Source organism: Schistosoma haematobium, chromosome 5, assembly GCF_000699445.3.
Source record: "Schistosoma haematobium chromosome 5, whole genome shotgun sequence".
Lineage (NCBI taxonomy): Eukaryota > Metazoa > Platyhelminthes > Trematoda > Strigeidida > Schistosomatidae > Schistosoma > Schistosoma haematobium.
The window spans coordinates 4936655-5080833 of record NC_067200.1 but is presented as its reverse complement, the minus strand read 5'-3'; the positions used below and the strand labels follow the sequence as shown (position 1 = coordinate 5080833).

The following is a 144179-nucleotide window of genomic DNA, read 5'->3' as shown; positions in this document are numbered from 1 at the left end:
ATCGTTTGAAAAGTGTCTAAGTAACTCAATGTATCACCAATATTAAAAACGTGTCCGCTTTTATTCTTGTTTTATTTCGACGTTTCCTCAGTCAGATCGTCGTCTATAGTTGTGTTGTTATAGTTGTATTCGCATGGATCAGTGTAAGTGAAAAATGTATTTTGACGTTTAACAACTATCTTGTATTTATATAGACAGACGGGAAGGCAGTTCACTTTGTTCGATGTTGTTTATCTTATAGATGCTGTAATTTGTAAATAGTTCTTGGTATCTATTCCCTTATCATTATGAACTTTGAATTGGATATTAATTACTGTGAAGATGTTTTAGACTTTTGAGCAATGTCAAATAGACATAATAATCTTATTCTTATTTCTCTACACCATCATCTCAAAGCAAAGCATCACATCCGATTTGAATAAAACTAGACAAGTTGAAGAAAGTTCCAAGGCAAACAAACGGAAGTCAAATAGTTACCATTAGAATGAATACTTCTAAAAGTGCGAGATCTAGCTAGAACAAAAAATAATTGGATTATACATGGAAGGTATACAAAATCCCTTCAGTTTAATGTATATTATGCTTTTTACAAAATAGATCACTCTTGAAAATACACAAATATGTGTTAGACTACTTATCGATTTAGTAAATGACAGTCATAATCATGAAAGTTGACACAATGTTAGACTGTGTGTAGTGAACGAAGAATTCAGGTGGAGCAGACCAATTTATTGTTTAATGCGAAATTGGAGTGCGCCTTCTTATAATATGAAAACCATACATAAAGTAAAGTACTTGCACATCTTCCCTTAGTTGTCTTCCTCATGATTCATGATTCTTTCTATTCTATTGCCATTACAATTGCTCTCTGTTTACATTCCTGTTCGCTTCAATTCGATCTTCTCAATCTTCTGATGCCAGGCATTACACTTCTGATTGGTGTTACGTACTGCCACATGAATTCTATTTGGCTGAACAAATAACTTTCATTCCAACCAACATCAATTTACGAATTAATCAAGATCATCATCATCATCGATGATAATAAGAATAAAGGATACTTTGATTGGAACAACTAAACGATTTCCTTGTATACACTGACAAAACTGTTATCTCATGAAATTTGTTGTACATACGGATTTTGAAAGTTGATCAATTGAATGTTTTTTTCTAATAAAGTACCTAAATTGATAAGTTATGGATTAAGCTAAATAGATGACTACAGTTACATTAATTCCGTTTTTGTACTGGTTGTTTGAATCTTCCCATTAATGTTGAGAATTGTGATTGATCTATCTGTCTTATAAGCATATGTTCATCCTGTCTGTGAGGATATCCTCAATATTGTCAGTAAGTCACAAGCATGCTAAGTAGAGATGGATAGTGTCTAAAAGTGTTATCTATTACACACGTTCCGTCCGTTCATGGGACTCGTCGGCTGAATGTACTAATTACACTGTAATATGCTGCTTATTTCTATTAACCTCAATTAGTCTAACCTCTATATATAATTTGTGTTTACTGAATAATTTAATAATAATCAAACTCTGTAATTTCATTCCAATTTTATAATCTATTTAAATAAAAGACGATTGTATATTGGGACATTCGATAACATATGAAACGATGAAATAGTCAAAAATCTTAGCGTTTAACAGCTACAGCAGATGTGCTTATAAACTTGAGGAAAAACTAAGTATATGAGGTGGTGGTTACAGTCATTCGATAGTATTTCGAAGAAAGATCGCAATAAACTTCAGTGAAGTTGTCCACTTTTATTTCTAGTGTTTACTGAGGTTCGTTCAAATCTAAATAGATTTGTTGATATCCAACTTCTAAAATTAACCGAAGCTTTTACTATCCATCAGCTCAAGCCAGAACTATGTGTACAAAAGGGGTACATCCTGTCATTATCGTGCTTTCGCAATTAGTGGTAAGTGATCTATCTTAAGTGGATCAGGCCCTTCTTGCTGCAGATCGAATTCTATCTTTGACATAGATCAATCAGCGTCATCCTATTTTTCGTGACTTTGTTGAATTATCTAATATTTCTCAATCTTGATACAGACTAATGTGTGCAATTGAATGGGCTAACTAAATTTCAGGTCACAAAAAGACTGATCTGCAAATAAATCAATTGATTGATATTTCAATGAATAGTTGAGTTTGAATAGAGCAAGAAGAATAAACTTAACATAGTAGTACGAACGTGGAAACTAGATGATTGTATGAGGGAACGACCACAAAACTCAATTGAAATTCGATGTTGAATGATTACAATGTTTATTCATAGCTGAAGCAATACTTTCCGTGAATTGACAGGCAAAAGATTAGTTTTCACTGAATTCTCTTTTCAGAAAAGTGGTGATCTTTTGCGAAACGAGAATTTTACTAATCTTTCTTCTGTACGTGTGGCTGATCATCAGTTAAATAAACAAGTTATAATTAGAAAGCGGTGTTTTCTTATTCTAATTAACATTCACATTAAGACTAGTATACATAATAGACAATATGGAAAACCATATTATTTGATCAATGAGATGGATAGTGGTGATAGACGACAACAAATTATAATCATTGATATTTCTGTGAACAACTGAGGTCAATTGAAATATGGTTTTAATGAGAAAATAGTCAGATAATTTGCACTGAGATTAGAGAATAATAATCTTTACTTTGTAAATGCTATAGGAAGTGACAGAAGTGATAGATCTTGGTTTAATGTTAGATTCAATCCAGTGAATCAGACAGAATTCCCAATTCAACAAATCGTAATCGTAAATGCGTACAATTAGAAGGTTTGTGTTGTTAGTATGAGCTAAAGACTCCTTTGTACTTGATGACTGCCTGATTTCAGATTCCAATTGCAATAGGTTTGTCCGTGTTCACCTATTTGTGTTTGGTCTAAATTGCGTCATTTCGTTGATTCCCAGTTCGTATAACAAATCAAATTCTTATAATCATCACATCAGTGTCACGTCAAAGTGTGTTATTTAACAGTTGAACATACATTCAAATTTTGATGCCTTCGAGGATTATATGGATAGGTTTGATATGTGGACTATGACGAAAGAAGATGTTGAGGACAGTAATATTGTGGCTCATTACTTTACATCTATTAGTAGAGAAGCCTACTGCGAATAAGTCAAAATTTTAGCCATGTGATTCGCGTGTATTTCGTCATGCTAGATGCTTTAAATGTGGTAAAATTGGACACGTACAGGCAGTTTGTAAAACTACTATCCTTTTCTCTGCAAGTAACAATAAGCTTTGTAATTCTGGTCCTATTATACTGAGTGCTTACAATGATCATTGATCGTTATTCACGATTTCGAAAAGCAGTATACAGTCATATAGCAGTCCATCCTTAAACTACACTCAGAATGATTGTGAAACAAAGGTTTCTACTTAATGAACTTCTTGTTGGACTTCTCGTGTTACTGCAACAAGCATCGCTAGTTCCAATGATTCCCTTATTTCTGACGACTCACTTACTTACTTATGCCTGTTACTCCTAATGGAGCATAGGCCACAGACCAGAAGTCTCCAACCCACTCTGTCCTGGGCCTTCCTTTCTAGATCCACCCAATTTTTGCTCATTATTCTCATGTCCGTCTCCATTTGCCGGAGTAATGTGTTCTTTGGTCTTCCTCTTTTCCTTTGGCCTTAAGGATTCCATGTGAGGCTTTGCCTTGTGATGCAGTTCGATGCACTCCTCAATGTGTGCCTCATCCGCTTTCAGCGCATCTTCCCGATTTCCTCCTCTGCTGGGATCTGATTTGTCCTCTCCCACAGTTGGTTGTTGTTGGTAGTGACTGGCCAACGGATCCCAAGTATTTTGCGTAAACAACTGTTAATAAACACCTGTATCTTCTGGATGATGACTTTCGTTTAATTTTATATTCAATCTGGTGAATCTGATAGAATTCACAATATTTCGATTACTATTACTAAATGCACACCCTATATATGCGTGTGCATCATGAGTCGAATGACAGAAAATCGGTCGAACGAAGTGGATCGTGCCGTTGAAAAATACCATTTGTATGTGTGTGCAACCATCCTCACTGTCCTGCTTTAGTGGCCTTTCATTTTTACACCGATGAGTTCAATCATTTTTGTCGACCTGCTCGTCGCTTTGATGTTGAATACGCTATAAAATGACTACTTCAACTGCATGGCCTTCGGTAAAAAACAGATTTATTTCAAAACTATCTGTTTTGGAAAAGGACACTCAAGTGATATACGTCTTTCACTATGATTTTGTTGCGAAAGTAACTTGTTCCTAATTTGTTCATGTGTGTGATGAGTGTATTATCTGAAATTGTCCTTACTGTGTGAAAAGTCACAAGAGTGTCTGATAAACGGGGGCAACAGCTGAAATATTGGCATGCGATTATGAGGAATTTAGTAAGTGTACCGAAAATTAACATACATTTAACTCGTGACTGTACAACGGATAAAATAACATATTCGTGTGAGAAATTTGAAATAGCGTGAAAACAGAATAATAAACCACTTATGGGTATACCGGCGGAATCAATCATGAAAATAAGTGAGGTTGAATATAACGTGAATTTGTCTGTTGTAGCGACTGAATATGAGGATGGAGGATCGTGAAGTATGAAGATGTTCTAATAAGTAATAGTAGAGTAGGTAGCGTCGATTAGCAATTATCGTATTCGAATTCACGCAAATGGAGTTTATGTGGGATAAAAATAATCCAGCCGTAAAATGATAACTGAAATGATGTGTGATGTTCGTTGCTGTACTGCACTTGATAATAATAGTTAAATGAGAATTCGCATCATAAATAGGTGCACCGAGTTATCGTTGAATATGAATTAGATGAATTAACAGGGGAGCAGAATAGTGACTATAGAGGCGAGATATGCGAAGTCGTATTCATTTATGGTCGTGAAGCTTGTAGTGATTTATGTCGTTTGAGTGATATGCGCGTGACCTCATTTGGTACGAAACCGTACTAATGCATGACAAAAATACCAGTACATACGATTGTTCATGACAGGCGAGTGAAACTCATTTGGTTGTGAGGAACAAGTGGGTCCTTGAGAGACTAGCTCTAAACTCTATGTTCTACTGTGGAGTGTCGCGGGAGCAGAATATGAATCCCAGTAATCCAGTAGGGTTTATGAGTATTGGATGATGCAACATGCCGTTATACTGGTGAACGAATAGATGAGATGAACATATTCGCTAACAGTCCTCCGGTAATGTGGCGTCAAATATCTGATGTGTATGTAGACATAAAAGTAGGCATTATTTGAGACTGGGAAGACGCGATAATAAGTCTGATGTATATGGCTGGGAATGGGGATGTAGTTAGTAACTATAGGACCGTTGGCTTAACCAGTGCAGTTGTAAAACTGATAGAAAACTTTATTCGATTATCTGTTATAAACTGTGTTGAAGGGCGTAATGTTTTATCCAGGGAACAACATGGTTTTCGGAGAGGCTTATCATGCTTGATGAATCTTTTCATTGCAAAACAGATTGGGCTGCGGCAAAAGATCGAAGTATTCCCATAGATGTGATTTTCAAAGATTTAAGTGAAGACTTCGATAAAGCCTCCCATTCTAGTCTTAAATTCAGACTGGAATGTTTTGGAATCAATTATACAGTCGTAGAGTGGATAAGTAACTTTCTCCATGACAGTAGAAAAAGCGAAGTATAAATGGAGCTCTCTCGTGGGAACATATAAAAGGCGGAGTTCCCCAAGGCATAATCCTCTTCTCTTTTTACATTATGACAATGAATTGCCAACTGTAGCCAAATACTACGCTCTACTCTTCGCTGATGACGCAAAGATTTGGAGACCCATACACAGTATGTCAGATAGAATAGTACTACAGGATGATCTTAGCTCATTGGCGACATGGATGTACAGGTGGATAGCTATGGTGTTACGTATCACTACACTTTGCGAGGACATTTTCGGATATCTCACTTGTCAGTTTTGGTTTCAAGGGGATTGGAGAATGCTGAACAATCGCTAGAGAAAACGATATTGTTTGTTTATTGAAATAGTGGAACGCCATTAATCAACAGGACTGACGTACCAAACGTGTCAGTAAGAGCTATATTGCAACAGTTAGTAAATGACACACTGGAACCACTTTCACTTTCCTCAAAAACATTAAATTCTACTCAGATGATATATAGCTTGTTTGGAATACAATTGCTATCAACTTACTGGACAGAAAAATTCGGTTCTCTTCTGAATTAGAAATGAATTAGGTGTCTGCACTAATTTTTTCTGTAGCCATTCCATATGCAATTTCAGTAACACTGTCCCGATTTCCATAACCCTTTAAAGCTTTAATCAATGGTCGGAATAAGCTTGAAAATGTCGTAGACGATTATTGTAAATAGCTGCTGCGGTAAAAAGATGGGTTTGAACTCAAATCACAACTGATATTCAGTACATGTAATTGGAAACGTCATGTGGTGTGAGAAATGGTTCCTTTGGTCAACAGCAGCAACCGGAATTGAAAGGTTAAAGTCTAACAAAATGTTTAGCTGTCTTATTGCCAGAGGTTAAATAAAATCATGAATGATGGAATCCATGCACATAAAAAATATGTCTTCGATTACACAAAATTATACGTCAATGATCGAAGTGTCAGGTGGCACATTCCATCGATGTGTAGCAGATCAGTTATTACTGAATCAGTATAGGGTATTCAAGCACGCCCCAGCCAAATGCTCACTTTCATGAACAAAATAATACAAATTTCGTGAAGGCAGTACTCACAAATATGAAAGTGCGACGAATGAAACGATACAATGTTTACCGAGATATGTCATGAGGAACGATGTACCATAAGACAAGCAATCATCGGAAAGCGTAATATCGTAATCAAGGAATATGTGTGGATTGGTAACAAAGAGACTAGCGAAGACCATGTTTAGAGCCACCGATAAATGGATTTGAATGTCTGTGTTGTGATATTTGGTTGGTGGCGACTTATTTTACAATAGAATGCACTCTGGCGCACAAGTAGTATAGCGACCATCATGGAGCACAGTAAAAGTGTTTATGAAAATCATTTTCATACGTTTGCATGATTTCCGTTTCGTACTTGTTAATTTGAGTTGATAATGACTGGTAGTGTGACGCAAGTCATTATAATCGATCAGCATCAGTTATTGATCCGTCTAGATCAGACAGTTCTTCGATCAATGAAATTTAATATACGATGGTAAATATTCGTAATAAATATGAAATAATACAGTTGGCAAATTAAATCTACATACTAATATTTCGCTTATGAATTGATTTCAGTTTTTCAAGATATTGCGACGATTCTACCTATAGCCTTGTTTGGTTACCGCCGGTCCAAAGTCCTGATAAATCAGATAGGTTGAGCGTGCGGTCACCAGCTCCAACCTTGAAGACCAACCCTTTTTTAAAAGTACTGACCAGAAAACCGTTTATTCGACTACAGACTGTTGTAAACGAGGAAACAATATTTTGATCATTCTCAACATCGTTTTGAGGCGCACGATTTACCTTCACATTTTCAAGATTTACATTCTGCAGATATAACAAAAACACAAATACTCGCTGAAATTGTTTTTCATTTACATAAGTGTGGGCTGTTATTTATTCACCAATAATCGACTGATTACGTTTAGCGTGGAGTCAAAATACCTTAGATTTACTTGTACGTTTGGATACAGATGACAATTAAAACAAAAGCAATAGATATGTGGGAATATTTCATTGAAATACCAAAATAGATATCAGTCTTCCTACTGTGTATTAACATATTTATTAGCTTACAGGTTCAGAGATCACTAATGGAATTACAAATCTGTGTGTGGATGGAGAAGTCCTTTCCATTTTTAACGCTTCACTTTAAATGAAATGCATTGTGTTTCTTTCATTACAATCATTGATCACTTGGATCTAAAGTAATAAACACATTCAGTCCCACTTCTGCGTGGTCCGCGTTACAAACTTTATCTGCTTTCATCACAACGTCTACTAACACCCAGTGGTACAATATGGCGGTCAAATTGAAGTGATCTTGCTTTGTTCAGAAGGTACAATTCCACATTCAACAATGTTGGAATCGTCTGACAGAATTTATTATATTGAAATAGCATTCAGACGTTAAGTTGTAAATTTAGACATCCGATGAAAACTGACTTTGCTAATTTGATTTTAACCAACTAAATCAAAAGAATGCACCATTGGCAATCAATTCACAGATTAATACAAGCAACGAAATGTTTGTTTATGAAAATATGAGAAAATATTTTGGACTACTAATATGCCAATCACTTAGAATGAAGTGTAGCTAGTCATATTCAAAATAGTTTTCATCAATACTGGCTTTAGAATTTCAGCCTATATACCTCAATAGCTAGAAGAATATTGCACAACGATGAGTTGACCTACTCTGATGATTGGTTAACAATGATCACATGATTGTACTACACTTGATAGTCCTAATGGTCAATTTAGATCATCGAATCAGATAGAAACAAGTGAACACTTAAAAAATCTATATAAACTCAACAGTTTTATCAACAATTACTAACATTTTGAAGAAGAGAATGAGGTGAGTATTGACTGTACAATTATGGCAAATGTTTGTATTACATACTTTACAATTTGTTTCAATGAAATAAGACATGATTGTTTACCTGAATGATTTTAGATATACTCTTTCATCTGGTCAATTGATACTTGTATGCTCGGTCATCTTCTTGGTTTCGAAATTTATCGACTGTCATGAAATTTGCAGTAAACCTGAATTTGAGGATTATAAAAAAGTGATTTTTGAGAATAATTCTTATGAATATGTAAGTATTCAGTCAGGTTCCAATTCTCACATTCAGTCTCATCATTATTACTACTCTCGAGTAATACGCCATAATCAGCCTCTTCCAGTTTTAAGTGACAATTTCGAGAAAGTATCTATTAATCAGGTGAGTTAACTGCATCTTGCAATCGAGATACTAATCCATATGTTTGCAAATCTTCAGATTGTCGTTCCAGAGTTCGTGATTAAATTTTACGGTACTGACGTCACATCACTCTCCATAGACAAATCTGGTAAGAGCATAATATTTTTCAGAAAATATCTGTCAATTTGACTATTGTCTGACACATAAATTACTTCCTTCCTTACCCCTTGATTAAAATGTAACCTCATTTGTTATTTAGTTTTGAATCCATTTCATGATGCATTCGTTTTTATTCTATATATTTCGTTGAAAAGAAAATGTTCTTCGCTGGATTCTCTTTTTCACATCCAGTGGCACTATAGATTATTTTAATTATCTGAAGAGCTGCAAGAATCCTGTCACTGAATTTTGTATATACATGATTCAAAGTTGCTTTAATTTCTTTAGTAAATCAGTTTTATGCTTTTTTTAACATTCTGAAGTTCTACTGATATCTTATTTTGTTCAAGTTGTAAACAGTTTGACGCCTCTCAGTAGACTAATTACAATTCATGTGGTTCATTTTAGTTTCCAGTTATTTTCAAAGACTGTCAATAATTCACCGCAGGCTATTAATCAAGTCTCATGTTTTCGTTCGATAAACATAGGTTCGATATTCCTGTACAAAGGAAGCGCCATAGGACTAATTGACAATGTTTTTACTAGAACTTCTGAGCACGTCTTTCAAATTTCAAATGGGAGTGAGTTTGTCCATGATATTTTCTTTTCTTCTTTCAATTCTCACTTTTATTTTGCACACATGACTCGATATTTAACCTGATTATTTTATGAGAGCGGACAAGTACACACGGATTATTTTGTTTGTGTGATTTGATGCTCTGAAATGTGTTCACAACATGTATCCATTACTGACAAGTGAAAATGTTAAATAAAACAGCGATTCACTTCAAAATAAACACAACTTTATTGAGTAGAAATAATACGTCGATTAATAAAATTTCTTAAGTGAAAATAACAGTTTACGGTCTCTTTAAACTACCATGTAGCAGATATCTCATCAATGTGACAATGTTTTTGAGTCACTGTCTGAGCACCGTCCAATGTTCAACAGTTTCCTACTTATCACATGCGCATGGTCATGAAATTTGAACTTATTATCTTCCACAAGCATCCATTCAACGAACGACCGTGAACAGTCTGCTCGTACAATATGAATAATTCTAACTAGAACACCCTGAACATCAAAATGAAGTTCATCCATTTCGATGTTCAGTTATGGGAATTAATGATATTGGTGTAACATTGCTGCGTAATGGTTAGTTCAGTTGTAAGAACACCGTTACATTGTGATAACAGAATCTCAGGAAACCATTTAGTATGTGCAGTGTCGTATAGATGTTATCGGTCGCTTGGTTGGCCAGAAGCTTTTTAAACCAGCGTTTCAGAAGTAAAACATTCTTCTCAGTTAATTGGTTCGAAACCCTCATCATATCATTGGTATAATAGTTAGGATAGTTAAAACTCTCATATGATTGAACCGCATCACTTAATTCTCGAAAGGAAGATGACAAAACTTGTCTCAGCTAATTTTGTATTATTATGTGTGTTTATCGAAAGAGGCGGATATTCATTATGCAGATATACAAAATCACGATTTGTTTTCCTTTTCATTATTTCAGAGGAATTATTAGCCATCAGACAGTCTTATCATAAACGAAGTTCTAACGGGGGTATGTATCTATAAAATAACTATTTGATCAGATGTAAAATATTAACACTTTCACTAACATTCATTGTAATTGCTCACACGTTCTCTGTTAACTTTGCGTATTTGAGTTCTGTCCAAAAACTGGCAGAAGTAATAAAGTGGAACGATCCAGGAAAATTATAGTACAGTTAAATCTGGAATCTATTGATTGTTTGAACATTTTGATTGGGAATGGAAAAGCAGTTGACATTAGCAGGAACATACAAGTTTTGATGTGTATTAGATAAATCAGGATGGATAAATTAGATCATAATATAATTCCACTTGTAAATAAACGAATGCAGAGATACATCTTCGTCAACAGGCTTCATTGCTGCTTCGTTAAAAGTCTGTATTCCGAAATAAGTACATTTGTGTTACTCATCACACATTCATTCATAAAAGTTATTCATTCAAATTCAGAAACCATCAAGACGAATAACCTGAAGCTATTCATTTTCCATCGTTATCGAACACTAATAAACCAATGCGTTGCATCAACTTAGTTACCATGTTTTATTTGCAAACAAACACTCCACAGCTCATGTTATGTGTACAAAGGGTGGATATTTTAATTATAGAGAATGTTTAGCGAATTTCAATACCTCCCTAACTATCCTGCTTAATTGGAAGCTTGATGATTTATTATTTTGATATGAAGATGAGGTTTTAATACAGCCTCGGAAACTAGTCATCTGACATTCACATTGAAGAATGCATACTTGCTTCATTTACACGACGTTCAATAGACTGTATTTATCATGAATTCAACACGGTAAAATCTGCTTAAATTTGATTACTTTTCGAGTAGTGACATTTAGTATCAAATCTAACAATGACATGATCACCACTCATCCTTCAAACTGTAAATTTCGATGGTCTTCTGTTTTCAGATCTTACATTCAAGGTAACCACTATGATAAGTTCAAATGGGAAGATATCTTTCTATTATGAAAACGTAAGTTGCACGATAATTTTAATTCAACTACTTCAGAATATTCTCTTATTTTGCGCATGTCAGTAGTGTCAAATGCATCAAGATATGTTGAACACGATAGAAGGATATCAAAATTTTGCAGTGTGCACACAGACTATGTGAACACTACTGTTTATTGAAAATTCAACGTAGATGATGTGTTTACACATCTTGAAGCAAAATCGTAGCATCCATTCTGATAAAAAATGGCGGTGCCAACTGTTCATTTCTTGCTCAATGTTTGATAATGAAACCACGACCCTTTTATTAACCCCTTTATGATACGCTTGATTATAGCACTTTCTTAAAACTATGAACTATAAAAAGTGAAATGTCATCAATAGAAATTCTGATGTCTTCGTGAATATAAAGGGAAACCAGTGTATGTCCGAGTACTTTCCGGCATTGTCATATTCTGTCAAGCTTTACTACTTCTTCTGAATTTCAACTGTTTGACAAGTTCGATGTTAACTATTTTAAGAGATTAGTTGCTGGAATTCATGATCGATCCTCAGTGTGTAGTTGTTTGAGTACCAGTATTTAGTAATCTATACATTTGGAATACAATAGATCTTCGATGACTGGAAAATGTTGGTGAGATGAATGATTTCATGCGTGTTGGACTGAATCCGTTTTGACTGTTTCGAGTTACTCGGGATATATGATAGAAACATATATCCTGGGAAATGAATAGTAATGAATGGAAGTGAGCACATCAACACAATTCCACTACATGATAAAAAAATTCACGTACAGCAACATTTCAGCTACGCTCAATCGTATATTCATCTTATACATTTCCTCGCCTCACGTTTGAGGGAACCGAGATCAGTATGCTTACCGTAAATAAGATTTTTTGCCTTTGAATACTGTAATGTGAATGACGACACATGCCTTCAAATGTTGGCTGGTTGGTTATGATGTAGGTTGTTGTGTTTTGACAGATCTTGACTCACACTACCATTACTTCTTTTCAGGTTCCTAAGACAACTGTGAGAAAGTACGTGAGATCGGGCTTTATCGGTGAATTTCAGTGTGGAGAAGAAGGAGGTAAGTAAAGTTATTTATATTCTGATTTACACTGACCTACGTGAACAGTCATCTGTTAGCCTTGTCTTCCATTCTATTTATACCCAATAATCTTTATGTCAACACAGAAATTCGCCTTAATCTATCATAGTGATCTAATATATCTTCCTTACAGTCCACATTATTCAGTAGTTTCATGTGAAAACAGATTGGTCGAAGTAGCATTAAATTGTTGATGAAAAACGTGTGAAATGAAATCTGAATGCTTCTGGTAAACTCATTGTCCAAACATTACTGTTTATTGAAAATTGAACGTGGATGATGTGTTTACGCATCTTAAAGCGACGTTTTAGTATCATATGTGATAATAAATCAGGGTGCAAGCTAGCCCAAAGAAAACCGCGTGTTTTGATCAAGTCTTTTGAACAGTGAACCAATAAATTCGTCTGGATTGGGATCAAGTATCTGTGTCTTCATTTGAACAATCGTCATCGCAGTTAGCGTTACAAAAACGATTCTGTTTCATATGCTGAATTCCTTAAACAATAAATTTCACGATCCACGTGTGCTGACACACGCCTAACCTGGTATACTGAGTAATATAACTATGGTGTGTGAATATCTTCATCATGGATATTCAGAGAAGTCGGTCCCATTTTTTATCAGCCGCTCGTTAAACAAAATCTGAATTGCTTTCTTCTGTTAATTTTATTTCACAAGATGAGAAAGAAACTGAATTAAGTGTCCACAGAAAATGGATCCGAAGTGGAACCTTAGTGGAGTATGAAGCTCTCGGGGGTATGTTAAACCGTATTGTATCATAAATGACTATTTTCTCAGTTGAATGCATCAATTTTGTTTCAAGAAATTGAAAACTTTATGTGCGATTTCAGTAAATAAATAAGTAAAATTTGGCTACTAGTAATAAATGACGTTATTTTATCCATGGATTCTCTGTTGATTATTTAAAATGATGAAGGACGGATGTCCTTCGTGTCCTCACGTGGATGAAATTCACTTAAGCGAACGTTATGTTACAAAACGACAGATGGGATAATATATGTCAGTTAGCTGATTGTGCATTGACTTGGAAGTGTTCACAGTTTTTCAACTTGCTACATGTGATATTGAATTTTCCTGAATTGTTAAAATCGCCGAAACATTTCTTGAAATTTTAATTAACTTGGAAACAATCGCTTACTTGCCAAAATCTATACTTCATCTTGTTCATCCAACGAATTGAACGTGTAGACAAATCAGGCAGTGGATATTTGTACAGTTTCAAAAATACTGAAGATTTTCATATGAGTTAAGTGTTTACTTTCTCAATGATATGTATGGTGAGTAATCACAAACACTCTTCTGTTCGTCATGTGTTAGAGCATTGAAATAACATCACTATGACTGAGAAAATCATTCCATAATCTAATGTTCAGATTGACTTCAATAATCGTTGAATAAAATGTTATTCATTATGGATGTATTATCATTCAAAGCCAAAATGTCGTCGTGAAATTTGAGTGTCATTGAAAGTTTGTGATGCGCAATGTGATGGCGAATTCACAGTTAATGAAATAGTTACTATAATCCAAAATCACCATTATATCATCGACTTACAGTTATATGTTTTGTAATTCACTTATCTTTTGTTTGATAACTTGTTATGCAATCACCTCATTCTTTCCACTGAAGACTGTCCGAAATACAATTCAAGTGAAGCGTGTCAGGACGCAAAAACATCGAATACAACGTGTATTTGGTGTGAAAAAGCCAATGTGTGCACTTCTAGTAATGATAAGGATGTTCATAAATTCAAAGTAAATGGTTGCCAGGGTAAAGTAAGTAATTGATAGATTGTTTTTGAAATTATCACATTCTACACAGTAAATTTATTTACTCGGAAGAACATCTTATTGCTGCGAATAATTAATGATTTGTATTCTTCTCTCAGTGCGTAAATCAAAGTATTGTATACGTTGAAGATGTTTAATCAAATGTGAGTACAATGCTGTGCTTCTATATGGATATCCACCACACCATAAAAGCGTTGTTTAACATCTATGCCAAGAGACAAGCTTATTTTCGGCTCATAGAATGTGTAGCGATTAGCGATGTTCAATACAAAACTGCATATCTACGTGAACTGTTGAAAAGCACAGACGAGATCAGTGTGTATGATGAAACGTATTATGCTTAAAATTGGGTAACATGATTGGATAATGACTGATTCGTAGATTCGTAGACTCTCATTGTTGAAGTTCGGAAATAGGTATTTTGATTCCCTGTTGAGAAATACGTATCCTGGATTGATTGCTTCAATAAAGCCGTCAGTTATAATTTGATCGATTAGTACTTAGATTGTATTAAGTTGTGACATGAAGAAAACAAATTTTATCACACAAATATAAGTTGTCAGTTAGTTGTAGGTTAATAAGTACTCAACACATTGACTGTCAAATCCGTAGCGGATACTCTAAATCATTATTCCTTGGTCTCATTCATTTCCATAATCAATTCCCACAATATTGTACAATGAATGATGAGTTATCTGAACAATTTTGAATATTTGGTAATATTGCCACTGTTTCACGCTTCAAATGAACAAGAATGTCCACATTTCGAGCAAACGAACTCTTATCAAACACGAAACTACAACTCCAGGGATCACTGAAGCTGTCTTAAGACATGAAGTTTAGAAAACTACTTGAAAAACTGAACGAAATTTGGAAAACATTTGATAATTAGTAATGACTGTACTGTTTTCTTTTTAGAATGTGACTACAGGAAGGAGAGAGAGTTTATCCATAGTTCCCACAAACAGCTTGTCCCTTGTTTTCATCATCCTGATTTTGTTACTTTCATGTTTTTGCTTATTACAAGCGCTTTGTATTTTCTACATTTTAATTAAATGGAAATTGTTTCATGGAATGAAATAACCCTTTCATTACTGTTCACGAATTAAACGATGTATTTTGCTGATAAAATATAAAATACGGTTTTTCGTATTTACGTGATTGTTCTTATTCAATAAAAAACTGATTAGATTTACAAGAATTAACTATGTTGCATTTGTGAATTACCAGTATAGTGTATACATGATTTTGTGACAACTGCAATCAATAATCAGTCCTTTGTGAATGTTCATTTTGCTGAAGTCTCACTATTGAGAAGTATACTTTCAAATTGACGACGTCCATCGTTCTGATTTTCAATGTTGGAATATCACATCAATCATTCGTTATTTGATTATTTAGTGTTTAATGAACGCTGACTGACAAGCTGTAGTTATTGAGGTGTTTTGAATGTTGATTATGAAATAATTCTATAGAGTGCAGTTGATACTCAACTCGGAATGAGGAAAGATGTAGATTGAATGAACTGTGACAATCTTGCCATAACATTATTAAAAAAAGACAGGTTTGAAAACTAGTCCTTAGGAAGATCTGATGTGTAACTGGTTTAATTAGCTACCAAAGAAGACTCCTGTGCCTTAATCATAGACTTGATAGCTGCGTGTGTTATTGATTGATTACTTTATCGTACAATGCTTGGTCAATATTCGGTTTCATTCTCATGGAACTATGAGACAGGATTCTGCACAGATTCATTTGCGTTGATTGCTTGAATCTTTTCATTAACGTTTTGGAATAAAATCGATCAGCCAATCTTATTAGCATATATGCATCCTGTGAGTATTGCCTCTCTACTCCCAATAATGTTCCTGAATCACAGAATGATGTTCACCACAATAGTCCAACTTAGTATTGTTTACTTCAGACATCATCGCGTCATCCTCAAAGCTAATGAGTTTAGACACTCACTGGCTTTTACAATCAGCTTCAATGCAGCATATAAAATTGAGCACAGATTTGACCAGTGTTTATCCTGTAGCAAACTGCATTCTGGAAAATAATATTTTCTTCTTGGTCCTGAGAGTTTTAATTATGAGACAATTGAGCAAATTATGTTGGTATGACGGACAATTGCTCACTTCGATAATATTGATACTAAACCCTGTCTTAGAAGGATTGAAGCTTTTGATGACCTATATATATATATATATATATATATATATATATATATATATATATATATGGACAAGTTAAAAAGAAATTCGGGAGAATGAAAACAATGAAAAATCCAGCCAAGAACAATATTTTCGATGAGGCGATGATGTTTGTTTACTTCCTAATTGCTTCAAATGTGCCAACTGCTATGGTTAGCGTTGTTTTTGGTTTATCACAGGACGGTGATTACGGACAATCGGGTAGAGTAAATATGAGGTGGAAAGTTGAGAAGACATGATGATGGTTTGTGACGAACAAGGTGTGTTGTGTGTGCGCTTATGAATTGTATCGAAAGTATTGCACAGCAGAGTATACAGTCAGACGTCCCCAGACAAATTAAGATACCTCGCAACTATCAGAGTTTATGCACGCGAGCAAACATTTATCTACAATACTTTATCCAGCAAATATACTATGCAACAAACCTGTTGTTAGAGATGACTAATACAACGACTTGTATTTGACACATAACTAGTAAACGTGCTATCGTATTTTCAACCATCACCCTCAAGGTTGAGCAAAGGACAAAGGAAAGGGGTAAGGAGTCCTATCTCCACACATCGAGTCAATACTGGTTACCACATGAGAGAAAAATCCAATGTTTAAAGGTAATGACGAAAGCCAACCGAATCTACCCTACGATTTCAGAATTTGACTCTAATATACAGTACATTCCATACGAATACACATCAGTAAATTCAATGTTTTTACTCTGAATTCACCCTGACCTTGTATTTAAATACTATTATATGTTTCTAATCCTTTCTGTTTCTTCTTTTACAAAATTCACGGAGCTTCAATTTTTTTTAACTCTGAGATTTCTAATTTTGATCTTACGTAACCTGTTTAGGACTTTGATCATGTCATTTTCACTGCAGCCGTCCAAATAATTACTTATCATTCATTTTACAGACAATAAAAACGATTTATGTTTACATACAATTTCAATTACTGTTTACATCCACATTCACAGTAATGGAAAAGGTGATGCAAAATCAATCATCTGATCACCTACTTAAGGAAGACCTAATAGACACGTCACAACACGGCTTCATTAGAACAAGGTTGTATCTGATAGACTTCTTTAACGAGGTTACTCGAATTAGTGACCAGAAGAAACTAGTGGCTATACCATATTTCGATATTAAGAAAGCCTTTGATAAAGAACCTCATAATCTTCTAATCAACAAACTTAAGTTAGTTGGAGTCATAAATCTCTTTTTGCAATGGGTCAAGTCTTTTCTTAGGAACAGATACCAAATAACCAAGAATAACTCTATGGCATCTACACCTCGACCAATAACCAGTGGTGTTGTGCAAGATAGTGTCTTGGGTCCTTTGCTTTAGCACAGGTAAGACTTACCGCTACGCTGATTATTTAAAAGTCATCTATAGAATTGACATTTGCTATGCACGTATTACTATGCAAACAATCCAACATAAACTCAGCATGGTGGACAAATGGTGCAAACGCTGGACGTTAGAGCTCAACGCAGAGAAATGTGGCTGGTTATGGATAGGGGGCACGTCTCTTAAAATAGAACTAACGCTTAACACCAACACACTGCCAAGACTGGCATCAGTAACTGACCTAGGGGTACATTACTCACACAGTCTTAATTTCTCTGAGCACGTCTCAGCCAATGCATCTGGAATGCAGAAATTGCTTGGCTTCATTCTCCGTAATTTCTATCAAAATGAATCTAAAATCCTTCTTCATAGAGTTTGTGTAAGATCTATCCTTGAATACTGCTCGTTCTTATTTTCCAACCTACGCCTATCTAGTATACTAAAGATGGAAGGAATACAACGGAATTTCACCCGCAAAATACTCAAAACTGAATCGGTCATTGACTACAGCTCCCGATGCCAAATCTTAGCAATAGAACCCCTATGGAATAGATGGATTAGTTCTTATGTGATTCTCTACTTCAAACTACTCAAAAACCTTGCTTATTCAACATGTAAGATAGTTCTTCCCCGAGATTCACACGAATACGAACTTCGAAACAAAGTATCTACCGTCAAAGCTGAGAAATACGGATCAAAAACTCGGAAAAACCTCTTTCTCATCAAGTATGCAATAATATGGAACAGTCTTCCCTCTGAAATACGCATGGCAGATTAATTACATTCGTTTGTAAAACTGCTTGATCAACCACTCACTTGCACTGATCTTGCACGTACGAACACATATGCGCCCCACTCAGACATCATAGGCTCTCTCCATGTCTATACCAAAATGGACTTCAAGTTCAGTTCACCTTATTTTTCCAACTCTGAAGTTGCATTAGTTACTCCTTCCACACTATTTCTTCACTTGAATTAGACAGGTAACTCACTGGACCTATCGATACTGTTCAACCAAACTCCATCTCTAAGGGACATTCACTAACACCCTAAAAAGTTAAGAGCACCACACCAGTGGTCTTGCGTCTATGTAGCCTGTTACCCATCAATCGGTTAGGACAACACAAAATAACACCGATACGAAGTTAGTGTGAGTTTCTTCTCGTTAGTTTTTTATTAGCGTTTTACCCTTCTGTACACTATATTGACTAGCTATTAATATTATTTCTCCACTCATTACCATATCTACAACTCATATACTTTTATACTTTTCCGCCTGCTTTAATAAACAGCTGTCCTACATCATATCCTTCCTAATGCTTATACTCTGATTGGTAACCCATACTTTATACTGCTCTTCCGTTTCTCTTTTTCTTCATCAGAATCCTGCTCTCAGGACGTACGCGCCACCTTAAGATCATTGTATACAGCAAGCGTTCTACGACTCTACTTTATAACAAATATATACTTAATAAGTAGGGAAGCTGTTGGGATATTCAGGAAAATATCCCAAAAATTATCCTGTTAAGCCTAATGCTATCCTTGGACATGAAATGGTATCATCTTATTGGTCAATACTTGTTTAACGTGTCATTTTCCTACTGGCCATTATTGTACAATGTTATTTTCTATTTTATGGGACGTTGTGGTCTGCTTGACTGGTATATAAACAAAGTATGTCTGAAATATAATGATTCATAACGCAGAGGCTGTGACTTGTGTTCTGGACTCAACTGGCTGGGTTAGATAGGGAAGCGAGACCAATCAGAACCCTAGGTCGTTCTACGTGTTTGCGCGTCTTTGGTCCGATCAACAATTCGCTTCCCTTAATCAGCTTTATTTTCACAGTCATAACAGAAGCATGCTGTGCGACAACAAATGTTGTAATTTGTAGATCATGCCTGTGAAAATGGCTTATACCTGCTCACGCAGAAACACATCATTATTATTATATTGTTACTTGTGATAACTAACTGATTGCAGGAATTAACTTGTAACTACCTGATAAGCTTGCAAAATGGTACTTATAGGAATAGTGTTTTCCATCAGGTTGTGAGAGACAAAGGATTGTGTGGGGTATAACATATATCCAAAAATAAGCTTAAATAAGCCTAAAATCACAAAAAGAGGAAGGGTGGAGTTACTGACCAACAAGCATTGATGCTGAGGGCGATGACTTCCATCCACTCGTGTTTGTGGGGCAGAACATTTTGTATGTATCAGGCTCTTTATGACTGAGAATAAGTCAATCAATCTATGATATAGATTGTCTTCCTACACTCACCACTCAGATTCATGTGTCCAATTTTATGCTGGGTTAGCTATTCCACTAAGACAACCACAACATGCTAACTCGGACTTTTACACTGGAATTGTATGGTTGGTATCGGATGGACAAAAAAGAAAGTACAATAAATTGGACAATAAAAGATATAGTTGTTACTATTCTTAACACTTCACCCTCTTAATGCACACTTCCTTCTAATAAACCGTTTTCCTTGTACCAACCTTGACTTACCTTCCTTCATATGAGCTTACTTCAACTTGCTAAACATCACAACTCACCGTTCTTCATTACTACATTCTCTTATATGGAGCTTCTGACTTCATTTCACTCTAACAAGAGATAATATGAATTTATTGTTATATATTATACCTCTGTCTGTCCTACAAAAAAATGTTAAGCAACGTTTGGTGTTCATATCCAAGTGCATTGATGCTCTTCTGTTTCCCTTTCTTTTTTTCTTCTCCAGAATCTTGCTCATGGGGTACAGCCATAGAACTTCTGATGTCTGGAACAAACTTGACGTACGCGCCTCCTCAAGGTCATAGTTTACAGTAAGCGCCTCACGAGTCTACTTTATAACAACTATAAACTTAATAAGTAGGGAAGCATGCTTTGCGCCAACAAATGTTGTAATTTGTAGATCATGCCTGTAAAAATGGCGTGTACCTGCTCATGCAGAAATATATTATTATTGTATTATTACTTGTAATAACTAACTGATTGCAGGAATTTACCTAAGCTTCCACTCGTTCTGGAACTAACTGATTATCATATTGGAATGAAATATTTCTTTGTTCGACTTGTCTTTTCAATGCCATAGGTATATCCACCGAAGATCTGTTGCAGTGAATAATGAAATTCACTCACTTTTTGAATCACGTCAAATACTAGAACGTAGCCTTCTCGATTCTAGTTACACTTTCACACTACTACTATAGTTTACCAGCTTCGTCTTCAGAGCAATAACGTATGAGTGAATTTTGTTATTAGTACACACGATTACCGTGTTTTGACAATTTGAATGTTGAAAAATCTATCTAAATGGATGCTCCGTTTTAAAACAGATTGACAATCAGTTCGAAAAGCTTATCTGCAAATTTGTCTGCATTATTGGTTCACTTGGAAAACTAACTGAAAAGTGAAAAATAGTTACAGGGTAGCTATTAAACGATTCTAAACATCTTTTTGTGAAATGCAATTTGCATAGCTGTATTTAGTTCCTTTTGATCATTTTTCACTTAGTTGTTCTTCATTCGCATGCCTGAGAAAGAGTTGAATAAATCAGTAACAAACTACTCACATGAGATTTTTGTATTTATTTCCATATAGTTTGTGTACAATGTGTTATCAAAAAGAATATTCTTTGTTCATCTATTGATCTTTGAATGTAATATCGTTAAAGAGACCAATGGGGATCGACACGGACAGACAGTTCATGAAAATTCTAATGTAGCATTCTAACATTCATTTAACTTATGGATGCGTTTCATTCACATTTTACTAGTATAACATTTTAAATATATAATGTGAAGCATGACGATTATCGAACGGAATAATAACAAATTATTGTTAGCCATAAATGAACCAGGAGTATTGCAAATCATATCCTTTCTTAATTATCCCATCAGACTGTACAGAAATATCCTTAAATTACAATAAATTCACAGAACTTTATCTATCCTTACGTCACACCAGTCGTTTCTATTCCATGGTCGAGTTATTTTATTGATCTTCCATAGTTGAAAACATTTTCTTTTGCACAGAGCATTGCATTGTTTATTCAGAGTTAAAGGTCGTTCATTATGCACTTAGAAAGGATCTGAAAATTGAGAGTGTTCGCGATAATATAAATTCAATGCCTCTAGACGACGTTGTTCGTACAAACCAATTCATAGTGCACGACTTCATGATATAAATATCCAGCCAATAGGTAAATATTTAGACTTTTTTAACGATCATACTGCAGATTTTATGGAATCTGGTGAAACACGTAACATAATCGCTGTGGAAATATTTGAACAGAGCTTTTGTTTAGCGTCTTTTAAAATCATCCTGTTGGCTTGAACTAGGCTCCAAAGCACAAGAAACGATTTTAGAAAATTTCAAAAAATGTGGTACACACCGGATTTCAGAAAGTTAAGTGTAAACTACATTCGTCGAATTCTTCATGAAAATACTTTAAATGTAAACATGAAAAGAATGTATTACAAGTAGTCATTCAATGGATTAGTGAAGATTTTTAAAAACGTATTGATTATTCATTGAAGTTATTGTTTTGCATCTGACTTGGCGTGCGATCATCCACCGAATTAGATTTTATAAAGAATCATGATTTGATTCAAAGTGTTTCAGAATACTTCTATTTATTAAATCGCCGGTCAACGTTTTTAGAAACTGCCAGTAATCGTATTATCAATGCGCATGAACAACGATTTGTTACTCGAATATTACCTCATTAGGTAGGTATGTTTACTTTATTTGTTCGATACCATTTAATCACTCCAGACAGTAACATTTACAACTGACAAAAAAACACAAGTTCAGTTTATTCTGAACTATTCACCAGTTTGATTCAGTTAACTGAACTCAAACTTATCACCTAAATAATGGACTTCGTTGTAAGTGTTCTTTTTGATACTTTATAAACAGTTTACTTGTATAAGGTATTTAAACCAGACCGGTAAAGTCATAAATGCTAATTAGTACTTAACAGTATATGTATGTGACGTATGTGTAAAACGCCGCATCAATAAGCAATATTGGCCTATTTGTGTTTAGCCAACTTTGGTCAATAAATGCGTTGTCCTGGTAATGAGATTAACACAGAAATATGGCTCTAAAGGGCTTTGAAATAATCAAAAATCTCTTTCAAAATGTCTCATATCTTTTGCAATGAAATCAGTTGAGTGTCGATACGTACATCGTTGAGAAATGTCGAATTCATATATCAATAAATTCGTTTATCGTGATTTATAAAACTGAACCAATAAATGTTAATTTCAGTCCACCACCAAACTAGCCGAAACGACAAGCCTGATCTGATGACACCCATCCAGTGACTTCTTATTGATAATAACTACAACAGAACTAGTGTTAATACTCACAATATTAATCACCTGATATGGAGTTGCTTGATAGATATAACATTACTTAGTCACCATATAGTTTATCTTTATTCTTCCATGTTAATAATTAGCATGATGCACATATAACGGCACGTTGAAAAAGTTGAATCTTCTCACTGCTGTCCTTCGTTCCATTTCAACGACCTTGAAGGCCTGACAAGAGCGGTAATTCCGTATTTCAGTTACTATGGGTTTGTTGAGAGCCTGTGGTGTTTCAGGGCTATCACGTGTTTACATATTTAAGTGATCTTTCGCTAAAGCAAAACCACAAAATCATTGCGAAGAACATTGATTTATGGTGGAGTTTTGTTCTCTGAGCTGGATGGTTTGGTCGTGGAGCTTTCATCGTTCTTCTGAACGACATCATCAGCACAAACTTCAAATAGAAGTGAAGTGTTTGAATTTCTCCATATGTGTTTCAAAACTTGTTCTGTGCACCTCGATGTTGATTGGATGTCCTTAGGGAAATCCAAATCAACAGTGACGAACTGATGATATCCTTCGAAGTAACAGCACTATTCACCTCAATTGAACCAAAATTAGCAAAAGAAACCATATCCCCGCTGTAGGATCCAAACCACGTTTGGACTGCTGGACAGCTGCCTGGATAAGTTGGATACGCGCCCTCGCCCGTTTGAAACGAAAACAAGGTAATTGGGTAAGATAGCGGTTCTATAATTTATCATAAATTTAAGTATACATTATTACCTAAACAAATATAACCACACAGCTATCCAACCAATAATTGTTTAATTGATCAAATCTAAACAATCACCACAAATAAATGTTATTCTATCCTGTCTGGATAGATCACGTACAGATTCGTTCAAAAGGTAACAATTGGTCGCTCTATAACACAGAGTGTTTTCAATTCTGGAAGAGTGCTTCAATTCACAACCAAAATGCACAATTCCAGTCAACACAGGTCAAGCAATCAAAAGCAGGAACCAACCAAAATGGCTGCCGCTCAGACTTAGTATAAAGTAAAACAACATAAGTGCAGTTCGGGAAGAAACATGGGGAATTAGTGAAGGTGTGGTAAAAACAAAAACTATAATAAAATACAAATATTAACAATTCAAATGTAGTCAAAAAGTTAACAATGTACAACTAAGAAGATCAATAGGAACAAAGTGCAAGTATATACATGGAGGGATTTTCACAAACACACAAGGCATTCAACATGGATCTTACATTTGCTGCTCAACAACGACACAAACCTTACTAAATACACGAAGCTCCAAACCTAAAGTCTACAGGAACTAATCAATTTATGCCTAACAACATATTTTCAATTCAACAACAAAACCTACGAACAAACGAAAGGGACACCAATGGGATCACCAATATCAGGATTGATCGCAGAGGCAGTGATGCAAAGACTAGAAGCCGCTATATTACCAGTGATCAAACCAAACATTTGGATTCGTTATGTAGACGACACGTTCGTCATCGTCAAAAAGAATGAACAAGAAAACACGTACAAACTGATCAACAACGTCTTCGATGACATCAAGTTCACCATGGAACAGGAGTCAAACAACAAACCAGCATTCTTGGATATATTGATCACTAGAACCGACACAGGAAAACTGAAAACTCAAGTATATAGGAAACCGACCCGTACAGATCAATTTCTCAACTACAATAGCAACAACCCAAGAGCTCACAAAATCAACTGCGTACACAATTTGTTCAAGAGGGCGAGAACACACTGCAGCACACTGGCAGCACGAATAAATGAAGAGAAATACCTGAAGGACGTATTTCAAAAGAACTACTACCCAATCAACTTCATCAAAAATTACCAACCGCACGCAGCATCAGAACTCAAGTCAAGCACAAAAATCAACAAAAGGATCACCCTACCATATATACAAAGAATATCAGAAACCGCAACAAGACTGCTGAAAAGCTTTGGAATAGGTGTAGCACACAAACCGACAAAATCACTACAATCAATCCTATGCAAACCAAAGGATGAAATAACAAAGGAAAACAAATCAAACATCATCTACAAAATAAATTGTGCCAACTGCGAAAAACACTACATCGGACAAAGCAGACGCCCACTTCACCTTCGCCTATATGAACATCAATTAGCAGTCAAACGGCATGATATCTCCTCACTTATATCAATACACGTGGACAACTGCGGACACTCATTCGACTGGAAAAATGTGGAAATCTTAGACGGAGGAAACTCCAAAAACACCAGAGAATTTTCAGAAGCCTGGCACTCAGGTCAATCAGCAATCAACAAACATATTGAAATCAATTCGATTTATCAACCAATCAGAAAAAGCATGCACAAACATAGGAACAAAAATCAAAACAATGGGAGACACAACCAAAACAAAGAAGTAAACAATGACAAATTTAAGGTCAATAAGAACCAATCAACATCGAGGTGTACAGAACAAGCTTTGAGACACATATGGAGAAATTCAAACACTTCACTTCTATTTGAAGTTTGTGCTGATGATGTCGTTCAGAAGAACGATGAAAGCTCCACGACCAAACCATCCAGCTCAGAGAACAAAACTCCACCAAAATCATCCACCTGAGCTACAAATCTTCTCCACATTGATTTATCTCTCTCTGTCTTGTAGTGCACACATTGTATTGATTGTTGCTTCGTAACTTGCTAACCTCCATATTTTGGGAAAACTTCTGTCTAGTTTGGGTGAACTTTGGGGATACGTTTGGTCTAGGACGCCCTCATCTGTTTGCCTGAAACCAAAAGGAATTGTGAGCAGACGTATTCAGGATCATGGATAGATTGTGACATACCGATGTCGTTGCCCCTGAAATTTCCTCTGACTTGGAAGATTGAAATGCTACTGACTTACATAAAAAGTCGAACTCTTACAGGTTAACAAGATCAATGACGAAATATAAACTGTATAGTTCATCATATTCTTAGTTATTGCAGATAGATAGATAACACTCACACCTGTCATAAAATCAATAATTTCACTACCCAGATGAAGTAAACAATATGTACGGACTCAAAGAACCCGAATTTTACTTAAGAAGAAGGTGAGACTCTAGGTCCTCTAACGCCGGTCTTTATGAACTATTCTATACGATAGGAAATATGGAGCGGAATACACTAGACTGCGGAGACGTGACAGGATCTGTTTACTAAAAGAAGTACTTGGTAGTAGTATTTTTAGCTTAAATATGTATCCAAAATGTAAACAGATTTCTCCGCGTCAAATATTCCTCTTCTTGTACCAGTAGTTATGGTGCATCAATGAACGTTTGCCCAACTTTTATTTTCGTCTTCTTTGTAGTATCATGGAGAGATATACCGATAATCTTAACGGGTAACGTCTTGAGAGAATTAATAATAACTGTTTGCTTCATAAGTACTCGTTTCGTTACGAAATCTCGTAGTACTGAGTCCATTTAGAAGTCTCACTAGAATATTGCGTTGTATATATGAGTTTCTTCACTATGACAGTAAAGTCGAATGGATACTTGTAGTGCCATTCATTCATTCGCATGGCATGGTTCAGCCTAGCGGACGTGCTCATTTTGTGTAACTTATTACCATTCACACTAAATATACTATTCTATCGCCAGCACAAACGTGTTCCTCAGAAGAACTAGGTATCATTATTAATTGTCACGAAACAATGAGTCAGTGTAGACATGGATGTAACTTCCACACGAGACCCTACAGATTGGGCAATCACATGACAAATTTACCCTCTTGTGATTGAGTCTATCATCAAAGTAGTATTAGCACCAAACTAGACTATAATTTTACTGGTAAGCACTATTTAGACAGTACTCGTCAATATACATTATAACTTTGTTCATAATTTGGTCAGCGATTTGGAATTCCGCTTGCAGAAATTCACTCATTAACCGTATAACAGACACATCATAAATTAGTATTAACTACAACATGGTTTAGTTGCCATACTCAAAACAAGCACCTATCGCTTTACTTTCGAAGATTATGTGACTGACTAATATGGTGGGATTATCCTTCTGATTTGTCTCAGCCATAGTCTTCAGTCAGTTTCTGTGGCGAGACATTCTTTTGATGGTGGTCATTCAGTATTTTTTCTATAGTTTTGACATGCAGTTTTTCGTCGCTATTATTGAAAATTTTTGCATTCATTTGATTTTGAGAGTCCATGGGTTGTCGCCACTCAGGTGAGTGAGCTCTGATAAACCTGAGTCTTTTTTCTTTCGCAAATTTATGTCGCTACTGGTATTGGTGGCTAAAGATCAATCGAGTGCGAACAGATGACACTAAAGTAAACCATAGAAACACTGACTTACTACGTCCACGTATTTAGTCGTCAAGGGAAAAACTCAAGGTGACTGATGACAGTATAAATTAACTAGCTTTTAGTTTGTAGTATCGTGTAACTTTTGGTACTCTCCTTTACTTAAGAGGTTAGTGCTGGTGCTCGATTCAAGTTTTTTATCGATCTAACTAGCAGTACCATATGTTTGAACGATTCATACCTGGTTTCCTATTTCGTATATTGAAACACCGTCCTATTATTAAGGTCAGTATTGAAAAGTGGTGGAAAAAGGAACTTTTTCCGTGGAAATAATGGCACTGTAATTAAAATTCGCGATGAATCAGGTAACACGCAAACAAGATTCAACAATAGGAACTGAATGAGTTCAAACTCGAATATTATGGTTTTGAGAACTCAGTGGTACAAGCAGCGATAAAAACATTCAATGGCACAATAATTGAAAAGGATTAGTCATGCTGATGCAGTATTTGCGCATTCAAATTTAATATTGTATATAAATTGATTATGAAATTTCGTTTTCAAGCTCGAGCTTGAAGTGGTTTAGCCAAATATGTGGGATGTTCGAATGTTATATAATTTCTGTCATTAATGAGTGGCAGTTAATATTTCAACGGAATTAGAAAACGTTGAGATCAACCTATCCCGCCAGTGGTTCTCAGAAGAGGAACAAGAAGGATGATATCAGCCGGGTAGAATTATGTATCTAATCTTAAAACTAAACTATAGTCATAACAGTTCTAACTCAGTATTTACATGTCACATGAAGCAAGCCCACCTACAGGCAATACCTAATTGCTACAAAAATCACAAAACAAAAATATGACCATGAAGATGACAACACTTCAACCAGTGACACCCTCTTTAATTGAATCGTCCACATTCAGTAAAATCCAAAGTCAGAAACGGAGAGTTGTTGAGATATGTTCGATAGTTTATCAATAAATCGAGGAGTGACTAATCTAAAATGGCTAGCGGTTGCAGGAGAAGTTGCTCACGGCGTTCTCACTCGTTATCTGGTGCGGATGCATGACCAAGCGCCTTCAGCTAGGTGATTCCATTAAAGCTAATGTGGTCAGCATCAATTATCGAAGACCTACACAGCTACTGATCTTGAATATTTATTTACCGCTACAACTACTTATACGGTAGTGAATATAACTACAATTTTCTGTTGAACACTCTGAGTGGGAAATGGAATTGAGAGTTTTCCAGAATAAACGTCAAAGTTTAACCTCCAAGAGACTCCTTATTTTATGCATTTTGTGATTGGTTCACACTTTTCAACACAATGAAATATCTGAAACTTTATTAACTAACCATTTCAACTAGATGCGTTGAATAACTCGTTTTGAAGATATCTTGAAGACAGAATAGTTTAGGCAGATGAATTCAGAATAGAGACACTACCTTTGATATGGTGAAGAACTACCTTTAAAACGTTTGTTTGTCCACTACAACTTGAATATTTATGCATGAAGTTCATGTAGTGGCACAATTTCAAAATGCATGTTTGGAAGCTACTCTGAAGATATGAAGTATGCTTCTTGGTTTTTTCTTTACATACCAAGTATGGATCTTCACCTGCATTTTTGAAGCTTCAGCTGGTAATTCTCTATTTCTACAGTTATATCACTGCGGAATTTTAGATTGGGAATTGTCATGCTATAACGAGTCTCTGCATATACATTGTGGCTCTGAAAAAACAATAATTATTCATGAAGCTCACTTTGGTTATTTTCGTGAGATTCTACTTATATCAAACTCAACCGATCGGTGTCGCACACAGAATTCTCGAGATTGTTGGGTCGATGTGACTGCCAATATATCTAGAAGATGTTCTGGTCATTCTGTATGTAAAAATTCCGTTCATTATTCATCTGACTTATCTGCTGATTTGTTGGCGAGAGAATGTTCTTTCATAATCGACAATGCGGCTGAGCCAACTTTGTTTGTAGAGTATGACTGTATTTCAACAAGTAAGTTTAGTGATGTGTTCAGTTGTTTCTAACACTTGCAACCAATCTTTTTGGCTTTTTATGTGGTAATACGGGTATCTGCCTATATGATCAACCAAAACTTGGTTTGAGCAGTATCGTCTATAGCTAGACTACTTTATATCCTTCTTGTTGGTCCACTGATTTTCTGCTTACAATTAGTTTTATTAGTAAAACTGGATTCATTCACATCCTATTCTATGCATGTTATTTTTTTCGAAATTCGTTCATTATTTAAACTATGATAAATGTATGCAGTTACTAGTTTTTATCATGAACATGGTGGATATAAAGGACCAATTCATTTGGCTAGAAGGTTGTAGGAGCCGTAGTTAGAAGCCCAACGGAGTTGGTAAGATTTTTGGTGAGACTAATTTACGGACGACTTTTTAGAGACGCTGGAGTGACCTTGAGAGTGAACAACTAATTAAGGCTAAATGAGAGTTATAAAGCAGTTAGAATTCTCATTTACAGTCGATGGTTAGGGTTTAAAATTAGATTAAGGGTTTTCATCACGAACTGACATCAGCTATAATGCCCAAACCCCATTTAACCAAATGTATGAATGAGTTCCGCGCCCAACTTCGTGATTCATTATCTTTTATCTGATTGCTTTGTCCATAAATTATAGTCTCGCCAGATTTGTAATCCATTAATCGACGAAACTATAATTTATGGACGAACCAATCAAATATAAAATAACGAGTCGCGAGTTGGGGCCTGAAATTCATCCATACATTTGGCTAAATAGAGTTTTGGCATTATAGCTGATGTCGGTTCGTGATGAAAACCCTAAATCTAATTTCTAACCCTAATCACCAACTGTAAATGAGAATTCTAACTGCTTCATAACCCTCATTTAGTCCTAGTCAGTAGGTGTCCACTCTCAAGGTCCCTTCAGCGTCTCTCGAAGGTCTTCCATAAATTATAGTCTCACCCATTAATCTTTTCCTAGTCTCTTTGCTTTCTTCAGTTACTGTGAGACATATAAAGAACTTGCTTGGGTTTTTGTATCTATGGCTATTATTTTTAACTTGTTACCTAGTACCACTTCGTAGCATGTGATTATAAACATCTCTGTGTAAACAGGTTATTTCGTTCATAATCAAGTGGTTTTTGTAAATTATTCGGTTCTGTAGGTATTGCGATTCCTTTCATAATGTTTGCAGATAAGTCTTTAGCAAGTTTTCTATTTATACCATCACACCATCTTTATTGATAAAATTGTCATCAGAAGGAACGTTTTAATTCGCCGTTAAAACTCAATTTCTTGAACTGAACGCTTGATACAAAGTTTTTTTCCCATCCATTTGAAATGAAAACAAATCCAGAACTTGTGTGGTAGTTGTGAATTACTAAAACTAGCAGCAATAATCAATAATAATTAACTGTCTCAATGGTAAAGTTTCATCTTGTTTCCAGGGTATAACTCAGAATATTGATATCTATGAAATGATTTGGTCCATTGGTGAAGTCCGCTGAAAAGTGACCACTTTTTATTTGGTTAAACACATAAACATTGGTACAAGAAGGCAACAAGTAAATATGTGCTACACAGATCATTCTGTTGGTGTGAGGGCTAGAATACCGATCGAGCACCCAAACCGAAACATGTGGCTTTCTAAGCGTGCCACTCATCGCGCCTTTGACTTACAGGTCTAACCCACAAGACAGTGGATCAACGTTATGAGATGCAGTCGCATGATATCCGGTGGCCAACAATATGTTCATCCGCCCTTTGTTCCCTCAGGTTCCTAGAGCCCATGTGCACCATCGACTTCGAATCAGGGTTTTTCAACTTCTCTAGGTCGATCTGTATCCACCAACCCGGTTAAAGCTCCGGACATTTGCTTATTAACAGTGTTTAAGCACTGGATATTTCCTCTTTAAAACGTGGTTAACTTTAAAGTTGAACAGCGTAAGGACCTGTATAAATCAAACTTTGAAAACTTGAATTCGCTAGTGTCCGTTTTGTAGAAAATTTATTTTTGTGTACTAAGCGTATGGAACAACACATATAAGCGAACAATTGTTTCCAATTAGATCGTCATCAGGTTTTACTCTAATATACATGAATATTTATACGAAAATGTAAACCAATCAACGCAATATGAGTCAATAATCACAATGAAATAGAATAAGTCTCTACACATAATAGGTAAAAGTACAAGTTGATAATAGGAAGACAGGCGAACTGATAATAGTGAGAATAATGAAATACAGTAACAAAACTCTTATCAATAGTTAAACGTTGGAAATAGAAGGTCGAACATGGGTAAATAGACTAGGAATAGTAATCACAAAACATCAAAATCATTACGTAATAAGATGTGTGTAAATAATTAGATGGTGAAGAATACAAAGAGGCGGAAAATTACAAACAAATAATGGATGTGGAAATAAGGTTAATGATAACGAAATAGAATAAAATAAATAATGATAATAATAAAATTAAAAAATATCGTTAGTTAAGTTATAATGACACCTTCATTATCGTAGATCAAAACACCAGTAAGGAGGAACTCCTAGACCAATTCAACAGTGTTCACCCAGGGATCACTTTCACTGGTGAAAGCGAGCATGATAAGAAGCTGAACTTTTTTGACGTCACACTAAGCAGACGAAGTGACGGCACATTAAGTAGAAGCGTGTATAGAAGAAACTCCTTTTCATGCCAATACACTCACTTCTGAAGTTTCAAATGTCTCACTAGCAGAGCAAAAAAGATCTGTACAGTAGATACTCTAAGTCAGGAGCTTGAATTTATCAACAACTCACTGACCGAGATCGGCTACTCCAGTGCTTTCATTAAGAAGTACATGTATGACATAATAAAAAACTCGGAGATTTCGACTGTTCGTAAGAAACCTTTATACATAAAAGTGCAATTCAACAGGGATGTGGCTAGTGACACTCTGAAATATAAATTAACTAAAGTAATCACCAGGACATTCTACGCAGCCAATCTTGCGTTGACCTTCTCTTGTCGACCAGCGATGTCTACTCAAACGAAGGATAAGTTACCTGAGTTGGCCTCTTCTATGTGCATTTACAAATTCAGCTGCTCCTGTGGAGATAGCTATATAGGGCGTACTACCAGGCAACTTAACCAACGAATGAGTGAACATCTACCAACTTGGTACATAAAGGGCCAGATGAAATCTATTCTCAGTTCTATCTTGTCACATCTCATTGATAGCGGTCATGCTGTAGATAAATCGAAATCATTTCGAGTTATCTATCGTATACCTCCATCATTTCCGACGGAGTTCGTTCCCGCCTCCTACATATAGCTGAAGCCATCGGAATTCGTACATATAACCCCAATTTATGTGTACAGAAGAAATACGTAACCCCCTATCCCTCCCATGGCCAGTTATAACTTAACTAACGATATTTTTTAATTTTATTATTATCATTATTTATTTTATTCTATTTCGTTATCATTAACCTTATTTCCACATCCATTATTTGTTTGTAATTTTCCGCCTCTTTGTATTCTTCACCATCTAATTATTTACACACATCTTATTACGTAATGATTTTGATGTTTTGTGATTACTATTCCTAGTCTATTTACCCATGTTCGACCTTCTATTTCCAACGTTTAACTATTGATAAGAGTTTTGTTACTGTATTTCATTATTCTCACTATTATCAGTTCACCTGTCTTCCTATTATCAACTTGTACTTTTACCTATTATGTGTAGAGACTGTTTACTGCGCAGCGATTCGTTCCGTCCTAATTTATGGCATTGAAACATGGCCGGTAAGAGTAGAGGATATTCGTAGGTTACTATTATTTGATCATAGATGTCTTCGGAACATTTCTCGTATATCCTGGGACCATCGAGTACGTAACGCAGTTGTTAGGAAACGGAAACTGGATAAGGATGGTAAGTCACTTGATGAAGTAGTGAAACTTCATCAGTTGAGATGGCTGGGACACGTGTTACGTATGCCCAACCACCGACTGCTTCGACTTGCGATGTTCAATGGTGTAGGAGTAGATTGGAAGAAAGCTAGTAGCAGCCAAACCAAAACATGGCACAAATCCAAGAAGTCACTGACAAGTGGACTGAGTCGTGTTGGTAAGTGTAGACTACCTGGTTGGGGACAGCGAGGTGATAGCAACCGATGGTTAGAGACCCTGAATGACATGGCTCGAAATCGTTTGCGATGGCGGAGATGCATCCATTCTTTGTGTTCTCCCTAATTCTAGTCTTCTGGATTCTTCATGACCCTTATTTTCTTTTCAAATTTATTTCACTGTATTGTACTCCTTGAATAACATCTTCAAGCCCTAATATTTCCACTACGGGATTTCAGTCTACAACTGTATCTTTGTGCTAATGTGGTGTGGCAACTCGATTTGATGTACGTACGTACGAAGTTCTACGTTGTTACTGATGGACTGACTCCGAGCACCAATGTTTATGTAATTATTACTAGTAAGTATACTAGATCTCGGTTCTGTCAACTTTTTGTAAACCGAGATTCGTTTAATTATCTGATGTTGTACTTATACTTGGTTACACTAGCTCTCCAATCAAGCAATGTCATCTCCCATGAAATAAACTCTGCCTGTAGCTCTTCTAGAGTTACTGCCGGTCCCAAGCCCGGGTAAAGGAGGAGGGTTGGGCATGGGGTTAGCGTCCCCATCCCGTAGAAAACTAACTCGCTAAAAAAACGCTTACCAGAAAAAATAATTCAAACCATTTTAACTCTGCCCTGAGAGTTAGAAGGTCTTCATTTAGAAGAATTATGACGCTTCATGGTGAAAGCCGAATTCCTTCGGAAGCCACGAGGCCGATGCCCCTTCTAACAACCAGAGCAAAAATTTTTATAGGTACATGGAACGTTAGAACAATGTGGGAAACCGGGAAGACCAGCCAAATAGCAACGGAAATGAGGAGATACAACTTGGCAGTACTGGGAATCAGCGAAACCCACTGGACCCAAGCTGGACAGAAAAGGCTAGCTACGGGAGAGATGCTGCTATACTCCGGTCACGAAGAGGAAAATGCTCCACACACACAGGGAGTTGCTCTAATGCTGTCCAAAGTAGCACGAAATGCACTTGTAGGATGGGAATCCCACGGATCCAGAATCATCAAAGCATCATTCAAAACAAAGAAGGAGGGGATCTTAATGAATATTATCCAATGTTATGCACCCACCAATGATAGCAACGACGACATTAAAGATCAATTCTACGAGCGGCTGCAGTCAATCATAGAGAAATGCTCAAGAAAGGACCTCACCATTCTGATGGGAGATCTAAATGCCAAGGTCGGAATAGACAACACTGGATATGAAGATATTATGGGACGACATGGACTGGGAGAGAGGAACGAAAATGGAGAAAGATTTGCAAATTTGTGTGCATTCAACAAATTAGTCATAGGAGGCACAATATTTCCACACAAACGTATACACAAGGCTACATGGATCTCACCGGACCACACTACAGAGAACCAGATAGACCATATTTGCATCAAAAAAATTCCGAAGGACAATGGAAGATGTGAGAACCAGGAGAGGAGCTGACGTAGCTTCAGATCACCACCTAGTTGTAGCCAATTTAAAACTGAAGCTAAAAAAGAACTGGACAAGTGGACAAACAGCAATACAAAGGTTCAATACAGCCTTCCTTCGAGATACTGACAAACTCAATGAATTCAAGATAGCTCTCAACAACAGATTCCAAGCCTTTCAAGATCTACTGAAGGAAGAAGAAACTACCATGGAGGACAACTGGAAAGGCATCAAAGAAACATTGACTTCAACGTGTCAAGAGGTTCTGGGCCTAAAGAAACACCATCATAAGGAATGGATCTCTATAGAAACACTGGACAAGATCAAAGAAAGGAAGAACAAGAAGACAGCAATTAACAACAGCCGAACACGAGCAGAGAAAGTCCAAGCACAAGCTGAATACATAGAAGCAAACAAGCAAGTGAAGAGGAGCATTAGAGCCGACAGGAAGAAATACGTGGAAGAATTAGCAACGACGGCAGAAAAAGCTGCTAGAGAAGGAAATATGAAACAGCTCTACGATACAACGAAGAAACTATCAGGGAAATACAGTAAACCAGAGAGGCCGGTCAAAGACAAAGAAGGCAAGCCAATCACTGAAATTCAACAACAGCGAAACAGATGGGTAGAATACTTCGAGGAACTCCTGAATAGGCCGGCTCCAATGAATCCACCGAACATCGAAGCAGCACACACAGATCTTCCTATAGATGTCAACCCACCAACGACGGAAGAAATTAGAATGGCCGTCAGACAAATCAAGAACGGGAAAGCAGCAGGACCCGACAACATACCAACTGAAGCACTGAAATCAGACGTCGAAGTAACCACAAGCATGCTTTACCCTCTATTCAAAAAGATTTGGGAGGAGGAACAAGTGCCAATGGACTGGAAAGAAGGACACCTCATCAAGATTCCAAAGAAAGGAGATCTGAGCAAATGTGAAAACTACAGAGGCATTACACTACTGTCAATACCAGGGAAAGTCTTCAACAGGGTGTTGCTGAACCGGATGAAGGATGCAGTAGATGCCCAACTTCGAGATCAACAAGCTGGATTCCGAAAGGATCGGTCGTGCACAGACCAAATTGCAACACTACGGATCATCGTCGAACAATCAGTTGAGTGGAACTCGTCACTATACATCAACTTCATTGATTATGAAAAGGCATTCGACAGTGTAGATAGGAGGACATTATGGAAACTTCTTCGACACTACGGAGTTCCTGAGAAGATTGTCAATATTATCCGGAACTCATACGACGGACTACAGTGCAAAGTAGTGCATGGAGGACAGCTGACAGATGCATTCCAAGTAAGGACCGGAGTCAGACAAGGCTGTTTACTCTCTCCCTTCCTCTTTCTTCTGGTGGTCGACTGGATTATGAAGACCTCGACATCTGAAGGAAAACACGGAATACAATGGACAGCTCAGAACCAATTAGACGATCTGGACTTCGCAGATGACCTAGCCCTCCTATCACGTACACGTGAACAGATTCAGATAAAGACAGCCAATGTAGCAGCAGTCTCTGCATCAGTAGGCCTCAGCATACACAAAGGGAAAACCAAGGTCCTCAAATTCAAAGCGGAGAACAGCAATCCAATCACCCTTGATGGCGAAACTCTGGAAGATGTAGAATCCTTCACATATCTGGGAAGCATCGTCGATAGACATGGAGGTTCAGATGCAGACGTAAAGGCGAGGATTGGCAAAGCAAGGGCCGCATTCCTACAATTGAAGAACATATGGAACTCAAAACAACTTTCAACCAATATCAAAGTGAGAATCTTCAATACGAACGTCAAGGCAATTCTACTGTATGGAGCTGAAACTTGGAGAACTACAACAACCACAATCAAGAAAGTACAAGTATTTATAAATAGCTGTCTACGCAAGATACTCAACATCCATTGGCCGGATACCATCAGCAATAGCCTTCTGTGGGAGAGAACAAACCAACTTCCAGCTGAAGAGGAAATTAGGAAAAGACGATGGAAATGGATAGGACATACATTACGCAAATCGTCAAACTGCATCACGAGGCAAGCTCTAACTTGGAATCCTGAAGGGAAGCGGAAAAGAGGAAGGCCAAAGAACACATTACGTCGGATAATAGAAGCAGATATGAAAAGGATGAATTACAACTGGAAGGAGCTGGAAAGGATTGCCCAGGACAGGGTTGGATGGAGAATGCTGGTGAGCGACCTATGCTCCTTCACGAGGAGTGACAGGTGTAAGTAAGTAAGTACATGGAGGGGATAAAGAGAAAATTTGTCTTGATAATTTGAATTAACCTTAGTTTGTACTGATTTACGTGGGATTCAACATGGCTTAGCTACAATCACTTATTCCTAACTACTTATATTTATATGCATCTGTCTTTTTATTTCTACAACTAAGCAGTGTTTTAGCCTCAACCAATAAAGTGTGATATATTTATGTTGTTAAGATAACCAAAATCACATTTCTTTCTTTAAATCAAGTTATTTTATTCACTGTATGTATTGATTTATGATAAGTTTGAGAAATGTGACGTTGAACATTCATGATTTGCTTACATTTTGTAGTACATATATTTATTAGGATACCTTAAATTTTCATTTGTTTAGTTGCTCAGAGAGATAAACAGTTTGTAATTTTGCTTGTTGTATCCTTTCATAACTGTAAAGTAACTGTATTTAAATGGTTAAATTCACAAACATTTATCGTGGGTGCGCTCTGCTGAGGAGTTCCACAATAGAACGAAACGGTCGTCCAGTGCTTCCAGGTTTTCCATGGTGGTCTAGCTTCAGTTGACTCATGATCTCAACCATTAAAATTGCTATAATATCCACAAAATCCCTTCTGAAACGTTTATGTATTCATGCATTATTAACTGTTCACTAACAGTAATGATCTAATAATGCCTTTATATTATTTACATATCCTCAACTTATTGACATATGTTTATGTACTGATCTATTTAGCTTTTTTAATGTAATAACCAAATAAAATAACTGATTGTTAGAAAATGTATTTAGAGTTTTTGTTCAAATCAACCATCAAGTGGTTGATTATCTATTGTTGCTTTCCTTAATCAGCCTCTCCAATAAATAATTCCACATTAGTAAAAAGAGATTTATTGCAACAAATTCGGTCATTCACAAAAAGATTTTGAGTTTGATTTGTTTTAGATATTTCATTTCCGTAAACTAGTTTGTTAAAACTCAATATCTTCATGTGATGTATCACTTTAGTTGTAATCATATGGCAACTATTGTACGTTTTCAAAAGCTATGTGAATCTAATCCAATTGCCCATGATTATTTAAAACATTCTCTTTTCCAACTACAGGACTGTGTATGATTATTGAGGAAATAACATCGATAGTATAGAGATGTATATGAATTGAGATCCACTTGAAAATGCACGTTTCATAGTTTTGTCATAAACACTATATTTATATAGTTAATTATAGAGGTAGCTTTACAATACAAATAAAAGGAATTTATTTAGTCACTGACTCATGAGGTTTGTAGTAATTGAAAACTTTCGCTCTCATTCACTAAGAATAGAGTAATATAAATACATCGTCAAACTCCATCTATGTTCAAATAATTTTAGAAAAGACCACTAAGTAGTATCACAAACCTTATCCTATTAAATTATTGTAGCTCAGAGTTCAGTACATAAATGTGTACTTCACAAATGAGTTCACTTGTTCATTATTGAGAATTTGTGAATTTGGCTATAGATTGTCAGTAGAATAGTGGACTTGTTTTTTAAGTAAACTTTGTGTTTATCAAATTATGCTCATAGTACATTGAAACACGAACGTCTCTATGTCATTTTGATTACGATAATAATTGCCAATTCGGAATATGTTAACTAAATATATTGGTCTAAATTAAATTTAATATTTTTTGGATAGCTGAATTTAAGAGAAAACAAACTATTCATTGATTTCACGGAGTGAAACGTTTTAGATATAAACTAAGGATGGATGCCAATTTATATAGAATATCATGGTTGACATCATGAAAAGATCTTTATTAACCGACAAATGAAAACCGAGAGGTACTGGACAATTGTTTCGTTTTGGTATGGGATTTCTTAGCAGTGGAAACTCCCAATTTTACCACCAGTTGTACTCAGGACCTTCAGTTTTGGTCGCACCTACTCAACCTTTATATGATTTATTATTTTTTTAATTGAACACATAAATATTTTTATAAGGGTGCACCAGATACATATGCGCCACGCAAATGTCATTTAATTTGTGTGAGGAATGTGATACTGCCCGGGTGCCCAAACCGCAGGAGGTGGTTTACTTAGAAGGCCACAACCAGAACCTTTGACCTGAAGGTCTGATCCACAAGGCACTGGAGCATCGTAAGGAGAGGCAGTCACATGGTGGCCGGTGACCAACCGTAGGTTCATACGCTATTTGTTCCCTCAGGATGCTGGAACCCATGTGCACCATAGGTTAGGAATCAGGGTTTTCCAACTCCTCTAGGTGAACTCGCCGTGTCCACCAACCCGGTTAAAGCGACAGACATTCTCTTTTGGTCCTCTGAATTTCGTAAACAACACCTCCGTCACAAGAAGGCAGCGAGTAGGACTTCCCTGGCAAAGGCTATATACACGTGGCCATGTGAATTTCGAGAGAGAGTGTGGACTCTCCTCACATTGCCGTACCAGGGCATTTGGCGACTGACATCTAGTGGTTTGTTTATTTGACTTCAATCAATTCACAATATCGTATGAAAATCTTCCAGTGCATTTTGTTAGTAACTATTTAATAATCAACATGTTTGAACTTCACTGGAAGTTCAGAACGATTTTAATAAGCGTATCAGCATCTCGTTTCGTGTGCTTATTGAACAGATCAAAGTGGTTTATCTTGATAGTAGTGAGTAGTCTGTACATTAGATTCCAGTTTTTTCAGCATTCATTACCATTGGAATAAGAAAATTGCAGAACATTCTTGTTTACAACTGTACTGTCAAACGTATTTATTAAGATTAATGTAACGTCATAGACTGTCATAAACAGAAATTTATTTTCATAAACGAATGTCACATCTCGCAATGCACATCGTTTATAAATAGTTTCCTCTTTTAAAAAAAATTGTATAGAATATTAATTAAAACTGTAGTTTCTAAATAGCTGTGCCAATTATTCTCAATCATTATCATGTGGTTTTATTACACTTTTTCTATGAAGAGAAGTCATTCACATGTAATAAATGATAGCGATTGTTTTGAATTCGTTGCTTCTTATTTTATAATTTTAACCTTATAACAATTGAGACCATGAGTCAATTGAAGCTAGACCACCATGGAAAACCTGGAAGCACTGGACGGCCGTTGAAATTACTACAATTTCCACAAAACCCATTCTGATATTAATCAACATATGCTCACTAGTGACTGGCTTCAAGAGGTATATCCTGGAGTTCTAGTGAGAACCAGTGACCAGTGGAGTTCAACCGAATCAGTTGTGAGATAGTAACTCACTGATGACAATAGTGAATGTGTCTCTCAATTTCGTGGATTAGTTGAAGTTAGACATTAACACCGTTGGATGTCGGCTCAGTGGTCTAGTTGGTTAAGCGCCTGGCGCAAGAGTGATAGTTCTTGGGTTCGAGTCCTACGAGGCGGGAGCGTGGATACGTACTACTGAGGAGTCCCACAATAGAACGAAACGGCCGTCCAGTGCTTCCAGGTTTTCCATGGTGGTCTAGCTTCAATTGACTCATGATCTCAACTGTTAAAATTACTACAATCTCCACAAAACCCCTTCTAATATTAACATTATAAGTTTAACATTGATTCTTCATACTAAGTATTTGAAATTAGTCATCAAAAAAGGACTCTTCTTGAACTAGTTTGTGTTCTGGTTAGTACTTGTTATCAGAACATACTTGCACTTTTGATAGAACTGATACTTTCTGGTAGATTGAAATCTGAGTTATTGATTTTAATAGTTTGAAATGTTACTGTTGAGATGTTTGAGCTCGGAACTCATTTATTATTTGAACCATGAGTTTTATTTCTAAGAGTTTACGTTTTCTCACTATTACTATTTAAAATCTTCAGACATAAGTTCATCAATCGAGGCGGTCGAGACATTTTTTACGTGTGCCTAACGTTCATCTATCTTGGTGGAAAGTGTTAGCTCGTTTAGGAATAACTTGCATGAAAGTTAGGGGTACCCAAACTAAAATATGGTATCAGTCCACCAAGTTATTGGCTTATATATATATTCACACTCTGTCCTCCTCTAAATCTGGAGTTTCATTATTCCGTCGTACATTAGCCATTCATTCTGCTTTTTCGTACCATGGTTTCAGTGTTTAGTATTTTCATTATCATTACTACTAAAGTTATTTCCACTCCTTTGCTATTCGTCTCGATTTGCCAATGTGATATGGTAACTACGGCCAACGAGCGTTTGAACCAGGCTTTAAATTGACTGTTACTGGTTGACTGTCGGACTATTAGTTTTATTATTATCATTATATTTCCATTTTACAAATGTTGTATCTCTTTCTAAATAGCTCTTGTAACACGAATATCTAATGAAAATCATGTGGATCCTGAACAGATTGGTGGTTATTTAATCAGCTTAGATTATAATGAAGTGGTAAAAAGTGGTTCAGAATGGAGAAGTCACTTAGCTGAGGCAATGTGTAATCCCAAATCAAATCATTTGCCCCATCATTTCTATTTACCGGCGCCCAAAATCGCAGCAACCAAATATTCGATTGATGATGATGATTCATTTAGCAGCTACGGTGAAAGTGGTCATCGTGAAAATAATCATGATCGTCTACTGAACAAAGGCGATTTGGCTACATTTATATTACGGATAAAAGATATAGGTTTGACTAAATCAACCACAAATATGAGTGAGTTATCTGGTTTTCAAATTTCATTCGTTTTATTCATTCAAATCATAATTGTTGCGAAAAAAGTATCGCAAGCAACGTAGAACTTAGCACAAGTGTGTATCGGTTCAGCTCACCAGATCATATGAACTCAACAAGATGAAATTATCAAGATAAATCCCATCACTGTCTCCACTGATTCTGAGCCATGTTAACAATGTCTCCAACCATTAGTCATGTTAGTCACTCTTATCTCAACCAGGTAGTCTTCGTTCATCAACATAGCTCAAACTATAAATATAGTATGGGGAAAAGCCAGTCAAAATCGAGAACATGACTTGTGGGTTTTTGTGCAAAATTCATTTATCACGTATCACTAATATCAGACATACTTTTGTATTCGTTCAAACTCATAACGAAATATAAATTTTTGCTACAGTGTTACATGTATTATATAACTGGTTTTTCCTCTGTATATTGTAAATAACGAGTAAACTAAAACTATCCTTACATTCTAATCTTAAACCTTTAATGCTGTAACAAACATTCACTTATTGACACTATATTTTATGGCCTCTTGGATCAGTGGAATTCTGTCATCCATATTTGTTTCGAGGAAATGTTTTGTATTATATCTGATGCGAACTCGTGACTGCCAGTCCTAACCATAAATATCTTGCCCTATTCATAAATAATTTAGAGGTTTTTGAGTCATTTGTAGTATTTCAAAAGATAGATAATTCATATCCACAAGGATGGATGTATATGACTTTGATTTTTCAATTAACAGAGTAGCTAGTATAATAATTTGAATAGATTTATCAAATGCACAGAATTCGTCTACACTTTCCAGTGCTATTGTTTTCTTTACCATAACTTATCCATTTACAAAAGCTGCTTTCTGATTAACTAGTAACTAGCTGAAATTTCATCACAGTTGTTATAACTTCATCCATTATACCAATATTTTTATCGACGAAAGCTAAGAAAGAGGACAAAGAGTGATCTGTGTTGTTTATTGAATGCATTTCACTACATTTTCAATTAGTTTCATAATCAGGATATTATTTTGATCATGCTTAACGTATCGATATAACCTTTTTGTTCTGCTTAATTATTTGTTGTTTAGCGTAAATTTGTGGTTAGAACATTTTAAAGTTTGTTCTTAACATAAGTGTGGAGGTCAGTTACATGTTGGATAACTCAATTGTAATGTTTCTGACTGTGATATTGAGTGATGTGGATTAAAATCGTCTGGGAAACTTGGTTTACCTCAAGAGTATATATGTCATATCTTGTCATTTAATGCTAACTGACATGAAACAAGTTGAACAAATCTTCTCATTGACTTTCTCCAACCATCTGACATAGTGAATGTAGACTGTCTGGTTGATGTTTGCACGATTATCATAACCAATGGTCAAGGAGATTGGATAATATGATTCAGAATCCGTCACAATAGTAGAGATATATTAATTCGTTGTCCTCCCTTAGCTATAAAGCTTTAAAGTTATCTTAAATTTTTTACTCCTGCAAATTCATTCTTTCCTTTTTAACTACATTCTATGCCCAATGTTTTCTACTACCATTGATATACTTACTACGTCCACTACTATTGGTTTACCACATACTTTCATCTTGCCATGATTATTTTAATGTGCCAATTTGAATATATATATATATATATATATATATATATATATATATATATATATTGGTTCGCTTCTCCGATTTCAACTAATTTATGATCTTGTACAATCATCATACATTATCATTGATGATAAATATCTTTTGTCAGTATAGGATTGTGGAGATTTTTGAGTTTTTAATTGAGATCATGAGCTGATCAATCTTGGAGTTTAGGTGTTCGCGCACAAAACTAAAGGTCCTGGGCTCGAGACCCGCATGATAGATCGTGGATGCTCTTTTCTGAAGAGTTCCATTCTAGGAAGAGACAGCCGTCCAATGCTTCCAGGTTTTCGGTTGTAGTCTGACACTGACTAGTTCATGATCTCACTTAAATACATTTTATCTGGTTCTGTTAAACATCACCAGATATGACTTCTTATCACAGCTTTTTGGAGATCGTCCTTCATTTGGTTTTTAACAATTGTTTAACCATAAAATCAGTTGGTCATGAGAACTACAAAATGGATATTCTCCACAAATCATTCGTTGTTAATAATAGTAATACTAATAAAAATAGTAATACTACTAAATTGCCCTGGTATGGCCAAGAATGTCGTGGGCCCGCCCTCGCTCTCGAAATGATCTCACACGGCAACGCGTATACAGCCTTTGCCAGGGAAGTGCTACTCACTGCTTTCTCGTGGCGCGGGTGTTGTTTATGAAAATGAGAGGACGAAAAGAGAATGTTCGGCGCTTTAACCGGATCCCAAACCAAATCAATGTTGCACATGGGCTCCAGTATCCTGCGGGAACAAATGGCGTATGAACCAATTTTCGGTCACCGGCTACCATGGGACTGCATCTCCTTACGATGCTCCACCGTCTTGTGGATCATACCTTTAGGTCAAAGGCTCGGGGTGTGGCCCCTTAAGTAAACCACCTGCTTCGGTTTGGGCACCCGAACAGTATCACAGCTCTCACACAAACAGAATGAAATGACGATACTTACGGAAAATATTCTTGCTTCGATTAACGGTCAAACGATTCACATTATTATTATTATTATTATTATTATTATTATTATTATTATTATTATTATCTACTACGTCACGTATTCACTCTCTTTTATTCCCACTCTGTGTATCCTTATTTTTTGACTTATCCAGCAGCTTGCCTGTGGTGGAAATTCGGTCCTATCTAAACGTTCTCGAGTTACTGACTGGTTGAAAATTGATTGCTACCACCAATTACGAATACTGAAGCAGTTTTTCCGAAACCACGTGCACCATTCAAACTGGCTGCCTTCTATGTTCTCATACTTATGCAGGTCGGACAACAGATAGGGCTGGCTATGTCTTTAGAAAGTCTTAATATCGATGTTTGTTGTCTGTCCGAAACCCGTGTTCAAGACTGGTGAAGTACTACAAATTCGCTCTTCATCTGTCGCTTCAAAAGCTTGTTTTACTTGCGTTCCACTTGTACTCCTTTGGCACGATCTCGGTATTCTTTCCATACCTCGAGACCGCCAACAAATATATCTTGATACAACCTTCAATCGCCTTCTGATTTCTGGTTTACACTGAGGTTTAGCCTGTTCTGGTACGCAATCTTCTTGTAGTGGTGATCATAGTCAAACGTGACTTGACGCCACACTACAACTTCGAGGCGGTCGACTTCAACGTCTGGGCTACCTGTTCCTGTCATCTCAATATTTCAACACGTTATCTGTTTCCTTGTTGTTTTTTAAACGATCATTATACAAATTAATTGCACAACCGACTTAATTGCGTTTGTGAAGATTTCACGACCTTTCACTATAGAAGTTAGGAATGTGCACAGTCAGAAACATTATGGTTGCTGGCAATATACAGCAAAATGAATGTACATTATTCACATGTTGATTCTTAAACTGCTAACATCTAATTGGCGATCACTCAATATTTATCGTCATGATCTATCAATAAGTAAGCAACGGAAACTTGTTGAAATACTTTGTGCTGAAAATTCTATATTGTATCGTAAATATAATATTGAATAAAGCAATTATCATTATTATTAATAATACTGACTGATATATCAAATTTATGACAGTTCCATGTAAAAGATTCACCTCGCACATGACACTATACCCTACCACATGAGGTAAAAATTGCTTTCGTTTCTTATTGATGATGTTAACTCCGCCTGGAGCCCCTCTGAAGCTACTGCTGGTCCCAAGCCTGGACAAAGCAGGAGGTTTGGGCATGAGGTCAGCTTGTTTTACGTGCGATTATCCGGGGACCCTGTGGCATCTTCGTTTGGTCTTGCTGGCGTTGGTGTCGCACTAAGCGCTAGAGCAGCACTAATCGATTGGATCCCCATTAACAGCCGGTTATGTGCTGTTAGATAAAAAGTCCCATCAAAGTGAGAAGAAATCGGCGTGAGAAACGATGTCTTTTCGTCATCTCCACCTATGCCCCGACAGATTGCAGCTTGGATGCAATCAAGGATGAGTTTTACCACGTTACCTGTTCTTCTCCAGAAAGAGCGTTCAACAGATATTTTAGTACTACCCGGAGACTTGAATGCTCAGGTTGGGCGTCTAGACACAGAAGACAGCCGTTTAAGTGGCCGATGGGGACTCGTTGGTCGCAGGTCAGATAAAGGGGACCGTCTACGGCAACTGTGCACAGACCACAACCTGTTTCTGGCTAGCACTAACTTCCGGCACAGTCATTGACGATGTGCCACCTGGCGTCCTCCTTCTGCATCTCAAGCCTGGACTCAGATTGATCACATCGCGACCAACTACCGCTGGCGTGGTTGTGTACAAGACTGCCGCTCCTTTTGGAGTACCTATCCGGACTCTGAACATCCCTTGGTCTGCGCCAATCTTACCTTACTTTTCAGTGACCAACGAAGTGATCGTCATCAACGGATTAATGTCAGCGAGTTGGTTGCAACTATGTATCGAACCGAGCTAGCTTGTAGGCTTGCTACCATTCCACCGAAAAGTATAGATGAGCATTGGTTGCAACTGCATGACGCCATGAAAATGGCGAGTTGAGTCACTTTTGGGTTCGCGAAACGTCCAACTTATAAGCACTGGGGTTCTTCAGGCTCCTTACAACTCATCGAAGCTCGTTGGTCTACTCCGGGTGACCCTGAGATTGACCACAAACGAAGAATGTCACGTAAGGAAATTGGGCAAAGCTTGAGTAAGGACCGAGAATCCTGGTGGTCGGAGCGTGCTAATGAGCCGTAAGCAGCAGCTGCATCTGGTAACTACCGGAAGCTCATCCGAGTCACTGGCAGCAAGAAGTCTGGTGTGAGCGAAACAATCTGCGAGGATGATGGGATGCCAATCACTAACATCCATCGACGTCTTTGACGATGGGCAGAACTTTTCGAAGGGCAGTTCAACTGGCCTGCTGCTCCAGCAACATCGTTCAGACTGTCCTGCCCTCCATGGCCAGTGACGACTGATCCACCAAATGAGGCGGAAGTCCGCAAGGAACTCCAACTCTTGAAGCGCTGCAAATCACCTTTCCCAGATGACTTACCTCCGGCTGTTTTTAAAGATGATGGTGACTTTCTGGCTAAGAATTGACGACGTTGTTTACAAAGGTCTGGGAACTAGAGAGTGTACCAACGTCATGGAATGAGTCGACAGTTGTCCCTATCTTTAAAAAGAGTTCACGTCGTTCCTGTAACAACTATCGGGGGATAAGTTTTCTTCCGATTGCGTCCAAGCTATTGGCTTCCATCATACTTCGTAGGTTGTTCAAAACCTGATAAAGATTGACTCGCGAGGAGCAGGCTGGGTTTCGTTCTAGTCGAGGATGTATTGATCATATCTTCACCCTCTGCCTAATGTTCGAACACCGTCATACTTATAAAAGGCCAACAATCGTAGTGTTTCTTGACATCAGGGCTGCCTTCGATTCGTTGGACAGAACTGTTCTCTGGGATTGTCTATTGAAGAAGGGTGTGCCTGAGAAGTTTATTAACATCCTAAAAGCCCTATATACAAACACCACAGGCAGAGTGAGGCCATACAACCACCTTTCTCCATTGTTCTATTCGAGCAGTGGGGTTAGGCAGGGTTGCCCAATCTCACCATTCCTCTTCTCGACCTTGAGTATGCGGACGATATTGTCTTACTGTGCGATAATGCCCAAGGCATGCAATCCGCACTTAATCAGTTGGCGATCAGTGTCCGTAGGTATGGTATGTGCTTTGCACCTTCGAAGTGCAAAGTACTTCTACAAGACTGGCAGGATTCCAATCCTGTACTCACCCTGGATGGTGAGCAGATAGACGTAGTCGAGAAGTTCGTGTATCTGGGTAGCTGCATAAATGCTGCTGGGAGTGTGAGTGATGAGATCAATGCACGTATAGTGAAAGCCAGAGCGGCTTATGCCAATCTGGGCCATCTATGGCGCCTTCGTGATGTTAGTCTGGCCGTAAAAGGTCGGATCTACAACGCGTCGGTGAGAGTGGTTTTGCTCTATGCTTGTGAAACCTGCCTTCTCCGAGTTGAGGATGTTAGACGACCGTCTGTGTTCGATCATCGTTATCTCCGAAGGATTGCTGACATCCAGTCGCAACACCATGTTAGTAATGCAGAGGTTTGGCATCATGTGTTCGGGCGCAGAGATGATAATCCGATTGGTGTCACCATGTTGAAACACCGACTTCGGTGGCTTGAACATGTTGTACGAATGTCGTCCCAGAGAATTCCACGTCGTGCATTATTTGCCGACTCTGGGACTGGTTGAAAAAAACGGAGAGGTGGTCAGTGTATGACATGGTGTCATGGTATGAAAGAAAGCTGCAAAGGGCTGGCTTGTGTTGGTCCTTCACGACTCCCTGGTTGGGGTCCTAAAGATGGTGAAACACAGTGTCTAGAGACGTTATCAGATATGGTTCAGAATGGAAGCCAGTGGCGATCCTGCTGTAACCTTCTTTTACTTTCTTCGTAAAAAGTGGTTGTATCTTCCTTAACCGAAAGTATTCTTCTGGTTGTACCTTTCCGTATCCCCCATTATTACTATTATTATTACACTAACTTACACTAATCTGTGGTCGTTATTGTTCTTCCTCTCTTTTTCTTCTTATTATTATTTTGAAAATCCTCATTTATAATAACCCGAATATAAAAGATTTTAATAAATTTCTCCAATAATAATTAAACAGTTAATATTAGTAGTCGAATCATACGTGTAATTCTTACTGAATAATTTCAAATTATATTGTATTGACTACTTCAATATTATAACACATTGAATATTCAGTATATTTTTATCCAAATAAACGATTGTTTAAATAAGATGATTCTAATAGAATGTTATTATTAGTGATCATTCACGAGAAGAGAAAAAAGACAACCTATTATTCACTTCATTGATAAATGAAGTTGTTATCACTTCTTCCTCTTCTTCTTCCATTCTTCCCCTCGTCCTTCTTCTTCTCCCTTTCCTTCTTCTTCTTCTTCTTCTTCTTCTTCTTCTTCTTCTTCTTCTTCTTCTTCTTCCATTCTTCCCCTCGTCCTTCTTCTTCTTCTTATTATTATTGGCTTTATTCAATAGTATATTTTTAGTACAATATAGTATTCTGAGCACAAAGTATTTCAACAAGTTTCCGTTTCTTATTTCATGATCGATCGTGATCGCAGTTCAGGAATCAACATTTGAATAATTTATATTCTTTTCCATGCATATTACCAGCAACCACAATGTCTCTGATTGAGCTCTTTTTATAACTTGTACAATGAAATGTTGTGGAATTTTCACAAACAGAAATAAGAAAACAGATAACTTGTTGAAATATCCAGATGGTAGGAACAGATATAGCCCTATGATATTCAAACAGACCGTCTCTCTGTGTGGGTGTGTGTGTATCTATATTTAACAGTTTATTTATTATCAAATCAATAGATTAGTTTTAGTTTTACAATTTTCCACACACACACACACACACACACAATTGTTATTTACTTAATTAAAGCAAAACAGCATGTGATGTTACAACAGCATTACTTCATCATAATATCTCATCATTCATTCACTCTTATTAATTTTCATTCAATCACATAGTGATTAAATTAATTTTGTTTAATATTTTTTTCTTCTAAAATACTTTATATGATGACGGCGAATTTTACTGATAGAATTCAATGATAATAGATCCAGATATCGATTAAAATGGTCTCACTTTCATAGAAGGAGTACAGACATATGCATATATATATCGGTGTGTAAGTGTGTATGAATATACGTGCGCACATAACTCAATTGTTTATGTAGAATGCAACAATCCTTACTCTTAAAACCCATGTGTTTATCCGACACTCATAGTAGGTATATATATACATATATATACTGCATTTTTGAGTCTATAGTATAAAACCAATTCTCAAACTTCTTAATCGATTTCCTATGTTCAGCGAAATAATTCCAAATAGATATAATATTATCACGGTAGTAACAGTAGTAGTAGTAGTACTACTACTACTACAACAAATAATAATAATAAGTTAAGGTCACACATAGTTTACATGCTTTTACTTATTTTAAGACAATCGTCTATTATGTCAGATGGTTGTGTGTTGTGTTGCAAAATGAAAGCAATTATCTCTCGTATGTGTACTTCATTATTATCATAATCAACATCATCATCTGTGTGCGATTGATGTGTATGAGATAAATGTAAGTAAATAAGTACCTTTTAGTTGTAATCCTAAATCCATTTACATTTTTATTGAAAAAAAAAACAAACAAAATGAGTACACACGGATTTTCAGATATATTGTAGTATAAACTCAATCTGACTGATGTTCTAATACCATGAGTACTACTACTACTACCGCTATTATCACTACTAGTAATAATAATATTTTCGCTCGATACAAAATAAATGAACGAGCTTGGTCCTGCAGAATCTCACTAAACAGATAGCCCTTCGAGAAAAATTTATTTTACACTAAAACGTATTCACACTTAGTTGACGAAATTATTAAAATAAAACAGATAAGAGGGAATTATCAAGAGAATGGGAGGAAAATCCCGCATCTGTGATGTATTAGTGAAGTAAACTAACTTGCCAATACAGTGGAGGGATATTGATAATCAATACACTGGTCTTGAATGCTGTAAGATGTATGAGGTCAGTTAACACTTTCTGGTTGCCCACACCATGGAAGGGTTCATCTGAATGTACCTGAAGAGGAAATTGGGTTAGAGAAGGTCTTAGTGACCTTAAAGCGTGATCGCAGTGCCCATGGGACAACTGCTTAAATCCGGTCACAAACATCCTTTGGGCGACTAATTTTCGTATTAGCTCCGTACTTATTGGTATTGTGAATTTAAGTCCGGCTAATTATCACGTAATTTATCCGCCAATCGAAATACGACTTATTCACTCTTGTACTGTAATAAACCAACGACGTCCGGTCGGTCTGATCAACCAAGCATCCTTATTGGTCCTTTGCTCGTCTAGCCCGTCCAGGACACCAATAACAGCTCCCACTATCCGAATCATTTATTTCAAACATACTTCGTTTATATACCATCCATTCAGATCGCATCGCACCATAAAATAGGAAATAACATTCATACACAATAAAGCCAAAATGTGGCTGTGAACGTGCGAGACTGTAATCAATAGACTGAACATAACTTAAGAACAGTAAATCTTATAATAATAATCTATAGGTCAAAATGAACCTTATGATAAGTGGAATATAGATATACGTAATCTAATTACTGAATAGTTATACCATAAGAATATGTAGATAATCTTAGTCCATTAATAGGTCTCAGAAGTTACTCGTAATTTAATCTTCAATAGGATATAATACCTCCTTTTTTTGAAGATCTGAAGTTTAGATCCTGGTTTTGTGAAAAAAGTGTAACTTCAAGTTCTCCAACATTATCCCCACCCCCCACGAAATAATGTTGGATCCTCATATCTCCAAGTTACAATTGGTATGACTTTAATTAAAATATATTTCGCACATTGAATGAAGAATCCACCAGAAATGATTAAATGACGATGAACGACATTTCATTTGAGATTATCAGGGTTTGGTTCTTGTGAAACATTTTTTTCAAATCCATTAACAGTCTCATTAGTGGATAATGGGTCATTAAGAAAATCAACATCGAACAAAATTGGATTAGATTTCTGATCATCGTTTGATTCAGCTGACATATATTTCTCATTTTTATAAGAAATTTCATCAAAATTATGTGCATAATTGTGATTGTTTTAAGGTAACGCCTTATTACTTACATATCTTTGTACATTCAGTACTATGACTTCTCCATCGACCTCACGTTTGCTGTTTTTAGTCTTACCGCTCTTCAACCGATCTATCTGGCATGATAGGCCCTTGAGGAGCGATTGTTCTAGCCAGTATAGCTCGATTAGTTCATTACGACAGACAAGCCCGACCACCACGTCAAGGTAGCATATCGGGTTTGCCAATACAAGGTTAGAATTAGATGCTGAATACCTATTGAGTGAGTTATTTCTGAAGTATTTACTTTTACATAACAAGTTTCTAGCCATCAGAAATTTCCTACATAACCTTCAATGAGTGAGTGAATAGTTCGTTGAAAGTATAATTTAGTAACGACCTTCAGAGATTTTTAAAAAAAAACCTTTAGAGAACAAAATCAATCTTAGTCAATCATAAGTGTGAATAATTTAGTACAGAAAAAACTCAAAATGTTCAAGATTAGGGTTAAGAAATAGAGTTGATATTGATCAGGAAACATTGTAAACATGCTTTGTAGCCATATGAATGAATGCTTACTCATTTAATTCTTTGATTTTAAATATCTAACACCTTGATGTTACCTTCGAAAATTCTATAAATTCTAGTCTTCATTTTTTAATCTTTATATGTTTATTGACTTCAAAGAATCCTTTGGTAGCATACAATTTGTACTTCATGGCGTTTTGAATTTTGCGCAAAAATTCGATAGTTTCTATCTTAAATCCAATCATTTTGTCATTAAAGGAAACTTTAGCATAAGCTTGGAACGCATTCCCACCCCCTTTTCACCTTGTCTTACAGAGATTAGTTACATCATTCATCTAGACAAAACTAAAGTACAGAGATTTTGTTACGTCATTGATCTGTCTACCCAATAATATACTTCAAGCTTGAGACTAGAAATACGCTTCCGTACTGAGACTAACGGCCTTAGACAGAAAGACGAAAACTATTCTATCACATGATCGGTTGACAAGCTAGCGAGAGAGAGGTCACATTGAAATTACAACAGCTTTGAAACAGAAAAAGGTATAGCAGTGAATCATTCGCCAAACGGAAGCTCACGGTTCATAGAATAACCTAAGGATAAAACTAAATGTTAGTATTTCACAAACTTTGAATTATGTGAAATAACATCTCCAAAAAATAGCTTCCATTGTTTTTCATGGCTTCGTTGTTTATCTGTTCCTATCAGATTTGTACTTGATGAGTAGTTATATTTAAAAAAAAGTGTCATTTAATTTTTTAACTAGTTAATATCAATTGACTAGTTAGTTCAGGAAATTCTAGTTTAAGTCTAAGTAGAAGATTGTTAAAATACTAGTGAACTGTACTTCAGGATTCTCCTTAATTTGGAATCCCTGTCAACCTTTTAAAAAATTGCATCTGGAAAGGTACGATTTTTCATGGAATAAATCGGTTTATACACTATCGTCTTCTAGCTATAAATTAATACTTGATGAATGAGTGTTGATAGTACGATTCTTCCCTCTCTATGATAATTGTGAAATATAACTTGTTATAATGGTCAATTAGAGGGCGGAGTGTAACCGATATTTTGTCCTCATCTTAAGCTCTTACTGATAAAATTCAAATTATATATGCTCAGTTACGTGCAATGTCCTGAGTGTATCGCTTAGCTGATGAATTTTGGAATATATTATTTAAATTAGTCAAAAATCTTCCGTTGAGGTTTTCATTTCATTTCTAAAGACTTAATTCATCCAGCTGAAGCATGAAATTATAACGACAGATTATAAAACACAAGATTGACCATAGCTTTCTACAATGTTACATTGGTTAATTATGTATTTTTGTTAATCGTATCAACATTCGATGCGGTCGATCACGTGTACGTAGGAGGAATTCAGCGGGTCGAATAACTAAGATTGATTGAATTAATTTTTGAGGACTGGATAACAGATGCTTCATACTCAGATAACTTAAAACATCGATTGATCACCAGGTATTGATTAATGCTACGTTTATCTAAAACTCAATATTATTAGGTAGAATTCCATCTATCATGTTTTCGCCTAGATAATTTTGCTCCAGATGGCTCAGTGGTGACATCTTAGACCTTGAAATTAGGTGATGCTTCTTCAAATTAAACATAGAAAATCAAATGCTTCAGTATTGTAAGTATTTTGTGATGATAATGAGCACAAAACCTAGGTCGAGCAGTGTTTTATGCTAACTACCTTCAACCTCCTCACAATATACAACTGTTATGTTTGGAGTAATATGCGAACGTTTGTTCATTCTTCTTCTTTTTAACAAACCAATTTTACATTGAAATTACGTCATAGTTTAGGACTATCACTTGTTTAATACCTCTTCTATCATCGAATTTAGAGTACTAGCATTTCAAGTTAATATTTATAATGATGACGGCTGTAGTTGAAAGGAATTTAGATAAGCAGAATATGAATAGCCGACTATACAATGGAGTGCTTACTGTATACTTTTAGTGATCTTAACACAGATCAATTGTATACGATCCACAAAAGTTTAACCGGCATTGACTGAACATTCATTAAAGAGAAGATTGGACGTTTGACAATAAAACTTTCAATGTCTTTTTAAAATGTAAAAATGAATTAGTATATTATCCACAAAAAACCCCTTCTGATATTAATCAACATATGATCACTAGTAACTGGAGTTCTAGTGAGAAGCAGTGACCAGTGTATTTCAACCGGGTCTGTTGTGAGATAGTAACTCATTGAAGACAATGGTGGATGTCTCGCTCGATTTCGTTGATTGGTTGAAGTTAGACACTAACACCGTTGGATGCCGGCTCATTGGTCTAGTTGGTTAAGCGACTGGTGCGAGACTGATAGTTCCTGAGTTCGAGTCTCACGAGGTGGGATCGTGGATGCGCACTACTAAGGGGTCCCACAATAGGACGAAACAGATATTCGTAACTATGATTTGTTATTGACCTCGAAAGTTTGCTAAATTTTTAAGCGACCAATCAGATAAAAGTTAAGCTTATCATAGGGAATGTAGATCTTAGAAACGTGATCAGCCTATAGCAATTCAAATATAAGAATTCATATTTTAAATGAAGATTTAGGGGACAGATCAGCAATATCTAGGACAATTAGTAACTCACAGGTGATTGTCAACTACCATCACAACCCTATTTTGCAATTATCTTGATAAATTACTCGTTAAATTACTGAATGTACCTTGGAAAGTGATTCAATGTTAACATACAAATTCCTAATTCATTATTGCTATGTAGAGATAAGAATCAGGATTTTTGATTTTACATAATTCATTACCAGTATTTCATTTTTTAATAGATTTTGATTCAGTTGATCACTAAATTGTTCCAGAATTTTCCTATCGTTATACTACGCCTTATTTAGTATTCCCTCCCTTTCATTTCTCTATTCCTAAAATATACATACAAACAACGAGTTGGCTTTCTACGGGATTGGGTCTCTAACCCCATACCCAAACGTCCTCTTTAGCCTGGGCTTGGGATCAGCAGTAGCCGCAGAGGGGTTCCAGGCGGAGTTATACATATAAACTGATCCACCTAAAATGTTTTCTTTTTATGTTGCTGTCTTTCTTACTAAGTGACATTTATCATTTACTTGTAAACTAATCACATCTATATATTCAATCGACATTTATTAAACTTTCAAATAATTCAGTTCAGCTTTTTGAATAAATCTCCGACCATACTTTTCTATCTTCAGCTGTTATAACGTTACCAATGTCAATTATATATCATCTTACAATTATTAACAAGAATCATATATTTGTATTATCCTAATGAGTAGAAAAATGGAGTTTTTTTGGCGTTTTGTGACTCAGTGTAAGTCGCTTCTTCAGAGAATAAATAACCACATTAAATCAACTCAAGTTTAATTAATACAAAGGAACAAAGTAAGAATATTGAGTGCAATTAATCAGAAAAAAGTCTGACCAAGTCAATGTTATATGATTTCGGTCGAAGTGATTTATATGAGACATGTTTGTGTAGTTGTGCGTGTTTATGTTAATGGATGAAATATGTGTAAGGAGCATGGAGTTGAATTTGTATGTACGGTAATAGTGTGAAGTGTAAATACAATCAAATAAGAAAGAAAGATTAGTTCAGCGAAGAGTTCTCTTTTTGGCGAATTCATTTTCAAAGCTGTACAATCGCAAATATATATACTTATATTTTACAGGGTGATAATAATACTGATAATAAACTTCTGTTATACATGGTGACAGTGAGGTTAAATAAACAAAGGTAAAAAAAATTTTTAAACAAGGAAAGTTTAATAATCGTTTGATAGTTAATGGCTGAATTATTCATTGGGTAATGATGGCTCAGCATGATAAAATAAAATGTTGAAACAGAGATGAACTGTGATCGGAATGATCGTGAAAATAAAAACAAACCGGTTGGGGGTAGAAGATTTGAAGGGAAGGTGGAGGGTGAAGCAGGTGGCTGTAAGGGAACAAGAGTATGAAGAAAGAGAGAATTTTTTTAATACATTAAGATCATGGTAGAAGAAGAGGTTGTACCAGTCTCTTTTGTACACATAATTCTGGTTTTTCAAAATGTATGGCTATTGCCTCGGCAATGCAAAGAAGATGAAGTCTAATTGTCTTAGGAAGGCTTCTACTTACCTTGTAGATGACTTTGAACTCAGAGTCTGTCTTGATTGAGTGACCTGTGTTCACAAGGTGTTCGATTATAGAACTTCTTATTGAGCCGTTGCCTCCTCTTTTTAGCCACGCCGGACAATGTTCTTCAATTCTTTTGGATAAGTAACAATGATCATCTTTAAATGACAAAATCTTTCTAGTACTCAAAATATATATCAGTCAGTAACAACGTAGAACTTCGTACGTACGTACATCAGTTCGAGTTGCCACACCACAATAGCACAGAGATGCGATTGTCTACTCAAATTCCGTAGTGGTAGAGATAGTAAGAGTATAAGCAGTAATCGTAAACATTAGGGCTTGAAGATGTTATTCAAGAAGTATAATACAGTGAATTAAATTTGAAAAAAAAAATAAGGGACAGGAAGAATTCAGAAGATTAGAATTTGGGAGAACACAAAGAGTGAATGCACTTGCGCCATTGCAAACGATTTTGAGCCATGTCATTCAGGGTCTCAAACCATCGGTTGAGACCAGTCAAATGGGATTACGTCCAGTTCCCAAATTCTATCTAAGACCTCAGTTAATCTCACTGCTAATACTGGACCACCATCCTTGAAAATGTCAGAAGTAAACCTGTCAGGACCTGCTGCTCTCCCTCGCTTCAGATTCGCTTTAGCTTTTTCAACTTCGTAGAGAGTCGGAGGACCTACATTAACTTGCCATTCAGGTTGACTGAAGATCGTGAGAAACTGAAGTGTGGCTGAAGGTCAGTTGAACTGATCCCTAAAGTGTTCTGCCCATCGATCCAATCTCCTGGATTGAGAATGTTTAATATGTCCATCTTTCTCTGAGATAGTTTTGCTAACAGTCGGGTTGTTAATACCGGTTTCCTTAACAAGTCTGAACAATTGTCTGCTATTTCCTATTGCCGCTGCCATTTACATCTCTCGCTTTCAATATATATATATATATATATATATATATATATATATATATATATATATATATATATATTTGTTGATATGGGCTTCTTTTACATCAAAGGCATTCTATATATTTTGATTAAATTTCAGTGTAAAATGAATGTAATTAACCTAGTTTGACATCATTACTTACGCTTGTTAACCCTCATGGAGGAGCTTAGGCTGCCCTACCAGAATTCTCCCTGGAACTCTGTCTTTTACTAATTTCCTTCTCATTTAGAAGCTAGTTTGTTCTCTCGCACAGTTGGCTGTTGCTGATAGTATCCGGCCAACGGACATTCAGTATGTTACGTAAATAATTGTGCATTTTTGAACATGGTTGTTATAGTTCTTGAGGTTTCAGCTCCATACAGTAGAACTGTCTTGATGTTCGTATAGAAAAACCAGAAAAACGTCATAGTATGTGATATCGAAATATGAGTAGAGGCTGTCAAAAGTAACTGTTTAATTTATTTAATTCAGCTGATGAGAATATAGTAACTGTCAGCATTAACCAATGCTATTGACAATAAAAAGTGATTACACATTATTTGAATGCACTGAACGAACACTTATGTGGGGATAACCAATTTACCATATAACGTCAAATATCATAATTCTTTCATAAAATTAAGTCCTTTATTTGCAAGTCTTCTTTCAGTTGTCCTGTACATACTTCTTCATTCTTCATATTCGGCTGTCATTGTAATTCCTCACCGTTTCCCTTTCTGTTTTTCGTAATTCGATCTGAAACTTTTGCTAACAGGCAATCTATTTCACTTTGGTGTTACATACTACTTATATCTGTCAAAATAAGTAGCTTACATCACGCGTTTATCCGTTTTTTAATGGTTGAATTAATCAAGTGTGGTTTAAATGGATTGACATAAACCTCAGAACACCATAAAACTCATCACATTTTATGCTGTTTGTACTTTTTTCCTTTACACTATTGTAGATGAAATTTCATCGGCTTTCGCTTCTTCATCATCCTCATCTACTTCATCATTGTCATCGTTATCAAATAATAATCATAATCATCATAATAATAATTTAATATTAGCTACTGGATCAGCATGTCCATCAAATCCTGGAATTGCATGTAGTCATGATTATTTATCAGTCGATGCTCGTATATCTAATGTTTATGATGGTACAATTAGCAATATACCAATAATTCGTTTTTGTTTAATCAATAATTCCACATTGAAAACAATCGCTACAAAGACAAAAACAAAATTAACAGAAATACAAATGACAAATTCATCATCATTATCTTCTTCTTCTTCTTCTTCTTCTTCATCTTCAATCTCCTCTGGATCATTTTCATTTAATTCAATAGATTATAATAAATTATATCCACCAGATGAATCATATTTAGTTGGGCAAATTTATGGTCCAATCAGTAATGTATACGGTTTACAGTTTACATCAAATTTAAATTTATTAGATCCATATATTATTCATGGAAAAGGCATAGTGTTAGAATATATTGGTAAGCATTAGTTTGTTTTTTTGTTTATTACAGAGATTGTTTAAATGTTTATGTTATACACATGATGGGCTGATTGTAGGCAGATAATCATTGAAAATGAGGAAACATTAAATGGCTATTTCATTCATTCTAGCATTGAACTGTTCAGTATTTTACACTGATGAACCATTCAAAGAATTTCAGACTTCATGGCGAGACATAAATGCTTACACTAACTAGTTGGGACCTAATGGTTGATGCTTGTGAAGACAATCAGTCAGTCAGTCAACTTACAACATTACGAAATCATTATCTAGTGACATTGATGCGTAGTTGCCTCGGACTCGATATAACCGAACTACCCTGATCATAGCCTGTTACTAGAACTCTAAGCATTACTTCTCGAAATTACTCACTATTGAGGCTTACTGCGAGCTGACTCAAGTTATACAAAAGTAAACCTGATGTGTAGCTGATGAAAATACTGATTGTTTGTTTACCTAGTCAGAGTAGTAGATGGTCTGACAAGTATTAGATGTGTCATATGTTTCCTATCACATTATTACTTCTTATTGTTCGTTATTGTCGTTGAAATATACTAGTGTTCTAGTGTGATCAGTTACGTGTTCGTGATCAAAATTGCATTGAAGTCTTGTAGAATGGACACTGGCATGGTATCTCGTATAGATATCTTGTTTTAATTTCCACAATGAGAATTTCTGAAATTTTTGAGTTGACATTAGTTTGATGACTATCAAAAATCAAGATACATTGAAACAAATGTGCCCATTATCTTCAAGTCTCATGAGTGACAATGACACCATCTAACCATTGAATAATTTCAAATTTCGTCACCGATTGATGACGAATTCAAATGACGAAATCTTTAGGGATAATTAATTCAACGTCTATATATAGTGATCGTTGATTTACTGTTAGACAACAACAAGAAAATAACCGTAAGTGTTGAATGCATTACAATGACTGAATATTGAAAATATTCTAAATCAACTCAAGTATAACACAGTGCTGGTATGAATATGAAATTAAAACTATCTTGAATTTGTTTTAAGAAAAACACACATCACATTGAAACTTCAAAAGTACTCAACGAAATCGTTGATTTTTATTGATTGGTTAGTTAACTGGTTTACTTATTTATTTATTTCTTCATTCATTCTTTCTTTCATTGATCTATGAATGATCAGTTATTTAACTAATGTTTTCTCTCTTAGCTACTCAATTATGTTTGTTATGTTTACTCACTTATCTCTCTATTTATTTATTTATTTAGTCAGTTAGTTATTTGTTACGATAGTGATTATTGCATGCTACTCCACTTCACCTTCACTTCACTCACCTTAACTTACCTTTCTAACTGAATACATCAACTGTGATAAGTTAAATTGGTTTTCTATAGTCTCTTTCTATTATCATAAACTGATGTATGAATGAATAGAAATTTCAATATATTATAGAATTTATTTGTATCATCAGAAATACTAGTAGTATATATGTATCTCTGTGTGTGTGTGTGTGTGCATTTTTCTCTCCATTCAACAATAAGTCGTGTAATTAAAATTAGTATATTCTAATTGTGTTTATGATACCGTTCATAGTTACTATCAAAATAGATTGAATAATTAGGGTTTGATTATGAACTGATGTTATTATTGATAACAAATAGAAATTTTCAGTCGAATAGTTAAATAGTTTAACATGTAAGTTAAAATGTGGTTTCAGGAATGACAATTTGTGAACTGGAACTGTTAGCGTAGTTGGCACAAAGAATAAAGTTGAAGTCTGCATTAAGTATTAAGTAAATATGATAAATTATTTAGTGAGGTAATGAATCTTTATCAACTAAGGTGGTTGGGATATTGTTACGCATTGCCGATTACCACCTATCTCGACGGGAAATATTGTCTAGTTTAAGAGTAGATTAGAGTAAGCTAAGGGTGGCTAAACCAAGATGTGGCACTAGTCCATGAAGTCAGTAACAAGTGGACTGAGTTGGAGTCGGCGTGATTATCCTAAACGATGATTAGCAACTTTTGATGACATAAATCAGGACGACTCACAATGGTCCATAAACATTCACTCTTTGTCTTGCTTTAGAACCTAACCTGTGTCACAAAATCTCTTTATACCTTTTTTCTTTGCATGTACATAATCTTTCCTACTACTACAAATGTTATTACTACTCTTAGTAATCTGAAATTTGTCTCGATAATTTTATCTCTCTGTGCTAATAAGACATGACAACTTGAGCTGACGTACGTATGAATCAGATTCTACGTTGCGCATGACTATAACTATGATAGAGGAAGCCATAAGGCAGAATTTGATACTAGAGATAGAGGAAAAGTATTTAAAAAAAGAGATGAAATTATTTTAATACAGACAAGGTGTTTTTTAATGTTGCTAGAGTTATGTGAACAGTTGATATGTCCCAGTTACCTACATTGAGGAGAGATCTGAAAAGAATATTGGATAGGTAGTGATTTTGCCAACCTGGAAGAGTGACCGCTGACCCCAAGAGACAAATGTTTAGAGCCGATCAAACTGTTTTTTTCTGAGTAGTTGTTAGTGTGTTGGTTCGGCACTCCATATTTTTATTTACCCACAATTATTTTCGTTAAGTTCGGTGTTATTTATAAGCGGAATTCAGGATACTCGTTTTGACAATGGGAAGATACAAACTCTTTTAAATAAAATTTTAACCATTGTACATGTAAGCGGCTATCTGACCTTTGTAGCTCATCAGAGTTAATACGTTGGGCGTTTGAAGTGAACGGTGTGAACATAAATATTAGAATGTCCCGTATACATTCAACTGACGAGTCTCAAATAAGAAGAAAAATACTCTTCTTGGATTTCATTGTTACATATCCAACTTTATTAAAATACTTTGGTGAAGAAAATAGTTTTTAGCATAGTTTAGATAAGATTCCTTTTAAATCATGGTCACGACCAAGGTAGATATTTGTTAGCTGGATATAGATTGGATTAAAGCATGTTCCGTGTAGGATTGTGTTGAAGCATGCTGAATGGCCATTTCCTAGACACGCTTTCTGAGACTTGGAGGAGACTAGAATCTTCTCATATAGAGATTATAAATATACTAACGTTTTTCATATTATGATTCCTTCTTCCATGCAACACTTTTATTTGCAATATAATTACGTTCTTGTTCAACTATGTTCTAATTTGAGGGCTTGTCGAGTGAAATAGTGATCAAGACTACTAGGCAATAGGAGTAGCTGGGTCGTAATAAAAGGAATTATAACAGTATCTCACTTTGTCTAGAAAATAGTTAAGAAACATTTTGAAATTTTAACAATCACTTTAACATGTTTAATTAATTTTTTTTATCGATTTCTTTTATAGCTCTTTTATGTGTTCCCATCAATCCACCAAGTGGTAATGGAGTAGTTGACTATCGGTTCCGTGTAAATCAGCAAACCTCTCATACCTTCGCTTATGCTGAAGTATTCTGTCCATCTGATCGTTGGTTAGAGCCAATGGATCCAGACCTAGATGAAATCAATCCAGCACAATCATCGTCGTCGTTTTCGTCAACAGATAATAGATCATCACTTAATAATAACAATATTCCTAATCCATGGTGGTTACAGCGTAGAAGACATATAACACTGATTTGTGATCATCACGAACGTAAATGGATACCAAATCGATTGCCAGAAGCTTGTTTAACATGTAGGTCAATATCTTTACCATAGAAATATTGAACTGAATAGTATTACAATATTGATTTGTTAAAACATGATTAGAAATGACTGAATTGATCACATTGTAAACTTGTTCACTTGATCCCTACAATTAATCAATCCAAATTATGACAATTTTTTCACTCTCAACATGTTTGAACTTCATCAGTCACGGCTTTTTACTAGAAATTCAGGAACATCTTAAAATAAGTCATTAGTAGTGAGCTGATTATTATTGCTAAGTCAAAGTAGTTTTATGCCAATTAATTTAATTTATAGGTAGCATTCATCACAGATTGATCTCAGTCGAAGCACTACTGCTGTAACAGTGGTTCGGTGTTTAATATTTTTCGATAGTACTCTATGATCCATCTGGGATGAATATAATCTATAAATTAACCAATCAACAGAGAGAGAACCTCATTCAAACTGGATGTAACAGTAATTGAATTTTTGTTTAAATCACCAACGTGTTAATTTCAATTAATCATACTAGAGATAATCCATTTTCTCTTCATAAAAGCTCTTATCCTCTTGACTATGACTCATTAGAAAAAGTCATAACGACATTTGTTTGTTTGTTTGTTTTATTGTGTAAACATTGTTTTGCTTTATTAGTTAAACAGTTAGGTTCAATGTTCAAACTTCACTAATTTGTTCTTGATTTCAAAAAGACTGTGTTATTTATCTCACGATTAGTTCAGTTGTAATGTAGTGAACGAGAACACAAGTGGGGACAATCGAATGTATTTTCATACAACATAATAGAATATCTTAGTAAAATAGGAGAATCATACAATAAATACTTCATTTACAAAATGTTAATTAAGTGTCACAATTGATTGATCACTGAGTGGTGATCAATGTCATGCTTGTCTAGTCCTTATTAGTGCAGATCGAATGCTATCGATCATGTTGCAATGTGGCCACCAGTCTAGGTGACTCGACACTGCGGGCACTATGTATTGAGATTTAGATGGTGGTTGGAGGTAGTCAACAGGAAACCCTGGACCCGGGTTTCGTGCTACTTGGCACTCGTCAGCAAGGTGTACCTGTAATCTTGAGGAAACTGGTGCTCCCTGGCGGATTCGATCTCTGACTGTGAAGCTGGGTGACACGAGATCGAATCCGCCAGGGAGCACCAGTTCCCTCAAGATTACAGGTACACCTTGCTGACGAGTGCCAAGTAGCACGAAACCCGGGTCCAGGGTTTCCTGTTGACTACCTCCAACCACCATCTAAATGTTAATTGTCTCAGATGTCATTGTTCCTGCATTTCTATACCAATTACTTTCTGTGCCTGTTCTTTCGTTTTTCGATCTTCTCGACCTTCTGCTACCAGACATTCTATTCCCGACTGGCGTTTTAAAAGCGCTTCATATCTTTCTTTCTACGGACTAATTCTTTCTTCCTGTATTATGTCCTTATATGCAATCTTTCTTTTTTTTATATTACCACCAATTAGTTAACTACTTCTATGAATCCGATGTTCATCTTGTTGTGCTAATGAAGTGTGGCAACTTGGACCGATGCACATCTGTGCCTGGTCCTACATTGTAGCTGACTGACTGGCTGACTGACTTATACTACTTATGTCTATATAAGTAGCACACACCACAGTGAATTGAATTGTATCGTAATCATTTGTTTAATGCTCAATGTGTTTTTTGTCTTTTTAATACAATTATGGTGTTTTAATTTTTGTAGGGCAGTAGAGGGAACTCTTTTGCTATGTTTAATCGAGCCATGTTATGATTATATTCACTACTATTATGAATAGACATACATTCTATAATGGAATTTTGATTATTGGCAGACGAAGAAATTTATGTAAATCAACTACCGTTTAATTACTATCAGATTTGCACACTAAAATTGATGAGTATTTTTTTCAGTCAATAACAATATAGTTTATGTTACAGACTGGCCATTAGTTAAACAACCATAGAAAACCAAGTGGTATGGCTGGATAGCTATTTCGTCCTACTATGGGACTCCGCACCAATATGTATCCCTAATCTTACCAACAGAGATCGAACACAGGATCTTAAAATTTCTCAGTGAGTGTGTGCCAATGAAAACTACCAGATTGGTATTCAGTGGTGAACAGCTCAATTGGTGCTCAAAAGGGTGTTTTATTTCCGTTCAGGTCGTATTATTTATTGACAGAATGTAAAGAACCCTCTGAATATTTTCAACTATGTGGTCCTGAACCTACAGGCCCTGGCACGGCCATAAGGGAGTCAGCTCTTCCACTCGAAATGTTTCATATATCCACGTGAATACAGCCACTCCCATGAAAGTCCTACTCACTGGTCTCTCGCTGCAGGAGTGTTGTTTCCGAAATGGAGAAGACGAAAAGAGAATATCCAGCGCATTAGCCGGGTTGGTGGACGCAGAAGGTCCATTTAGGTTAATTGGTGCACATGAACTTCAGGATCTTGAGGGAACAATGGGTGTATGAACCTGTTGTTGGCCACCGGCTACCATGTGACTGCATCGCCTAGCGTTGATCCACTGTCCTGTGGGTTACACCTGTAGGTCAGAGGCTTGAGGAGTAGCACCTGAAGAAAACCACTTGTTTCGGCTTGAATGCCCGATCAGTATTACAACGCTCACACAAATGGAATGATCTGTTTGATGCATCTATACCAGTATTTATGTGTTTAAATAAATAAAATCAATTCCTCCCAATGAGTTCTGAAAGCCTTAAGCTGAATATTATCAATTCATTTGTCGACTAATAAACAGATATATGTCATTAATTTGCACTGATTGCCCAGTTTGCTGAATTCATTAACAATCGTGAAATGAAATGGTTTTATTACGAATTAGAATCCACCGGAACCCTGTCAATTGATACTTTGTCCCAAGGTCTTATTTTGTTTAGAAATTATGTCTCTGCACTTTCAAAGAGTTTCAGCTAATGTTAAAACAGCTACCTAGTGTTTTTCTCTATTTGTGTGTGGTAATTACACGGTTTAGTGTCATGTTCATGGACAAAATTACCAGTGAAAATGATTACGAAGTTTTCAGTTCAAACGAAGATTACTGAAAAGAAACAGAGTCTTTTTACTTAGGATAAAATCATTAACCAATGTTTTCTAGTTTTATATAAGTACTCTAAGAGAAAGTAATCTATGAAGAACATAACTAACAGACATTTTTCTCAAATCGAATAAGTTTGATTAGGGTGTAAACTAATAAATAAGTCGATCAGACTATGACGTAATTAGAGATAAAGTTGTGCTTTTGAACAGAGGTGATTGTGGCTAGCAGTGAGATCCAATACACGCGTTTCATCCTGTCTGGGACTCGTCAGCTGGATAGTCACAAGTCCACCTAAATTTATGTTCATTATGATTAGAAATCGGCCTATATGTTCTATTAGTTAAATGGATAACGGTGAACATATGCTTTATCGACGTAATTAATGTCTTTCTATCTGTTTTATGGATTATTAGTCAGTGTTTTCTTAGTAGAGCATTGGTCGTTGATAAAAGCAACGCTTTTGTTGAACAAAATTAATTCTAGTATCCAATAATGTCTATTTAGTTTGTTATATAAATAAGTATGCTGAGGTTATTATATTACAAGTTAATTTTACAAATTTCAAAATAAATCAATCTTAACTCCTTAAAATTTACTCCATATCAGTCGTAAAGCATCTGTTTAAATTTGTCAATAGATCACAGAAAGTTCCCAGGTATCAGACTTCTTGGGTGTTTCATCTGTTCACGTTTTGTTACAGTTGTGTGCTTAGACTGTTCGGTTGTCGGTCGTGCACATGTTTTTGGTGTTTGCTGGCATTTTGTAGGTTGGTTTTAACTAGGCGATATGCATCGGTATTGCATCACCCCAACATTCCGTCGACGACTTATTGATGAAGGGTTGTAGAAGAGTTTTGATGGTTCTGTTTGTTCTTTCCACTAAGCCGTTACCTTCCAGGTGGTATGCGGTAGTCTGTGTTTTCTGGATTCCTAGTAATTGGCATACCCGGGCGACGAGATGGCTTTCAAAAGCTGCACCTTGGTCAGAATGAAGTGAGACTGAGGCGCCGTAACGGGAGACCCAATGATCAATATAACTTCGAGCGATTTTGAGGGCATCTTGTTGTGGTATAGGAGTGGCTTCACACCATTTGCTAAAATACTCTACCACCACCAGTATATAGTGGTTTCCGTTCTTCGACGTTGTAAGTGGCCCCATAATATCGATACCAGCTCGTTGATGTGGACCTTCTGTCGTCACTGGAAATAACGGGGAACGGGGTATTTGTTGAGGATAATTGATGACATAGCACATGCCAAAAGGTTTGCAGAATTCTGCTATGTCTTCATGTGTGCATGGCCACCAAAACCTCTGGTAAATCGCATGTCCTGTCTTCTGGTGTCCCGAGTGCCCGAGTTATCGGTGCACCTGCTCCACAATATTATGAACTTGTATACGTGGTACTATCAACGATGGCTGTTTTGACTCACTGACCATAAATAACGTGTCCCCACAAAATCTCAGAGACCGCCAGGCGTTTATCCTAAAATTTTAGTTCATCACTAATTAATTAGAAACTACAAGAAACTGAACACAACTCTATGATATCATCAACATAAGAGGTTGACTATCGTTTGGGTTTCGAACTGTTATTGTATTCTTCACGGGTCTCATTAAAATGCTTATTCCACCTGTAAAAAGCTGGTTTGTTTTAGTACACCACCTCCATATATAACGCGTTAGTGTTTCATGGATTTCCCGAGAGCATTTTTCTCTAAATTATACCAGAAATGTATTGATAACCCTATTTCCTAGTTCGTATATTTACTCGACAGGTCATATATTTACTTTGGGATGAAGTTTATCTTGTTATAAGTTACAAAAATTCCTAGTGATGGACTCCTTAGCAATTCGTATCCATGACTCCGTAATCTAGAATGGAACATCTTAACATTTGATCCAGCATTCAACGATATTAAAGTTAGTTCGATGCCGAATCAGTGATGTAGAATTAAAATTCCAGGTTTCAAAGGTACTGTGGATCCTCACTGTTGGGAAGTCTTCTAGTCAAACAAAACGTGCACTCAGTGATATTAGATTTTCAATGTCTATCTAACTTAAATCAGGTTCATTATCTCAATAATTTTTTTTTGTTTTTCGAAATATCATTGTCTTGTTTTAAATACACAATCATTTTTTAATTTGGACTTTAGACGCGTACTTGTTTTATTTGTCTATTTATTTATACTACAAAAACAATTGTGAAATAAAATGTAATTCGCTTTTTCATTGTTATTCAAGTAGAATCATTAGTCAATTCTCATTGTACATCATGCACATATCCGCCCCCCCCCAATATATATTTATGTACAGACCAATATATATCTTGTAAATAAATATCATAATTACCAAGTGAGTTAGAAGAGAGAGAGAGAGAGAGGGAGTGAGGGTGATTGAAACTAGATATGTAAGAAATACTCAGTGAAAATAACTATCATAATAATGATACATGTGATTTGCAATGATTAATTTGCTATGATGCTTAAATTACATAAATACATAATTGTTCCAGTTAAAATGATTGTTACATTGAAAAGAAAGAAACGATAATTTTGTTTATTCTTGGTATTTATCATGAATTAACATGGATTTGGGGGATATTATTAATGCACACGGTTCATTGTACATATGCTTCATGCTAGAATGAGACTCCTCAGCAGTGCGTACTAACAATCTCAGCGGGGATCGAACCTAATTACCTTCAGGTTTCACGGCCAAGTTCGAGAGGAATTTGTGAAAGTTCTAGTGAAAATTCGAGGCGAGTGCTGTTCAACCGTGTCGGGTATGAGACAGTTACGTTGCTAAGGTATTCCAAATAGTTTACAAATAACGAAATCTTTTGTTCTAATTCTTTTTTCCAGAAGCAATTAATATTAAGCATTTTCAAGTTGACGTATAAATACAGAGTGAAAAGCATGATAAACCTAACTTTTTCATAATAAATTCTAACTGTAATTCAACTGAATAAGTTTTAGAAAGATAGGTTTATTTTTAGGTTAAATTCGTCTCAGATTTATATTAGTTTGGGGAAGCATAGGTTTTTGTCAGACGAAGGTTTGAACAGACAATTTCACACTGATTGATAACTGATCGAATAGGAAATTCGTCAGTTCAATGTTTATTTTAAATTATCAATGGATGCCGGCTCAGTGATCTAGAGGTTAAGCGTTTGCGTGCGAGACCAATAGATCCTGAGTTTGAATCTCGTTAGGCGCAGTTGCCAATGCGCACCGCTAAGGAGTCCTGTAATAGGACGAAACGGCTGTCCAGTGCTTCCAGGTTTTCCATGGTGGTCTAGCTTTAATTGTCTCATGATCTCAACTGTTAAAAATATCATTTATTTGTTTAAAGAAAAAAAAACAATAACACTAATTCATTTTTATTTACTTTATAGCTGATGAACTTGCCACATTTGTTGCACAGATCACTAGAAATTTACAAGAAATTGAAAAAAACACGAAATTATCCTTGAATAGTAATCAATCGGATATGAACAACAGCAATGATATGATGTTGAAGACTTCGACATCTATCGACCAATCACAATTAAATACTACACATTCATCATTGTATTTGAAAGCCGCCAATAATAATGATCAAGTTACGCATCTTTCATCAGGTAATTAAAGCAAGCCAGAGGAACACAGTTGTTTCCATTAAATTATATATATATATATATATATATATATAAGCATTAATATGATGTTTCATATATTATTTGGATTGTCCTCGTGTTAACATTAATTGTAATATGATTGAAGAGAAAAACTTAATAAGTAGTTTAATATAATAAGATAGAATATCAGTAATGGAAAGGTATTTGTTTTAATTTCTTTAGTTGCAATTTTGCTGAATCTAAATATTTTGTGTCGTTCATGCTAATAGTGTGATCTTATCTGAGCACTTTATCATTATGTTTTTATACAAAAGTATTCATGCAGTATAGCCACCGAAGTAATAACTAATAATAATCATTATATTGATCGCCCTATAAACTAAATGGTGTATATTGTGATAATTATGTATAGAAAGAACTATTTTGTCACCGACCATTTCATAATCATCTGGAAAAGTTGATAAAGTTTGGTCTAAATGATGCATCTTTTTATCTTGTAATAAATGTGTAGTGAACGAGAACTTCAGTGAGGATAACTAAATTTATTTGAGTATAAAATTACAGAATCTCTTAGTAAAATCTGAGAAGCATACAGTAAATACGTCATTTGCAAAGTGTCAATTAATCGTTTCAGACTTGATTGTTCCTTCTTTTCTACACCAATCATTCTCTGTTTTCATTCTCTTCGATCTTCTTAACATTCTACCACCAGGCATTTCATTTTCATAAGAAAAAAGGAACAAAGACAAGTATATTGTAATTCATGTATTGAAAATCTGATGAAAAAAAGTGGTTGCAGCATCTGAACTGATAGAAAATTTTCATCATTAAAGATGAATCGACAGGTCCAGGCTACAGAAGTTTATCGTAATGTTACACAACTGGTGCTGAGAATTTGTTACCGATGCACAATTTATAATAGTGAATATTGTTATTATGATCATAGAAGTCAGAATAGTTTAACGATCTGTCTGCAGTGCATCAATAAAGTAGCAGTCCTAACAAAGGAACTATTTGATACTGAAAAATAATCAGCAAATATTTTCCCCAGTAGTTGAAATCATGAGTCATTTGAAGCTAGAACACCATGGAAAACCTAGAAGCACTGGAATACCGTTTCGTCCTAATATGGGACTTCTCAGCAGTGCGCATCCACGATCCTGCCTCTCGAGATTCGGACCCAGGACCTATCAGTCTTGCGCGCGAGCTCCTAACCATTAGACAACTGACCCGGCATCCAACGGTGGTAATGTCAACCAATCTACGAAATTGCGCCACCGTCACTATTGTTTTCAGTGAGTTGATGAGCACCGCTGAAGAGTCCTATAATAGGACGAAACGGCCATCCAGTGCATCCAGGTTTTCCATGGTGGTTTAACCTCAAAGGACTCATGATTTCAATTATGGCAATTGGTAAAATCCCCACAAACTCCTTCTGAAAAAAAATATATCTGGACTATTTTGTCCTAGTTTGTTGCTCCTCAGCAATGCGATTCCGAAACCTCATCGATTATAGGGTCAAAGATTTCGAGGTCTCATTGATAACTTCGTAAAGCAGTTCGGGATTTCTTGTGACAAGCTGGAACAAGCGGATTTCAACTTTATGGGATGAATGAAAGTTATTAGCAATGGATGAAGGTATTCGTTATCACTAACTTATTGAAATTTGACATATAAACCATTGGTCGCTGGTTTGCAGGTAAAGTTCTTGCCGAGAGACTAAAAGATCTTGAGTTTGTTCGTCTGTAACGCTTGATCATAAATGAATGCTGCTGTGGAGTCCATATTAAGGTAAAATACCCGTCCAGTGCTTCAGTCTTAATCTAACATAGGTCAGTTTGTCATCTAAATGATTTCCAACAATCTCCACGAACTCTATCATATTTGTGAGTTTTCCAGATTGTGACAATATTATTTATTGAATTTAACTACTTTGTGTAAAAGTAGATATTACTTATAACTCACTTACTTATTTACCCCTGCTACTCCTCGTGGAGGAGCATAGGCCGCCCACCAGCATTCTCCATCCAACCCTGTCCTGAGCAATCCTCTCCAGCTCTTTCCAGTTGTTATTCATCCTTTTCATATCTGCTTCTATTATCCAACGTAATGTGTTCTTTGACCTTTCTCTTTTCCGCTTCCCTTCAGGATTCTAAGTTAGCACTTGTCTCGTGATGGATTTTGGTGGTTTTCGTATTGTACGTCCTATCAATTTCCACCGTCTTTTCCTAATTTCTTCTTCAACTAGAAGCTGGTTTGTTCTCTCCCAGAGAAGGCATTTGCTGATGGTATCCGGCCAATGGATGTTGAGTATCTTGCGTAGACAGCTATTTATAAATACTTGTACCTTCTAAATGGTGGTTGTTGTTCTCCAAGTTTCAGCTCCATACAGTAGAACTGCCTTGACGTTCGTATTGAAGATTGTGACTTTGATATTGGTTGAAAGTTGTTTTGAGTCCCATATGTTCTTCAATTGTAGGAATGCGACCCTTGCTTTGCCAATCCTTGCCTTTACGTCTGCATCTGAACCTCCTTGTTCATCGATGATGCTTCCCAAGTACATGAAGGATTCCATATCTTTCAGAGTTTCGTCATCAAGAATGATTGGATTGCTGTTCTCCTTTTTGAATTTGAGGACCTTGGCTTTCCCTTTGTGTATGTTGAGGCCCACTGATGCAGAGACTGCTGCTACTCTAGCTGTCTTCATCTGCACTTGTTTATGTGTATGCGATAGGAGGGCTATGTCGTCTGCGAAGTCCAAATCATGTAATTGGTTATGAGCAGTCCATTGTATGCCGTATTTTCTCTCAGATGTCGAGGTCTTCATAATCCAGTCGACCACAGGAAGAAAAAGGAAGGGAGGAAGTAAACAGCCTTTTCTGACTCCGGTCCTTACTTGGAATGCACTGTATTACTTATAAGAAACATATTCAAAAGCACTTCAATTATTTTTTTTCATGAAATTCAATGTTATTCAAAACGTGTCTGAAAGTCATTTGGACGGGATTTCACAAGATCCAGTCCAATTAATCCTTTCGATTTTTTGTTAAATTCAAGATGTTTGTTGGTGTATACCAAAAACAGTATACTTCGTCTTATTTATTCAAATAATTATAGGTTATTTTTACTATTATTACCTTAGATTTTGTGAAATTTGTTGACAATGAATTAATCACATCAGGAATTGATAGTAGTTCAACTATCATTGAAAACCGCGAAGCAGCAGAAAGCTGTTTCGTACACAAATGACACTCTCTGGCAGTGAGAACTCATGCTAGTGGGATGTAGGGTGAGTGTTTCTCTCTATTTGGAACTCATCGGCTGTGCATACCTGTATTTCAGTCTGTTATGTACATTAGACTCAAACCCAGTACTTTCTTTATCAATAGTCAATCCGTTACCGATTAAGCTACTAAATTATTCAACAGAAATAAAGTTATCAGTAAGGGTTTGTAAACTCCTGTTGTTAATATTCAGTACTAGAACTGATCATTCACTGTCACTTTATGAACTTACTGTGGAGATTATCTTGTCAATATCGACTCGTTTATGTTTTTTTAGTTTGGTTGACTGAATTCATAGAGTATTGCTAAATTTCATAGCATTGCTAACTTTATCAGCATATTTCGTCTCAGATTAGTCCTATTTGGGCTAGCATTGAAAATCATTCAGTAAAGGACAACTGTTTCGTACTAGCCTAAGATTTCTCAGGAGTGCATACTCACAACCCTAAACCCAGGGATCTAATCCCAGCCCAGCAGTTCTTATGACGAATGTACAGCCGTTAGGATCATTGGGTTTGTTGTCTATTGATACATGTATCAAACACCAATCAATTTACAATTTGGCACTATTGTCATGCAACAGCATTAGTCACATTTTCTGACTAGGACTCATTAATAATTAAATCACTACTGAGCTTTTTATTAGTAGTTTAAACCAAACCATAACGAATTCATTTGGATTTTTATCGTTTTTACAAATGTTTGTATGTTCATCTCAGTAGATTTCATTTCCTGGGCCGTGATTAACTGTTATGCAAACAAACGTAAATATTACGAATACCTTTTTGGTTTTTCTAAGGCTGAGATTTTCTCGATGGTGTTGTATTGACTGAATATAAGACCCGACTTGAAAATTGATCACCGACATATGTATTTTGGTAATAATTCTTATTTGGGAATCATTTCATAAGTGTTAAATTAAGTTAGAAATATTAGTATCTGACTTCTACTTAAGTATTAATAATTAAATGGCTATGTAACACTGAAGTGAAACGGTGGATGCTTACTGACGAGAAGTCACACGCTAGGACGAAACAGCCGTTCAGTGTTTCCAGGTTCTCAGTGGCGGTTTGATATTGATCGATTCATGATCTCGATCGAAACATATGATTTTTCAAACATATCTTGTTTCTGCTGCTTACTTCAAGGAGTCAGATGGACTGTTATAGATGTAACTTCATTAACGCATTAAATGAATAACATGGTTCCAATGATGTTATACGACTGTGTATCTCTATGTTTTAAAATGTGTAACAATGCTGATAGAGCCTATTGCTCATTTTTTCATCGTTATTTCAAGGTCACAATGTGTGTGAGCCTTAAACCATGATTTAGAGAGGACAAAAGTTAGTTTAACAAGCACACGTAGACCAAGCCATCTATTGTGTCATCTTATATCTCTCAATAACTTATCTCCACTATCAATTAATTTCGTTCAAATTTACCGTTAATAATGAGTCATTAATGAGACATTTTCTGAAATAAAGAAAACATCTCATGAAAAGAATTCAGTGTTTTAAACCATTTTTCTACAATCACATCTCTATGTAAATATATAAACACACACACACTTTCTCCTCAATCTCAATATTCTGTGGATAGTAGTAGTATTTGTGCAGTTCAGTTTTGGCAGAATACACATTTATCGATGTCATAAATGTTGAGACATTTTATTTACTTATCTAATACAAACAAAATGAATCTGGTTTGATTCTGATGATACTTCTATAGAATGATGATCTTATGTGTAATTGTGTATGTGTATCACTTTGCTTTCTTACATGTACACAATGATGTTGTGTTTTAATTGAATGAATTAATATTGAAGACAAAATTCGGTGCTTGTCTTTTGAACATTGAATATTCATGTTCTTATATTGGTATGTTGATATGGTGTGGTATATGTCAGTTTATTCTCATTAAAATAAAGAGTATTTTTATTACGGAATAAAAGTAACTACAAAATAATCTACGTATATATTGAATACTGAATGTAAAGTAAATGATACTTGCTATGTCAATTCTCATTTATCAATAAGGGGTTGTAGGGATTATTGAATTTCATTTAAATCATGAAAGGATTTCTACAAGCCTTTACTGATATTTATTATGTTTTAATTAGTGCGAGGAAATTTCTGAAGTTCTTGTATTAAGTCGTAATTGGTGGAGTTGGACTGTATTGAGTGTGATGCAGTTATCCACCAATGACAATGGAAGATGGTCACGCCATGTCCTGGATTGATTGGAGTTAAACATTAACATCTTTAGATGCTGAATCGGTGGTCCAGAGGTTTAACGTCTTCGAGAGACCAACAGCACTGAGTTCGAATCACACGTGCGGGATTGTAGATTCGCACTTCTGACGCGTCCTATAGTAGGACGGGACGGGCGTTCAGTGCTTTCAGGTTTTAAATAATAGTGTAACTTGGATCGGTTCATGATTTCAATGAAATTCTCATTTAATTTCTAATGATCTGTGTACAACAATTTTCGGTCATGGTTATTCGGTGATAAAGCAACAAATAATTAAATTAATTAACAGTAAATTGTTTGAATTATACTGTGATTAGTATACACAATTGTATTTTGATCAGTTATTGTAAGCATATATGTGTGCATCATGTGTTAATCACGTTGATGTAGCCATGATCATAATCTTTACTAATAACAATATAAACATAAGATATTTTAACTAGTTCGTTGATGAGTGAAATAAATAGTTCAGCGCACAACACATTGGATATTTGAAATGAAAGAGGTTTCTGGTTTGCAGTCTCAATATAAAAATCAATATTGGGATGCCGGTACACGTAGCTAACTAGCTATCTCTGAATAGAACGAAATGCATATATTGAGTTTTTCGGCTATCTATAATTCATCTATTCTATTGAAATCACATTTTTATTTTGTCGGTTAACTGACAACAATTCGATTTCATTTGAGGTTGGGTGGGCGGTTGGGATTGAAAATCATTAAGCAATCGATGATAATGGTCTTGTCGTAGTCAGAAACTTTTCAACATAATACTAATTAAAAAAATAGTTCTTGCAAGTTGTTTAATCAAACTACAATAATTTCATGTCAATGAAGTAGTTCAATTGAGCTAAGAACTTGACCGAAATCCTTAGATAATCATAACAACATTACCATCAATTAATAACCAACCAATACTAGTGTAATTGCTCATTTTCAATAAACTAATCAGTGCTACCACCCACCCACCCAACACCACATTTTCTTTTATTGTAAAATTTGTAGTCTATCTAGATCACGTTGAAGCAACATTACTTCGTAGTTGAATGATGGATTTATAAAATCCGTGTACAGGGTTTCTTTCAGGCAGTCCAAAGTGTTTGTTTCTCTAAAAATTATTTTTCATTAGTGTAAGGTGTTCGTGAAGATTGTTGAGATTTTTATAGTATACATTACGAATAATAACTGTAGTTAGACAATCATTCACACTAAGGAGCATTAAATAACTGTTCCATTCCAATTGCGTATTCACAACACATCCGGGTATCGTACCTAAGACCTTTAGAGCATACGACATATCAAATTTCAACTAATTCACGATATTATTTTCTACTTTGGCCTGAAATTCTATTTGTTCACTTTTCAACTATACTACTAACAATAATAATAACCCCATTATTATCTTTCTTTTTTTAAGTAAAATAACTTATCATGATAGGATGGTAAGTTCATATTGGTAAATACTTTCAATGTGTCTGCAGGTAATTCCCATGTTGGATTGTACATGTGTGTTCGTCTGTGTGAATGTGCATGTAACGATAATATTCATAAAAGTTGACAAAAGTTTCTCTTCGAGATTCTGTGATGTAATAATAATGATGATAGTGATAACAATAAGGATAACAATGACAATTTTTATAATGTTAAATGTTCTAACTGATTTTATAAATGATCTTGTTATTCAGCATGTATTATGTTTGTTTATGCTTAAATTGTGTTCTTCAGTGTTTCCTCTACAGAATGTTTGCAATTTATGTGAATAACTCTTTGTACCTGTGTAATGTTAACCCTATTGAAATGAGTTTATTATTACTAATATTAATTATGATGGTTACTAGAATTCTGTGAATAATAATAATAACCAGGAATTTGTATTTCCTCATCCAATGTTTCTAAATACGATCTGTTGCTTCTTTTTCTATATTTATTTACTTGTCTATGCAAATGTTAATTAATTATCTATACAGTTAGTATTTCAAGTTATTATTATCAGGAACTGATATCAGTCTTGGCCGTACCACGGCATGTATATATTACATAGCTATATACAAACATATATGTCTCTTTTCACTGAATGAATTTAACGTCCAAGACATGACATTTTTATGCTTGCATTATTATTATTCTTTAGTGCCTAATGTATTTTGACTTAATTACGTTTTATGTTTTATACTACTAATAAGCATACAAAGTTTAAACTCACTATTTCCTTAGAGCAGTGATACTCCTTTTATTTTAGCATATTCTCAATGGCGTGTTCACCTAAGGAATGCATTATTTGTCAAACTTTTAACATTGTATTTGATGAAATCATCTTGTATCTTTGAAAAAGTTATATATATATATATATATATATATATATATATATATATCACTTATTTTGATACAATCGACAGATGGATTAACCACACTATTTGGTGCTTTCATGATATTAATTCGCAAACAAATCTGAATCGTGTAGAGTGAAAACGAAGTCCGTAGGTAGAATAGGATGTTTATGAGTAACACAAATCTCTTTACAATACTGTCCTACAGGATATATGTGTATATACATGATTTTAGTTAATCAATATTGTGAATGAAGATTTTTCAAATAATGAATGCTCCCCTTTATATCTAAATCCTACGTTCCATCAGTTTTGAACCATCTTTGATAGTCCTTCTTCTTGCATCTCTATTGAATCTAACTATAATTGAAATACTTGATTCTTTCATATACTCTACAGATCCTTATGTTTTTCTTCTTTAATAATTCGTAAAGTATTTCCAGTTATTTTGAATGTCAATGTCATCGTTTTTATGTTCTATGAATGATGCCGTGTATGTTTTTTTAAAATCAATCATGTGTATCTGTTGAGACTTACCGATGAGTTATGCATCCAATCTATCTTGTTTTTGTGAAGTACATATTTTTGTACTTCACTTCAAGACATACTCTAAATGTATCACAGCTAGTTGATACTATAATCAGATTTTGTTTGGTCAATGAAGAGAGCATGTTCCAAACTTGCGGTTTACAGTCTGATAGTTCATAGTGCATGTTTGTTTGTTTGTTTTTGTCCACTGAATATTTGTAAAGGAAATATTTCTATTTCTTTGAAATGTATATTTATAAAAGCTCATTTTTTTCTTTATGTTTAGTTGCCTTAGGCTCTATACTTGGAATATTAATATTCCTTTTGGCCACTCTTCTTGTCGTCTATAGTCTAAGGCATAAGTAAGTTAAAGTTTTTTATTATATATATTTCTGTATTGATGTGGGATGTAACGCTGTATAATGGTTGATTTGTCAGTGTATATATATACATAAGTGGATGTCTAGTATAATTCTTTAACATGAATTATTTACCGACTCCATTTATTATTGATATATTTAATACTTGAATAATCTATACTGATTTTCTAAACTCTTTCTAGTCCTTCTACGTAGAAATGTTATACACTTATCACTTAAACAGAATCTGGAAAGTGAGAGGTGTCGAATGAACAGTTAAATCCTGTGGTTTATATGTGACGATAATATCTTCGGAGCATCTAGGTCAGTAATCATCCAACCAAGATATGATGCATAATGCATTGTTTTTGCAGAACTTCCTGAGAAGATTCCATTAAATACCGACTGCAAGAAATATAATTTTCAGCTATTTCCTAGGTAGTGGTGAATTTCTACCAACAATTTCTGTGCCATTAAATGTTCATTTACTTTATCATAGTCAAATAGGATTATCACTATGAATAGCAAAATTTACCAAACAATCAATAATGTGATTGTTGGTAAGCAATGGACAAATGTTGTAGGATACAGCTGAAGAAGCAATTGGGGATCTGATGAAAAAGCAATATGAAAAATGACAGAGATCAAAAAGATTCGCGGCACTGCAGTCAATTTCATTTCATGACGCTTGATGTCTATAACCATTAGTTATGGTTGTCTTATTGACCCTAACTAAGCTTTATTCAGCTTACAACTGAATGATTGTTAAGTAGCAGCCAATCTCGCATTTGTGCAATCTTATAATGCTGATGGAATTCTGTTAACTATGAAGTTGGTTTAAATCCCACAAGTAATATCAGTTTCCTACAAAGACTACATATATGCCTTACTGGCGAGTGTCATATAACACATAACCCCTACGTCAAAGAAGATTTCCTATTGACTGTCTTCAATTAACTCGAACAGTCTCCGCCTACTAACACAATTCAAATCAACAATCGCTAATAAATTACTCGATTGATATCACGTGTTAAATTAATCATCTCTACTTTATTCCCAATCTGTTTTCGTATGCACATTATACTTTTTAACATAGAATCGTCTAGGTTATCCTTCATCGTATTTTTCTTTTTAGATTATTTGAACATTATCATAAAACTATTGATCTAGCTGCAATTTCATCGTCGAATCGTCTTGGTTCCTGTACATTGGGAACATTTAGTAGATCTAAAGATACTTTATTATTTCCAACATGTAAAAAATCTCTCATGTCATTCCATAACAATAGTAACAACAACAACAACCATAATCACACAATTTTCACCAATGGAAATCTCTTCAAATCTGATCCACATTTATTGAGTCATAATACAATCAATGAAAGTTTCCCAGATTTTCAGAATACAGCACAACAACAACAACAACAAACATTTTCACTTCATTCATCAACTGTTTCGGGTGTGAATAGAAAACCGTCAAATATTGACTTTATTACAGATGGTCATTTACCACCATGGCGTAATTCTTTTATGAAAAGAAATCACAAAACGCCTACTGCTATTTCAGCATTAACATTGGTACCAAATACACCGAATTCAGATCGTCGACAGATTATGAACTCATTACCATGGCTACGGACAAATTCCACATCTCATATTAGCAGTAATAATGGTGCTCCCTCTTCCTTTAATCATAATGCTAATCATACTAATAGTACTACTAATACTAATAAGAATAATAACCATTCAAGATTTGGAGCATCTAGTGAAACAATTCTATTTTCGTCATTGAATCCACCGAATGGTATGCCACGTTCATGGTGGTTACCATGGCGTAGAAGTATGCGAAAAAAACGTCGATTATATACACAGTTACAAAGACGTCAGGAAATTCAATCATTATCTCAACGGGGTCTTTTAGAATCATCTGGTAGTTTTTTAGGGAAATCCACTCCACAATTACCAAATAATCGTCATTTAATGACATCATCAAATAATAGTGGGCTATTGGTGAATGACAATGTTTCAAGATTTGGTACAACTGCTGAACCATCATTACCTGCGATACCTATATCATCATCGCCATCATCAACATCATCGTTATCAAACAAGGAAGAATTGATTCATCAACATCCATACTCAACTCATATTTTTTTAAGATCGGGAAGATCTGGCAGTGAAAGAACACGACAAAGTACAAAGACGTTGATCACGACCACAGACAACGGTAGTAATTCCGGGATAGTTAGCGCTTTATACGCAAATGATGATCAAGCGAATTCACCAAGTTATACAAAGTATCCTATGAATTTGCCAAATAATAATAATAGTAATGGAGACAATACATCACTGTCTATTTATCCCAAGACTAATTCAAATATACAATCTATTTCATGGATCAATGTGAATGATAATGATTTACCATGGAAATTTACACCACCAAGTAGAAATAGTTTTAGTAATGGTATTCGACGATTATCATCATTTTTTCGTAGTTTTAATCAAAGTAACGGATCATTTACACCACCAAGATATCATAATAACAATAATAGTAATGGTTATGGATTATCTTATAAAAAATCATCTTTAAGGTCTTCATCATTCAATACATCACGTACAGAGATGATGCCATCAATGCCAGTATTACCTACATTTAACTATTTGACTACACCAAATAATAATAATAATAGTGGTAATATTGTACCATTGACCAGTCATTATCCGGTCAATAAACAACATTTTGATTCATTTCGATTAAATGGTCGTCATGTTACTCATCCGTTGATGCAACCAGCTTTGCAATCAATGTCAGGTGGGTAACATAGTTTTCCTTCATATTTTCGGTTAAAATTTCACACTACTTGCAAATAGTCATATAATAACTATTAAAGTTATCCCCTTTACGTTCAATGTTGATTGACCTGCATTTTCAATTCATGTTTAATTATTGCTGTAGAAGGTTTAGACAGATTATAAGTTCAATCTGTGAAAATTTCTAAAAATCTCCACAAAACACATTCTGATAATAATAATCACATGCTCACTAGTGACTGACTTCAGGAGACACTTCTGGAGTTCTAGTGAGAAGTCGTTACCAGTGGAGTTCAACCAGGTCTGTTGTGAGATAGGAACTCGCTGAAGACAATGGTGTACGGTAGCGCAACTTCGTGGATTGGTTGAAGTTAGACATTAACACCGTTGGATGCCGGCTCAGTGGTCTAATGGTTAAGTGCTCGCGCGCGAAGCCAGTAGGTCCTGGGTTCGAGCCCCGGGTGGTGCGGGGTCGTGGATGCGCACTGCTGAGGAGTCCCATACTAGGACGAAACGGCCGTCCAGTGCTTCCAGGTTTTCAATGGTGGTCTAGCTTCAACTGACTCATGAGTTCAATTTGTGAAAATTTCTAAAGATTATAAAATCTCATGGATTATATCATGGACTAATAATAATAATAATTATATGGTCGCTTGGGAGTCGTTAGGTGAGGTAAACAACTAGATTCCGACGAGGTTGTGTGGTGGTTAGCCACCGGCTGCGAGATCTGAATGTCTTGGCTTTCATTTGCAACTGGATCATGGATGCACACTACTGAAGAGTTACATATTAGGATAAAATAATTATTCAACACTCTACTTTCTAATGATTATCTCATTGAAATGGTGTCGAATTGTTTGCTTTCCCAAGAGGAGCAATTGGAATTGAATGACATGAAATGACCCAGAAAGTGTAAACGATATGCACTCAACTTCCTTGATTGGTAAATCACATATTATTGGTCACATAAAATTTGTCAAAGCTGAATATCTAGGTTTTATGTGGCCGAAGATGTGGTGCATATTCTTAGCCAACAGTATTTCTAAAACAGGTTAAATACAACTTGTGGTTATTATCATAACATAAACAATCATTGGAACTGATATTTTAGATTAAGTAAAACCAATAGCAGTGAGTCAGTAACGAAATAAACAATCAGTCAGTGTGTTTGTTTAGGACCCATATTGTATAGTTTATCTCAAATTAAAAGGATTTAGCTGAAGCCTTACAGTACGTTTGAGTAGTTCACATTATCCTGTCAAGGATATGTCCAGTGTAGAGACACCCCAGTTCTCTTTATGATAACTACCATCAATTTATATCGTTTATAAATTGAAGTTGATTAGGTGCTCAACGCAAGACCTCAGGCTCCTCGGATCCTATAGCCTCACTGTTTAGTTGTCACATACAAAAAAGAACATCAGTCTTTTCAGTGTTTCCTTGTTTTCATTGGATGTTTTACTCAGGTCAGTACTTGTCTTAAACTACAAAATTCGATCATTTTCTTGTTTTCAGAACAAGCGCAAGTTATACCTTTTCATTTTATGTTTTGTCCCTCTTCTCTCTTCATTCCACTAACAGAATCGAAGGATTTACACAGAAAACATAATTATATCGAGAATATGTGGAGTACTCAAACAGTAAAACTATCATTATTTCATCAAGATGCTTATCAACACCAAACTCATCATACTATGTATAGCAGTGGAGATGAACACACTACCATCAATGATATGTTATCACGTAACACAACAAAAACTAGTTTACAAGGAAGTAGTCGACTAGATTCCTTACTATCCACAGAATTGATTGATTTATGCAACAATAACAATGGGTGTAGTAGTAGTAATAATAAAAATATTGTAAAGAATGATCCATTGGCTAAATTAAATTCTACTTCAGTGACAGTAAAGCAAACGGTACCGAATTCAATGTACAATAGTTCACTAAGTTATAATAAATTTGATTATATTGAAAAAGATGAATTAAATCATTTACCATATCTAACAACTGATCCTTATTTGGAACCTGTTTCACTGAAACGAAGACAACAACAAGAAAAACAACCGGAAAATTTGATAAATACAGAGAAAATCAATCTCATTGATCATTATAATGATATAGATCTCGATACAGCAGTGAACGAAAATGGTGATTTAATCAAATTAAATAGTAAGTTGCATAAGATGATGTTCAAAATAGAAATGACAGTATACTCTAAACGTGCATGTTTAATATATGGAAGATTTTGTTGAGACTGTACAATTTTTGTGGCTTCCACCATAGAATAGACGATTACTGCAAAGTACAAAGAATACTGGCATAACTATTTCATCCTTGATTTAGACTACTGAATAATTGGGAACCAGCATGATCGCCGGAATACTCGTGATTGAGTTTTGTTGAAGGGCTTTAAGATAAAATGGCTATCAAATAATTCCTCCTTTTTAATGGGTACTTAGTAGAAAAGTCATTCTGTGATATAAACTAGTCGTTGATATTAGCGATTTTTTAGCGCGTTAGTTTTCTACTGGATAAGGTCGCTAACCCCATGCCCAACCCTCCTTCTTTATGAGGGTTTGGGATTGGAGGGATTCCAGGCGTAGCCAGTCATTGATATTAATTAGATAAAACAATTTATTGCTCAACCGAATTAAAAAACGTCGAGTTATTTAATTCCAAGTTTGCAAAGCGTATGTGAGCATAATCCTTAGTCGAATCAAAATTCATTCGCCTAAAACTGAATCAACCATTATAGCCTTTAAAGTACTGAACTTATGTTATTTGATTTTTGTTGTATACAGTTAGCATCGTGAAGTGCTGTTTTAGGTTAATGTCTTGAAAAACTGACTCTTTAGTAGTTACCGCAGTTATAAACCTATGGAATTCAGTCGACAGTTTCTAAACCTCAAAATTAATTGGTAAATTTGCAAACTGAAATACATGTTTTAATAATGCTGTAGAAGTGAAATACGGTTGAGCTCAGTATCTGTGGCCTAGAGGTTAGGCGTTCTCGCGCGAGACTGAAGGTCCTGGAGCCACAGTCCTAAGCGTAGGATTGTGAATATTCTCTGCTGAATAGTTTCATACTAGGACGAAATGGGCATCCAATGCTTTCAGGTTTTCAATGATTGTCCAACATTGATCGTCGATTCATGATTTCAATGAAAATTTGTTTCAGTGAATTTTTCTGAAGTTAACTCAGTTGAAAATTTGGTACACAAGGTAACGCTTCTTAATTTTCATTCACTTATCATCAATACTAAATCTCAACAGCGTATGGTTTTACATAATATGTAAATTATTTTTCTTCCAAGTCATTGAATGACAACTGTTAGTCAGATTATAAAATTATAATGAATTACCTGATTTCGACAATATCTAAATCATTTGGTTGATCACTGGGTAGTGATCAATGTCACAGATAGAATTCGATCTGCACTAAGGAGGACCTGATCCAGTTCACCCTGATAGCTTACCAACCAGTAATCAATCAATTGTAAAAGAGGATGATTAGTCACGCCCTGGATAGCTCAGTGACTATGAAACCGGGTGACACGGGCTCGAGTCGGTCAGGGAGCATCAGTTCCGTGAAGATTTCATGAAGCCTGAACACAGGGTTCACGGTCAACTAAATCTAACTACAATCTCATATATTTGGTTTCTTTTCTCAAGTGCGGTAGCTGTTAAACGTTAAGATTTTCGACTATTTCGTTGTTTCACACGTTATCGAATGTCTCAATATACAATCGTCTTTTATTTAAATAGATTATAGAATTAAAAAGAAATTACAGAGTTTGATGATTAGTAAATTGTTCAGTAAAGACAAACTGTACAAAGCTTAGACTAATTCAAGTTAATAGAAAGATGCGGCTTATTACAATGTAATTAGTACATTCAGCTGACGAGTCCCATGATTCGACGGAACGTGTGTCCTGGTTTGCATTACCAGCCACCATCCATCTCTACTTACCATGCTTGTGACGTATTGGCAGTATTGAGGCTATCCTCACAGACAGGATGCCAATATGACAGATAGATCAATCGCAGTCCTCAGCATTAATGGGAAGATTCAAACAACCTATACAAAAACTGAATTAATGTAACTGTAGTTATCTATTTAGTGTAATCCACAAGTAATCAGTTCAGGTATTATATTAGGAAAAACATTCAGTGGATCGGCTTTCAAAATCCACATGAATAACAAATTTCATGAGATAACAGTTTTGTCAGTGTATACAAGGAAATCGTTTAGTTGTTCCAAAGAAAGTATCCTTTATTCTTATTATCATCGATGATGATGATGATGATCTTGATGAATTCGTAAATTGATGTTGATGAGAATGAAAGTTAATTGTTCAGCCAAATAGAATTCATGTGGCAGTATGTAACGCCAATCAGATATGTAATGCCTGGCAGCAGAAAATTGAGAAGATCGAATTGAAGCGAACAGGAATGTAAACAGAGAGCAATTGTAATAGAAATAGAATCGGAACAACCATGAATCATGAAGAAGACAACTAAGGGAAGATGTGCGAGTACTTTACTTCATGTATGGTTTTCATATTATAAAAAGGCACTCGTTAATTTCGCATTAAACAATAGATTGGTCTGGTGCACCTGAATTCTTCGTTCACTACACACAGTCTAATATTGTGTCAACTTTCATGATTGTCATTTGTCATTGATTTCTGTTTATAATTGAATTTTCTTCTCAGAATGTGATCAACATCGTGCAGTTCATAGTGGAACAAGTTCAGCAATTAGTTCATTAGTATTTGCTGATGATTCTGATCTTTCTAAAGTGTCAGAAAATTCAATAAAAAGTCGAAAATCTGATCAATATAGTTCATTACACATGATCACATCACAAACTGTATCATCAAATGAAACTAATTCAATGAATAATAATCCTACAATAGATGTTACAACGGTTATTACCAATATTTGTACTACTACTACTACTACTACTACTACTACTACTACTACTACTACTACTACTACTACTACTACTACTACTACTACTACTACTACTACTACTACTACTACTTCTACAACCTACATTTCAATTCCCACTGCTACAGCAATTGTTTCTAACAGTGATGACATTGTTGTTCTACCTCGAGTGAAAAACCCAAATAATATTGATTATGTAACTTATGATGAAACACGTTCGTATGATAAGAAAAATAACCGATTTACACTGAATAAAATTACTGGACAACAACCATATTCAATTGATTATGACCGTAATCCGTTGAATACAGATAACAAACTTGTAGCTGGAACACTAACAAATGCATCAGCATTGTTGTCATCAGATCATGAAGTTCAACGTAGAATCAATACAATGAAAGGTAATTGTCTCATTTCATAGTTTGATAAACACATTTATCAGATAATGCAATCTGTAGTAATGACGAAATGATATTGGTTTGACATGCAATAGTAGTCAGAGGATAGTGATTAGCTGTTTCGTCCTGGGTTAGGTTTCCTTGTCTGTACAGACTCATAATTCAACAAACTATCTAACTTATTACTTTCAGTGAACGCCTTATCACTAGATTTATTTGGCCGATAACATATTATGCAACAATAGCTTGATATGTACCGTGTAAAACTGTTGAATAATTGAGTTATTTTTCATGATTGCTTAAACTCCTGTAATAACCTCAGGCCTAATCTACACAACAACTTGAACATAAGAGAAATGCTGCAAAACGCAGAAAGAATGCTTAACTCCAAGGTTAGTTATTGTACAAGAAATTGAAGGTATTTGAAGCATTTCAGATGAACTTGGGCTTCTGACAGGTACTAAAATCCTACTAAACGTGGTAATACTAGAGGCAGTCACCCAATGGGAAATGTGACAAGTGACATTTCACGATCAAGATGTCTGTGAGACACTCCTATTGAATGCTGATTGGATAAAAAGGTTTCTCAGTGTTCACAAGGCCTCTGTGGACTTTTATCGAGGACTACTCTTCATCTCTTCAACATCTACTATGAATGCTATTCATTATTTTTCCTTATTTCCTTCTTTATCCTTCTTTCTAAAAAAATCATTCTCATAGGTGATTCTGATTCACGCCCATTATCTGATGCAATGATTAGCAATCATTATTATGATTTAAATCGTAATATAAATTATCAAGAAATATCAATGGAATCATCATTACAAGAAGAGGAAAACAGGGATTCTAATCATCAATTATTATACAAATCTCATCCACCATTACCACCATTATGGTCTAATAATAATCATGTGCAACATTTTAATAAAAACCATGTTATTACTGCCACTACTACTACTAATAATAATAATAATGATAGTAGTAAGAGAAATTTTGGTTCAATCGATTCATTATATGAAACAGTGGATTTGCCTAGAACTAATTTACCGACTCCAATGTTAACGTCGACAACAATGGTAAGTCAACAATTAATTGATTTCTTTTTATATACATACTTAACATCGTGTTATTTACTAAATTGATAAGTAGTCTAACGCATATTTGTGTATTTTCAAGGGTGAACTATTTTGTAAAAAGCATAGTATGCATTAAGCTGAAGGAATTTTGTATGTTTTCCATGTATAATCCAATTATGCTTTGTTCTAGCTAGATCTTGCACTTTCAGAAGTATTCATTCTAATGATGACTGTTTGATTTCTGATTGTTTTCCTTGGCACTTTTTTCAACTTGTCTAGTTTTATTGAAATCGAATGTGATGCTTTGCTTTGAGATGATGGTGTAGAGAAATAAGAGGTAGATTATTAAGTCCTTACAAAATTTTCATAAGCAATACTATTCAAGTCAAAGTACACAATGATAAGGGAATAAGTGCAAAAAAACTATTTACAAATGACAACAACTAAGAGATATGCAAATATTGAACAAAGTGACCTGCGTGATATATTAGCGCAACACATTTCGAACAATCTGACCACATATATACTGGTGAAGAACATTTATATTTAAAAATAAAACGTCAACTAGACTGGAAATGGAGGGAGAAGAGACAAACATAATAATAAGTGTAGTAATAATAATAATAATAACAATAATATAAACATAATTTGAAACCCAATCACTCTGGATAATAAACCAATATTACCAAGGAAAAGACAATGTGTTCATTTGATGTGAATTTCTTTTTCAAAAATGTACCATTGTAAAAGACTATTGATATATTATGTGATTACATATATTTAAACAATCTTAAATTACTTGTCTCTTTAAAAATTCTTAAAGATTTGCCACTGTTATGTACTGACAACGTTCAGTTCACTTTTGAAGGTGAGTATTTTGGCCACATTGATGGGGTTGCTATACGTAGTCCTTTAGAACCATTATTAGCAGATGTGTTCATGGTGTTATATCCGAGCGAAGATTAAATCACGAGTAACTTTTCAGACATATTAATCAATAAGTGTTGTCTATATATTCTTATGGTATCATTATTCAATAATTAGATTATGTATATTTATATTCCTCTTATTATAAGCTTCATTTTGACCTATAATTCATTATTATACGATTTACTGTCCCTAAATTATGCTCAGTTTATTAACTACTGTCTCCCACGTTCACAGCCACTTTTTGGCTTTATTGTGTATAAATATTATTTTCTATTTTATGGTGCGTTGCGGTTTGTTTGGTTGATATAAACCCAGTATATCTGAAATAAATGATTCGATTCGAGTTGATTCGCATAGTGGAAGAGAATAACGATCAGCTTCCCTTCCTAGATATACTTCTGAGTAGACTAGAAGATGGCTCAATCAAACGATCCATTTCCAGAAAATCAACGTTTGTAGGTCAATACCTTATTTATTATAGATATCGCTTTGTTCAATATAAACGGGATTTGATAAGGTGCCTATTCAACAGGCTTGATCGTATTTGTACATATGACGCCATTGATGATAATGTTAAGTTGCTAGATACAAGATTAATGGGAAATGGCTATCCTTTGAAATTCATAAATAGATGGAAAGTTCATGGTACAGTGAGACCTACTGAAGCCTTGGTTGAAAAAAAGCCTGTCTATATCACCTTACCATTTAGAGGTGATTCAAATAGCCGTTTATTGAAATAAAGGCTTAAATCAGCCATCAACAAAACGTAATGCTCAGCAAGGGTCATTATCAAATGAATAACAAGGTGCACGCTTTATCCAAAACTTGAAAGACATGAAAACGATTTTGTCACATCCCACTGTCTTTACCAATTTAAATGTCTGTGTGGTCACACATGCATAGGGAGGAGCAATCGTGATTTCAAAATTAGGGTGTGTGGACATGTACCAAAATGGTTACAGAAACAAGTAGAATTAAGTGACTTAAATAATATCTTGTGGATAGACTCTTCTTAAATTTATCAGGAGGACGTCTAATTTTTATGTACAATTCACTTAGAGGAAATTTAATGAAAGTCTTGTATTCTTTTGTGTTTGGGGTACTAATGTTGAAGTGTTGTGGTCTTCTCGTTGTCCGATTTGTTTAGCTGCCACACATCCTGTATTATATCAGAAGGAACTTCGTAAACCGTTGTAACTAGAAAGCGCCGTAATGATCACAGTTAACAAAGTTGTTTCCCCATGAAATTACCCAGGAAGACAATGAAAGTCTCAGAATTAGACCATTTCAGTTCCAAACATGCAACATCTCAATGAAGTGTCCACTTTATTGGTTGATTGGAATAGCCTTGTAACGTTTAGTTATTTTGAAGAGTATAAGCTGTAGTTTTAGCTTTTTTCACCTACCTGATGGATGAACTTCCCTCATGATTGTAAGTTTTACGTTTTCTTTGATAAGTGGACACTAGCTATAACTCCTTTTCTCATTTTTTTGTTTACTTTCAATGTAGATACAACGACAACAACAACAAAAACACTTCATGGATTTCGGAAATCTTGTCAATAGCGAACATTTACGTCAACATCGACGTAGTTGTATGGCATTACCGCCAACACCATCATCTTTATTCAATGTAAAAGCACCAATACGTTTAATCGGTGAAATGGATGATTGGAATTTGCCTAGTTGTTCTGATGATTCGGAATAACTAATTTATGATTCAGAGAAAGGAGAAGACAATGAGAATTATTGTATAGATCAAAGATTTTTAATGAAAATATTCAATTTGTAAACGATTTACAATGAAAATCAATCCATTCTTTATTTATTCCCAGCTTCATTGTGATACATCCGTATCACAGTTTTGATTAAAGGAACTTCCATTCACAGTGGAAACTGCTTCCGAGTTTTTACTGTGAGCATTCAAATGATGAGTTTTGGAAAACATTGATAAATATGTGTAGTTTGTTTCTCTACAATTCGATTGTACCATTCACCAATCTTATATGCATGCAAAACCTGACGCTGTTTAGCTGAAGATATTCAGTGATCTTTCTGTATTCCATTGAGGTTATCTTCCAAGAAATGTTAACATTCAGTAGCAAAATCTCGTTAATGGTTTTGGTTTAGCAATGTGTATTCGGATATAATGGTGATTATTCTGTGTGTATGTTACTATCTTGAAACGCCATATTCTGTAGCTTCTTGTCAAAATGATATTTTACAGACTTCCATGTTATATAAAACTTGCTAATGCTGGTAAGAAATAGAGGAAATAAAGATCTTCGTAGCAAAACTATGAGCCTGAGTTCAATCTGTGTTAGCGTATTTAGAAGATATCGTTGACTAAGACGAAACATTTGTCTTTTCGGTACTTCCTGGTTGTCAATGATTGTCTAAAATCATTTAGTGGTGTAAACTTTGAAAAGTCAACAATCTTCTAATGTGATTAATTCGAAAACTATTCAGTTTACTACACAGAATAGTGATATCAATAAATGATTTCTCTCTGCTTTTTTTCTTTGTTTCCTCATCCTGTCCGAATGCATTTCTCATCAGGATTACTCCAATTTTGTTCTACTCTTAGATCGAATTTTCTTAAACTCCATTCTCAAAAAGAGCCCAGACATTGGTACCATTCAAATATACATGAATTTCATTCAGCTGTTCAAACATAAAACCATATCATCTACTGACAACAAATTATCCACATATACCTCTTTCCATGATCCAGACCATATATATTACTTATTTCGTTATATTCTTAAACAGATTGAAAAATCCTTTACTGAACTGTAAGTGTCTTCCAGCAATACACTTTCTCATTCACTCACTCACTTCCTTTCTCTCTCCTTATAGATAAATTCTCAGTATGTTCTTGACTTGATATTTCTTACTTTTCTGACTGTAACAGAATATTTCTATCAATCTCTTTTTTTGTTTAAATGAACATCACTTTCATTCATTGATATGTATAGTTATGAGTATGAACGTATTCCTTTTCGATGATGTTGTCTTCTCTAAACTAGTTAGGTTAGTTACGAAGCTTTGAATATTCTTTGCAATTGATCCATTCATTTCAAATAGTATGTATGATAGATGGTTGGATTCAACTGAGCTACCAATTTTCGCGTTATAAATGTCCAGTTGAATTTTCAATTTTGGTAACACACAACGTACTCAGTTCACACTTACCGTTTCTACAATTTCTTTCATTGAAACTCATCTTCACATCTTGTACATTTTTTAGTGCATAGAATCTATAAAATCAATATCGTACACATATCTCCTACGGTAAACTGCATTCAGTGGTTTGTTTTCAAACATTAGCAAAGTGACATTTCACGTCTCTGTTTTCCTTAATTACAATTCCTTTGTTATATATACATTACACATGTAAACAGAAAATAACTTTGACACTAACGCAATTCTCTCCTCGTTATTTTGTACGACAATACTAAATTATGCTTGTCCATTAGTTAATTATAAATAAAAATCCAGTTTCTCTATATTATTGAGTTTGTGTCTCCACAATATATATGGGTTCTGTTGGATAGCCCGCGAGAATTATGTAACTCGCTAGCTGGCGCTCATCAGAAAAGTGCATCTGATAATTTTGGGCGAGTGATCTACGTGACATTCGAGCCAGCACCACTCATATTTGCAGTCAGAGTTATTAACACTGACTCCCGGTAGGACTAAGTGATGATCGATTTCATGTCTATCTATTCCTTTCGTGCCGAATGAACCTTATCGATTAAGTTGAAATGTGGTCACTAGTCTAATTGACTCGACGCCATGTGCACTACGTTGAGATATTAGGGGATTGAAATTAGTTGGAAGAGAATCCTACCTGAATTTTAACCTTAGTATTAGTCGCTAGTCCTTTACTTTATTAGGTTATTTTTCATAATCATAGATTAGTACGAAGTAGACTAATGAGCAGCGTACTAGATCATTAAACGTTCGGTTGATTCACCGTCTACATCACAGTTGACTCAAATTAGCAGAAACCAAGTGGTTTCTCCAAACCCATGGTCAGATACCTTCAAATATTCATCCATCGTATGGTCAAGTTGCATAAATCACCTTCTTTTGGCAATAAATATGATTTCGGAGTTGCTCAGTTTAACTAATTTACATGACTGATCAACGATATATACACAACTTATATGGAACAAGCAAACTGCTGGAAATACCTGGTGCTTGAAGTTTTCAGGCAATTTACTTTACAAAAAAACACTGGGTAAACAGTCAGTCATAATCAAAGTATAAGCAGTCAACGAACGTGTGCATCGGCCCACATTGCTGTATCACAATATAAGCCGAGGAAATTAAGAGTAAATAGTGTTCTTAAAAATTATAAAGGGCTATATTTCCAGGATGACATAGGAACAAAAAAGAAACTAGAAATAGTAATATTTCCCAGTGCGATCGGAAAAGTGAGAAATCATACAGAATCATGAAGTAGAAAATTGTGTGAATTGACAATGGGTTCAAGAAGATTTACGAGAATAGGAAGGATATTTGGAGAGAGAAGTGCGAGATAATACACACAATGCAATGAATATAAAACAATGAATAACTGTAGCGACTGTAGATAATAATAATAAAAGTTTGTTACATGAGGCATGCCAGTTTACAGGCAAGATCAAATTGATACAAATGATACAATATTCACTGTAGTAAATTACATAGCTGGGTTGATAATTTATAGGATATGAATGTAGATGGTTTTAATCAGTGCTACAGTTGGCGCACGTCATGAAAGTTGCACTGCGAATGTGCAACTGATGGTCAAGGATAGGTTCATTGAAGATGGGAGCTTCTAGAAATCGCAACCTTATATCTCTTTGGAATACCTAAAGCTTTAAGGATGGTGCAGGGTGAAGTCACTCGTTCCATATCTCAAGGGGGCTGAAAGAGGGAGCAAGTAAAAGAAAGGGCGAGAGGCAGAGTAGCCAATATTGATGAAGGAATGTTTAAGGTATGATTACTCAGTCTAATTTTCTTTTATTAAGGTATTTGTTAAGAAGGAACATTTTAATAGGTTATGAAAATAAAGTTAGAAGTGAAAAACGGTTCAAAGCATGTTGGATACTGATGTTTTAATCTAATGAGTACATATACATTCTTTAATTGGATATTAACAATTGAGGTGTCAAGGTTTTTAGTTTAGAGCCACTTAGTCCCAGGTTCGAAACTCGTTCTACCTACTCTGATTTGGCCAATCGTGGTAGTTTTCTTAACCCTGAAAATCAGAATACGATTCAAAGCGAAGTATACGAATCTGTACCCGGTAAATGAGTTAAAAGGCATTTATCGGTTTGTTACAGTTTTCCTTCACATTCTCCAAAATATGGAAGAATTCCTGTTAACTGAAAGTTTTTCATGAAGGCGTTCTCATTCAAACTGTATCTCTTCTTAGAAACTACCTTTGTTCACGTGTATTTCTTATTGACAAAAAGAACTCAGGATATCCATATACCATATACTCGTCAGGAACATACCCTATTAATACTGGTTCATTATCCATCGTGATTTTCATATTGAGCACTTTAATGATTATCATCACCTTTATTCCCAATTACCTTTGAATTTGTCCAGTTAACTTTTCATCACATTATTTGATATGTATTGTACAAAATGTATCACATAAACACTGAGAACCTTCATCTATCTTAGTGTATGATTTAAATTTATCAAAAAGGGATATAGATCATACCTTTTCTAAAACATTTTGTATGTTTCTGAAAGTATTTCGACGAGATATTCTTAAAAAATCTCATTAGATTAGGACATTGTAATAGATGTGTGATTAAATGATGTGAACCTGATTGTAAACAAGTGGATGATAACGATGATGAGTTGTAGTCGATATCCCACCAATTAGAATCACCATGCTGTGATTCATACATTAATAAGGGCCACATAAATGCAAACACATAAGCGTCGACTGCAGTTGGTCTTTAATTATGTGGATAAGTGCAGGCAAATATACACGAAAAGGTATCAGCGTATAGGAAAGAGAGAAAACAAATATCAGCGTTAATATGATTAAACGGGACAATAGAACAACATCTAACGTATATATTAAAACAGAGGACTGTTTATTCATCTCTACATAAATAGACATTCAGAGAAAATATGCCCAGTTTACAATGAGTTAAACATAACTGAACAAATATATTGAATGCCAAACACGTTTCTAGAAGTAAACCAGGCTTGGAGTTGAAGAGTCCACAAGTTATTACTCTTGTTTATTTGACTAAAAGTTCGTTATCGACAACTTCCAATAAAGTGACTGTCTTGATGATTATTTTTCAATATTAACATACGTCCCAAAATTAGTCGAATAATTCGTAGTTAAATACTGTACAACCCTAAACACAACCTGCTATGGAATAATATTTTTGATTTTAAAAATCATAATGAAAATTATTATTGTCGGATGAATACAAGAGATTGTAGCTGGAATAAGGAAATGGTCGAGTATCAAGTTAGATTTTTCTTTGCATAACTTTTATTTGAAGTTGTACATCTGTAATTTAGCTATACTTTCAACATCGACATCAAAGTGTTGATTTCCTTCTTATATAAGACATTTACTATGAAATCAGAGTTTCCCTTGATAAACTTGACATCGGCTCTCAATTGTGACGTATGGTTCGATTGTCGAGATTATCGTTATAAATGCCGACCATGTGATGTACCGAAGTAATAACATAAATGTTTAATGTGACACACATATTGCTAAACTATGTATGTTCATGTTCCTCTTATTATTATTCCACTTACCATCCTTGGGTTATGCCTAGTGTATTAATTAGTCTCTCACATGCACAACCATTATCGGCTTGATGTTGTACATATGTTATTTTCTGTTTTATCGTACGATGTGATCTGTTTGATCTGTATAAAAACCCAGTACTTTTGAAATACATGACTCATATTACGGAAGCTGAGATTTGTTTTCTGGATATAACAGGCAGAGCTATGTAGGAAGACGGGCCGATAAGACTCTAGAATGCTCGTACGCGGTTTGTGCGTCATTGGTACGGTCAGTAAATCACTGTTCTCTAATTGGCGGTATCATAACACCATATATTGATAGGGAAACAAAGTCACAAATTATAACATGGACAATCAACACGAACAAGAAAATGTCACAACAGATTAATAGATTTAACGACGTGCGGAATCAACATCACCACAAACCGAAATCCCGACCGTTGTTGATATCTTGATGTGGTCGTCGAGCTTGCCTATCGTAATGAACCAACCGAGCTAACTTGCCTGCAGCAGTCGTTGATCGAGGTTCTACCATGCTGGACATGTTGGTTGCAGAAGGGTAAGACTAAAAGCAGCAAACCCAAGGTCTGAGGGAGAACCTGGAATGCTGACTGTAAAGAGGTGTGACAGCAGTAAGGTTTTTCCTTCAGACAACCAGCATAACAGCGATGAAACCTTCCCACAAGGAGGGTTGGGGTTTGAAAATATCGACCCTAAAAATGCACATCTCGCCTTATCTCACGGATCCCCGTCTCCAGTGGTAAGTTCCAATAATTACGGAGCCAACGCGAAAATTACTCACAAAAAGGTCGTGTGTGGCCGACTTCAAGCACTTTTACCTTGGGCACTGAGGTTACGCTCGCAGGTCACTAAGGCCATCTTGAATCCATTTTCATTTTCAGGTACCTGAAGAAGAACCTTTTCACGGAGTGAGAAACCGGGAAGTGATAACTGCACTGATACCTCCAGCACCAATCAAGATCATTGTATTCACAATCAATCTATTTCTTCAATTCCTATTATTCCAGCTTCCACAACTTTCAAATCCAAACTTGTTCCTTTGACTTCCTTCACAAGTGACATCATGGCCAACAACTCTAATACGCGAAACACCGTCCCAGGTCCATTGAAACATCGCTCTTAACCACATATTGGAACCTTAGACGTACACAACCTATTTCAAATCGGGCAGCAAGCATCCTTGGCTAAAACCCTGGAATCTCTTACCATTGATTAATGCTGTGCCTCCGAAACATGCATACAGGATCCTAGTGTGGTCAATCACTTGATCTCAACTCGCCAAAACGTGGAAGTGACGAGATATATCCTTCGTGTAACTGACGACCTGATGGATAGTTTTCGTGGACTGGCAGATATAGGCATGACACTGTATCTGGGGGGCAGAACAAGCACTATTGGAACTGATCCCCTTTAACAGTCGCCTGTATGCTATTCGGCATTTTCGTCATTTCTGCCTACGCTTCCACTGGCTGCTGCCCGGATGAATTGAAAGATGATTTTTCTGGAAAGCTTTCTGAGCTTCTTCTAAAATCTTAACAGTCGGGAAAAACACGCGTAGCAGGTAGGCAGCATAGATCAAGCATGAAGACTTCTAGATGGATATTTTGGTATTCTGACTCAGAGCACAAATAATGGTAGTCTTCTGCTGCAGAAAATCATTTATTTTTAGCAAGCACTAATTTCAGGTTTAAGGGAAGACATCGTCTAATATGGCGACACTCGCGTCACTCGCTCTGTAATACCTGTTTAGACTAAAACTATGCTCTAATACGAGGACGCGTTTGCTTGCGCCTCTCTAGACGCAAGAAAACCGCATTAAATAAATCCTTCAGAGTCGAACTTAGTAACGGGCAAGTCAAAAGCACATTCCAGCAGTCATGAAAAGCAAATGAATTTCTACTAAGTCTATTGCAGTGTTCAGATTTTGCATATTTATCACTTCAGGCTCTGAACACGACGAAGAGCGCAAGCAAATCAGATCTAAGTTATGCAAAAGTCTAAATAACGACCATGAGTAGTGGTAGGCAACGAAAGCAAAAGAGATGGAAAAGCCCGTTGCTGTAGATAACAAAAGACAGGTTTTAAGACTAACAAAAGAGACTGGAATTAAGAAGTCAAGTGTAGGTGAAACGATTTGAGAAGAGGAATTCACTGTTATCTGCTCTCAGCCCAGATGTTCAGAACGATTTGTGGAACACTTTAAAAGGCGGTTCAGCTACTCTGACACTACCCACCATTCCCAGACAACCTTAATGGAACATTGAGGTAGGTCCTTCAATATTTACATTTACTTTTATTTATAAAATGAAGTCTAAAAATGATCATAGTGTACCATTGTTTGTTTTAAAAAGTGACAACTTCCACACCTTTTCACTGATAATTACCATGTTCTCACTAGTATTTATTTATTTATTTGAAAACATAATATTGGTACAAGAGGGCATCAAATATATATGCGCTACACAAAACAATGAGAATTTAAAGAGAAGAAAAGGAAAAGAGAACAGTAACCAAAAGATTGGTGCACTGTAGTGCAATAATAATAAAAGTAATAATGGGGGAACGAAAAGGTACAATCAGAAGAAATCTTTTGGGTTAAGGACGATACAACCAATATTTATGAAGACAGTAAAAGAAGGTTACAGCACGATCGCCACTGGCTTCTATTCTGAGCCATATCTGATATCGTCTCTAGCCTCTGTGTCGCACCATCCCTGAGACCTCAAACAGGGAGTACTGAAGGAACAACACAATCCAGCCTTTGCAGCTTTCTTTCATCCTACGACACCATGTCATACACTGACCACCTCTCCGCATTTTCCAACCAGTCCCAGAGTCGGAAAATAATGCACGACGTGGATTTCTCTGGGACGACATTCGTAGAACATGTTCAAACCACAGAAGTCGATGTTTTAAGATGATGACACCAATTGCATTATCATCTCTGTGCCCGAATACATGATGTTAAACCTCTGCATTACTAACATGGTGTTGCCACTGAATGTCAGCAATCCCTCGGAGATAACGATGATCGAACACAGACGGTCGTCTAACATCCTCAACTTGGAGAAGTCAGGTTTCGCAAACATAGAGCAGAACTGATCTCACCGACGCGTTGTAAATCCGACCTTTTACAGCCAGACTAACATCACGAAGGCGCCATAGATGGCCCGGATTGTTATAAGCCGCTCTGGCTTTCACTATTCGTGCATTGATCTCATCACTCACACCCCCACCAGCACTTATGCAGCTACCCAGATACACGAACTTCTCGACTACGTCTATCTGCTCACCATCCAGGGTGAGTACAGGATTAGAATCCTGCCAGTCTTGTAGAAGTAATTTGCACTTCGAAGGTGCAAAGCACATACCATACCTACGGACACTGATTGCCAACTGATTAAGTGCAGATTGCATGCCTTGGGCATTATCGCACAGTAAGACAATATCATTCGCATGCTCAAGGTTGAGAAGTCTTTCTCCACGCCACAAATCCACACCGCCATTACTTACATCCATCAGAGATGTTTCCAGAATGTCGTCGATGGCAAAGTTGAAGAGGAATGGTGAGATTGGGCAACCCTGATCATCTACACTTTTCGGTGGAATGGTAGATAACCTACAAGCTAACTCGGTTTTATACTTACTTGCAACAGAAGTTGCAACCGGCTTGCTAACATCAATCCTTTGGTGGCGGTCACTTCGTTGTCCACCGAAAAGTAAAGTAGGACTGGCGCAGACCAGAGCATGATCAGAGTCCTGATAGGTACTCCAAAAGGAGCGAAAGTCTTGTACACAACCACGCCAGTGGTAGCTGATCGCGATGTGATCAATCTGAGTCCAGGCTTGAGATGCAGAGGGAGGACGCCAGGTGGCACATCGGCGATGACTGTGCCGAAAGTTAGTGCTAGCCAGAAACAGGTTGTGGTCTGTTCACAGTTGCAGTAGACGGTCCACGTTATCTGACCTGCGACCAACGAGTCCCCATCGGCCACCTAAACAACTCTCTTCTGTGCATAGACGCCCGAACTGTGCATTCAAGTTTCTGGCTAGTACTACAATATCTGTCGAACGCACTTTCTGGAGAAGAACAGGTAACGTGGTAAAACTCATCCTTGATTGCATCCAAGCTGCAATCTGTCGGGGCATAGGCGGAGATGACGAAAAGACATCGTTTCTCACGCCGATTTCTTCTCACTTTGATGGAACTTTCTAATCTAACAGCACATAACCGACTGTTAATGGGGATCCAATCGATTAGTGCTGCCTCAGCTCTAGCGCTTAGTGTGACACCAACGCCAGCAAGACCAAACGAAGATGCCACAGGGTCCCTGGATAATCGCACGTAAAACAAGCTGACCTCATGCCCAACCCTCCTGCTTTGTCCAGGCTTGGGACCAGCAGTAGCTTCAGAGGGGCTCCAGGCGGAGTTAACATCATCACTAAGAAACGAAAACAATTTTACCTCATGTGGTAGGGTATAGTGTCATGTGCGAGGTGAATCTTTTACATGGAACTGTCATAAATTTGATATATCAGTCAGTATTATTAATAATAATGATAATTGCTTTATTCAATATTATATTTACGATACAATATAGAATTTTCAGCACAAAGTATTTCAACAAGTTTCCGTTGCTTACTTATTGATAGATCATGACGATAAATATTGAGTGATCGCCAATTAGATGTTAGCAGTTTAAGAATCAACATGTGAATAATGTACATTCATTTTGCTGTATATTGCCAGCAACCATAATGTTTCTGACTGTGCACATTCCTAACTTCTATAGTGAAAGGTCGTGAAATCTTCACAAACGCAATTAAGTCGGTTGTGCAATTAATTTGTATAATGATCGTTTAAAAAACAACAAGGAAACAGATAACGTGTTGAAATATTGAGATGACAGGAACAGGTAGCCCAGACGTTGAAGTCGACCGCCTCGAAGTTGTAGTGTGGCGTCAAGTCACGTTTGACTATGATCACCACTACAAGAAGATTGCGTACCAGAACAGGCTAAACCTCAGTGTAAACCAGAAATCAGAAGGCGATTGAAGGTTGTATCAAGATATATTTGTTGGCGGTCTCGAGGTATGGAAAGAATACCGAGATCGTGCCAAAGGAGTACAAGTGGAACGCAAGTAAAACAAGCTTTTGAAGCGACAGATGAAGAGCGAATTTGTAGTACTTCACCAGTCTTGAACACGGGTTTCGGACAGACAACAAACATCGATATTAAGACTTTCTAAAGACATAGCCAGCCCTATCTGTTGTCCGACCTGCATAAGTATGAGAACATAGAAGGCAGTCAGTTTGAATGGTGCACGTGGTTTCGGAAAAACTGCTTCAGTATTTGTATTTGGTGGTAGCATACAATTTTCAACCAGGTAGTGACTCGAGAATGTTTAGATAGAGCCGAATTTTCACCATAGGCGAGCTGCTGTATAATTCGAAAAATAAGGATGCACAGAGTGGGAATAAAAGAGAGTGAATAAATGACGTAGTAAATAATAATAATAACAATAATAGTTACCATAATAATGTGAATTGTTTGACTGTTAATCGCAGAAAGGAGAGTATTTTCCATAAATATAGACAATTCGTCATAATTGTGTTTGAGCTGAGATACAGCCCTTGTGCCCAGACCGAAGCAGGTGGTTTTTTTAATGGGCAACACCTCGAGCCTTTGACCTGAAGGTCTGATCCACAAGGCAGTGGAGCATAGTAAAGAGACTCAGTCCCATGCTAGCCAGTGACCAAGAAACTGGTTCATATGCCATTTATTCCACCAGGATACTGGAGTCCATGTGCACCATTGATTTGGGATCGTGTTAAAGCGCCGAACATTCCCTTATCGTCCTCTCATTTCCGTAAATAACACCCCAGGCAACAGAAGACAGTGAGTAGGACTTCCTTGGCCGGGATTGTATACAGATAGTTACCTCAAACAATGGCATGCGGGCGCACAATACCTTGGATTGTTTGAAGTTGAGCATGAACACCGTCTGATGCCGACCAACTTAGTCGTCTGGAGGTTGAGCGCTTGTGAGCGAAAATGGAGGACCTGATTTCGAATCTTGCGTGAGGTTTTGTGAAGTTGAATGATATGGAATAAAAGTGTTACAGATTGGATTAAAGCATGTTTCGTGTAGGACTGTGTTGAAGCACGCGGATTGGCCACTCTGTAGACGATATACGCTGTTGAATACTCAGAGAATACTCTAGAGTATCCATGTGTCAAAATTATAAAAACACTGAAATTTTTCTTATTGTGGTTCCTGCTCTCATTCAATACCGTTTATTTTGAATAAAAATTACATTCCTGTTCAGCCATTTTCTGATTTGGCGACATGTCGAGTGAAGTAAAGTTTCCGAATACTGTGCAACAACATTGGCTGGATTGTCCTAATAAGATAGTTCATAACACTCATTACTATGTACATCTAACTTTTTTTACCACTGGTGATACTTTTGGTACTTTGATTATCCTTGGAATTGTCTTAAACATTTTATCTAGCTTTCTTCATGTGGTGTGCCAGTTTGTGACAGGTTTCAAGCTGTGTACAACTAGCCAGAACAAAGTGCTAAACCACATAAGTATAGGAAGGTGTATTTAAATACATTATTACTATGATAGGATTATTGTTAGTGGTGATAAGAGAAGCTAGAGACAGAGGATATGATTTGAGAATAAAAAATATATACGCAGAATAGTGTACAAAATAGCTTTGAATCTCAAGATCAAGGAGTAGACATAGTAAATGCATCTGTGCTACTGGACTTCATTTCGTTATCCCATTTAAATTTGTAAATTGATCATATATATATGATATATATATATATATATATATATATATATATATATATATATATATATATATATATATATATATATATATATATATATATATATATATATATATATATATATACTCAAACCATCTAACCGAGTGTAACGACTGAACTGCCAGTATTCGGTTTGAACGCAGGACTGACGAACCAAAATGTATTCGAATAGGCCAGACTACGTTCTTCTGTATAGCTTACAAAGCGTTTTTGAGACACTCGTATTAAATTATATCAAAACACAAACTCCATGCTCAATTTGAACGGTTCTAATTTAGAAAATAGTACAAATTATATCAGAAATACAAAATACCTCAAAAGGTACAGCCTGTGCTATACAGTCAGAAGTTTCTCTGACGCAAAGTAGCGCGCTGAACAATAAAAGAAACAGTTAATGATAAAGGATACGATACCTGAGAATCAATAAACATATTCTTAACTGATATTAACTGGATAAAACACATCAAATATAGAGTAGTAGGTTATACTCTGATTGTGGACTGATAATTTAGTGTGACCGGACGTAGGAAGGTATTCCTATGAATAAACATACGATAGAAATGAACCTCGGATTTCAAATTTTATTGGCTAATCATTGATAAGACGTATCGAATCCAGTTGTATGTACTTACAAATATGTTGTATCAACTATTTCTTTCTCCATGTATCATATCATTACGTGGAATATTTTACATTTATATATTACTACCATTGCAGTAACTGCTTCTATGAAATTGATATACTTCTCGTGCTATTGAGGTACGGCAACATGAACCGATTAATATACTTGCCTGATCTTACGTTGCAGATGACTGACAATTTAGACAATATGGTAATTTTACAATGACAAATATGGTTCAAAATAGTTATTCATCGGGATAGCACTTCAAACCTCAGTAAACAGTAACAGTCCCTGCATACATTTGTTTTTAGTTTGATTCGAATTTTTGGAGTAAGAAAACAAATGTACAGTATCAGGCTTATTCCTCTTATTCCAGTACATTTGGTCTACGCCATTCTGCGATGAGAAAATCAGGCTCGCGTGAATAGCGTCATGTGTAATTATTTTATATAACATAACAATGAATTATTTCGATGTCACCTAAAGAAGTGACCTGGTGTCTCTCAAACCAAGTACATGAAACCTGTTTTGTTCCTAAAAATCAAAATAATTATGTGCTCTTGATCCGTGTTGGTTACTATCGACACTTTTATCGTCTGGCAGTTTAAAGTTTTTTATCTTAACAAATCCTCCTGAATTAAGTGGATATATAGTCGGAAATCCTGATGGCATATAGAAGGACAAATAATAAAGGTTGATGTAGAAGCTTCTTGAAACATAGAGTCACAGCACTACAAATCAGCTACCAACCGCTCGAATTATGATTCAGATTGTTCCGACGTAACTCACACTGGCATGGGCTCCTACCCATGTATTGTGTTCTGCGATCAGTTCGGTATTCTACAATAGCGTACACTTCATACTCTTTGTTGACCACAAAGCCCTGTAGTGGCATTGGTTCCAACGATACGACCCACGAACTTGGGCAAGAAGTAACTTAAGAATTTCTAATTCAACATTTAACACGGAGATAAGATCATCATTGGTGAACGCGGGAAAAATTGATCACTGTAGCATCTATCAGGCCCTCAAGTGTCGTATTTCTGTGCAACTCTCCCCTAATCATGTCAAATCTTTTATTCTATCTCCAGCTTAAATATGTTCTGTAGAAGCACGATTAAACATACAATCTCATACTGCAAAGAGAAACTCAAAACTCACCTCAAACTTTATCTAACACGACTGGTAATACCATGTGTAACGGGCAACCTTGCACAACAGATCAAGAATAAAGGACCGCCTGTATGCTGGAAAACGCACCGAACAGATTCTGAATAGCCAAGAATGAGCAAAAGCGAATTCGAACGTACGATAGAATCATGAACCATACGGATATCAAGCACGCTATTGGCATCTACTTGCCTGCATTCCCAATATAGTACCGCAACGATTGGCATCCAACCGCGGATTATTGGCGACGTAAGTATAAAAGCGTTCTCAACCGTTACACTTTGCCACACATCCATGACCTGAAAGCTGCCATGAAGGGTACATGTGTTTTCTCAATATTCAATCTGATTAAGGCGAAAAATGGAATTCTGATGGCTGCAGGCGAAATCATCAAAACAGCCATCATCACTCCCTTTAAACTCTATTTAAGTTTTGAGCATGCCTGTTGGTTTAAGAAATGCTACACAAACTTTCCAGATAACTTCAACTTCGTACACAGATATGTAAACAACTTCTAGATCACCTGTCCTGACAGAGAATCACATCTCCAAAAATGGATCTTGTCTTTGAACGACTCCAAAAATATGGCATAACTATAAACATCTCGAAATTCCGGATCAAGACCAACTCACTGGACATTCTCTGACACACAGTTGACAACCAAAGTGTTTGCCTTCTGAAGAACGAAGTAACGGAGATGCCGGATAACTTAGCGTAGTTTCGGTAGATACGTACTATCACCCAGCTGGAACCAAAGCGAAGTAATTGGGTAAATGAAAGTTTCAAATTCCATGTGAATTTCAAATGCAGTAAAATGATCTGCAAAATGTACATCTAAGTGTATCAAGAGGAAGGAATCACAACAGTGTGTATGTGAAAATATTTTCTTACACAAAAACTTCAAAAAGAATCTTAGAAATTGAGCCAACCACAGTCGAGTAATTACGCACATTTAACTGTCATAATCATCTCATCTTTTCTCTACGCTGTTCTTAATACGAGTAATCCCGTCTACAATAACATCGACTAGAATACATTTCGCAGTTTACTTAGGATATACAACGCGTTTCTGAGGCAAACAATTAAGTGGTAGATGCCTTTTTCTATTTGCCTTCCTTGGACAGTCGTCAAGAAATAGACGTTTTTAATCTCGTTTAGCTTAAAAGGAGGAAACTTGTACTCAAAGTGTGTTATCATCAACAACCATGAGACTAATAATCAAATAGATGGGAACAGGTAAGGAGGCATTACCATGTGACACATCTACAGATAGAGATCATTTACTTGTGCCGAAATATCATGGACGCAGCATCTTCAACAAGTTGAACAAACTTTCTCGTTTAGTTATTCAGGAAACTACCAAGCCCATATCGGGATCATTTTTTGACCTGATATGAATGAAGATGTTAGTAAGTGGGCATGCTCCTATGTACGCTGCCGGACATCTAGAGCGACTCAGCACTTTTATGTCCCTTAGGGTCTTTCTTAACTTCTGATGCTGGTTTCAGATACTTACATCTTAGTTTAGTGTAAAGTTTACCAGATACAATTGGATTGGGAGATTTCTTAGCATATAATGATCATTTCATACGATGGTCAGAAGTGAGAACTATTAAAGATATTACTACGCTTTTGTCGCACGACAGGTAGCAAACTCCGTCCTCCCCTCAACAGTCACTACAGACTATGGAACTGAACTTCATCGGTCAATTAACAATTCATGTGTATATAATGAAGTTGATTGCACAGTGCAGAACCACTGCAATAATAATACCTGATTGAATGTCTAACTGTCAACATATTTAACATCACATTCTTACAATAATCGATTTGAAACGTGTAGGTCATTCAGTCAAACCCTAGAGATATTGTCATAAATCGTTCTACGCTTTCATCCACAGAATATATCACTTCAATTTGAATCGATTTTTAGCATTGTAACCATGTGGGTCCATCGTCAGACATGTAATTAAATAGTCAGTTTAGAATGACTTTTACTCATGTGACTATGAGCTGTGTAGAATGAGCATTAGCTGTCTGAAATCAGTGTTTGCATATTTTAATTGTGGCTAGCAATAGAATTCAAGAAGTTTGTCTCGTCCTATCAACGAACAAAAAGTACTGTCAATCAATAAGTCACGATGTCTTTCTGGGATCAGCCAAAACTATCGTCATTAGTTTATTCAACGAAAAGAACCTAAGTATTCACACTGAAAAGAAATAATGTACGGTCAAGTGATTTAGTCAGACGAAACATCGATTATTCATGAGAGAAATAGGCCGTGTGAATATCGGAATATCAGACTGAAAAGACATATTTGACATGTGTATGTTCACGTTATTTAATGTTCAGTTAAACCGGTGGATCATTGTTCCGACTCAGTAGATTATTAGTCATCTGATAGCACAGCCACGCTGAGGCAGGTAGAGCTTGATAACAGGCTGAAATTTTATGCACTTCAACCATACTTTTCAATAGTCACTAAAACATTTCTTTCCCAGATTCCGTTCATGAAAGTATTTATGAAGATCAACGACTGAAACGTCAGTCACGAAAATATTGGTCGCGGGTATTATGATATGTAAAACTTCTCCAGAAACCACATTTTGATTTCAGAATTATCATCAAGTCTTAATCAGCCTATTCATCGGCTAAAATATTCGTTCATCATCAACACAATAATGAAATGTCGATGAGAGAAAGGCCAAATGATAGGGAATTATAATCATACAGATAATAATGAACGATGAGGATTGATGTTCCAAATAAAGACATGAACTTGGAAGAAGAGAAAGAAGTAATGGTGAAGCTGAATGTTTGAGAGAAATTCATGAGTGTGTAGTGAGTTACTTTTACCAATAGAACGCGATGGGTTTAATGGAAACAATCATTATTATAATCAATTGTACCAGTGATTGTTCAACTGTGCTAAATACAGCCATATTACTACTCCATTACTCTCCATTACTTTCCTGTGGACTGTGATCTTGTACGCTTGTAATCTCGGCCAATAATTCCGTTTGTATTCTTTTTGGCACGATTTCGGTATTTGTTCGATTGCCAACGAAATAAATCTGTAAATAAAAATAATATATTTGTAATATCCCAATGAGTAGAAAATTGGATTTTCTGACGTTTTGTGACAATTTTCTACTCATTGGGATATTACAAATATATTATTTTTATTTATAACAATCAACCCAATGCTCAATTTATCCGAAATTATCAAATCAAACCTTGGTAATGACACCTACGAAATAAATCTGGTTACTCTCCATCTTTGCCTCCTGTTTTCTCTGGTACGCGCTTTCTTGTAGTGGCGTTCATAGTCAATCGCGACTTGAATCCACATAACAAGCGAATGCACGAAATATACAGCGGCCGATTCTGAGCCATTTATTTCAAAATCTGGAAGCCATTGACAGTTGTTATCAACAGGATTACAACACGCTTTTCTGCATTTACTTAAGACGATCTAGGTTAGACGTTATCGAACACATGAATGATCACCACATATCAGTATGGCATCCTACAACGTCTCCGCTGTTTCTCCCTACTGCAGTCATCATCGAAAATCTATGTAGGGGTTGGTTTTGCATTCAATGCTCATGTTGCAACCACCTCAGTTGACAAACATCCACTGCTCTATTACCCATTCTACCATTTTACTTGGTACCCCGCCACTAACCTCACGGTTGTTCACTCAGCCGTCTCATACTATCCAAGTATTAAACTAAATATTACAGCCTATATATATATATATATATATTACAAATCACAGACCACTACCATTACTAAAAGCGGAGAGAACTGCTGTGCAGTATGCTCGTTCTTTGGTGAGAAGATGGAAATCTCACTTGCAGTAAATGTAACGTTAGCTAATATTCGCTAACTAACTGAACTTTGTCAATACCTGCTAACATTTAGTCAACCATCGGAGCAAATGTAGGTTCCATGATTGATAAAATGGTCAATTACGCCCATCCAATTTCTTAGTAATCCGTCACGAATAATCTCATTTACTTCGTTCTTACCGCAACATATTATCTATTGCAGTCAGTGATGCCATCAGATCGTATAATTTAACACTCACAATAGTTCACATTAAAACATTCAACTTTGATTAATTTTTGCAATTATTCCCTATTTATTTTCATTGTGCTTCTAATTGCACATTGCAACAGAATGTTTGCAGTAGAGAACAGTGACTGCTGGATTCTAACTTATCGATTTAAAGTAATGCTCACAGCGCGCTTCAAGGTTCAACGCTCAACCAGTGATGGTGTCTTCAAGGATATTCAGTAATCAGTGCTGTAGATTGCTTCAAGTGAATAATTAAATTACTAATTAGTGCTATGCACTTACTGTTGTAAATTACAGCCAACTAAATCTGAATCTGTTGTTCAGATGTGTACCATAACTGTATCAATCATGTGCCGAATGAGTTTGATTGTACATAGTTAGTTGTGATGTTATCTCCATCGTCTATAATAAACGGAGCTTTGAAGTCTGAATAATACAGGGATGATATGATTTGCTTGGATGATTAGTGTTATTAGGAATCGATGAGTTTCATGTAGTCAATCAATCGTTTAGTGCATACAGTACATTCATCAACGAACTGACATTCCATTGTTGGCATACACACAATTAATTTAATCATTGTTTACGGTCCTTGATTGAAGAGTCTCTGAATTGTTCTCAATAGCATTGATGCATCCATTACTTGACTCTCATTAGATACAACTTTTCTAAATGCATTTCTAGTTTATTTTTGTTGTTCTACGGATTTGTATTTACATTCCGAATAACTTCTTCTCAGCACAAGTATTGATATTTGAACAAATCTACACGGATCTTTCAACTGTGCCACATTTTCATGTATTGACTTGTGACTCACTTCAATGGTTACTCTTGAATAGTCGATGAAATATTTGCCCTTTTATCACTGAAGTTCACGACACTCCAACTGACCTCGATCTCAATCTATGATTGGCACCACATGCATATCATAATAAATTTGAAATCCATTCGATATTTTTGAGATTCACTCAAGCATAATTTTAGTTGAAATCACAATTCCTCTCTTTTCAATGGATGTAATAATGTACTTTCAAATTGATTACCGATTTGTGCCTATTTCAAAGCCGTTCAAAGCCATATGTCTGTGTTAATCTCAATAATATGACAACAATTTCACCCACCAACATTTGTTAAAACAAATAGGTTATTAGTGTTTGTTGGTGACATTTTACACATAAGTCACATAAATGCACTGTTTTAATACTAGTTAGCTATTATGACTTTTCCAGACTGGTTTAAGTCATTTATTCCAGTAGGCAATTTATCAACTACGAAAGTGAACAAAACGAGCAGCGTCCAATGCAAACATTGATGTTGCCAGTAACTTGAAACCTGGAATAAGATTCCTAGAATGTCTGTCTGTAGTTACTTACATAATTTAATGTTTCATTGAGCTTGTTTTCAAAAGTGCATACCGTTTGTAACCATTGGGTTTCAGTAGTTTCATCCATATGCATAGGTTGATATAAGGTGCCAATTAACCAACGATATTTTGTATAATCCCACTGATTGTATTGCACGACAGCAAATTATGTTTAAAAAGCGTTTGAAGCGAAAGGTACTAGGTCAGGATTCGTGAGTAAACAGTAAATCAATAGTGCAAGCACATCAAGTTGACAAGTGCCAAATGTGATAAATAACTATTTATGGATTCCACTATCAGTCACCACTCAACTTTTCACAGTTAATCTGGTAAGGTTTGGTAATTTCTTGTTAATTATTTTGAGGCCCTCATTTGGTCAGTCTGTATTGACATATGTGCCTCGATAGAGCAGCAAATCTCTTTTCTCTTCTCAACACTTTACGCTTTCAAAGTATTAATATATCAAGCTATTTATGAATCAGAAAAATCTCTAATTATCATATAAGTGCCTCGTTGAGCATAAAACTAAACATCCTATCATATCTCCATTCTGCTTAAACTCAAATGTTATTGTTTGAGCACCTTGCAAAACTCTATGTTCTGCGTTAAGGTATAAAACTTTCAATAGAAAGTATGAAAATCACAAGAATTGTCCAGTTTTGAGTAAAAGTAATGTAAAACGTTTAGTGAGCATTGTAAGTGCTACGAATTTATCAAATCAAACTAAACAAAACAGGTCACTCAATATACATCACCCACTAACTAGGTTCTATTTCTAAATCATAGCATAAAGTATATTTTAGAGCACGATCTCCATCAAACCCTCCATTGACATAAACTCGTGTTCCTCTCAGTACACAACTGGCGCAAACACGTCTACGGATCTCACCGATTAGATAAGCAAGATTTATAATCATGATCGCATGTTATCAGCAGGCAATTCGTTTTGATTCCATTCACAAGCAATTTTATCCGGTGGTAGCAAGCTCTAAAAATTGTTAATCCGAGTAAAAGTATCCACAGCGTTCTGCAGTTGATTTGATTGTAAATCCGTGATCGTGGAAGTGAGTGAATTGTGCAATTAACTGCACTATTGATTGGTTAGTATCAGGAATTGCTGACTATTCTCTGTCCATAATGCACATGTTTTTGTAGTTTGTAAGAACAGGCGGATTCCATGCGTGTGTGATTATGACGTGGGATTGTAATGAAATGTAGTGATAGAACTACGGAACGTGAACTCGTTCACTTCTACTGTTGAATATGCAGGTGAAATGCTCTGATGTGTTGTCATTACAATTTTCCTGAACCTCACTATAATGGTAAATTTACCCAAAAATATCTGATTTCATTGCATCATTCCTATGAAGACTTTTCAATATTTCATACATTTTCCAATACATCCTCTCAAACGTCAACAAACCACGACGAAACAGTGGACGGTTCTCCCAGGTTTCCACTGGTTATCTACCCACTTTCGAATCCTATTTCAAAGTATCGTAATATCGACAAATCTCCATAAAGATCACTTCCTTTAACATTTAGTGGTGTACAGGCTGGCATTATGTCAAGCTCACGTAGATTATTCTAGCCCCTGGACAAATCAATCTATTGAATTATCTCAAACCACATTTTCACCCTGTCACTTATTAGCTCATTAGTCCTGGCCATGTTTTATGTGATTGTATGTGTGTGATTTACTTATCACACATCCGTAATTTATTTTTGTCTGACTATAAATGTCGACTAGCGCTTGTTTAAAATGAGTTGGCTTGCTTGACTTCTCCACTGCGCGTCATTTCACTTCTTTTATCTGCTCGTTTGTCTGAATCAACAGTCAATGAAATATATGCATTAGAAGTTCATTCTCGTACTTGACCTGCTTAGTTCCGATGTTTCAACCTAACACTTAACCCGAAAGCAGTGTCTATTCATCATCCCACCGATGAATGAACCCTGGTGGAGTCAATCACGCTATCTTGTATTTACTCTACCTGACTGTCCCGTCATCAGCATAATGTGTTAAGCCAACAACGACACATTTGAAGTAATGAGAAAGTAAACGTGCTCCCTCCTCTTGTCAACAAGACTATTCTCAATAGTCAGATATTGATGAAGTCGATGACGATGATAGATCTTAGCTGGATTTTTCATCGTTTTAATCTTCCTAAATTTCTTATTACTGACCTAAATATGCATACATATGTTTGTCACTTTTTCATATTATATACATGTTTGTGTGTCTGCATGTACTGTCCTCATTTCCGTTGCCTTCATTTCTGTGACGATGGTTTTGCTTTACTAACCGTCAATCACTTCGTCGCATCAACAATCCAATGCCAAATGTTTTGACACACTAACATTCATTCCTACGCAATGATGTACGTAATAGTCATTCTCTATCTAAAGAAATTGTAGGTTTACATTTATTGACCATCACCTTTCGTTTTTTTCTGAAAAAAAGTAGACTTGATGTTTGTTTTCAATAAGCTGTAGTTTCCTGTCTCTATCTAGTGATATCAAATCGACTGATTCAGTGCGTGATGAAACTGTTAGAGCACAAATATTGGAAGTGTACAGTTGATCGTTGTATTTCTGTACCTATTCATTATATAAACCTGTCTATTTTGTATGCTTATACTTTCAACTGGGTTACTTTGTACTGTAAAGATGGTATTTACACTTGTACATGTGGAAGTGTGTACGTATGGTAATGATTCAAATTTCGTGCAGCAAAAATGAAAAATTTTCTTACAATCAATGATAGGTGTGCTTTCTCATTATAAACACAAAGTTGGTTGGTTCTGGATTAAATGTGAGATGGATTAGTTTTGTCATAGTGTCATAGTGTTGGTAATTAAAACTGGACAACTGTTAACTATACCAACAATCGAACAAAATTTATTATTATATTGTGACCTATATCACAGACTACTGAAATTACTCAGACAACTATTGAAAACGCGAGAGTGTTGAGCTGCTGTTTTGTCGTGACGCAGAGTACCTCGTCTTCCTTTGAGCATGACGCAACCGTCAGTCGAGAAACAACACCATCAGGGAGTACAATATTCATTCGGTTTCATGGTTGGAGAATAACGTAAACCAAATGGAAAATAGTTGTATTTGAGTAGACCACAATTAGTGGTAATCGCTTCCAAAGCTAATTGAAGTTTATCTAAAGAAATCTGAAGATTTATTTCCCTTATGTCAGCTTCACAGAACAATGTAAAACAAATAAAGTCACTAGGAAAATCTTCAAATATACTGTGGTGTATGTTTGCTTCAACGAACGAGAATTCAGCGTTAAAAACTGAATAATTACCCTTTCAAAGCACTTAACACACTCAGCTATCAAGTCTATTATTAAAGCACCGGAATATTCTTTGGGTGCTCATATAAACAACTACAACTTAGGTCAACCTAAAGACCCAGCTTTTGTTGAAATAATAGACTGTATAATGTCTGGAGCAACGACAAAATCATGGCATCAATCAGAGGAGCTTTATGATTGATTTTACATCTGGAAAGTATCTCTCGGGATCATGGGTAAAAATAAAATATAGTAATCAAAAGCTTCAATCTATTTAAGACTTATTAACAGGGTTTAGTATCAATATTATCGAAGTGAGCAGTTGTCCGTCATACCAACATAATGTGCTCAATTGTCTCATAATTAAAACTCTCAGGACCAAGAAGAAAATATTGTTTTCCAGAATGCAGTTTGCTACAGGATAACCACTGGTCAAAACTGTGCTCACTTTTATCTGCTGCATTGAAGCTGATTGTAAAAGCCAGTGATTGTTTAAACTCATTAGCTTTGAGGATAACGCGATGATGTTTGAAGTAAACAATTCTAACTTGAAGTAATTTTGTGAACATCACTCTGTGATTCAGGGACATTATCCTGATGAGTCTCAAGTAAGACGACGTGACGCGATGATGTCTGAAGTAAACAATACTAAGTTGGACTATTGTGGTGAACATCATTCTGTGATTCAGGAACATTAATGGGAGTAGAGAGGCAATCCTCACAGGATGTATATATGCTAATAAGAGAGGCTGATCTGTTTTATTCCAAAACGTTAATGAAAAGATTCAAGCAGTCAACGTAAATGAATCTGTGCAGAATCCTGTTTCATAGTTCCATGAGAATGAGACCGAATATGACCCATCATTGTACAATAAAGTGATCAATCATTAACACACGCAACTATCAAGTCTATAATTAAGGCACAGGAGTCTTCTTTGGAAGCTAATTAAACCAATTACACATCAGATCTTCATAAGGACTAGTTTTCAAACCTGTCGTTTTTAGTAATGTTATGGCAAGATTGTCACAGTTCATTCAATCTACATCTTTCCTCATTCCGAGTTGAGTATCAACTGCACTCTATAGAATTATTTCATAATCAACATTCAAAACACCTCAATAACTACAGCTTGTCAGTCAGCGTCCATTAAACACTAAATAATCAAATAACGAATGATTGATGTGATATTCCAACATTGAAAATCAGAACGATGGACGTCGTCAATTTGAAAGTATACTTCTCAATAGTGAGACTTCAGCAAAATGAACATTCACAAAGGACTGATTATTGATTGCAGTTGTCACAAAATCATGTATACACTATACTGGTAATTCACAAATGCAACATAGTTAATTCTTGTAAATCTAATCAGTTTTTTATTGAATAAGAACAATCACGTAAATACGAAAAACCGTATTTTATATTTTATCAGCAAAATACATCGTTTAATTCGTGAACAGTAATGAAAGGGTTATTTCATTCCATGAAACAATTTCCAATTAGTTAAAACGTAGAAAATATAAAGCGCTTGTAATAAGCAAAAACATGAAAGTAACAAAATCAGGATGATGAAAACAAGGGACAAGCTGTTTGTGGGAACTATGGATAAACTCTCTCTCCTTCCTGTAGTCACATTCTAAAAAGAAAACAGTACAGTCATTACTAATTATCAAATGTTTTCCAAATTTCGTTCAGTTTTTCAAGTAGTTTACTAAACTTCATGTCTTAAGACAGCTTCAGTGATCCCTGGAGTTGTAGTTTCGTGTTTGATAAGAGTTCGTTTGCTCGAAGTGTGGACATTCTTGTTCATTTGAAGCGTGAAACAGTGGCAATATTACCAAATATTCAAAATTGTTCAGATAACTCATCATTCATTGTACAATATTGTGGGAATTGATTATGGAAATGAATGAGACCAAGGAATAATGATTTAGAGTATCCGCTACGGATTTGACAGTCAATGTGTTGAGTACTTATTAACCTACAACTAACTGACAACTTATATTTGTGTGATAAAATTTGTTTTCTTCATGTCACAACTTAATACAATCTAAGTACTAATCGATCAAATTATAACTGACGGCTTTATTGAAGCAATCAATCCAGGATACGTATTTCTCAACAGGGAATCAAAATACCTATTTCCGAACTTCAACAATGAGAGTCTACGAATCTACGAATCAGTCATTATCCAATCATGTTACCCAATTTTAAGCATAATACGTTTCATCATACACACTGATCTCGTCTGTGCTTTTCAACAGTTCACGTAGATATGCAGTTTTGTATTGAACATCGCTAATCGCTACACATTCTATGAGCCGAAAATAAGCTTGTCTCTTGGCATAGATGTTAAACAACGCTTTTATGGTATGGTGGATATCCATATAGAAGCACAGCATTGTACTCACATTTGATTAAACATCTACAACGTATACAATACTTTGATTTACGCACTGAGAGAAGAATACAAATCATTAATTATTCGCAGCAATAAGATGTTCTTCCGAGTAAATAAATTTACTGTGTAGAATGTGATAATTTCAAAAACAACCTATCAATTACTTACTTTACCCTGGCAACCATTTACCTTGAATTTATGAACATCCTTATCATTACTAGAAGTGCACACATTGGCTTTTTCACACCAAATACACGTTGTATTCGATGTTTTTGCGTCCTGACACGCTTCACTTGAATTGTATTTCGGACAGTCTTCAGTGGAAAGAATGAGGTGATTGCATAACAAGTTATCAAACAAAAGATAAGTGAATTACAAAACATATAACTGTAACTCGATGATATAATGGTGATTTTGGATTATAGTAACTATTTCATTAACTGTGAATTCGCCATCACATTGCGCATCACAAACTTTCAATGACACTCAAATTTCACGACGACATTTTGGCTTTGAATGATAATACATCCATAATGAATAACATTTTATTCAACGATTATTGAAGTCAATCTGAACATTAGATTATGGAATGATTTTCTCAGTCATAGTGATGTTATTTCAATGCTCTAACACATGACGAACAGAAGAGTGTTTGTGATTACTCACCATACATATCATTGAGAAAGTAAACACTTAACTCATATGAAAATCTTCAGTATTTTTGAAACTGTACAAATATCCACTGCCTGATTTGTCTACACGTTCAATTCGTTGGATGAACAAGATGAAGTATAGATTTTGGCAAGTAAGCGATTGTTTCCAAGTTAATTAAAATTTCAAGAAATGTTTCGGCGATTTTAACAATTCAGGAAAATTCAATATCACATGTAGCAAGTTGAAAAACTGTGAACACTTCCAAGTCAATGCACAATCAGCTAACTGACATATATTATCCCATCTGTCGTTTTGTAACATAACGTTCGCTTAAGTGAATTTCATCCACGTGAGGACACGAAGGACATCCGTCCTTCATCATTTTAAATAATCAACAGAGAATCCATGGATAAAATAACGTCATTTATTACTAGTAGCCAAATTTTACTTATTTATTTACTGAAATCGCACATAAAGTTTTCAATTTCTTGAAACAAAATTGATGCATTCAACTGAGAAAATAGTCATTTATGATACAATACGGTTTAACATACCCCCGAGAGCTTCATACTCCACTAAGGTTCCACTTTGGATCCATCTTCTGTGAACAAGTATTTCAGGATATTTCTCATCTTGTGAAATTAATTTTACAGAGGAAAACAACTGAGATTTTGTTTAAGGAGCGGCTATTAAAAAATGGGACCGACTTCTCTGAATATCCATGATGAAGATATTCACACAACATAGTTATATTACTCAGTATACCAGGTTAGGCGTGCGTCGGCACACGTGGATCGTAAAATTGATTGTTTACGGAATTCAGCATATAAAACAGAAGCAACATCAATACGATGTCATCAAAACAACGACAATCGTTTTTGCGACACCAACAAGGATGATGGTTGTTCGAATGAAGACACAGATACTTGATTTAAGTTCACATGAATTCAGTGGTTCACTGTTCAAAAGAATTGATCAAAGAACGTGGTTTTTCAGGACTAGTTGGCACCTTCATTTATTATCATATACGATACTAAAACTTAGCTTCGAGATGTGTAAGCACATCATCCACGTTCAATTTTCAATAAACAGTAATGTTTGGACAATGAGTTTACCAGAAGCATTCAGATTTCATTTCACACGTTTTTCATCAACAATTTAATGCTACTTCGACCAATCTGTTTTCACATGAAACTACTGAATAATGTGGACTGTAAGGAAGATATATTAGATCACTATGATAGATTAAGGCGAATTTCTGTTTTGACATAAAGATTATTGGGTATAAATAGAAAGGAAGACAAGGCTAACAGATGACTGTTCATGTAGGTCAGTGTAAATCAGAATATAAATAACTTTACTTACCTCCTTCTTCTCCACACTGAAATTCACCGATAAAGCCCGATCGCACGTCTTTTATTTTAATTGCTTTCGTAACCTGAAAAGTAGTAATAGAAGTGTGAGTCAAGATCTGCTCACTTCCATTCATTTCTATTCATTTCCCGGGAGAATCGTTTCCATCATATATCTTGAGTACCTCGAAACAATCAAAACGGATTCAGTTCAACACGCATGAAATCATTCATCTCACCAACATTTTCCAGTCATCGAAGATCTATTGTATTCCAAATGTATAGATTACTAAATACTGATACTCAAACAACTACACACTGAGGATCGATCATGAATTCTAGCAACTAATCTCTTAAAATAGTTAACATCGAACTTGTCGATCAGTTGAAATTCAGAAGACGTAGTAATGCTTGACAGAATATGACTGTGCCGGAATGCACTCGAACATACACTGGTTCCGCTTTGTGGGTGCGAACACATCAGAATTTCTTTTTATAGCATTTCACTTTTTTTAATTCATTGTTTTAAGAAACTGCTATAATAATAGGGTCACATAGTCTGTGTGCACATTGCAGAACGTTGATGTCCTTCTATCGTGTTCAACATATCTTGACGCATTTGACACTACTGACATGCGCAAAATAAGAGAATATTCTGAAGTAGTTGAATTAAAATTATCGTGCAACTTACGTTTTCATAATAGAAAGATATCTTCCCATTTGAACTTATCATAGTGGTTACCTTGAATGTAAGATCTGAAAACAGAAGACCATCGAAATTTACAGTTTGAAGGATGAGTGGTGATCATGTCATTGTTAGATTTGATACTAAATGTCACTACTCGAAAAGTAATCAAATTTAAGCAGATTTTACCGTGTTGAATTCATGATAAATACAGTCTATTGAACGTCGTGTAAATGAAGCAAGTATGCATCCTTCAATGTGAATGTCAGATGACTAGTTTCCGAGGCTGTATTAAAACCTCATCTTCATATCAAAATAATAAATCATCAAGCTTCCAATTAAGCAGGATAGTTAGGGAGGTATTGAAATTTGCTAAACATTCTCTATAATTGCCAATTAAAATATCCACCCTTTGTACACATAACATGAGCTGTGGAGTGTTTGTTTGCAAATAAAACATGGTAACTAAGTTGATGATGCAACGCATTGGTTTATTAGTGTTGGATAACGATGGAAAATGAATAGCTTCAGGTTATTCGTCTTGATGGTTTCTGAATTTGAATGAATAACTTTTATGAATGAATGTGTGATGAGTAACACAAATTTACTTATTTCGGAATACAGACTTTTAACGAAGCAGCAATGAAGCCTGTTGACGAAGATGTATCTCTGCATTCGTTTATTTACAAGTGGAATTATATTATGATCTAATTTATCCATCCTGATTTATCTAATACACATCAAAACTTGTATGTTCCTGCTAATGTCAACTGCTTTTCCATTCCCAATCAAACTGTTCAAACAATCAATAGATTCCAGATTTAACTGTACTATAATTTTCCTGGATCGTTCCACTTTATTACTTCTGCCAGTTTTTGGACAGAACTCAAATACGCAAAGTTAACAGAGAACGTGTGAGCAATTACAATGAATGTTAGTGAAGGTGTTAATATTTTACATCTGATCAAATAGTTATTTTATAGATACATACCCCCGTTAGAACTTCGTTTATGATAAGACTGTCTGATGGCTAATAATTCCTCTGAAATAATGAAAAGGAAAACAAATCGTGATTTTGTATATCTGCATAATGAATATCCGCCTCTTTCGATAAACACACATAATAATACAAAATTAGCTGAGACAAGTTTTGTCATCTTCCTTTCGAGAATTAAGTGATGCGGTTCAATCATATGAGAGTTTTAACTATCCTAACTATTATACCAATGATATGATGAGGGTTTCGAACCAATTAACTGAGAAGAATGTTTTACTTCTGAAACGCTGGTTTAAAAAGCTTCTGGCCAACCAAGCGACCGATAACATCTATACGACACTGCACATACTAAATGGTTTCCTGAGATTCTGTTATCACAATGTAACGGTGTTCTTACAACTGAACTAACCATTACGCAGCAATGTTACACCAATATCATTAATTCCCATAACTGAACATCGAAATGGATGAACTTCATTTTGATGTTCAGGGTGTTTTAGTTAGAATTATTCATATTGTACGAGCAGACTGTTCACGGTCGTTCGTTGAATGGATGCTTGTGGAAGACAATAAGTTCAAATTTCATGACCATGCGCATGTGATAAGTAGGAAACTGTTGAACATTGGACGGTGCTCAGACAGTGACTCAAAAACATTGTCACATTGATGAGATATCTGCTACATGGTAGTTTAAAGAGACCGTAAACTGTTATTTTCACTTAAGAAATTTTATTAATCGACGTATTATTTCTACTCAATAAAGTTGTGTTTATTTTGAAGTGAATCGCTGTTTTATTTAACATTTTCACTTGTCAGTAATGGATACATGTTGTGAACACATTTCAGAGCATCAAATCACACAAACAAAATAATCCGTGTGTACTTGTCCGCTCTCATAAAATAATCAGGTTAAATATCGAGTCATGTGTGCAAAATAAAAGTGAGAATTGAAAGAAGAAAAGAAAATATCATGGACAAACTCACTCCCATTTGAAATGTCAAAGTTTATCTGAGTATCGTCTGTCAATATATTGACAATGTTTCCATGGAAGCTTCCTTTTTTGAATATTATAAAACCTATGTTTTTCGAACGAAAACATGTGACTTGATTAATAATCTGTGGTGAATTATTGACAGTCTTTGAAAATAACTGGAAACTAAAATGAACCACATGAATTGTAATTATTCAACTGTAAGGCGTCAAACTGTTTGCAACTTGAACAAAATAAGATATCAGTAGAACTTCAGAATGTTAGAAAAGCATAAAACTGATTTACTAAAGAAATTAAAGCAACTTTGATTCATGTATATACAAAATTCAGTGACAGGATTCTTGCAGCTCTTCAGATAATTAAAATAATCTATAGTGCCACTGGATATGAAAAAGACAATTCAGCGAAGAACATTTTCTCTTCAACGAAATCATTAACTTCAGCTGTACATTTGTATATATAGTTATATGGAAAATATATAGAATAAATACGATTGCATCATGAAATGGATTCAAGACTAAATAACAAATGAGGTTACATTTTAATCAAGGGGTAAGGAAGGAAGTAATTTATGTGTCAGACAATAGTCAAATTGACAGATATTTTCTGAGAAAATGATGGTCTTACCTCGTCTGTCTATGGGGAGTGATGTAACGTCAGTACCGTAAAATTTAATCACGAACCCTGGAACGACAGTCTGAAGATTTGTAAACACATGGATTAGTATCTCGATTGCAAGTTAACTCACCCGTGAAATATCTAATTTCTCGAAATCGTCACCTAAAACTGGCGGAAGCTGATTATGGCGTATTACTCGGGAGTAGTAATAATGATGAGACTGAATGTGTGAATTGGAACCTGACTGAATACTTACATATTCATAAGAATTATTCTCAAAAATCACTTTTTCATAATCCTCAAATTCAGGTTTACTGCAAATTTCATGACAGTCGATAAATTTCGAAACCAAGAAGATGACCGAGCATACAAGTATCAATTGACCAGATGAAAGAGTATATCTAAAATCATTCAGGTAAACAATCATGTCTTATTTCATTGAAACAAATTGTAAAGTATGTAATACAAACATTTGCCATAATTGTACAGTCAATACTCACCTCATTCTCTTCTTCAAAATGTTAATAATTGTTGATAAAACTGTTGAGTTTATATAGATTTTTTAAGTGTTCACTTGTTTCTATCTGATTCGATGATCTAAATTGACCATTAGGACTATCAAGTGTAGTACAATCATGTGATCATTGTTAACCAATCATCAAAGTAGGTCAACTCATCGTTGTGCAATATTCTTCTAGCTATTGAGGTATATAGGCTGAAATTCTAAAGCCAGTATTGATGAAAACTATTTTGAATATGACTAGCTACACTTCATTCTAAGTGATTGGCATATTAGTAGTCCAAAATATTTTCTCATATTTTCATAAACAAACATTTCGTTGCTTGTATTAATCTGTGAATTGATTGCCAATGGTGCATTCTTTTGATTTAGTTGGTTAAAATCAAATTAGCAAAGTCAGTTTTCATCGGATGTCTAAATTTACAACTTAACGTCTGAATGCTATTTCAATATAATAAATTCTGTCAGACGATTCCAACATTGTTGAATGTGGAATTGTACCTTCTGAACAAAGCAAGATCACTTCAATTTGACCGCCATATTGTACCACTGGGTGTTAGTAGACGTTGTGATGAAAGCAGATAAAGTTTGTAACGCGGACCACGCAGAAGTGGGACTGAATGTGTTTATTACTTTAGATCCAAGTGATCAATGATTGTAATGAAAGAAACACAATGCATTTCATTTAAAGTGAAGCGTTAAAAATGGAAAGGACTTCTCCATCCACACACAGATTTGTAATTCCATTAGTGATCGCTTAACCTGAAAGCTAATAAATATGTTAATACACAGTAGGAAGACTGATATCTTTTTTGGTATTTCAATGAAATATTCCCACATATCTATTGCTTTTGTTTTAATTGTCATCTGTATCCAAACGTACAAGTAAATCTATGTGATAAGATAATGTCTATGGTGTTTTGACTCTACGCAAAACGTAATCAGCCGATTATTGGCGAATAAATAATAGTTCACACAATCGTAATTGAAAAACAATTTCAGCGACATAAGCCAAGAGTAGTTTTGCTTTTGTTATATCTGCAAAATGTAAACCTTGATAATGTGAAGTTAAATCGTGCGTTTCAAAACGATGTCGAGAATGATTAAAATATTGTTTCCTCGTTTACAACAGTCTGTAGTCGAATAAACGGTTTTCTGGTCAGCACTTTTAAAAAAGGGTTGGTCTTCAAGGTTAGAGCTGGTGACCGCACGCTCAACCTTTCTTATTTATCAGGACTTTGGACCGGCAGTGACCAAAATTAGTACAGATACTTAATTCATATCCATTTCGGAAGAGAACCGAATTTTTCTGTTCAGTAAGTTGATAGCAATTGTCTTTCAAACACGCTATATATCATCCGAGTAGAATTTAATGTTTTTGAGGGAAGTGAAAGTGGTTACAGTGTGTCATTTACTAACTGTTGCAATATAGCTCTTACTGACACGTTTGGTGCGTCAGTCCTGTTGATTGATGGCGTTCCACTATTTCAATAAACAAGCATCATCGTTTTGTCTAGCAACTGTTCAGCGTTCTTCAATCCCCTTACAACCAAAACTGACAAGTGAGATATACGAAATTGTCCTCGCAAAGTGTAGTGATACGAACCACCATAGTTATCCAGTCGCATCATCACCCTCTTGTTATGATTTACTTATAGTGACCACCTGTACATCCATGCGACTAATGAGCTAAGATCATCCTGTAGTACCATTCTATCTGACAAACTGTGTATGGGTCTCTAAATCTTTGTCATCGGCGAAGAGTAGAGAGGAGTATTTGGCTACAGTTGACAATCCATTGACATAATGTGGAAACAGAAGAGGATTTTGCCTTGAGGAACTCCACTTTTTACATGTTCCCACGAGAGAGCTCCATCTACCCTTCCCTTTTTCTACTGTCATGGAGAAAGTTATTTATCCAATCTACGACTGTACAATTGATTCCGAAACATTCCAGTCTGAATTTAAGACTAGGATGGGAGGCCTTATCGAAGTCTTCACTTAGATCTTTGAAAATCACATCTATGGGAATACTTCGATCTTTTGCCACAGCCCAATCTGTTTTGCAATGAAAAGATTCATCAAGCATGATAGGCCTCTCCGAAAACAATATTGTTCCCTGGATAAAAGATTATGCCCTTCAACATAGTTTATAACAGATAATCGAATGAAGTTTTCCATCAGTTTTACAACTGCGTTGGTTAAGCTTACGGTCTTGTAGCTACTAACTAGATCCCCATTCCCAGCCATATACACCAGAATTATTATCGCGTCTCTCCAGTCTCAAATAATGATTAGTTTAATGATGACCGAAATCATTGATGTAAAGGTCAAAGGCCACTAAAGGAGGACAGTGAAGATGGTTGCACACACATACAAATGGTATTTTTCAACGGCACGATCCACTTCGTTCGACCGATTTTCTGTCATTCGACTCATGATACACACGCATATAAGGGGTGTGCATTTAGTAATAGTAATCGCAATATTGTGTATTCTATCAGGTTCACCAGACTGAATATATAATTGAATGAAAGCCATCATCCAGAAGATACAGGTGTTTATTAACAGTTGTTTACGCAAAATACTTGGGATCCGTTGGCCAGTCACTATCAACAACAACCAACTGTGGGAGAGAACAAATCAGATCCCAGCAGAGGAAGAAATCAGGAAGATGCGATAGAAGTGGATAGGACACACATTGAGGAAAGCACCCAACTGCGTCACAAGGCAAGGCCTTACATGGAATCCTCAAGGCCAAAGAAGGAGAGGAAGACCAAAGAACATATTACGCCGAGAAATGGAGACAGACATGAGAACAATGAACAAGAATTGGGTGGAACTAGAAAAGAAGGCCCAGGACAGAATGGGTTGGAAACTTCTGGTCTGTGGCCTATGCTCCATTAGGAGTAACAGGCAAAAGTAAGTAAGTAAGTAAATTCAGTCACTGCAATATGGAACATTTAAATAACAATACCGAACAATATGTTAAACTGACAATATTCTGTCCTGACCAGGCTCGAATCAACGAAACGACGCAATTTAGACCAAACACAAATAGGTGAACACAGACAAACCTATTGTATTTGGAATCTGAAATCAGGCAGTCATCAAGTACAAAGGAGTCTTTAGCTCATACCAACAACACGAACCTTCAAATTGTATGCATTTACAAATAAGATTTGTGGAATCGGGAATTCTGTCCTATTCACCGGATTGAATCTAGCATTAAACCAAGATGAGTAAAATTCTCTTTTCACAAAAGTTCACCACCTTTCTCAAAAGAAAACTAAGTGAAAACTAATCTTTTGCCTGTCAATTCATAGAAGGTATTGCTTCAGCTATGAATAAACACTGTAACCATTCAACATCGAATTTCAATTGAGTTTTGTGGTCGTTCTCTCATACAATCATCTAGTTTCCACGTTCGTACTACTATGTTAAGTTTATTCTTCTTGCTCTATTCAAACTCAACTATTCATTGAAATATCAATCAATTGATTTACTTGCAGATCAGTCTATTTGTGACCTGAAATTTAGTTAGCCCATTCAATTGCACACATTAGTCTGTATCAAGATTGAGAAATATTAGATAATTCAACAAAGTCACGAAAACTAGGATGATGCTGACTGATCAATGTCAAAGATAGAATTCAGTCTTCGGCAAGAAGAACCTGATCCACTTAAGATAGATCACTTGTCCACCAGCGATCCACTAATTACTGAAGCATCTCCATTCCCAAAGAGTATTTTAGTCACATTCTTGATTGCTCATTGGTTACGTCTGTGAATATGAGGCTGGTTGACGTGGAATCGAATCAGTTAGTAAGATTTTAAGTAAATCTTGTTGACGAGCCCTCGGAGTGCACGAAGCCAAAGCCCAGAGTTCACTGACGACTAATTATAACAACCATCTCACATATTTGGTTTGTTTCTTCAAGGGACTGTACACATCCACGTATAAGCACATCTGCGGTAGCTTTTAAACGTTAAGATCTTTGACTATTCTACTGTTTCACATTTCACCGAATATTTGAATATACAATCGTGTGGTTTGTTTAAATAGATTATGGAATTAGAATGAAATTACAGAGTTTGATGACTAGTAAATTGTTAAGCAAAGATGAACTGTATAAAGCATAGACTAATTTAAGTTAATAGAAAGATTCAGCTTATTAAAGTGTAATTAGTACATTCAGCTGACGAGTCCCATGATTCGACGAAACGTGTGTAATGGATTACACTTTTAGACACTATCCATCTCTACTTAGCATGCTTGTGACTTACTGACAATATTGAGGATATCCTCACAGACAGGATGAACATATGCTTATAAGACAGATAGATCAATCACAATTCTCAACATTAATGGGAAGATTCAAACAACCAGTACAAAAACGGAATTAATGTAACTGTAGTCATCTATTTAGCTTAATCCATAACTTATCAATTTAGGTACTTTATTAGAAAAAAACATTCAATTGATCAACTTTCAAAATCCGTATGTACAACAAATTTCATGAGATAACAGTTTTGTCAGTGTATACAAGGAAATCGTTTAGTTGTTCCAATCAAAGTATCCTTTATTCTTATTATCATCGATGATGATGATGATCTTGATTAATTCGTAAATTGATGTTGGTTGGAATGAAAGTTAATTGTTCAGCCAAATAGAATTCATGTGGCAGTACGTAACACCAATCAGAAGTGTAATGCCTGGCATCAGAAGATTGAGAAGATCGAATTGAAGCGAACAGGAATGTAAACAGAGAGCAATTGTAATGGCAATAGAATTGAAACAATCATAAATCATAAGGAAGACAACTAAGGGAAGATGTGCAAGTACTTTACTTTATGTATGGTTTTCATATTATAAGAAGGCGCACTCCAATTTCGCATTAAACAATAAATTGGTCTGCTCCACCTGAATTCTTCGTTCACTACACACAGTCTAACATTGTGTCAACTTTCATGATTATGACTGTCATTTACTAAATCGATAAGTAGTCTAACACATATTTGTGTATTTTCAAGAGTGATCTATTTTGTAAAAAGCATAATATACATTAAACTGAAGGGATTTTGTATGCCTTCCATGTATAATCCAATTATTTTTTGTTCTAGCTAGATCTCGCACTTTTAGAAGTATTCATTCTAATGGTAACTATTTGACTTCCGTTTGTTTGCCTTGGAACTTTCTTCAACTTGTCTAGTTTTATTCAAATCGGATGTGATGCTTTGCTTTGAGATTATTATAGAGAGAAATAAGAATTAGATTATTAAGTCCGTTTGTCATTGCTCAAAAGTCCAAAACATCTTCACAGTTATTAATCTCCAATTCAAAGTTCATAATGATAAGGGAATAGCTACCAAGAACCATTTACAAATTACAGCATCTATGAGATAAACAACATCGAACAAAGTAAACAACCTTTCCGTCTGTCTATATAAGTACAAGATAGTTGTTAGACGTCAAAATACATTTTTCACTTACACTGATCCATGCGAATACAACTATAACAACACAACTATAGACGAATATCTGACTGAGGAAACGTCGAAATAAAACAAGAATAAAAGCGGACACGTTTTTAATATTGGTGATACATTGGGTTACTTAGACTCTTGTAAAACGATAATTGCATGTGACTGTCCAAGAAATTACATGTATTTTTTAAGGAATAAGACATACATCACTAGGACCTTAGTGTTCTACGAATCATATATGTATAAATGAGTATAAATACGTCCTCGATGCTGTTCTATCAATAAACTCTGTTTTCTCTCTCAGTCTTTTCATTCGAGTAAGTCGGTTGGGCTGGTTTGTAGGAAGACTTCAAACTAATATCAGCTTCCGGATACTGCATCTCATAACAGTCACACAATAATCAGTAAGTAGATTGGAATTAACTGAGTTCAAAATGTCAGTGGGAAAATGATCAGTAAATCCATGGTCATATGTCAAGTGAGCAAGAGAAGTGATTAATATCAATATGCTACCTCAATAACAGCACATGGTTATAGGCAATAAACCGTACTCGAATCATTTGTTGACAGATTAATTCATTACTGGTCACTCCAGGATAATATCTTGTGAATAGACTCTTCTTAAATTTATCAGGAGGATGTTTAATTTTTATGTACAATTCACTTAGAGGAAATTTAATGAAACTCTTGTATTCTTTTGTGTTTGGGGTACTAATGTTGAAGTGTTGTGGTCTTCTCGTTGTCCGATCTGATTAGCTGCCACACATCCTGTATTATATCAGAAGGGACTTCGTAAACCGTTGTAACTAGAAAGCGCCGTAATGATCACAATTAACAAAGTTGTTTCCCCATGAAATTACCCAGGAAGACAATGAAAGTCTCAGAATTAGACCATTTCGGTTCTAAAGAGGCAACATCTAAATGAAGCGTCCACTTTATTGGTTGGTTGGAATAGCCTTGTAACGTTTAGTTATTTTGAAGAGTATAAGCTGTAGTTTTAGCTTTTTTCACCTACCTGATGGATGAACTTCCCTCATGGTTGTAAGTTTTACGTTTTCTTTGATAAGTGGACACTAGCTATAACTCCTTTTCTCATTTTTTTTGTTTACCTTCAATGTAGATACAACGAAAACAACAACACTTCATGGATTTCGGAAATCTTGTCAACATCGAACATTTACGTCAACATCGACGTAGTTGTATTGCATTACCGCCAACACCATCATCTTTATTCAGTGTAAAAGCACCGATACTTTTAATCCGTAAAATGATCTACTAAATCTAAGAACTTTAACACCTCATTTTTCGTCACTTACGTGGGGCACGACGCTAATTTCTACCTCCTATCTATAAATAATAGTGTTTAAAGCAATAAGTCCGTTTCATAGATCCCGATGGATCAATGAGAAGACAGAGGTTAACTCAAAATTTGATATGTTTGCGCTATACATTTCGAACAATCTGGTCACAAATATTTGTCAGGGCATTCTATACGAAATGAAAAAACGTAAATTAAATGAAAGTTTGAGTAAAAAAGGTAACAAATAGAAGATAAATAATTCTACATAGTATGGAAAAAATAAGACATTTTTGCGTTATCTTAGGCCATAGAATGACTTAAGGAGTACGAATGTAAATTCAAGGTTACGACAAATTGTTTTTGTACATATAAGGGACGTTTAAATTTACGAATAGATAAAGCTTCAAGAAACTTCAGAATTCGTTCTTGAAAATTATTGAAGCCTTTAATTCTTATGAGCCTTTCGCCAGAATCGATCACATTTTTCACATCATGGATCATTTATCACATCTATGGCTTATTCTATATCATTCATTTTTGTGGATATGTATGGCTATCCCGTGTCATATGTTTCCAACATATTTGTTAGCTGCATGTTCACCGAAAAACTTGCAAACGTCTGTGTAAATTGGTGGTCTAGAAACACGCACACGCGCAGAAATCTGCACGCTAATAATGACATAATCGAAACTACCGCAACTCTGTCATTCACATGAATTAGTAGTCATACTTACGTTATTAGGAGCTTAGGTTCTCAATATGCAACATATTTTCGTTCTTAACAGTAGCAATCATCATTCTCATACTTGTTCAACGACAGTCTGTCTCGAATTTCAATCATGTTCTGTCTATTCAATCATCATTTCATTATTGTCTATATACATGCCAGATATTTGACACCATATTACTAGCCGATCAGTAACGAACATGTTCATTCCATGTATTTGTTCACATGTATAACAGCATGCTGCATCATACATTACTCACAAACATTATTCGATTACTGTAATTATTACTCTATTCCCGCCACACTCTATAGGAGAAAATGGAGTTTAGTGCTAGTCTCTCAAGTGTGCAGACATGTTCCTCACACTTAAGTCATTTTCTCTCGTCTGTCATGAACAATGATATGTATCGATATTTTTCTCATGCCTTACTAGGATTTGATAACAAATGAGGTCACGTGCATATCGCTCAAATGACACAAACCATTCTGAGCTTCAAAACCGAAAAAGAATATGACTCCTAAAACCTCATCGCCGTAGTCACTATTCTGCTCTTCTGGTCGTTCTACTAATACACTCAACAATAACATGATGCCATCTGCTTACGACACAAACAACAAAGTACACTAAAATCTAATTTAACTAATATCATCAATTGCAGTACAGCAATGAATATCATCCATCATTTTAGGGCTTCATTATTTTAATCCTATGGGACTGGAGACAACTATCAAATAATATCAAAGTAAGAATTTTGAATACGAACGTCAAGACAGCTCAACAATACGGAACTAAAACGTAGAGATCATCAAAAGTTTGCAAGTATTTATAAACAGTTGTTTTTGTAAGATGCTCAACATCCTATGGTCGTATCCCATCAGCAACAGCCTATTGTAGAAGACGACAAATCAAGTTCCAGTTGAAGGAGAAATTGGGAGAAGACTTTGGAAATGCATAGGACAAATATTACGGAAACCACTAAACTGCATGACGAGACAAACCTCAACTTGGAATCCTGAAAGCAAGTGAAAATAGTTAGGGTCGAAGAAGAAACTACGTCGGGAAAGGGTAGCAGATATGAAATGGATAAATAGCAACTGCGAAGAACTGAAAAGGATTTCCCAGGACAGGGTTGGATGGAGAAGGCAGAGGAGCGTCCTAAGCTTCTCCGCGAGGGATAATAAACGTAAGTAAGTAAGTACACTCCGTACGTTTAATATTTTGCTCATAATGGCATGCTATCACTATCAGTGTTGATAGAATTTTACGATATTCATGTATTTCTTCCTTTACATGAGTATTACACTTTCATAAAATAGACAAATTTTTTGCTACATATTGAGCAAATACTACTTCTGTGATATTTTTAAAAGCAGACATACGTTCAAACAAAAGTACTATTTTATACAACGGTGCCATGTGGTGGTAGTTGCTGTGTTAAGCACATTTACCTTATTCACCATTAAAGTGGTAAGCACGTCGACAAAGTCAACCGATAAAATTGTAATAAAAAAACAAGACGCTAAAGCACAACTACGAAAATGGTTGGAGACAGTTGAAAATGAAATTTTTCAAAAGGTAGATGTGATTAGTTTGATCTGTTTTATTATTTTTTCGCGAAATGAGGAAATCGCATATTAACGGTGTACATTTATAAGTAGGATTCAACTAAATGACAATTCTGTCCGATTTTCTGGATTGAATATACCATTACATCAAGTTCTATCATTTCTGCTACATCCTATAGCATTTACAAAGTAAAAATTATTATTCTCTAATCTCAGTGTAAATTATCTGACCATTTTCTTATTAAAATCATATTTCCGTTGACCTCAGTTGTTTACAGAAATATCAATGATTATACTTTGTTGTCGTTTATCACCGCCATCCATCTCATTGATCAAATAATATGGTATTCTATATTCTTTATTGTGGTATAATGGACGTAATATGAATGTTAATTACAATAATAAAACATCGCTTTCTAATATACGTTGTTTCTATTTGACTGACATTCCTCTACACACACAGAGTAAGTATGAGTGACATTGTCATTCTACAAAAGATCACTATATCTCTAAAAGTACAATGAAGTGAAAACCAATATTTTGTATGTCAATTCAACGATGAATAAACGCTATAAGGAATTACCATCTAATTTCAAATGAGTTTTGTGGGTCTTTTTCATCGAAGCATCCAGTTTACACGTCCTTAGTTTCTCAATCTATGGGACGCCCATTCGAAATCCCGATTCTTTGAAACTCGACTAGTTATTTCGTTCCATGTATATTGAGCATTTTAGGAAATTGGTAAACATATAAGATGCAGCGTCTGCGAACTGATATCGGATTTCGGTTTTCTTACTAACTTAGACTGTGATTCACATGAAACTGTGTGTTGACTAAGCGATTCACGTATATTTTTATTTACGTTCTTTCACATATCATTCAGTTAATGTTGGCTGAAGGTCACTAAAATCCTATTAAACATGGTAACAATTGAGGCAGTCATTCAATGAGAATAAGAAAGGCATCACTTTATAACAATGTGTTTATGTGACTGACAATCACCTACACACAGAGAAAGTATGAGCGATATTCTCGTTTTTGTAGAGAATTACATGAACAAAATGAAGTGAAAACCGATACTTTGCCTGTCAATTCACAGAAAGTGTCGTTTCACCTATGAATAAACACTGTGACCGTTTATCATCTAATTTCACTGGAGTTTTGTGGTCGTTTTCTCATGTAGTCATCTGGTATTCACGTCCTTAGTTTATCAATCTATGTAGCGACAATTACTACTCACGAATATTTGAGACTTGTCCAGTTTTCACTTCCTGTGTGTGTTGGTCATTGAGACTGTGGTGGACCATGCTAACTGTAGTCTCTTTATAATATAATATTAATTAAACTAAGAGAACACTTCAGGAAATGGGTTAACATATACGATACAGCGTCTGCGAACTGATATCGGATTTTGGTCTTCTTATTACAGAACGCTGCAGTTCACGTGAAACTGTATTGACTGCACGATTCACATATATTTTTATTTAAGTCGTTTCATATATAATTCAATGAATGTTGGTTTGTCTTCATCATGTATCACCAGACATTGTATAGCGGAAAGTTATATGATAAACGTAATGACAGATTTGTCCATAAGTTCCTGTGGTGACATCGTACTGTTGACAAAATGAATGTTTGTTTTGAATTTTGATTTAGCTTGGATATTTTCGTTAAGCTGAAGTGATAAACTTTCATGTGCGGTCGAATATTTTTCGACATATCATATGGTATTGAAATTTCTACTCACTTTTCAACGGAATAGAAAAAGACTTTTTGTAAAGGAACATTCGTAGTTGAATATTTAAATAGCATGTCAGGTGTGCCCTGTCTTGACAATATCCGATTCATAGTTTTAGATGATTTTATTAAGATAATTTAACTGAGTTATACAATATTCGGTAGTTGTAGACTATTGGCAAGAACCGTGAATTCAGGTTTCATGGTAGTTGGTATAATTCATTTAAGTGTATCCTCAATCTTGAAGAAACTAACACTTATCGTGTGATGCAAACTCATATTGTTGTGAACGAGAAAACAAGTTTGCACAGTCGAATATATTTGAACACAAAATTACAGAACATCTTAGTAACATCCGTGAATCTTCCATGTTCTTCACCTTCTGATGCCATGTATTTAACATTCGTCTGATGATGCACACTACTTATATCCCTTGACATCAGTAGCACATGTCTTGGTGTCGTCCTAATTTTAAGTATGAGAATTAGGTGTTACCTGCTGATGCATTAGAAGCATCAGATCTACAATCGCAGTTGTTACCACGGACGCTCGACAGGGTCGAGTGGTGATCCATTTCATGTTGTTGTTTTGCAATAACTTCCCACCATGTTCTGAGTCCAAACTCAAGCAAGTGAAATCCACTATTTATCAAGTCGAAAATAGGCCACAATCAACGGTTTACGCAAAAGTGGGCTTTAAAACATTTTAGATTTGATTCAGCTGCCTAACTATTGTGTTGATGGACATCGTTGGTTTGAAAATGTAGGGATGAAGCAATTAAGCGTCAAACTATTTTTGAATATTATGTAAGTTGCTAATATACAGTCATAGTATCACATGAAGTATCTGAGAAAAAAAAAGAGTAAAAATTACGGTTGATGGTCTTTTCTTCCAGATTTTAGAGCACATTCAAGGACTGTGTATAACATTGCTGTAAGTGCCATATTAATCAGTCACATATTCTTCGAAAGTAAAGCGATGGGTGCTTGTTTTGAGTATGGCAACTAAACCATGACGCAGTTAATACTAATTTATGATGTGAACGTTATAGAGTTAATGAATGAATTTCTGTAAACAGAAACCGAAATCACTGACCAAATTATGAACAAAGTTATAATGTATATTGACGAGTAATGTCTAAATAGTGCTTACCAGTAAAATTATAGTCTAGTTCGGTACTAATACTACTTTGATGATAGACTTGATCAAAAAACGGTGAATTTGTCATGTGATTGCCCAATCTGTAAGGTCTTATGTGGAAGTCACATCCACGTCTACACTGACTCATCGTTTCGTGACAATTCACAATGATACCTATTTCTTCTGAGGAACACATTTGTGCTGGCGATAGAATAGTATATTTAGTGTGAATAGTAATAAGTTAAACATAAAAAGCACGTCTGCTAGGCTGATCCATGCCATCCGATTAAATGAATGACACTACAAGTATCTATTTGAATCTACTGTCATAGTGAAGAAACTCATATATACAATGCAATATTCTAGTGAAACTTCTAAATGGACTCAGTACTACGGGATTTCGTAACGAAACGGAAGATTATGAATCCAACACTTAGTCATTTTTAATTCTCCCAAAACGTTAACCATCAAGATCATCAGTATATCTCCCCATGATACTACAACGAAGACGAAAATAAAAGTTGGGCAAACGTTTATTGATGCACCATAACTACTGGTACAGGTAGAGGAATATTTGAGGCAGAGAAATCAGTTGTTTTTATTATGGAAAGTGTGAGTGTTATCTGTCTTTCATCGACTGTAATGTCCAAGAATGTAATGAACTGCACAGTTTATATTTCTTAATTGATCGAGATAACCTGTAAGTGTTCGTCTGTTATGTATGTCAGTAGCATACCAAATGTTGGGGGCAAGAATACCGGTATGTCACAATCTATCCACGATCCAGGTTACATCTGTTCGCGATCCCTTTTGCTTCCATACAAATAGAGGAGGACGCGCTCGATCAAAAGTATCCTCAAAATTTACCCAAACCGAACATAATGTTCCCCGAAATGGGGAGATTGATAAAATTAAGTCTTCAGCCGGTCTTCAGGATTAAGGATGAGAGGTCTGTCTACCTATATTAGTCCATGCAGTTTATAACACTGCAGAGTTCCAATCTCGTTTTGAATATATCAACAGAAGGTGCTGATACTATGTGTTCCGATATAGAATTCGGTGCGAGAAAAGAAACTTCAGACTTAAACGATTTGATCTCGGTTTTTGAACTTTCTTCGGATGTCCTTTCAAATGATCACTCCTAGACGGAAGGAAAAGATATGACATATTATTACTAAGGTCATCGCTCAGTATACCATAAGCCAATATTAGATCACCCCTATTCTACAGAAAGATAACGGAAATAAGTTAAGGTGTCTCAGTCTGTCTTCATAAGATAGGCCAGATAGACATTCTACCATTTTAGTCCTTCGTCGTTGAACTCGTTTCAGCATATCTGCTTCACACTTAAAACAAGGACTCACTGCTTGAATCCTATATTTCACATGTGATCACACAAAAGTCCGTTATAATAATCTAACCATCTGGTCATCTGAATACTGAAAAGACCTACGAATAGACCGTAATAGCCTATAGCCTCTGGCAGTTACTGGTGGTCACTGCTTAGTATAACTCCTCGATCTTTAGACCTCACAGAAAAAGATCTTGTTCTCTGGTGATGAACATATCACAGTGCTCTTTCCTGCGTCCAAGAAGGTTCTTGACTTGTTTAGTTGATAAACTAAACTCGTTTTCAAATATAGACCATGATTCTCCAACTAATATGCTAGTATCTATTGACCAACCTGTCTTAGCATCGCTCTCCTGAGTGGCTGATATGTTAGCTCTCCATACATTTGGGCGAGTCTTAGCCTGATCGTATATCGTGTCACTAGCTCCAAACGTGAATGACAAAATAGCGTTATCGCAATTAACTAACCGTGGAAGAATATTCAGGTTGGAGATATCCTCATTCTCATGAGTGAATACCAAGTTCAACAGAGAAGGACCTTGGTCTGCAAAAAAACATGTGAGTTTGGACACATGATGTACTAATGCATGTTCTATTACTTTTATCAGAAACCTACTATAAAAGGAGTTTATAGATCCTTCCGTGATCATCTCGATCCAGCTAATATGAGGTGCATTAAAGTTTCCTAGAATCAAGCATCCGTTATTTGCACTCCATAGCTCAATGTGCTACAAAATAAAGTCATCAGCTGAGCAGATTGGGCTGCGATAGATGACACTGAGTATAAATAAACCACATCCGATAGTCAGCTCATAGATTATCACTTCACGAGTTCCACTATCATGGGATTCGCAAACAGTGCAGTGGATACTCATATTATTGGTCATGCATAAAATAACGCCACCTTTCTTACATCTATGTTTATCACTCCCTAGGTGGTGGTAACCGGATAATTCTTGAGTAATGTCGAAGTCCTGGGCTAACCAAGTTTCTGTCACAGCTACTTTGAGTAGTGCTAATCTGTTCACTAATGCTTCCAGTTCACAGACTTTATTTCTTAAACTACGAGCGTTCGTATATAAAACTCCTATGGAGAAAGGCTTATCCACAGAGGCCATGGTAGCATTCGCTTCCAAGACCTGACTATCCGAATACCCACTAATTGGAGATTTTCCTCACCATTTTGTCGACGGGTTTCTAGTTCATATGGTGCCGTCTTCCTTTTTATTCTATCTTCAAGAGACATATTATGTCTTACTTGGATATCCGTATATTCGCGACTACGAGCGCTACTTAACAGAAGGTCACGTTGCTTCTCCGATTCTAAGATTACCTTAAGGAGTCTATATGGTCCGTATTTAACACTGTTGTTGGTCCCCTTACCTATTCTAACCAATTTTTGACCTGAACTTTTTTAGTTATTTGGCAAGATGCAACGAATATATTCTCCGAGCTTCCCTCAATCATGCACGTATCTAATTTTGGGGTCAAGATCGTTTGACTTTGGCGAATTACTCACAAGAATATTCGATAAGATTAAATTCTTCTCAGGGTGAAGTTCTCTCTTACTATCAGACTTTGGCATTGTGCTTTAGGACTCAGAATGGAAGTTCACCAATGACTTGTCAAACAAGTACGTAGTGCCTATAGCCTTTGGTTTTTTCATTTCCTTTTCTCCGTGTTGTAGTCCACTTTTCATCACTCAGGACAGCCACACCGCGACTTTTTGGAACGGTGACGGTTCTATCCCGGTGCTCAATTTCTAATAGAGATACACGATTACAAATGTCAATTTCAGGTGACGCTTTACTTCTCGGTAATTAGTTAGGCTTTGAGCATGTTTTACACTCACCACATTCCATTCCTTCCTGCATGGGGAATGAACACTTCAGCTGTCTATAATCTTAAGTACAACCGACCATTGTAATCAGATTAAGAAGGTTGAAAACACAATATGATCACAATATGAACACGAGTGTCAGTTAATGAGAAAGGAGATTAACAAGTTTAGAACGATTTCAAAACTTAACCGAAATACTTCAAGTTAAAGTAGAACAAGAATTCCTTTTGATGCAATAAGTACAGAAAAGCAAGGGCAAGCACAACAAGTACGAAATCACTGCTCTCTTTGAAACCTACGCCATGAATTGTGAAGCAACAATCGATCGAATGTGTTCATGACAAGACGGAGGGACCTAAATTGATGTTCTTCGCAATGATTTTGTGGTTTTGCTGCAGCAAAAGACCACTTAATTATGAGAACACGTACTATTCCTGCAACCCAACAAACCCACAGTAACTGAAATACGGAATTACCGCTCTTATCAGACCGTTCAAGGTCGTTGAAGTGAAACGGTGGGTGGCGTTTAAAGGATCCGCCTTTTTGCCACGCCATTATATGTGCATCATGCTAATTACTGATACATATAAACAAAGATAAACTATATGATGACTGGGTTATGTTAAATCCATCATATCATATCTATCCATATCATAAGATTATTATTGTGAGTGCTAGCATTGGTACTGTTATCAACATTGTTATCATTATTATTATTAAGAATCCAATAGACGGGTGTCATTGGATAGGGCTTTTCGTTTTGTCTAGGTTGGTGGTGGACCGAAATAAACATCTTTTGGTTCAGTTTTATAACTCACGATAAACGCCTTTGTTGATATATGAATTCGACACTTCTCAACGATGTACGTCTTGACAATCAACCGGTTTTATTGCAAAATATGAGACATTTTGAGTGATACTTCAGGCCATCGATTTTTGATTATTTCAAACCCCTTCAGAGCCATGTTAGTGTGTTAATCTCATAACCAGGACAACGCATTCATCGCCCAAAATTTGCCAAACACGAATAGGTCATTATTGTCTATTGATGTGACGTTTTACACATGCGTCACAAACATACACTGTTCAATACTAATTAGCACTTATGACTTTCCCCGACTGCTTTTAATCCTTAATACAAGTAGACAGTTTGTTAACTATTTAAAAGGACATTCTTAAAGACGTTCGAAGTGTCCACTATTTATGTGGTAAGTTTGGCCTGAATAAATTCAGGCAAAATTGTGATTGGCTCACAAAAGCATTAACTCGTGTTTTTAAGTTAAAGCAAAATCTCTACTATAAGTGTTGCCATAAACTTGTGAAGCGGCAAATAAATCCCCAGAATATATAGCTCTGTAAGTCTTCGACATTGGATGCTGACCAGATTAGTTCTGGTGGACTCATCTAGCTGAAGGCGCTCGATCATGCATCCGCGCCAGATCACGAGTGGAAACGCCGTGCTCAACAACCCCTGCGATCGCTAGCCAGATTAGATGAGACAATTCTCGATATATTGATAGCTTATCAAATATGCCATCCAACCTCCTTGCTTCTATCTTTTGATTTCACTCGGTATGTACGATTCACTTTAGAAGGTGTTACTGGTTAAAGCGTTGTCAATCTCCAAATAAGTGTGGCATCTTCACTGGTGATCTCGAATTGATCTGGTACACCAAATTGTAGACTGTGAGTCTGTTTCTTTTAGGGATTTTATATACCAATGCTTTACTTTAATTTTTTTATACATTGTGTTTTTGGGTATACATATATTTTTCACTCGTTTATGCTGGCACTTGATATTTCACAATGACCGAACAGACACACAAAAATTTGGATTCGCTATGTAGACGACACGTTCGTCATCGTCAGAAAGAATGAGCTAGAATACACTTACAAATTGATCAACAACGTTTCCGATTACATCAAGTTCACAATGGAACAGAATTCAAACAACAAACTAGCATTCTTGGATATATTGATCACTAGAACTGACACAGGAAAACTGGAAACTCAGGTATATAGGAAACCGACTCATACAGATCGAATTCTCAACTACAATAGCAACAACCCAAGAGCTCACAAAAACAACTGCGCACACAATTTGTCCAAGAGGGCGAGAACACACTGTAGCATACTGGCAGCACGAAGAAATGAAGAGAAATACCTGAAGGACGTATTTCAAAAGAAGCGACTACCCAATCAACTTCATCAAAAAGTAACAACCGCACGCAACATACGAACCCAAGTCAAACACAAAAATCAACAAAAGGATCACCCTACCATATATACAAGGAATATCAGAAACCGCAACAAGACTGCTGAAAACCTCCGGAATAGATGTGGCACACAAACCAACAAAATCACTACAAACAATCCTATGCGAACCAGAGGATGAAATAACAAGGAAAGACAAACCAAACATCAACTACAAAATAAATTGTAGCAACTGCGGAAAACACTACATCGGACAAAGCGGACGCCACGTCCACCTTCGCCTACATGAACATCAATTAGCAGTAAAACGCCATGATATCTCTTTACTTGTATCGATACACGTGGACAACTGTGGACGCACATTCGAGTGGAAAAACGTGGAAATCTTAGACAGAAGAAACTCAAAAAGCACTAGGAATTTTTAGAAGCCTGACACTCAGATCAATCATCAATCAACAAACATATTGAAGTCAATTCAGTTTATCAACCAACCAGGAGAATCATGCACAAATATAAGAACAAAAATCAAAACAATGGGAGACACAACCGAAACAAGGAAGTAAACAATGACAAATTTAAGGTCAATAAGAACCAATCAACATCGAGGTGTACAGAACAAGCTGTAAAACACATATGGGGAAATTCGAACACTTCACTTCTACCTGAATTTTGTGCTGATGATGTCGTTCAGAAGGACGATGAAAGCTCCACGACCAAACCATCCAGCTCAAAGAACAAAACTCCACCAAAAGACATACATGGTGTTTAGGCTTAACACTATGTCCCCACCTTCGATCCAACTGATTCCCTTCTGGCCAGACAACATCGGAGCCTGGTTCTGCTACGCAGAAGCCTACTTCCACGAGCACGGTGTGAAAAACGTACGTGCGCAATTCCTCTCAGTAGTCAAGGCATTACCGCGCGAATTGAACAGGTACGTAGCACCTAGCATGTTTACTAGTGATGTTTCCGAACCCTACAAAAACCCTGAAACAATCCATCCTCAAACGAGGAGACCTAACCGATAGACATAGTTTAGACCAACTTAGAAAACATCGACCTGCAACATGTTTCTGCGACAGACATGTTGCAAAGGATGACGGCATGTTCAAACAGCTTTTCTTGTCCAAACTTTCTCAACAGGTGCAAGCTGACCTAGTCTCGTTTCAAAACAACGCCTTAGACGAGCTGGCTGCATCTGGCGACCTCATCCTTGAAATCACTATATCTTCTAATGCCGAGGATTTTTCAGTCAAAGAAAAGCCTCAGACGACTCAGAATAACACAACAGAGTTACATCATACACTTAAATTTCGTAACGACCGTAAACGATCACACCACTCGAAGAAACACCTCACATAGGCGATCTGTCTCTAGACCTCGAGCGACCGATAACCCTGGCTGGTGCTGGTATCATAACCAGTACGGAAAGTCCTCCAGAAACTGCAGAAAACCCTGCAATTTTCCCAACTCAAAATCGACCGACACGAAAAATAATTCGGGAAACTTCCAAGCCGGCACGCGTTAACGGCAACCATAGCCGTCTGTTATATGTCACACATTTGATCAGTAAGTCAGTCAGTAACAACGTAGAACTTCGTACTTACGCACATCGGTTCGAGATGCCACACCACATTAGCACAAACATGCAGTTGTCGATTCAAATCCCGTAGTGGTAAAGGTAGTAAGAGTATGAGCAGTAATCGTGGAGATTAGTGTTTGGAGATGTTATTTAAAGAGTATAATCCAGTGAAATAAATTTTGGAAGAGGAATAAAGGTAAATAAAGAATTCAGAAAATTAGAATTTGAGAGAACACAAAGAGTGGACGCATCTGCATCATTACAAACGATTTTCAGCCATGTCATTCAAGGTCTCTAACCATCGGTTGCTATCATCCCGAGTTCCCAACCAGGTAGTCTACACCTACCAAAGTGACTCAGTTCACTTCTCAGTGACTTCATGGAATAGTCTCAAGTTTCGGTCTGGCCGCCACTAGCTTTCCTCCAACCTACTCCTATACCACTGAACATAGCACGTCGAGGTAGTCGGTGGTTGGGCATACGTAACACGTGTCCCAGCAATCTCAACTGATGAAGATTCATCAATTCATCGATCGATTTGACATCCTTGCCGAGTATCCGTTTCCCAACAACTGCGTTACTTACTCGACGGTCCCAAGATATACGAGCAATGCTTCGAAGGCATCTATGATCAAACACTAGTAACCTACGAATATCCTCTACTCTTACCGGCTATGTTTCACTGCCATAAAGTAGGAGGAAACAAACTGCTGCGCAGTAAACACGTCCTTTGGTTGATAGACGGATATCTCGCCTACGCCATAAATGACGCAAGTTAGCAAAAGTTAGTCCAGCCTTCTGTATCCGTGCTGAGATTTCGTCACACACCAGACCACAAGGGCTGATGAGACTTCCAAGATAAGTGAACTGGTCGACACACTCAACCACTTCACTCCCTATCATTAGTTCAGGTGTTAATGCAACCCAATCCTGAAGCAGCATTTTCCATTTCGAGGGGGAGAATCGCATCCCGAACATGCTTGCATTGTTGCTTAGAGTGGTCAGAAGACTGCAGTTTGTCAGCGTTTTCACCACATAGAACTATGTCATCGGCATATTCTAAGTCAACAAGTGAATCTCCCGGTAGAAGTTCAACCCCTGGAAATTTAGATGAGAAAAGTGTCGTCTCCAAAAGTACGTCAATGACAAAGTTAAACAAGAATGGAGAGAGTGGACAGCTCTGACGAACACCACTTGAGGTAATCAATTCTGATGACAGTTCGCCATAAGCTCTCACTCTACCAGTTGTGTTCGAGTAGAGAGCCTGTATAAGGTTAATGTACTTCTTTGGTACTCCTTTCAGTGACAAACACTTCCATAGAACCTTACGATAAACAGTGTCGAATGCCGCCTTAAGATCGAGAAATACTATTATTGCTGGGCGTCTGAATGTGTGTCTGTGTTCTGCAACCCGACATAATGTGAATATCTGGTCTATACAACCACGTCCTGGTCGAAAACCAGCCTGATTTTCTCTAATCTGCTCTTCACAAGCTTTAGTTAGGCGTCGAAGTATTATTGAAGCTAATATTTTAGACACTGTATTAGTCAAACTGATTCCTCTGTGATTGTCACAAGTGGACTTTTGTCCGTTCTTATAGACTGACACAATCAGTGATTGAGACCAGTCAGATGGGATTACGTCCGGTTTCCAAATTCTACCTAAGACCTCAGTTAATCTCACTGCTAATACTAGACCATTATCCTTAAAATTCTCAGGGGCAAACCTGTCAGGACCTGCTGCTCTCCTTCGCTTCAAATTTCCTTTCAATTTCGTAGAGTCGAAGGACCTACATTAACTTGCCATTCAGGTTGACTGGATGTCGTGGGAAATCGAAGTGTAGTTGAGGGCCAGTTGAACTGATCCCTAGAGTGTTCTGCCCAGCGATCAAATCTCCTCAATTAAGAATTTATAATATGTCCATCTTTTTCTGAGATAGTTTCGCTAATAATTGGGTTCCTAATACCGGTTTCGTTAGCAAGTCTGATCAGTTGTCTACTGTTACCTATGGCCGTTGCCTTTTCCATCTCTCTTACTTTCTCTACCCACCACTGTTCGCGATCATTGTGTAGGCTTCTTGTCAGCTTGCGCTTAAGCTGACTCCACTCTTCGTTATGTTCAGAGCCAGATGGAATGAGTTTTCGAGCATCTATCAGAGGGGTAGATGCTGTTGAGATCCAATGTTCTTCCCTAACCCTATGGTTTACCTTACTAGCAGATATCACTGCTGTTTCCACAGCTTTTCGGATATCATTCCATACTGCCTCGGGGTGGGCATCACCTACAGGGCTGCTCCACTGTTTTCCTAGTTGTTCCTGAAATATACTCTTGGTTTGACCATCATTAAACAGGACCCTAAGGGGTTTGCTTGCAGCGTCTTTCCTACGTCCAGTAAGACGCAGACACATACGCGCTCGCACTAGAGCATGATATGAATCTAAGCACGTGCTCCAGAATGAGCGAGTCTTCCACCGAGCCCCTCCATCGGTGGCTGATAGCGATGTGATCTATTTCAGTGCAACGTTGTGACGAATTAGGGTGTCACCATGTTAAAAGATGTTTTTCTTTATATTTAAAGTTAGCATTTGCAAGAGAGAGGCGGTCATCTGAGCATAGTTGCAACAGACGGTCGCCATTATCTGTTCTTTCAGCCACAATAAGATCCACACAGTAGTCCTTCGCTTAGTTTACCTACTTGAGCATTGAAGTCACCGGCCACTATTACTACATCAGAGCGCCTAGCTTTTCGAAGAAGGTCGGAAAGCTTTCTGTAAAACTCATATTTTACATCATCTGAGCTGCAGTCAGTGGGAGAATAGGCAGAGACGACGAAGAGGCAGGGAAGAGTGTCCCTATCTTTCCGGATCCTTACTGTTCCGTTCAGTCGGATAGCGCACAAACAACTGTCTACTGGGATCCAGTCTAAGAGAGCTAGTTTTACCCTAGGACTCAATGCTGTACTTACGCCGGCGAGGCCACGGGAAGCAGAATCAGGGCTTCCAGATACACGAAGTGTGGATCGAGTTGTTTCTTTATTTTGATATGGTGAGGTCAACTGAATGACGCTACTCGGATCCCGTATGCGCGTTTCGGAGACGCAGCACACATCGATGGTGCGGGATTCTAAATTCCTAGCTAAGGAAGCTTGTTGTCCTATTTGGCACAGTGTTCGGACGTTAAAAGCTCCTACATGTAGTTTGGAGCGTGGTTTGAGGAGAACAGGAATGACGTTCCACGTACTCGAATCGTAAAAAAGGAACGTGGGAAGGGTTAGTCGTGAAGATAAGAGTTATTGAAAGGTGTAAGAAGGATTTGAATGTGACCAACTTGGTCTCGTGTGCTGTTACGGGTATGAGGGCTAATATCACTTTCTGGCTGCCACACCGTGGAAGGGTATTTTTTGAGGAACCTGAAAACGAAATTGGATTATTGTTGGTCTTAACAACCGCAGAGCCCAAGGGACAACTGCTTGAGGCCGGTCGCGCACGGCCTTTTTGTGGAAGGTTTTTGACGTGTTAGCTCCGTTCTTCAAAGGGCCTTACCGCCGGAGACGGAAATCCGTGAGGTAAGGTGAGGTGTGACATTTTTAGGGTCGACCTTTTCTAACCACACCTCCTTGTGGGAGGGCAGTATCGCTGCAGATTCCGGTTGTCTGGGGGAAACACCTTACTGCTGTCACGCCCCTCTACAGTCAGCTGTACGACTTCGCCCTCAGACCTTGGGTCGCTGCTTTTATTTTTCCGTTCTCCAATCGACCTGCCTTGCACAGTAGAACCTACAAGAACATGTGTTCAAGCCAATATGGCTCGGTTGGGCCATCATGATGCACGATAGGCAAGCCCGACCACCTCGTCAAGTTAGCAGCCACGGTCCGAAAATGATAATGAAAGTTTGCTACCTTGTCGACACTGGCGCAGACGTTAGCGTTCTTCCAGCATATTCCAACAATCAACTTCACGAATCGGTTTTAAATCTACAGGCGGCAAACGGAAAGCCTGTCGTACAATGAAAGGTACGTTCACCTTAACGTGGGTTTACGCAAACCCACTGTGTCTTCGTTGTTTCAGATGTTTCCATGCCAATCATTGATATGGACCTTCTACAGCACCAAAAACTAATCATCGATACGCGCAAACGGAGGAAAAGAGACGAAAACACTAATTTATCTGTTTGCGTAGCTTTTTCTGATTGCAGATTATCTCCAGTCACAATTAAGCACACGATAGACCAATTCTATCAACTACTACTCGATATGTATTCTGGGATATACCAATGTCAACCGAAATTATTGTTTGTAACCAGCAACGTTACACATCAC

General features: G+C 36.0%; 1 protein-coding gene across 2 annotated transcripts; it reads left to right on the top strand.

Moving 5' to 3' along the window:
- The first annotated feature begins 29201 nt into the window (after positions 1 to 29201).
- MS3_00009011 (uncharacterized protein) lies at positions 29202 to 92357 on the top strand. 2 transcript variants are annotated; one of them, XM_051217350.1, is made up of 12 exons: positions 29202 to 29417; positions 29460 to 29789; positions 41891 to 42241; positions 58653 to 59189; positions 62559 to 62888; positions 69345 to 69569; positions 78245 to 78320; positions 79453 to 81128; positions 82709 to 83299; positions 85846 to 86484; positions 87202 to 87557; positions 89998 to 92357. In XM_051217350.1, the coding sequence occupies exons 1-12, from the start codon at positions 29351 to 29353 to the stop codon at positions 90193 to 90195; spliced, it is 5376 nt and encodes a 1791-aa protein (XP_051064738.1). In that variant the 5' UTR covers positions 29202 to 29350; the 3' UTR covers positions 90196 to 92357. The 2 variants fall into 2 exon arrangements, with proteins under 2 accessions (XP_051064738.1, XP_051064737.1); XM_051217351.1 differs by lacking the exons at positions 29202 to 29417; positions 29460 to 29789; positions 41891 to 42241; positions 58653 to 59189; positions 62559 to 62888 and having other exon boundaries at positions 64092 to 76584.
- The last annotated feature ends 51822 nt before the right edge of the window (positions 92358 to 144179 follow it).

Bases quoted from the DNA above. Each gene is read 5' to 3' on its own strand.
- MS3_00009011 (XM_051217350.1), top strand. From the start codon at position 29,351: ATGCTTCTTGGTTTTTTCTTTACATACCAAGTATGGATCTTCACCTGC. The intron at 29,418-29,459 runs GTAATTCTCTAT...GCGGAATTTTAG, and splicing joins CATTTTTGAAGCTTCAGCTG to ATTGGGAATTGTCATGCTAT. The intron at 59,190-62,558 runs GTAAGCATTAGT...TTTCTTTTATAG, and splicing joins CATAGTGTTAGAATATATTG to CTCTTTTATGTGTTCCCATC.